Genomic DNA, 121,644 nt, shown 5'->3' on the forward strand with positions numbered 1-121,644 from the left:
TTGGATACATATGGGAAACTTCAATGAATCTTACAAGTACATGAAATGACATTAAATTTAATATTAAAATTGCCGAAGTCTTGAGCAAACATTTGATCTCTTTTGGTAAACAGAGAGAATATATTAGCAAAGCTAAAACAAACAAGAGTCTATCGGGGCCAGCTCTTGGATCCACTCCGAGCAAGCCTAAAGGTAAAAACCCTATTTTACTAAAAGAAACTTTGATATTTCTATCTTTAATTTCATTAATTATATCCTAAACTAAAAAAACGCATCCCTGGCCACTAATAAGTTTCCTTGGTCCACAGCATCAACAAGGTTGAAACAGTCATTTTCCATCAAAAAATTTGAACCTCGTAGTGACGCAATAAGCTTTAACCCTTGTAAGACTGCAACAACTTCAGCCTAAGTGGCCAAATGGGATATCAAACTCTCAAATTCCCAAAATGAGCTGCAATCACTTATTCACATTGATCCTTATAGAAAAATTGGGGTCACTAAAACTTGGAGGAAAAGCTCTGAGGTGTGTTTGAAGACACTATTTTTACAACGTTATTTGTCCCCATTTAGTTCTATTGAGTTTGTTGTTGGGTTATAGTTAAATCTGTTTCCAAGATATAAGAGAGCTTTGAGCGAGAATCTATAACCAACAAAATTGAAGTCTCCGAAGAAACTTTCTGTGAAACAGTAATAGTTGAACTAAGAGAGATAGGAGTGATTTCGAAAAACTTATGATCATTTGCTTGATTTATGCCCCTTAGTCACACCCGAACAAATCATAACTGTTGATGTTTCAATGGTCAGGTTTGCACCAACAATCAAAGTGCGGACAAAGTGTGCTTCTAAAGCGCCTCATTCCGTTAGACACGCGCGCGCATGCGTTTCACAATAACAAACCTCCATACTTTCCTCTTATATTTCTAAGGAGTGTAAATAAACTCTAATTTAAAAACTCAAAACAATTTTAATAAATATCTAATATGGAACAAGTTGAAAATTAATTTTAATAAAAAAAAGTTATTTTTCAAAATATATATGCATGTGTGTATTTCATGTAATTGATTAATCTAACCCCATTAGATTTAATTAGATGAGATTAAAATTCAACAATCCCGTGCTATAATGTCATACCTAACTTTTCCTCACTTTGATAACAACTGAACTAGGGGCTTGCCAAAAAGAATACCTTCTCTTCTTTTCTATCACCTTGATCTTTACGTTTATTAATCCACCAACTAAACCGGCAGTCAAAGGAAGGAAATAAATCAAAAGTATCTGTCCTAATGTTAAAAATTACTAGCAAACCGGGTTACTTTTGCATGTTCACAGTTTATTAAGACATGAGAGATTGATTCTACTTACTGGTTGCATAGAGGGCATCGTGGTTTTTAAAATCTAACGGTCAGGGGTTTGGTTACCGGTTTGAATGATTCGATCGTTCAACTCGAATGATCGGCCCATTTTAACAAAAAAATTAAAAAAAATTGAAAATGATCAAAACCGTTCGAACGATTAATCAGCCGATTCAGGTTTTGGGGGAAGACAGAACCGATCAAGTGACCGATTCCCAATTTTTCCAGTCCAACCATCCAGTCCAGTCTGATTTTAAAAACCATGAGGGCACACATCACATTCCCCATTCCCTTTTTTCTTTAAATTTTCCTTGACTGTGCTACTGCATCTCAGTAGCATTTCCAAAGGAAATTTTAATTTTTGGATCAATATTAATTGCCCACAGAGACTTCTAGTGATGTTTCTTCATGGCTAGAGCTCCCCCTCTTGTACTTCTTTGCAACTCTAAATTTTTAATGCTTAGAGATTTTGCTGCAAAATAAGAAATTTAAACGAATTGGCAATCACTAGAGGCTAAAGGGATATTTAGGATATTTTCTGCAAATACCTCACTAAAAGTATTCCTACTAACCTCCTCATTCAAGCCTTGACCCAAAGCCACTATTAAATCTTTCACTTAGTTTAGATTAACATTCTGAAGCCTTAGGCTCAACGTTTTAAAAAATAACTCGGAAATATAATCATTTTAGCCATCGGTTTCTGGGTCAATGGTCTGACTGTTCGGTTTGAATGGATGATTCATTTTAACAGCAAAATTTAAAAAATAAAAAAATAAAAAATGGTTAAAAATCATTGAACGGGTTGATGGGTCGATGGTTCGACTATCCGGATCAATGGTTTTTTACTAGATTCCGGGTTTTTGGTAAAACAGAACCGGTTGCCTAGATGGTTCTCGGGCCAAACGGTCTGACCATCCAAGTTAATGGTGGTTCAAAAACATTGCTTGGACCCTAAATTTTGAATTATGGAGTCAAGGTTTTGAAAACCGAACTGGGCACAAAATGGTTTTGGCCATTGGTTCCCAAGTCAAATGATTTGATTGTTTGGTTCCAACAGACATCCCATTTTGACTTAAAAAATTAAATAAAACAAATAAAATAAAAAGCGACAAAAAAATCATTATTCGGACTGATGGTTTGATCGCTTGGATCAGTAGATCACTAATCAAATTAACGTTTGTTAACTTAAGAATAATTTTAGGGTGAAATGGAATCAGTTACCAAACTAGTTACTGGGTCAATTGGTACAACAGTCCGATCTGGTTTGGCATTTCGCCCTTGTTGACTACCCAACAAGTACCACATTTGATGACTTCCCTGGCTGATATGAAACTCTTCCCGTTCAGGTATCTAGCATTTATAATTTTAGCGTATAAGCTTTCATCATTTATGCAGAGCATCCAAGCTAGTTTGGCTACCAAAGTAACTCAATGCTTTTTAAAAAAAAAAAAAAAATTCCTACAGCTCCACCAGGTTTATAACATGTTACATACAGTTTAAGCAACATTATAATGGATTTAATTAAATGTTAGGACTTGCATATATATATATATATATTAAATATTTATATTATCATATACATTTAATTTACACTATATTTAATTATTTAATTACAATATATATGTATGATATTAGCCCGAATACACATGCAAAAAGCATGTACAAATGGAAGTGCATGAGATCAATAATCCTATGCATTATCTCATGCTTGTAAATACCAATTCTTATAATACAAGGAGAAAAGTGCAATAAGGAATCAGAACTCATGGAACTTTGGTTATTAAGTTGGATAGAGAAAGAACAGAGAATACGACTACACGTAAGGCCCACTGACCATGTCATGGAGTGCATAATTTCAAACTCCTGTTTTGAGGGATATTGACTAACCAACTCAACTAATATTAGGTCATTCGCTATTTTACATAATGTTGAGGTCCATCTCATTCATGTTTCTTCAAATCATTGCTCATAAATCATAATAGAGGCGTCCACATGACATCTTCCTGTTTACTTTGTTGTGTTGCTCTTTATGGCGTGGTGGGGTAATTGTATTGGACCTCAGTGGAGTGGAGGGAGTGTGAAGGACCTTCACTGTTCACTGTTTTGACACTACATTAGCAATTGTTTGCTATTATCAAGCAATTATTGAATTATAAGGTGTGTTGGTGTTTCTACAAAATTATTTTAGTTAATTTTGTCAAATCAAATCAAATCAAATAATATATCACTTTAATAGATCAATACAAATATGAAATCGACAATGAAGTACTCATACAGTTGTGCATTCCAGCTATTCCTGATTTTGAGTTTTATTATTGTCAAATTGGATCATGGTGCATGCATGATTTTAGTTTCATTCTCTTCTTTCTTTTTTCTTTGGTAAAGTTGATATTTGGCATCTAATCTCTTGGATTGTTAGGTGGGGATTTGATGTTAAGTGACTGGGTTTGGATTCGCCTCCTTATGTCTTTCTTTTTAATTTTAATATTTTTTTTCTTACCAAAAAATGATGATCAATATTGATAAAAAAATGATGATCAGGATCAAAACCCATTAACAGACATGTATAGCATCCCTACCATATGAATTTTCTAATTTTTATTTAGAAAATCCCACAAAGAAGGTTTATCCATCTAAATGAGGTTTTAGGTTGTTATCTCGAAATCTGGCTCCCCATAAATAATGTCTACAAGTCTAAGGCACCATACTCTTTCTTGTTGTCCACCATATCACCAATTTTTGTCACCCTCTACGTAACTCTTGTTGGATTCAGAGACTAGCATAGTGTCAAACCTTGATGTCGAGCTAGGGTTTATGCCTTAGAATTCTTGTCTCTTGTAGGCTTGCTATACTTGAAAAATGTCTCTGATGTCCAAATCTTCAAACCCCTCAGAACTCTGGATTACCCAGTACAATTTTGTAGTCTCCTACTCTCAGGAGAGTTTTCTCAAACCACATTATTCACTAACCTTGTGGTGAAGGATGTTGTCATATCTTGAAGAGATCGTTTGAATATTAGAAGATATTGTGTTACCTTATGTATCATAATCTTAGCTGTAAATTTCTAGAATTTAGGCTGTAATTATGCTCTGTAAATTAGCTAGTTGTCGCTCTGTTCTTTTTCTCCTAATTTGTAAGCTTCTATACTTGTATAAATTCTCTGTCTACTACAGAATGAATCATGGAATTCAGTATTCCTTTTCTTCCATGTTTTAGTTCCTATTGTTTTCATGGTATCAGAGCAAATACTGATCCTTGAATCCTACAACCCTCAATCCCCATGAGTGAAGAAAATTCCTCAAATACAACCAAAAAGTTCAGCATCTAGGTTGATGTCTGAACATAATACCTCTTCCCCTTATTTTCTGAATTCATCTAATAATCCAGGCACAATTCTAGTTTCTTGTCTCCTCAAATGTGAGAATTATCCAACATGGAAACGTGCTATGATGAATGCTCTTCGAGCAAAAAATAAGTTGTGTTTTGTTGATGGCTCTCCACCCAAACCAGATGACGATGATCAAGAAACTCAAGCTTGGAAAAAATGTAACTCAATGGTAATCTCTTGGATTTTCAATGCCTTGGTTCCATAATTACATGATAGTGTTGCTTATGTAGATACAACTTGCGAGATGTGGATAGATTTGCATGAACGCTTCTTTTAAGGAAATGTACCACACATTCATGAGTTGAAGAGAGAAATTTGTTTTACACAAGAGAAGGATCTGACTGTGGCGGCCTAGTACACCAAATTAAAAGGTCTTTGGGATGAGTTAGCAACCTATTCTTCTATCCCTTCATGTACATGTGGTGTTGGAAAAGAAGTCGTGGCAAAACGGGAGAAGGAAAAAGTTCATCAATTTCTTATGGGATTGAATGATCAATACAGAATCATTCGATCTCAAATATTAAACATGAAACCTTTTCCTTCAATCAACAAAGCTTATGCCTTTGTAACCAAAGAAGAAAAACAACAAGCCATTGCTTCAATGGGTCGTAATCAGTCAACAGAAGCAGAAGCCTTTGTTGTCCAACCCTCTAGAAACCAGACAAGGGAATTTAATGGAGAGCAACCAAGAGGGACAAATAAATCAAAATGTGCATATTGCAACAAACCTGGGCATACTAAAGAAAAGTGTTTTAAGCTGGTTGGATTTCCTCCGGATTGGCAAAGCAAAACAAAAACTTCAAAGGAGAAGATAGAATCTACTTCATCCAATAATGCCATTTCAGGTTCAAGTCAGTCTACGGGTAAGGGTTTAGTCTCACTCAAGAACAATATGAGCAGCTCATGTCCTTATTGCCCTCTGCTAGCCAGAATGTAGCAAACTTTGTTGGTAAGGTCACCCAATCTCATGATATTTCAGACTGGATCCTAGACAGTGGTGCATCCGAACATCTTACATGTGATGCACCCTCTCTCTTTAATGCTACTTCCTACAATTTACCTGTCAGATTACCAAATGGGACAACTGTTCCTGTGCACTCTATTGGTCAAATTAGATTGTCAAATATGGTTTTAAATCATGTTCTTCATATACCCTCTTTCAAATGCAATCTTCTTTCAATAAGTAGATTGACAAAAGCCCTTCAGTGTTCAGTCACATTTTTTCCATCATTTTGTGTCTTGCAGGACCTCAAATTGAAGAAACTGATTGGAATGGGTGAATTATGTGATGGCTTATACTACTTCCGTGAGCTTCAATTACCATTTACTGCAGCTGCATCTCTTTCTTCCTCATCCACCTTATGGCATGAACGATTAGGTCATCTTTCATTTGATCGATTATCTCTAATTCCTGAATTATCTAGTTTATCTTTAAAAAATTTGAACAGATGTTATGATGTGTGTCATCGAACTAAACAAACTCTAAATGTTTTTCTTTTAAGCAATAATAAGTCTGATTTCCCTTTTGATTTGGTTCATTGTGACATTTGGGGTCCTTATAAAACCCCATCTCTTTCCGGTGCTCATTATTTTCTTACTATTGTGGATGATTGCACAAGATGCACATGGGTTTATCTCCTCAAACACAAGTCAGAAGCACAAAAACACTTCATTCAATTTCATGCTATGGTTAATACCCAGTTTAGTCGTGGTATCAAACAAGTTAGGAGTGATAATGGTCTAGAATTTACTGCTGGTCCTATGTCTAACTTTTTTTCTCTTAATGGTATTTCACATCAAACATCTTGTGTTGATACCCCGCAACAAAATGGAATAGTAGAGCGTAAGCATCGTCACTTATTAGAGGTTGCTCGTGCTCTTCGATTCCAAGCAAACCTACCAATCAAATTTTGGGGTGAATGTGTTTTGACTGCAGCCTATCTAATAAATTATACTCCTACACCTAAATTGTCTGGCAAGAGTCATTATGAGATGTTATTTTCAAAGCCTCCATTATACTTTCATTTACGTGTCTTTGGTTGTTTGTGTTATGTGCATGATGAAAATTGATCACAAGATAAGTTTGCACCTCATTCCAAGCCTTGTATTTTTATTGGTTATCCTATGGGACAAAAGGGATATAGAGTTTATGACATGGAATCACACAAAATCTTTACATCACGGGATGTCATTTTTTATGAAAATCAATTCCCTTTTCATTCTCACAACCCTCCAAAAGAACCAAATGTAGTTGTTCCTTTACCAATTATTGATTCTTTGGAGACATCAGTTGTTGTGCCTCCTTGTCACAATTCCCAAATACAATATCCACAAACTGATCTTGAAGATAATATTACCACACCTGCCTTCGTTGACTCTAACCATGAGGTTACATCATCATCTCAAGACTCACCTACACAAATCTCGACCGAACAATCAAGTCCCACACAAAATTCTCTTCCTAACTCATCACGACCTCAAAGGACTCGTCGTCTTCCCTCTCGTCTTGTTGATTATGTGTATCAGCTTCTTGGAGTAGATAAGCTATCACAACCTACATCCAACGCAGTTTCTTCAGGTACTCTTTATCCTTTGTCATGTCATTTGTCTTATTCTCGTTTTGTTCCATCTCATCAAGTTTTTCTTGCTAATATTTCTGTTGTTAGTGAGCCTAAATCCTTTTCCCAGACTGTCAAAAACCCGAAATGGTGTGAGGCTATGAAACAGGAAATTTCTGCTCTAGAGAAAAATTGTGCTTGGAGCTTAGTGCCATTACCCTCAGGGAAGAAATTAGTTGGTTCTCGTTGGGTATACAAAGTAAAATACAAGTCAGATGGTTCTGTTGAGTGCTATAAGGCATGATTGGTAGCCCAAGGATATACACAAATTGAAGGTTTGGATTATACCGAAACCTTTGCTCCCATTGCAAAATTAACTACTGTTAGGTGTTTGTTGGCTGTTGCTGCTGCAAAAAAATTGGGAATTACATCAATTAGATGTGAATAACGCTTTTCTCCCTGGTAATTTACATGAAGAAGTTTATATGTCTCCTCCTCCGGGTTATCTTTCACCAAGTGATACTTGTGTTTGTCAACTTCATAAATCTTTGTATGGGCTAAAGCAGGCTCCTCGTCAATGGTTCGAAAAGTTCTCTTTGTCGTTGAAGAAATTTGGCTTCGTACAATCTCATAATGATCATTTTCTCTTTACTTTGACTGAAGGTACTTCTTTTCTTGTTTTCCTTGTCTATGTGGATGACATGATTATTGCCCGGAATGATGTTTTGCAGATTCAAAAGCTCAAAAATTATCTCAGTACATGTTTCTCTTTAAAGGATCTTGGTACTCTTTAAGTATTTTCTTGGCTTAGAGCTTGCTCGTTCTCCTCTAGGGATATCTCTTTGCCAGCGCAAATACACTCTTGACCTCTTGAAAGAAACAGGAATGTCTGGTAGTAAACCAACTTCTTTTCCTATTCCGCAACAGCATCGACTGTCTTTAGATTGTGGTGAACCATTAAAGGACCCAAGCCAATATCGTCGCTTAATTGGACATCTCATTTATCTCACTGTTTCTCGGCCCGATATTACTTATGCAGTACAACTTCTCAGTCAATTCATGCAAAAACCTTGTCATCCTCATCTTGATGCTGCCTATCATGTTCTTTGTTACTTGAAGAGTTCTCCTGGTCAAGGTCTTTTTTTCCCTTCAAATAGTGATTTTCAGATCAAAGCTTACTGTGATGCCGACTGGGCAAGTTGTCCGATGACACGACGATCTATTACAGGGTATTACACTTTCCTTGGTGCGGCTCCTATCTCTTGGAAATCCAAGAAACAACCCACAGTCTCGCTCTCCTCTGCAGAATCAGAATATCGGTCTATGGCTTCTACAACTAGTGAGCTGATATGGTTACGTGGTTTACTTGCTGATCTTTCCCTGTCACATTCTCAACCAATGCTTTTGCACTGTGACAATCAATCGGCTTTACACATTGCTGCAAATCCCGTCTTCCATGAGCGCACTAAACACATTGAAATCGACTGCCATTTCATTCGTGAACACCTACAATCTGGCATCATTGCTACAAAATATGTTTCAACTCAATTCCAACTGGCATATATCTTAACTAAAGCTTTGGGACGTGATCGTTTTCATTTTCTTCTTCGCAAGTTGGTTATTCAAGATCTCCATGCTCCAACTTGAGGGGGGATCTTGAAGAAATCGTTTGAATATTAGAAGATATTCTGTTACCTTATATATCAGAATCTTAGCTGTAAATTTCTAGAATTTAGGCTGTAATTATGCTCTATAAATTAACTAGCTGTCGCTCTGTTTTTTTTCTCCTAATTTGTAAGCTTCTATACTTGTATAAATTCTCTGTCTACTTGTATAAATTCTATACTTGTATAAATGCTCTATAAATTAGTTCCTATTGTTTTCATCATAAAAACCTCATCTTTTTCATGATTTTGTCAATAGGGATCTGAAAATCAGCTCTTTATCACATGCACAACACATTGGTAACAAAATCAAAGATAAAATAATTATGCAAGTTCCTATTGATGCATGAAGCTAGGTGGCTACTGGTGGAGCTGGTGGCATTCCTAGGATAATTTGCTGACAAAAAAAAGGGGCATATGGGCTTAGGCTCTGAGTCTTGAATAGATCAAGTATATGTATGTTACTGTTATGGTGATTTATTCCTTTTTTGAAAAGGCATACATTCATTAATTAAAAGAAGAGGTGGAAAAAAATACTTAAAATCGAAGAAAAAATTTCAGGTAGGTTGTGAATTGTGACAAATTAGTAAAAATTAAGGCACTTTTACATAAACTGGTCAAATAGACCAGTATGGGATCTCTTGCTTATACACAACCTTTTCCAATTAAGGTTGAGTGAGTAGCCCAAAATAGATATATTCCAAAACCCTGTTTCCTGTTGTAGGTTTGGGTCTGATGACTCTTTGTGGTGTGATAGTAGGAGTCATGGAAATTCAAAAGGTGACTTATTTAAATTAGTGTAAACACAAATGTATGACTAACCTAAAGATTCCCTTATTAGAAGGTTGGTTTGGATTTCTGAAGCTAGCCAGCCTAGCCCTAAGGGAAGGAGATCTTCAGAATGAACTGAATGGAACAAAGGCTTTTCCATTACCTTGTACAAAAAAAAGGGGAGTTTCACTCTATGCTCCCCCCCCCCCCTTCTCCCTCTCTCTCTCTCATACACAAATTGCATATTCAACATGGCGTTGTGTGTTGTAGAATGAACACAAATTTTATTTCCTACAGTTTGTATGTTTAATTATGCTATTCAACTTTTTTGTAAATCATGTTCATGTTGTGAAATGACACAGAGCATTTGCTAATTTTCTATCATTTTATGGTTTGTGTAGTGTGACTTAGCATCCTTAGATGGGTGACATACAATTAGAAACTCATATGCCCTCCCTCGTGCCCTCAGTGTAAGCATCCATTCGAGTTTCTCAATGTTCATCAGTCACTTGATGGCAGGTACAAGAACATTTCTTGCTTTTGTTGGTAGAATAAGACAGGGAGGTAGATCCAATTATATGCTGATGACCAAAATGTCCCTGTTCTTGACAACATCCATGACTGCATGTTTGAGGAGAGTGTTTGCCTACTTCTTAGAGCCACATGGTTCACACATTGACAGTGGAGGTTCAGGGAGAGGTTTATGATGAATTTGATGACCTTTATCAATATTAGTATGAATATGAGTATTAGGATGAAGAAGATGGTGATTTGGATGAAGTTTACTTTAGTAGTTGGGGAGGTAATGACAATGTATGTGGTTTTAGGACCTTGATTCCAAGTTGTAGCTGGGGAATTCAAGTGAATTGATCCTTTGTTGGGTCATTTATATTTAAATTTCTCTGTACTTGTTACTCTGTTCACATAATCTTTTTCTTCCCAATCAAAATGAATCATGAATTTGTTGCGAAATTTGTATATTTCACTTCACCTACCTTGGTTCCATGTTTAGTGACGACCCCTACGGCTGTCTTCTTTATGACTTTGTGTGAAGAAGATATTGCTTAGAATTGAACTGGTGAAGAAAACATTGACTGGATGGATATGATATGGTGAGGGTGTAAGAACATAGACTTGCAAAGCCATATACCTGGTTGATCGGATTATGTTCATCTATCCATGAATTCAATGCTTGATGGTTATTACTTGATCCAAACGGCAGATAGCATGTGGAAAGAATGACCATAGAATGTTCGGATTCAATCCTCACAAAATTTATCTTTACACCATCCTCACAATACTTACAGTCATGCACTTGGAACAACACATCAGAGTTTAGTTAACCCATTATGAAGATGAGAAAGAAGAGTTCATTGTTAAATCCTTTAGGCCATTACTTGATTCAATTGATTGTAGAACCAAATGATGGAAGGGTAGAGTGCTAATATGTGAAAATTATATGCTATGAATGAAACACAACTGGAGGTAGGGAGAATGACCATTCAGCCCAGGGTCAAAATTCATAGGCCTAAAGTACAATTAGGGTAAATGCTGACTTAGAATTGATGCTAATTCACAGGCAAATATAAATGCATAGGATGTGGATTTTTAAATAGAATTATAGCAGAATTCAAAATTCTGTATTAGGCCTATCCGTACTTCTCCAATGGATGTATACCAATTTAAAGACTCCCCGACGTACTAGCACCGGACCTTCCGCTAGTTCCAGCTATTTCTTATCAAATCAAGGGGAGACTTGCCTTTTTATTTTTAAAGAAGCCCATATCATTTGAGTCCCCACTATAATCGGGTTGTGGTGGGGCCTACACTGACCCAACCCATTTATAGGTCCGCCTGGCGCCTCCCTGGCTACCTCCGTGATAAACCCTAACGCCTACGCTATACCAACAAGAAACAATTTTCATGGTGCTCTCATAAAAATGGTTTGCACATGTGTATATAAAATATCTCAGTGTTGTATGTTTTTATTCATGTGAGGATGTTCTCCTTGCACATTAAGTGTCGTGAGGACGAAATCTGGATTCGTTCAAAAGAGTCCAAATTTATCATCGAAATGATCAAAAGTTTATCAAGGCAAACAATTCGGAACTCTTACCCACAAACTCTAATCACATCCCTGTCCACACAATACTACAGCCGAGTGATTAGTGATTACAACCTAGGGCTGCAAGTGGGGATGGGTTGAGGCCAATCCTAGCCCAACCCTAAATTCTAATCCCTAATTCTAATTCTAACCCAACCCGATCAGTCCAATTTAACACTAATCAAATTCAATCAAATCCGAAGTCAATTTCGAATTGGGTTGGGCCCAATCCAACATTCTTCTCATTCCTTAAAAGCTCATAGAATTTCTCGATTTTAGATCTTAACTTAACTTTCACTACATATATTAATCCTATGTTTCATTAGTATTTATTTGTTGATGTTTTTTTGTTCTTGTATTTGGAAGGAGTACAAATACAAATTTGTAGAGTGCAAAACCTTATATTTTGTATGTATTTGTACTGTACATATTTGCATTTGTACTCTTTCCAAACTGAGCCTTTGGTACAAAATTCAGAAAAATAAGTGTTAGAAATGACTATAGCTTATTATGAATTATGACTTACAATAAATCTTTCTTGGGTGGCAAACAACATAGAGGAGATGAAGAATGAAATTTTCAAAAAACATAAAATAATGTTATTAAGGTTTTAGTCTTTCCCATTAGAACTAAGTGAAGTAATTATCTTAAAAGAAATACATGATACTATTTGGTGGGGGCTATACAAATATCATGCATTTAAACAAATCAATGTATGTTATATATTATATATAACATATATTTATTTATATATGACATGTACTATAGAGGCTAAGGGGTCAACCATAACCCAATCCGAAATAAAGTTGGGTTCATGAATTTCAACCCCAACCCGAACATCAACCCGACTCAACCCAACCTAACTTTTTTCGGGTTGGGTTTGGGCCAACCCGGCCCAAGTTGCAGCCTTATTACAACCTTGAATAGCTTGAGAATCAAATGCCCCAACACAAAGTAATCAAGTCATGAGAAGATTCGACATCCCTTATTTGACAAAGCCAAAGGAAACACAAAACAGTTCAGTTACATGGCATCTCCCCATCTCTCATACACTTAGGGGTGCAAGTCGGGTGGGTTGGGCTGGATTTATGGTCAATCCAGGCCAACCCTAAAGTTTGGGCTTAAGGCCCGAGCCCGGACTGAACCTATGGTCAAGCCTGATCTTCCTAACCCATTTAACGAATTAGGGTTGGATAATGAACCCATTCTAAAATTATACATGTATGTATGTATTTATGCAAATATGTATGCATATAGGTATATATATACACACACAAATATGTATGCAAAAATTTACATATATACATATGTATGTATGAATGTATATAGTTGGGCCGGGCTTGGGCCAGTTCAGGTTAAACTTGAGCCAGCCCACAAAATAAAAAAGCCCAAATTCTTAGTCTTGAAGACCAAAAATCCAAACCTAGCTTGTATACGGTTGGGGCTCAGGTTGGGCCCACCCAAGTTGCACCCCTACATACACGCTGTCAAGATAACGGATAAAATGGATTTTTAAAATATAAATGCATATGAAGTCCCAAGCAGAGTATAAATGGCCAGTTAATAAAAAATTAATATGTGTCATATTTTTTAAGGTGCACGGTTACTTGTTATGAAACTTTAGGACGTTAGATAATTTCATTGATACTTTAAGAAATGGGTAAATTGATTAAACCTCCATGAAGTTTGATAATTGCAATCACTTCCCCTAAACTTGTTGACATAGTTGTAAGTTGACCTTTTTTTGTTAGAATTGGACCTGTTCATGGGCTAGGTAGCCTGAAAGGCTGGCTCGAACTGTTCTATGTCGGGTTTGGACAAACTTTAAGACCGTGGGCTTGGGCTTGAGCTTTGAACATCTAGCCTGACTATTTTTTAGGTTGGGCTTGGGCTTTCCCAACCTGAGCCTAAACCCAACTTGATAATAGTATAAGCATAATAAAAAATATAATATATTATATAATATTATGTAATAATAATAATATTAGTAGCCAAAAATGTATTATATAATATTTTATTAATAATAGATAATATATTATAAAATTCTTGTCTAGATCAGGCTTCGGACTCGGGTTCGGGCCTGGTCATTTTCTGTTTATAAAGAAGCAAACCTGCCCCAAACCTAGCCCATGAACAAATCTGATGAGGGCAGATTTGGCCATCCACTGACATGGTGACACATGGCATCTCGGAACAACTAGGTGACACCCGGAACCACTTAGGGAACAACTTGCCTTAGCCAAGTTGGTGGTGTCCCACCTGGCGGCCTAGCCCAGGTGCGACCTAGCGGCCTGGCACAAGCGCCGACCTGGCGGCCTGCGAGACGTGCTCGCCGACGAATTCAACATGCATATCCTAACACTCCCACGATTCTTGGAAGTTGACCCACGTGCCGAACGATTCGAAGGGTGGTCAACGTGCATGGCAGTTACCTTCGGGAATCTCGGACCACTTAGACGACCACACGGAAATCTCGGATGTGGTGCGTGAAGCCCACGCCAAACAATGCGTATATAAAGGCACCAACCCCAATGGCATTGGGGGGGCAAGTAATCATATTCTACCTCTCATACTTTGTGATTCTTTTGCTTGCAGTCTACTATGAGAGTACTGACTTAAGCATCGGAGCGACCTCGCTGGCTTAGCCACCTCGAGTCCTCTGACATTGATTCCTTGCAGGTCTCTAAGGAACTACGAAGCTCAACAATCAATCCAGCTCGGCCCTCCGGTCAGCTCAACAACTAATAGGAAGCTCAACACTCTGGCCAGCTCGTCACCTAACTTGACTAGCTCGGCCTAGTCAGCTCGTTACCTAACCTGCCTAGCTCGGCCCAGTCAGTTCGGCACCTAACCTGCCCAGCTCGGCCCAGTTAACTCGGCACCTAATCTGCCCCCAGCTCAGACCAAATGACAAGGTACTTAGCACAAAAAATATACATCACCAAAAATTTGATTCATCAATTGGTGTCGTCTGTGGGAAACGCTACAAAAAGCTAAGTTCTCATCCTCCGAAAGGCTAAGTCCTCTTCTTCTAGAAAGGTAAGTTCTCACCTTTTAGAAACTAAAAACTCACACTTTCTAATTTCCATTTTTTATGAACTCAATGACTATGCAGGAAGTTGATGGCCAACAGACTAAACAACTCTACCGACTTTATTTCAACTCGGATAAAGCCTCATCAGTCCTCTTCGCGAGGTACCCTTTACAAGATGAGCTCTTCGTAGATTCCGTAGGAGTAGGCGGCCAATAGACTGCATGGACGCCCCTGCCGGTCGAGCCTTCTAAGGCTCCCGTGCGAGCTGGTGACCTAAAGTCAGTAGTGTTGCCCCCATAGATCGAGCTCCTAGTAGCTTCTTGTAGGAGTGGGTAACCGATGTCACTAACAAGGTTGATGTAGCGCAGCCATAGCTCTAAGGCATGACCTGGCGGCATGGCCCAGGCGCAACCTGGCGGCATGGCACAAGCGCGGGCTGGCAGCCTGGCACTGGCGCGACCTGGCCCTAGTGCGAACTGGCAGCCTGGCCCAGGCGCCGACCTGGCGGCCTGGCACGAGCGCTGACCTGGCGACCTGGCCCATGCGCGAACTGGCGAGCTGATAAAAGACTTCGGCTCCACATAAGACCTAGTCGCCTCTTCAGCATGGGCAAAATCAAAGATAAAGGAGAGTGGACTACGAGTCGCTCCTAGAGCCTAAGGGCTAAAGTGCCGAACTGGCAAAGACTTCAGCACCACATAAGACCTAGTCGCCTCTTCGGCATGGGCAAAATCAAAGATCAAGGAGAATGGACTACGAGTCGCTCCCAGAGCCTAAGGGCTAAAGTGCCGAACTGACAAAGACTTCGGCACCACATAAGACCCAGTCGCCTCTTCGACATGGGAAAAATCAAAGATCAAGGAGAGTGGACTACGAGTCGCTCCCAAAGCTTAAGGGACTAGCAAAGACTTCGGCACCACATAAGACCCAGTCGCCTCTTCGGCATGGGCAAAATCAAGGGTAAGGAGATTGGAGTGCGAGTCGCTCCCAGAGCCTAAGGAATTGAATCGATGCTTACGAGCTCATCGAATTAGTCATTCTAGGCCAAAACGAGCAATCTACTCCCTTTGCCAAGTTACTTTCAGCTCGGGAGGGGGGGGCAAATGATGAGGGCGGATTTGCCCCTCCACTGATATGGTGACACATGGCACCTCGGAACAACTAGGTGACACCCAGAACCACTTAGGCAACAACTTGCCTTAGCCAAGTTGGTGGTGTCCCACCTGGCGGCCTGGCCCAGGTGCAACCTTGTCACAAGTGTTTTCTTTGCCGCACCATCAAGTGCCATCCGTCGTGCCTACAGCCGCCACTCCAGTGTCCAAGTGTGTGTCATGGGTGGGCTACGCATGTACTTTTGTATGGGGGATTGCCAATGGCATTCTTGTATTTACCTAGTATGATTTTTCATCCTCTTGATGTATCTTTATGTCACTCCCCCAAAAGCTTAATGTACTCTTTGAGGGGAGGTAGGTAGTCGAGTGAATCAGTAGCATGTAAAGGTTAAGCACGAGATCCCCTCGACACTAAACTGTGTGCTTGTGCTTGTCGCCTATTAATGCAATACAAGTAGCCTTTTGCTAATTCGTGTGCCATCTTGTTGCCTTTTTGTGTGTGTTTGCTTTGTTGCTTAGGCTTACTCGCCCCATTCGAGTGTTGCACGGGGCCTCAACGATTACCCCCGTGATAGTTGGTATCAGAGCAGGAGCTCCTTCTAAGCCATCCGACCCACGATGCGAGTGACATCATGAAACACAACAGGGACATTGTTGAGGAAATCGAGCATGGACTCTCCACATCCCATGAGGCCGATGATGCGCCCGCCGACAACATCGGCAAGGACAAGGCACTGAAGCCCAACAAGCGTGAGAAATCTTTCAACAAGCATGCAGCCATTGACTTGCGCATGCTGCGTTGCGAAGCCACCGTAGGTGAGATGCGAGACTCGATAGACGAGATACATCAAACCATGGAAGCCATGGACAGTACACTGGTTGAGATGGCAGGTCGCCTGAGTGGAGTCGTGGACGAGGTCCGTGACATAATCAATGGCGCGCTCAAGGAAATCTGTAGCGCTGCGCGCCAAGAAGAAGCAAGCTCCTCCAACTCGCAGGTCCAAGACAGGCTTGATAGTTTTCAAGCCTAGCTCGATGAGATGAAGAAAGAGTGGGCAACGTAGAGAAGAACCATCTCCACATCAAGGGACGTCCCGGCCCAGCTAGATGAAATGAGAGCAGAGTGGGCCTCAATGAAGTCAGCCGCATGTGCCTCCTTCGACGTCCAAGCTCAACTAGAGGAACTCAAAGCCGAATGTGCAATCCTGAAGAGGGTCGTCGCTAATCTAGCCAACACTTCATTTGCATATACTCCCTCCCACATCAAGATTAGGGAGCCAACTCCCTATTCGGGTACCTGCAACGCACGAGAGCTTGACAACTTCATATGGCAAATGGAGCAGTATTTCGCCGCTGCCAATGTGACTAATGAAATGACTCAGGTGCGTACTACTACTATGTATTTGATCGATGTCGCTATATTGTGGTGGCGCAGAGTGTGTGTTGACATAGAACGTGGTACGTGTGTTATCCGTACCTGGACTGACTTTAAACAAGAGCTGAAGAGACAGTTCTACCCAGAGAACGTGGAGTACCTCGCTCGTCGCAAGATGAAGACTCTCAAGCATGGTGACTCTCTCCATGAATATGTCAAAGAGTTTTCAGCCCTCACATTAGAAGCCACCGATATGTCAGACAATGACTTATTGTTCAACTTCATGGATGGCCTAAAGCCTTGGGCCGAGCTCGAGCTCCAACGATGTAATGTTCAGGACCTTGTCTCCGCCATGGCCGTGGCCGAACAACTTAGTGAACAGAGACTGTCGGATGAGGAAGAAAGCAGACCAGCTAGCCCGCGTACCACACATTCGAGTGGGGAATATAGACAACCAAGTCCCCCGAAGGAGAAGCAGCCCTTCAACCACAAATCAGTCGAGCACCACAAAGGGAAGCAGCCACAAGGAAGTCGAAGCTACTACAACAATAGATATCGGGGGAAACCCAGTCATCCTCCCACTTGCTACATTTGTGGGGAGGAGCACTTGACCAGGAATTGCCCAAAGCGAGCAAAGTTAAGTGCCCTCATTGCCAAACTAAGCGATGATGAGCAGAGTGATGGGGAACGGAGTACCCAGGTGCCAAGAGTGGGCGCCCTCCAACTTTTCAATGCCATGATGAAGAAAGTGGTTACCTCCAAACAGCCCACCTCAGTTAAGGGAGAACTGAGGTATGTTGACGTAACCATTGGTGGGAGGCCAACCAGGGCCCTAGTTGACACGGGGGCCACTCACAACTTCATATTCATTGCAGAGGCCAAGAGACTTAATTTGGCCGTCTCCAAAGAGCCCAACTGGCTCAAAGCAGTTAACACAGGTGCCAAACCTACTGAAGGCATGGCTCGCCGAGTAAGACTACAACTCGGTACCTGGGATGGAGAGATTGACCTCTTCGTCGTTCACATAGATGATTTTGATGTTGTCCTTGGAATGGACTTCATGATACAGACGAAAGCGGCACCGTCCCCTCACCTTGACACCCTGATGATCTTGGATGAGCAGTCACCTTGCATGGTCAACATGATCGCCACAACCAACACCAAGAAGAAGCAAGTCTCAGCCATGCAACTCCAATACCAACCTCAATCTTTGATGGCAAAGAGATCTACAACCACCACCATTCCAACCAGAAGTGAATGCAACAACTCCAGGAAGAAGTCAGCGCTAGCGTCAGTGCCAACGCCGTTACAGCACCAACATCGGCATCAACATCAGCTTCAACACCAACCACATCAGCAGAAGTCAACTTCGCAGCAGAAGCCGCAAGTGCCTGCAATTCATGGGCCCAACAAAAGACCCAAGGCCGTGTCAAACTTTGCCCACATCTACTACCACAACCACCGAGGAGAGCGAGTGCCACCCAAGCCATTTAGGGACCACATTCACATCATCCCTCAGGCTAAATCCCGTAGTAGCCCTGTGAGTCACCCTTGGGGAAAAATGCATGGGAACCAACACCCTAACAATCCAAAATATCATTTTGACTTAGCCCTGGCCACAAACCTTCCTAACACCAAAGTAGAGCAACCAAAATCCTACCTTGAAGCAGCCAGGCAAGGACTTAACGTAGGGACTAGCCATAGGTTTTCCCACCATCCAGAACACCTTAAAAGACTTCCACCCATCATCATGCCCGGGCCTTGGAAGAGATAAACTTCGTGGAGCACCTGAAGAACTCCATCAACAACAGATTGGAGCTTCAAGCAGAAGCTAGTCTTCGAGGACGAAGACTAAATTGAGTGGGGGAGATTGTCACAAGTGTTCTCTTCGCCGCGCCATCAAGTGCTATCCATCATGCCTAAACCTGTTCATGGGCCGGGTGGCCCGACCCCTAGACGGGCTTGAACAGGCTTTTTGGCCCGCGGGCTTAACCTCGGGCCAAAAAGCCCGGCCGGCATAAAATTCGAGCCGGGCTCGGGCTTTGCCAAAATAGCCCGGCCCTGCCCGACCTATAGTTAAACCTAAGTAAACCCGGCCCGACCTATAGTTAAACCTAAGTAAAAACCCTATGTGATGTCCATTTGAATAAATTCTTTGATTTGAGAATGTTGTTGATTCACTTGTAGGCCCGTTGTTCATTTAAATAGGGGAAAAAAACATCTACATTAAAATAGAAAATGTCCATTTGAATAGGGAAAAATTCGAATTTCTTTTATTAGGTCGGGCTTCGGGCTTTTTATTAGGGCCGGGCTCTCGCCCAAATTGTAGGCCCGTTGGTTGGGCTGGGCTCGGGCTCGGGCCTAACATTTTTCTGTTAGTAGAGTCAAAGCCCGGCCCGAGCCCAGCCCGGCCCGGCCCATGAATAGGTCTAATCGTGCCTACAGCCGCCACTCCAGTGTCCAAGTGTGTGTCATGGGTGGGTTATGCATGTACTTTTGTATGGGGGATTGCCAATAGCATTCGTGTAGTTACCTAGTATGATTTTTCATCCTTTTGATGTATCTTTATGTCACTCCCCCAAAAGCTTAACGTACTATTTGAGAGGAGGTAGGTAGTCGAGTGAATTAGTAGCGTGTAAAGGTTAAGCACGAGATCCCCTCGACACTGAACTGTGTGCTTGTGCTTGCCGCCTATTAATGCAATACAAGTAGCATTTTGCTAATTCGTGTGCCATCTTGTTGCCTTTTTGTGTGTGTTTGCTTTGATGCTTAGGCTTACTCGCCCCATTCAAGTGCCACACGGAGCCTCAACGATTACCCCCGTGACAACCTGGCGGCCTGGCACAAGCACCGATCTGGCGGCTTGCGAGATGTGCTCGTCGACGAATTCAGCATGCATATCCTAATACTCCCACGATCCTTGGAAGTTGGCCCACGTGCCGAACGATCCAAAGGGTTGTCAACGTGCATGGCGGTTACCTCCGAGAATGTCGGACCACTTAGATGACCTCGCGGAAATCTCGGATGCAGTGCGTGAAGCCCACGCCAAACAATGCCTATATAAAGGCACCAACCCCAATGGCCCACGCCAAACAAAGCTCGCCACTCTGGTCAGTTCGTCACCTAACCTGTCTAGCTCGGCCTAGTCAGCTCGTCACCTAACCTACCTAGCTCGGCCCAGTCAGTTCGGCACTTAACCTGCCCAGCTCGACCCAGTTAACTCGGCATCTAATCTGCCCCCAGCTCATAGCAAATGACAAGGTACTTAGCAAAAAAAATTGATACATCACCAAAAAATTGATTCATCAAAATCTATATAGAATTCCTCTAAAAAGAGGCATGAAAATGTCCAAAATACATATGCAATTATTTTTTACCAAAATGTTTATTTTCCATTTTTTCTCTTCATATGAATTGCTAGCCCAAACCTTTTTTGATCTCTTTTTTGAAATTGATTTATTTTCTAAATCTGCCCTTCATGTCAATCGCTCAAAGTAAAAATGCAATTTTAAAATTGGATAAATTAGAAAGACCCCCCTCTACTATGACCGTGCAATTTTGAAATATGCCACTACAATATTTGAGAGAAAACAATGTTCATCTTCCCTGACCTTACGATAGACGAACAGCAGCGGCATAATCCCTTCTACCTCAGATTTCGGTAACGTGACTAGAAGTGCAGGAGGTCGGACTGAGTTTGAGGACTACAGGAGCTTACCTTGTAAACAGGTCCAAATCCGCCCTGACCAAGCTTATTTTCTGATGAAAAGTTGTCTGTGGCGACTACAATGCTGGATAGACTGAATAGCTTTAATTCATGATCTTCCTTCGCATCTTCAACTTCAAGTAATAATTTCTCTTGGTTTGTTTCATTTTGTTATGCGGAATACAGAGAAAAATAAGATCTTGCTCGTCTTTTGACTAACACAGACTTTCTTCTTTTCTACTTTTAGATCGACTGTAAGAGGTTACCTCTTGATCTGAGACTTCTCCTCCTGAAGCAACAAAAGATGCCCAAACCCAACAGAGGAATCAGTACGCCGGCTACTATGGCAACGGTGTACAACAACCATCGCCTATCTTTTGATTCTTTTTCTGCATTGGAAATCAATTACTTTCTACAACCAAATTGTTGAAAATTGAAATAATGGATGATTCATAGAGTTACTTGGTGCTTACTGTTGGCTGTCAATTGTTGATCAAGAAACGAACCCAGAATATAGATAGGAATAGGACCCCAGGAGGATGATTCCCGAAAAGGAAAATCTCTGTTCTAAAGCTGGCATCCCGTCTCTTCGGCAAAATAAGTTTTGTAAGCTAAACAAGAACAATTGCTCCAGCACATGTCTGCACAATCTCTGAGCCTCAAGCTCGTATCCAAGGACGTGTAGCAAGATCCAGGTCCATCCATATACCCCTGTTTGGAATAGAACAACTCTCCTCTCCTGCACTCTGGTACCTTCTTTTCCACACACCTTTTCTTGTTTTCTCTGGAGTAGTTGTAGGGCAGATGGGTTGGACACAGAATGTTGAAACTATCATACTTGTAGTCGTTCCAGTTGTAGAATTTATATTGCCTGATGTTTCCTTCAGAATCCAGCACCCAAGACGACGAAGGAGAAGAATTTTGCTTTAGGGAGAAAGTGAAGTATCTCTCGTCCTCACTCCAGACGTAGCTGAAATTGTATGTGACATTGTCGGATGTCAACTCAGGCACGCTCTTGAAGCTTCGACCATCCCACACTCCGCTTTTCCAGTAAACATCCCGTTGACGCCAGGCCAGCAACTTGTTAGTACCCATTGGGTCCCCGCCCAGAGAGAAATCCCCCGACGAGAGGTCTTCATTGATCAGCCAAGAAGTTAGAGTCTAGTTATGTCCAGTCTTCGAGTAGTTTCATTCCGGGCAGAAGCGTGTCCGTGGGATAATCGAAGCTCTGCCACAATACCCGTGTTGCAGTTCCATTAGAATCGACCTCCCTCAGAACAAAATTTCCCGAGTCCAATAGAGTAGTTGTCACGTTACCGGCGGTCTGTTTGGAATATAACATAATAGCACTGCCTCCATTGTGTGTGATTTTCAATTTTCCGTCGCCGTCGGTTGTAAGAAGACCGGAGGAATCGGCAATTGGGGTATTTCGATTGGCAACCCAGACAACGGTCGCATCTCGAGCTTTGTTGTAGGAAACACCCAGGTAGCGGTTCCTTGAAGCGCCCGGGCTGAAAAATCACAGTCTGAAAATTCCACCTACACACTCCAAGTGATCGCAGTCCTAAACCCCTTCACCTTCTGTTATTATTGTGTCCCTTGTTGCTGCAACTGCGTCATGGGATGTTCTTAGAGCAAAACAGAGTGAAAAGGCGAGAAGGGAAAATTTGAATTTCCCATAGGTGTTGCTGCTTCTCTTGGTGAGGAGAGACATCGATAATCTATCAATCAACACACAGCAGTGATCAGCAGAGTAACTTGTAAATTAACGCGAGGGGAGTTACCGCCGTTACCGAAATCTGGGAATAGAACGGGGAAGATCAACAGTGTTTTTCTCCCAAATAATTATTATTATAAGGATAGTATGGGGATTAAAAAATATTACAATGGCAGGTTTTAACATAAAGGTAACGGAAGGGTCTCACGGGTCTTTGTCACAGGCCCCATAGTACAGGGGGGCCTTTGTAATTTATTCTTTAAAATTTTTATTATTTATAAAATTTATATTATTTTTTAGTAGAAGATAATCTTGATAGTAATTGCATGTGCATTTTGGATATTTTTGAGCCTTGAGTATTCTAACCAATCTTTTCAAAACCGGACCGGACGGTTGGATTAGAAAGCTGAAATCGGTTATATTCCTTTTACCTCAAAACTATTTTTTGGCCAAAAATAGTTGATTTGGTTAGTAAACCGCTGACCCGAGCAGTCGAACCATCAAACCGTTTGACCCAAAAAGGGTTTAGGCCACTTTTTTGTGTGTGTGTGTGTTTTTTGTCAAAATGAGCTATTCGTTTGGATCAGATGGTCATGCCGTTTGACCCACGAATCGGATCCAGAACGGTTCCCTGTAAGGTCCGGTTTAAAAACCTTAATTCTAATTAGACCTGTCCTGTTCATGGGTCGGGTAGCCCGATGGGCCAGTCCAACCCAATCGATCTAAGTCGGGCTTGGACAAGACTTCAGGCCCACGGGCTCGGGCTTTCTCAAAAAAGCCCGGCTTGTGCCCAAGCCCGACTTGACAATGTATTATATTAATAAAATATTTTATAAAAAACATATATATATTATTTTTCTTCTCTTTTTTCAAATAATAATGAGACTTTTCATTATTTTTTAGGTTTTCAGGTCTTTTAGTGTAAATAAAACAACTTTTAATTTAACTAAAGAGGAAATTTTTTTTTTTCCAAATTTTTACTTGGGCTTGAGTTCAAGCCCGAGCTTCAAGCTTTATAATTGGGTCGGGCTCAGGCTCAAGACCCAGGCCCGATGGTCGAGCCGGGCTCGGGTTCGAATCTGAATATTTTCTATTAATGTAGAGGCAAAGCTCGACCCGGCCCGGTCCGTTATCTAACGAAAGAGTATTACTTACATCTGTGTCAGAAAGTCCAGGAGCTGATTAGTTACCAAACTTTTGGGGGGGTTTCAGCAACGCTCAAAAACTCAAGGGTCATAGAGTCTATTAACTAAACTGAAAATCCATATGCTCCTCTACTAATAATGAGCTTATTAGTTATTACATTGATTAGGTCGTCTAAATAATTCTCTTTGAGGAATGTTGACCAAAAATTAAAGTTGACGTGGGTCAGAGGGAGGGGCCTGGGGTGGTGTGACCGTGCTCCTATTTTATGATTTTATCCGCCAAATAAGGAGAAGGGCGCACGTTAGTGTAGAGCCTAGAATTAATTATAAACAATGATTAATGAAGATCTCGTTTTTTGGGAAACCACAAACGCGAGATTTCAACGTTTGGAGGGAAGAAGTGTCATTCAACAAAGTGCGATGCGTTGCAATTGCAATAGAAGGTTGAACGCTAAATATGGAATAAGAGAGAGAGAGAGAGAGAGAGAGAAGGAAGGGAAAGCGACAGCGAGGGAGAACAAAAAGGGAAGGTTTGAATTTACTAGTATTTCCTTTTCCTTTGTTTTCTTCAATTTCAGAATTTTTTTTTTCAAATTGCTTCGCCATTACTGCTACAGTAATAACACCTGATCTCTCTGAATTTCTTCACTGCCATAATGCCATTATGCTCTCGATTTTAATGAACCGAACCCCCACCAAATAAGCGTTACCGGTAGCACGAATTCACGCCTTTGAATTCCCTTTACAGCCAGTGTGTAGGATCCCATAAGACGTTGAAGGGAAGATTGGCCTAAACAGAAAAACGCTCTAGGAGTGATAAGAGATCATCAAAGGTTAAGTGGGTCATTTTGGTTTTTGCGTTTTTGCAGGGCTTTAGATGCTGGTGGGATAGTAAATGGGGAGAATTTGAGAAGATTAGACATGGCTTTGCTCGATTTTTCTCGGTTTTGGTCTTGGTAGAGGGGACATCCAGTGCTGCAGGGCAAGAGTAAGCTTGGGTTCTTTTCAGAGGGAAACAGGGACGAAGTGGAGTTCTGAAGGCGATTAGAAATGGGTTTCTTTGGTACTATACTGGGTTTCTTCGGATTTTGTTTCGGGACTTCTATTGGGCTTGTGATTGGCTATTATTTTTTTATCTACTTCCAACCCACCGATGTTAAGGTCAGTTTTCTCCCTTTGCAATTTTTACTTTGAATTGAATTGAGTTTTCTGAATATGCTTCTTGTTGATCATTGTTCGTTGGTTCAATTGTTTTCACATGATGCTTCTTAGGTATGTATATTCGAATGGGAATGATAACATTTCACAAGATTGACAAGAAATTGAAATTGAACTTTTAATGGAACAATGGGTTCTGTAGTCTTTTTAGCTTTTGTTTTAAGCTTCGCTATGTTGCATTAGAGTTTTATGGCCCATTTTCTTATCGTTATGTGGATATGCAGAAGCTCTGCTTCTTGTAAGATGATTTGTTTCATCAATAATCAGTGTATGTCAGTTCCTTCTTTTTCCGATCAATAGATTCGCCTACTGGTGGATTGTTATCATTATTATTATGTATTTAATGGGACAGAGTGGTCGATAAGGAGCCAAAATAGGATGTGGATGTGGGAATTGGGACAGTGAAGCTGTGCTTGTTGGTTCTGTAGACTGTAGTGTTCTTACTAGAGTCATGGTCTGTCTTATTTGAGGAGAAACGGTTTTGTTTGAGGATAAGGGAGAAAGAAAAGTTGCATTACTGGATCCTGCTTTCAAGATTACAGACGCAGTTGCGGGTGCCAATATTGGAAGTTGGAACACAACTCTTCATTTCACAAAATCCAGAAGGATATGATGCCAAATATTTGACCAAAGAATCAAATAAACCATATATCCATTCATCACCACAGGCTATCCGATCATCTAACCTACCATTGCCAGTCTCGGATTGGTAAGCTGATGCTCTACTTCACCTGCAGATCTTGGGCCTGGGTTGGAGGGATAGTCATTAAGTTAAACAGATCATCCATCTGGTTCTACAGTGCATTTACCCATGCTCTTTTATTTCTCAGGTAAATAAGGTAATGATCATTTTAGTCATAAAAATCCATTATTAAAAGGGGCATTTTTGTTCTATTCAAGTGTTAGCAACTTTCCTCCTAAATGGGAAAGTTATTTACCCACCTAGGAGAGAATCTGAATCTCCTGCCCACACAAACTCTGCCTACATCTACCCACATAACATTGCAGCCACAAATGGAGAACATCTCATCCTCCTGCATAGTATTATGCAGGGAGAGATGTTCCGAATTCACGGGAGTAGTGTGTTGTGGGTAGACGTGAGCAGAGTTATCGTGGGTAGGAGATCCGGAGTCCCTAGGAGATGGGTATCACCCAGGAAAATAAACTTTCCCTGATCCCCACATTAATCTGAAAAATGAACATGGGATTCTTGGTCAATAGGAACCAAAATCCCATTTACCAACTTTCCCCCCTCTCAAAAACCAAAAAAGAACGCCCCCTAAAGCTAAAGTGATTGCCTTGCTGATCAGGCCCAGAATTGCCAAAAGAATGCAACCCCCATTACTTTTATTTTGCACTGAGAATGCTAATGCGACAAGTTGGGCCAATTGAGCATGTTCAGGCTCATGGCGATTGGCAGCCTGAGCTCTTTTGCTTCTACTTTGAGATGGATTTGAAGGGAGCAGAATTCTCTGGCAGATGATCTATCTAGGAGGGAGGTGAGGAGGATTTTTTATGGTGACATCTCTAGTCCTTCCTAATCTTTTGTTTGAGAATGGAGCTAAAGTAGTATACTTGTACGTTATTCACATTGTCTCGTGCACATCTTTTTATTTTTCTACTAATCAAATATCTTTTACTTCCTTAAAAATTAAAATAAAATAAAAGCAACGTCAAGCACCAAGAAAGTAATCTATGGCATATTAGGATACTAAATAGAATTCTATAAGCATTGTGTAATATTTCAGACTTCTTCTTGTTGGACCTTTCAGGTGTTGGTCATTTGAATATCTTGAGATAAATATGTATGAACTATGTTTAAATTGCATCTCTTTTTTATTTATAATTCATCATAAAATCATGCAATCATATAAAACAGATCCTGTTCAATCTCAATTGCAATTTAAATTGCAGTTGTTTTCTCCATTTCTTGTACTTGAATAATCTTAATGGTTTTTTGTTTCTTATTTTGATAGGATCAAATGTGTAATGGTTGGTCATTTGTCCTCATCTAGAATTTCAGCCTTTCACAGCCTAGGTGCTACCAAATGTGCTGTTTGAAGGTTCAAGGGAGAAATTGTTAGCATCTTCTGTCTATCATACTCTCATAAAATCACTATTGGCACACATAAAAAAAATCAATATTAACATTCCGTAATATGTTCCCTTAGGCTGTGTTTGGTTTGAAGGAAGATTTTGGTGGGATGGGATGAGAAAGGGAAAATAGGGGAAATTAATAATAATTATTAATTAATTAATTAGGTAATTAGTAATATTTTTGTTATTTTATATTTTATTAATTCATCATATAATTAATTCACATTGATAATTAATTAACTATTAACTAAGAGTTAATATTTTAATTTTTATTTAAAATTTATTTTGAATTAATTAATAGTTTTCATTTTATATTATTAATTATCTTACATTTTATCATTTATTTATTCATTAATTACTTAGATAATTAATTATTAACTATATTGTTGTTAATTATTATTTATTAATTAATTATTAACTAAATGCTTTTTATTATTTAGTATATTATTATTAATTATTTAAAATAATAATTAATTAAGTCATTATTATCATCAATTAATATTTTACTTTCTATTAGTGTATAATTTATTATTAATATTTTATTTTATGAATGCCTATGACACAATTAATGATTTTAATTTTTTAATATTAATTATTAATAAATTATTTTACATTTATTAAATAATTATTTTAATTTATTTTATGAATGTATTTTAAATAAATTATTATTAATAATAATATTTAATTATTCGTTAACTAGTTAATTAATTAATTATTAACTATTTTTTTGTTAATTATTAATTAGTTAATAATAATTTTATGATTTAATATTTTATTTTGAATTAATATTAATTATTAATTAGTATTAATAAATAAATAATTAATTATTATCATTAATTAATATTTTGAATTTATTAGTATATTTTATTAATACTTATGACTTAATTAATAAAATTAATTATTATTTTATATTTTATTAATTATTTTTAATTAAATTGTTTTATTAATATTATTAAATAATAATTAATGATTTATTAATGGGTCATTGGTTTAATATTAACTCTTAGAAATACTACGAGGAAGGTGTTTTTTCTTGTTAAACAAGTTCCCCCTCTAATACCACTTGTTTCCCATCAAAGTGGTGGTATTCCACATCTCAAGAATTGGGATCCCATCTCATGATATCCCACAAACCAGACATTCCCTTCCCATCCCACAAACCAGACATTCCCTTCCCATCCCACAAACTAAACGGAGCCTTAATGTCATTAGGCATTGGGGTATGTAAAGTCTTATTTCATCTGGGGAAGAACTGCAATTGGTAAGCTTAACTAGGGCAAAACATGAGTTACTGTTTGTTTATGTAAAGTCATTTTATCCCTAAATACTTGCTTTGTTTTTTTTTTGGGGGGGGGGGTGATAAACTTTTTGAGTGACAATATGAATATGACGGAGTTTGCTAGTTGTTACATACTATTTTTTATATTATTTAGTATATTATTATTAATTATTTAAAATTAATAATTACTTAAGTGATTATTTTACATTTATTAAATAATTATTTTAATTTATTTTATGAATGTATTTTAATTAAATCATTACTAATAAAAAAATATTTAATTATTCGTTAATTAATTATTTAATTAACTATTATCTATTTTGTTGTTAACTATTAATTAGTATTAATAATTAATTAATTATTATCATTAATTAATATTTTGAATTTATAATATTTTATTAATACTTATGACTTAATTAATAATTTGAATATTATATTCTGAAATATTAATTAATCATTAAAATATTTTTAATTGATTAATGCTTTTATTTATTATTTATTTTAATCTGTTTATTAATTTTTTTAATTAAATTGTTTTATTAATATTATTAAATAACTAATGATTTATTAATGGGTCATTGGTTTAATATTAACTCAGAAATACTACGAGGAAGGTGTTTTTTCTTGTTAAACAAGTTCCCCCTCTATTACCACTTGTTTCCCATCAAAGTGGTGGTATTCCACATCTTAAGAATTGGGATCCCATCTCATGATATCCCACAAACCAGACATGGGAAGGGAAGAATATTCCAGAATATTCCATATTTTCCCTTCCCATCCCACAAACTAAACGGAGCCTTAATGTCATCAGGCATTGGGGTATGTAAAGCCTTCTGGAGAAGAACTGCAATTGGTAAGCTTAGTTAGGGCAAAACCAAGGTTTAAAATTTCGATATGATATGCCCGATACGGGGCATATCATATCGTATCTTTGAAAAAGCGATGCAGGATATGCATGGAAATTGGACATTTCATCTTTTTTCATGCGTATCGGACCCGTATCGAGGCATATCGGGGGTGTATCGGGGCGTATCGGTAGCATATCGAAGAAAAAGATACGGCCAAAAACTGAAAAAAAAATTAAAGGGGGAAAGCAAGCTTCTTTTCCCCGAAATAAGCTTTCTTTCACCCCCAAATGACTCTAAAACTCCAAACTTCATTCCTAGAGTGCTAGATTTGCAAAAGTTTGCAAGAAACAAGTGTGAATCATTATTTTTTGAATATTTTTCAAATTTTGAAAAAAATATGGCAAAAATAGGTAAAGTTTTTTCAATCTTTAATTATATATTGTGATTTCTTTTTTTTTTCTTGAATGTTTAAATTTATGTTGATCTACATTTCTTACATTCAAAATCACATTTTTTTTTTTGTGTTATCAGTAGATTTATGGAAATTTCATGAAGATATTTGGGGAAATATAAATTAACAAAAAATTTGAAAATGTAATTTTTTCTCTACGTATAAAGACTAAATATGTTTTAGATCTATGGATTTATCTATCATATCCATAGAGCAATTGAAATTTCTTCTTTAATATTTTTTTTGATTTTTTATATTTTTACAATTAAAAAAATAAATAATAATTAATTATATTCTATCATTTAATCACAACAATTGAATATATTATAATTATATGGATGGTCTATCATATCCATACACCATTTGAAATTTCTTCTTTAATGATTTTTTTATTTTTATATTTTTAGAATTAAAAATAAATAAATAATTAATTATATTTTAACATTTGATCACAATGACTGAATATATTATACATCTATGGATGATCTATCATATCCACAAAGCAATTTAAATTTCTTCTTTAATAACTATTTTTTAATATATTATATAATCTTTATTTATTCTTTATAATTTTTGGAAGTGAATAATAATAAATAATTATTAATTATATTTTCACATAGAGATTGTGCCTATGCATGTTTATGGCTGGATAGGAGAGTTGGGTTTTTTTCATCCCATAAAACATTAAAACTTAAGAATTATAATTTATAAATTATAGTTAAGCATATGATTTTTAATGAAATTATAATTAGCTATAATATATTTCTTCATAAAACCATTAAAATATATTAGTTTAATGTATATACACCTCATTGAGGTCTTATATTTAGTGTTGTTGATGTATTTTTATGAGTTATTAAAGTATTTATAGTGTTTCCAAGCATATCTATGCGTATCTTAGTTTTTCTCCGATACACATGCGTATCCAAGATGTATCCCGATACGTCTCTTAAAATTGCCTTTCCGATACACTTGGTGTTTCCGATACTTTGAACCTTGGGCAAAACATGAGTTACTGTTTGTTTATGTAAAGTCATTTCATCCCTAAATACTTGCTTTGTTTTCTTTGGGGAGGTGGGGGATAAACTTTTTGAGTGACAATATGAATATGAGGGAGTTTGCTAGTTGCTACATACTATTTTTTATATTATTTAGTATATTATTATTAATTATTTAAAATTAATAATTAATTAAGTGATTATTATCATCAATTAATATTTCACTTTCTATTAGGTTATAATTTATTATTATTATTTTATTTTATAAATTCCTATGACACAATTAATTATTTTAATTTTTTGATATTAATTATTAATAAATTAATAAATTATTTTACATTTTTTAAATAATTACTTTAATTTATTTTATGAATCTATTTTGATTAAATTATTAATAATAAAAAAATATTTAAGTATTCGTTAATTAGTTAATTAATTAATTATTAACTATTTTGTTGTTAATTATTAATTATTATTAATAATTAATTATTATCATTAATTAATATTTTGAATTTATTAGTATATTTTATTAATACATATGACTTAATTAATAATTTGAATATTATATTCTGAAATATTAATTAATCATTAAAATATTTTTAATTGATTAATGCTTTTATTTATTATTTGTTTTAATTTGTTTATTAATTATTTTTAATTAAATTGTTTTATTAATATTATTAAATAACTAATGATTTATTAATAGGTCATTGGTTTAATATTAACTCTTAGAAATACTACGAGAAAGGTTTTTTTTCTTGTTAAATAAGTTCCCCCTCTATTACCACTTGTTTCCCATCAAAGTGGTGGTATTCCACATCTCAAGAATTGGGATCCCATCTCATGATATCCCACAAACCAGACATGGGAAGGGAAGAATATTCCATATTTTCCCTTCCCATCCCAAACTAAACGGAGCCTTAATGTCATCAGGCGTTGGGGTATGTAAAGTCTTATTTCATCTGGGGAAGAACTGCAATTGGTAAACTTAGCTGGGGCAAAACATGAGTTACTGTTTGTTTATGTAAAGTCATTTCATCCCTAAATACTTGCTTTTTTTTTCGGGGGGGGGGATAAACTTTTTGAGTGACAATATGAATATGAGGGAGTTTCTAGTTGCTACATACTATTTTTTTTATCCTATTGGCTATTGATATACAATTAGGTATCCCTGTTCTTTGCTTCATTTGGCTATATGCTTCGGTTCTTTCCTGTCATCCCCATGAAGAACATGGTTTCTTGATCACTCTTTTCCCAGTTCTTTACTTCCCTGTCTTTTGTACAATCAAATTACATTTTTTTTTTGTGTGGTTGGACATGGCATCATAGTCACACATTGGACACATGTAGGCATCTCTATCTAGAGGTAACTTAGGCTGCATCTGGCATGCTTCCAGAGAATTGATTCTGATGATCTTTGTGATTCTAATGCTCACTTTTATTCTGGATATCTGAAAATAATCAAACATTCAGAACTGCTTCTTTCTTTTAGCTCAGAATTCATTCTAAAAAATTATTCTTTGGATAAAAAAGAACTAGCTTTATAAATGAATTGCTTTAGGATTAAAATTCATTTTAGTTCTGTGGCTTTGGAATGGAGTTTTAACCACAGACAGCCTTAATTCATCACAATTGTCTTGAAAAATGCTCTCATGCACAACATAGTTGATCATAATTCCTTTGTTTTCAATTATAATTTGTATATAAAATTTCATGTAAATTAGCTTATCTTATTTTATGTATATTCTTTTATAGCCCCCTTCTTAGACTAAACTCAATGATGCTAAAGACTAACATGTATTTCTGAACATATTAAATAAACTGCTGGAGCATTACTTAGAAGAAAAACAGCCTTTTGAAATGAAAGGACTATTCAAAATATTGCAGAGAGTTGATTGAGAGTAGCAGAAATCAGGTTTCAAGAAGAGAGAAGAGGAAGAAGAAGGTGGCGGCCATAAGGGTTCAGAGAGAGATTTCGAACATTATCTCCTCTTACACCCCTAATCCTATTTTGTTAACTTATACTTTAGTAATTTACAGAGAGGCCCCTGGTTGGGCAAATAATTAAAAGACATAACATAAGAGAAATAAAGGCCTAAATTGAGGCCCATTACAGCAAAGAACATAAGGAGATAAAATAAGACAGCCTATGGGCCATTCAGCCCATCTTCTCTACACTCCCCCTCAAGCTGAGCATAGATGTCAATCATGCCAAGCTTGCCAGTATCATGTAGAAGTTTAACCTTGGGAATGCCCTTGGTGAGGAAATCAGCTAACTGTCCTTCAAAAGTGATGAAAGGTAGACAAACTTCTCCAGAAGCCACTCTTTCTCGATTGAAGTGTTTGTCAACTTCAATATGTTTGGTTCTGTCATGTTGCATTGGATTGTGAGCAATGTTGATGGCAGCTTGATTATCACAGTATAACATCAATGGCTTATCATGCTCAATACCTAGTTCCTCCATCAAGGATCGAAGCCACAACATTTCAGAAACTTCATGAGCCATAGCTTTGTATTCAGCTTCGGCTGAAGATCTGGCAACAACTGATTGTTTCTTGCTTCTCCAAGAAACAATATTACCTGCCACCAAGCTACAGTACCCAGAGGTAGATCTTCTGTCATCGATATTTTCGGCCCAATCAGCATCTGTGTAGGCTTCAAGTTTCATATGACCATGCTTAGCAAATAGAATTCCCTTTCCAAGAGAATCCTTTAGATATCACAAAATTTGTTCGGCTGTTGCCATGCGAGTGTCCCTGAGAGCATGCATGAACTGACTAATTCAACTGACAACATATGCAATGTTTGGCCGAGTCATGCATAGATAGAGTAGTTTCCCAAGTAGCCTCTGGAAGACTCCCTTATCTTCCAACAATACTCCATCCGAGGCAGAGAGTTTATGACTCATATCAATAGGAGTAGCAATTGGTCTAGCACCCATCTTCCCTATTTCAGAGAGCAAGTCAAGTACATACTTTTGCTGAGAGATAAGGATTTCATCCTTGGATCGGGCAACTTCTATGCCAAGAAAGTATCTCAATTCCCCCAGATCTTTGATCTCAAACTCTGTATGAAGGAAGATTTAAGATCATTAATCCCTGATACATCATTACCAGTCATAACAATATCATCAACATACACAATCAGATATACTGCCAAAGATCCTCTCTTCTTCACAAAGAGGGTATGATCAGACTGACTTTGTACATAGCCAAAGTTAACAAGGGCAGCCTTAGACCTTTCAAACCATGCCCTAGGGGACTGCTTAAGTCCATAAAGAGATTTCTTCAGCTTGTAGACTTTCCCTTTCATATATGTTCCATACATCCCTGGAGGAAGAGACATATAAACCTCCTCATGTAACTCTCCATTCCGAAATGCATTTTTTACATCCAACTGGTAAAGTGGCCAGTCTGAGTGTGTAGCCAGAGATAGTAGAACTCTCACAGAAGTCATCTTTGCAACAAGAGCAAAGGTCTCCAGATAGTCAATCCCATTTGTTTGTGTATAACCTTTTGCAACCAGCTTAGCCTTGTACCTTTCAATGGTGCCATCAGCATGATATTTGATGGTAAAAAACCACTTACAGCCTGCTGGTTCCTTTCCTTTAGGTAAATCAACCACTTCCCAAGTGTCATTCTTGTACAGGGCATCAATTTTTGTTCTCATAGAATCCCTCCATTCTGGAATAGTAAGAGCTTCTGACACAAACTTGGGTATTGGGTTAGAAACAACAGATGAAAGATAGCCAAAATACGAAGGAGAAAGCAAACTATAAGAAAGGTGTTTGGAAATGCAATGTGCAGTACACTTCCTTTTTCCTTTCCTAATAGCAATAGGGATATCAAAGTCTAGGAAGGATGGCTCCAAAGGGGCTGTATCAGCACTTGTTGTCTCTTCTGTGACTGGAAGTGCAGGAGGCTCATGTGGTGTAGGGGAAACAATTTGCTCACTTCTAGTTCTCTACCGTTGGTACAACCTGGGATTAAAAAGAAGATGAGGAAGTAATGGAGGAGGGATAGGAACACTGGAATGAGAATGAGATGACTGATCCTTCCTTGATTCATTTGAAGGAGGAAGAGGCTCAAAAGAAGACTCAACTAGGACAGGAAGGGGGAGAGAAAATAACTGTGACAAATTCTCCCCCTTTGGACAATGCCTCTCCTGAGAAGAATCATGAAAAGAAGAAAGCTCATCAAAGGTGACATCCATTGAGACATACCGAGTTCCAGTCTTTGGATTAAAACAACAATAACCCTTTTGTGTGGGGGAATAACCAAGGAAAATGCACTTGTGGGCTTTTGGTTCAAATTTATGTCTCTGGACACTTGGAATATGTACATAACAAGTGCAGCCAAAGACACAGAGTGGAATAGGAAAAAGGTCCTTGCCCGGATGAAGAAGACTGAAGGGAGACTTAAACCCCAATACCCTGGATGGCATACGGTTGATTAGGTAGGTTGTAGTGAGAATAGCATCACCCCAAAATTTTGTAGGGACATGTGAGGCAAACAGGATACTTCTTACAACTTCAACAATATGCCGACTTTTTCTTTCAACAACTCCATTCTGTTCTGGGGTCCTAACACAGGAGCTTTGGCGAATAACCCCCAAATCAATGAGATAACAGGTTAAGTTCTTCTCAAAATATTCTTTTGCAATGTTGGATTTGAAAATTTTAATTCTGGTATCAAACTGGATTAGAACAAATTCATGGAATTGCCTCACAAGTCTGGGAACTTCATCAAAAATATCCAAGTGAATGGTGAAAAATCATTAATGAACAAGATAAAATATTTGTAGCCACCCATAGAAGGTAAGTGGTAAGGCCCCCACACATCAGAGTGCACAATATGGAATGGAGAAGAAGATCTTTTATTACTCAAAGGATAACTACTTCTACAATGTTTTGACAACTCACAAGACTCACAATGAAGACTGCACAAATTAATTCCCTTAAATAGTTCTTGGAATAAATGACTTAATGCAGAAAATGAAAGATGACCCAAACGAAAATGACATAACATGACACAACTGACAGACTCTGAAGATGTAGATCCAAAAGCTGCTTTTCCAGGTTGTCCATGGCCTTGTCCAGGAGTGTCCAACAGATATATTCCATTCGCCTCAGGGCCACTCCCCACTTTCTGAGACTCCAAATCCTGAAAAACACAGTAGGAAGGAAAAAAAAGGTTACACAACAGTTCAAAGACTTAGTTAGGCTGCTTACAGATAACAAATTTGTATTTAGTTTGGGTACATGAAGAGTAAAAGGAAGTACCAATGAGTCTGTAGCCTTGATGGTTCCCTTGCCAGAGATAGGAGCAAGAGAGCCATTGGCTAGGGTGATTTTGTCACGGCCACTGAGTAAATCATAAGAAACAAACAAGGTGGAAGGGCTGGTCATATATGATCAAAAGCACCAGAATCAATAATCCAAGGGATCCTACGATTACCTGAGATAGTTGCATGATTGGTAGAAGCCCGTATACCTGAATGAGCAAATAAGAAGAGGTTGAATTTCCTAGAGGGTTGGAAGAAGAGGCTACACCCTCTAGGTGACTGATCATCCTTCCAAACTTCTCATACTCTACCTTCATAGCTGCTAACTGCTTACTAGTAGTCTTCTCTTCAGTTAGACATCTGTCACTATCTGGACCAGCAACAATATTGGCACTCCCTGCCTTCATATTATCAGACTTCTTTTGAAAACGAAGGGGAAGAAACTCCGGATGCAATTTCCAACACTTGTCTTTTGTGTGTTTTGGTTTCTTACAGTACTCACAAATAATTTCTTTCTTCCTTGAGCCAATTGGATTTCCTGTAACGCCCTTAGGTTTCACTTCCATATTAGCAAAGTGATTATTTAGACCAGCCCCTTGAACCTGGACTAGTCTCCTGCTTTCTTCACTACTTACCAAGGCATAGGCTTGAGACAATGAAACACTATCATTGGATAAGATATTTTGCTTTGTGATGTCATATTCTGGATTCAACCCTGTCAGAAACTTAAACACCTTGTTTCTCTCAACAAGTTTCTTGTAGGTCTCTGCATCATTAGTGCTTTCCCAGGCTACAATTTCCATCAAATCAATTTTTTGCCATAGAGATTTCAATATTGAAAATTAAACAGCTAAAGGTTTCTCCCCCTGTCTTAAATTCTTCACATCACTCCTCAGCTTGTATGCTCTAGCCACATTTAATTTCTGGGAATAGATTTCAGCAACACTATCCCATATTTCCTTTGCTGAATTCATCCACAAATAATGTTGACTAATCTGAGGTTGCATTGAGTTCACTAGCCATCTGATTACAGTATAATTTTCTTGCATCCATTTTTCATAGGATGGATCATCTTCCGAGGGAGCCTTTTTGCTCCCGGAGATATAACCCCATTTGCCTCTATTGCAGATATAATTTTTACTGATTGTGACAAAGCCAGATAATTAGTTCCATATAGCTTGACTGTGGTCATAGCCAATAAAGAGTCAACAGAGGCTCTTGGAACCTGTTCGGATTCAGCAATATGCTTGTTTTCAACTTCTGAAGGGTCCATCTTCTTAAAATACTTCAAAAATAACTTTAATAACTTTGAATGACAATCAATGGAGATAGAAGAAAAACTGTGTTGTGAATCAACCTCTATGCAGCTGTACCTGCTAATTGTGTCACACCCGGAACCCGAGAGAAACAGAGAAAACTCAGCTACACCTTGTAGACTTCATAGAACACCAAGCAACTTGAATCGATCTTCAAGATGAAGAATAAGAAGTTTTTCAGTCACTGAGCGCCCAAGTCAAACTCCCTGTGGGGCCTGCAATCAGATTTCTCTAGAAAATTAGGGTTTCGGGTAACACACTTGAAGCTATCAGGAGGACGACAAAGACAGTCTCCTCTCTAGAAACCACTTACAACTGGGCTGAAACAGGTTTCTTTAACTATTCATCCGATTCAGTTCTCCATACACACTATGTATGGGAAAAAAGAGGTGAAAAAGAGAAGAAGAAGAGCCTGCTCTGAAACCAAGAAGAAAAACAGCCTTTTGAAATGAAAGGACTGTTCAAAATATTGCAGAGAATTGATTGAGAGTAGCAGAAATCAGGTTTCAAGAAGAGAGAAGAGGAAGAAGAAGGTGGCGGCAATAAGGGTTTAGAGAGAGATTTCGAACATAATCTCCTCTTACACCCCTAATCCTATTTCATTAACTTAAAATTTAGTAATTTGCAGAGAGGCCCCTGGTTGGGCAATTAATTAAAAAACATAAAATAAGAGAAATAAAGGCTCAAAAATTGAGTCCCATTACAGCAAAGAACATGAAGAGATAAAATAAGAAACAGCCTATGAGCCATTCGGCCCATCTTCTCTACATACTCTTTTGTGGATGTTTCAGGGTTTCTATGTCAAATGTATCCATGTCAGATCCTGAACATCTGTTGGTGTTATTAAATGGATCCTTCAATATAACATGTTGCTGATGTAAGGAAAATAAAAGAAAAAGAAAATAAAAAAAAAGAAATGATAGAAACTTTGAGAAAATGAAAAATAAGCAGCTTCTTGCTTTGGTTTATTATGTGTGAATGATATAATAGGGTCACTAAAGCTTGTTTGCTTACTTGTTTGGCTAATTTGCTTGCTTAGGATCCTGAAGTGTGTCCATTTGTTGAGCAAGATTCAACAACCTTGCAGCGGCTGCTTCCTGAGATACCCCTTTGGGTGAAGAATCCAGATTATGATCGCGTATGTTACAAGTGGTTGTTAGTTTTGTACTTCATTGACAACTGTATTTTCTGATCACTTATTGCCCACTATAGTTTCTAATAACCAAGTTGCTGTTGTTTGTACTCCTGTGAAGATTGATTGGCTTAATAAGTTCATTGCAAGTATGTGGCCTTATCTTGACAAGGTATTTGCATATTGATCCATCTTTGAAATTGATCTGGTGGTGCTATATATTTTCCGACCTTTTTATTAGGTATTTATGGATCGAATTTCTTATTCAGGCAATCTGCAAGACGGTGGAGAATATTACAAAGCCTATCATTGCTGAGCAAATTCCAAATTATAAAATTGAGTCGGTTGAATTTGAAGCACTTACATTGGGCACTTTACCACCGACTTTCCATGGTTAGCCAGTTTAATACACCTGTTAAATTGTTTGTCCCCCAAATTCTTGTTTTTCTTAATATAATCATGTTTACATAACAAATATTGTAATGAGATTTGCCTGAATCTTTTAGAGATGCTATTGTCCTCTATGTCTGTTGGTGATTCATAATAATATTTCATGTTTGAGGCTCATCTCAGATTTGATGGTAACTCCATGCCAAACCCGGGGCCCTCAGGGAATATGGTCAATGGTCTTAGTTTGACATGTGTAGCCCAGACTAACTAGTAAGAAGTTGGCACTCACTATCAAGAAATTCTTGCCGACCAAGAACTCACTTATAACCTATTGTCCTCTCTTCTCTTCTTTCTGCTTCTTCAAGTATTTTCCCTTTCTCTATTGTATCTGAACATATTTGATTTCTAAATCATTTCTTCAGTGAACCCTATGGTCAACATGCTGGAATTTTTGGCATCTTGGTTTATTACTTATATTTCTTATATTTTGTCATATAATGTTGCTTCTGAAGGCCCTTGGCATCACACTGTTAATTGGAGGTGCTTGTCTTTCTATTTTTTCTTGATGCCATTTGTCTGTAGGGGAAAGAAGAAATAGGAAACTGTTATAAATAGACAGATATATACAAATACATTTGCTGTGTGAATGGATATTGTATTTGTACCTTTTTTATGTAAGAGATGTTCGTAAGGCATTACTCTCATATTGTCACAATTCTTGTCAGGTATGAAAGTCTACACTACTGATGAGAAAGAGTTAATTATGGAGCTATCCTTAAAATGGGCAGGAAATCCTAATGTTATTGTTGCTGCAAAGGCATTTGGGTTGAAAGCAACAGTGCAGGTAGTTGACTTCTTTTCCAACTTGTTCTGTGCAATTTATATTAGTCTAATTTAATAATATATTAAGGAAATTAGTGTTTTTTCAAAATCTACTGTTATTGTATGGTTTTTTATTATTGAAATAACTATGGAACAAAAAAGGATTTAAAAGAGAATAAGGATTAGTACTGCAGGTTGGCATCATAACTTCATAAACTGAGGGATTGGTTGCAGAACCAAATTGTCCCATGTTTATTGCAGGTGCCTTCTAGTATTCATCAAGTTCTCTATATGAAATTGGAAAAAAAACCCACTCTAATGCCTGTAAAGTTTAATTACTTGTCTCCATTGAAAGAGAATTCTATTTTTTGTTATATATTAATTATGGTTAATTGGTTAGTAATGTTTGGAGGATTTTAGGCAATGGATTTACAAGTCTTTGCTGCACCGCGTATTACACTTAAACCACTGGTTCCAAGTTTCCCCTGTTTTGCCAAAATTTTGGTGTCTCTTATGGAGAAGGTATGTAGTAATTTACCATATGATTTTAATTTTGAGTATGGAACAAGATTTACTCCCTATCCTCCCATGGCTCTCATTGCTTGTGTGTTACATATGCACATGACTTTTGAGACCCACCACTTAGCGTTTCCAACCAGGGTTTTTCTAATAAAGGATTGATCCCCCCCTCCAAGGTGAATATATCTAAGTGACTGGGAGACAATTATCCTAGATGATTTCCATGTCATCCCTTTTCTACTGTTGGGAATTTAATTGTTGGAAGTTGGAACTATTAAGTGGTAGACAAGGCCCTACTTTTAAATTAAATATTTCTAAATGGTTCTTCTGTTAATATTGGTTTGACAGCCACATGTTGATTTTGGACTAAAGCTTATGGGTGCAGATGTTATGTCAATTCCTGGCCTGTACATATTTGTTCAGGTACATTATTTTTTTATTTCCTGTCTTATGATTCTTGATTTTCTATGTGTTGTCTTGGTGTTATTATATGTACTTCTCATTACCCTGCAGGCTGTAGCCTTGTAAGGCTGAGAGAAATTAGGGATAACATACATCACAAAGCTTACAAGATACATCTTCATATCAATTGCATATCCATTTCATCTCTTAAATGAAGCCTTACAACAAACTCAAATACTTAATGACTAAGGCGGTTTTGCTGTTTAGTAAAACCAAATGTTGATCTGTACTCTGAATAGTTGAAATCTGAAATCTACTTTCAACTTCTGTATACTTCTGAATGCAATTGAACTGTTTGAATATCCAAATGCTGTAACATTTGAAAACAACCTATTTTACAAATTTACCCCTTATCGAGTTGGAGGAGAAAGAACAACATAACATAAGAAAAAAATGGAAATGAAGTTCAGCATTCACCAATTCATTAGCTCTCAAAATGCAAAGGGAAATGTTGGTGAAAAGAGAAGGGTTTTGGGTAAGAAGATAAAAGAGTGGCACTTGTGTCAAAATAATTTTGGAAAAGATTATTTGAAAAGCCAAAAGCCTGTTAGTGCTTCACAGAAGGGAGTGGGCCTATGAGACACTAAGAGATTGTACCAAATGAAGTGGGACCATTGAAAAGTTGTCTTTTTTTTTTCAATTTCAGTGGTCCATTCAGTGTGAACAAACACCATCTAAGAAATGGTTTTTAGAAAACACATTGAAGGACCCCGTTCAAAAAAATAACATTTTCATATCTATCACTTGTTGCATTTGGCTCAGTAACCTTAAGCACTGAAGGTAAATAACTAAGTCGCCTCCTATTATCATTTGACAAGATGGTATACTTAACCTTAATAGAAGAGGAAATGAAAATATCAAAAGGAAAAAAGAGAAATGCAATAAAAAACAAATAATACAATTAAAACAGAGAGGGGCCACTGGAAACCTTCTTGTCTTTATATAAAATTGAATAGTAAAGTTTAATGGATCTGAGAAATGAAACTTTAGAGAGGTTTTTTTATGATACCCAGATACCTGTACAAAGGTGATGTATCATGTTAGTTACTTCAATTTTTAATCTATATTCCATTTCTGATACCGTGTCCAACCATACCCTTGCCGTATGTATAGCATAGGTTTTATTTTTAGATTTAGTTAATAATTTAATATATAGTTAGGTGCAAGGAAATTTGTGTAACTTTTGTGGAATATCAACTAGGGTATGCATGGAACAATAAGTTTAAATTGATACATATAAGCGATTCAAGTGAAAACTGAAAAGATATTATATGCCACTTTTTGGTTAGTAGCCAATAATTGATTTATAGATAGTACAAGAAATATCAAATTACATTACAGTATGGTATGTGAACCTTCATTTTTCACTTTACAATAGAAATAGTCCATTGTTGCTCTCTCCAGAAAAAAAAAAATGTAAGTTAAATGGTACCCACCCAGATCAATGTCTGTATGCTCCCTCTTAGCTAATGAATATATTGTATGTCATATAAGATCAGGTTTGGGACTTTGGGTTGAGTGGGATTGTACTACCTGATACCTGGAAAAGCAAACCTAAAACCTGATTTGACTAGTCCAGATTGGATCTAACCTGACCGAAGTTGCACCCTCTACTTGTATTTCATTTATGTATTTCGAATCCTTGTATTTCATTTTTAACATAATTTAGTTAATCTAGGTGTGCAACATAAAATGATATCTGTTTAATCATTTCTTACTACTTAAAACCATGTCCTTTTTGGTCTACCTCTAGCTCTTTTAGCTCCTTCAACTTGTAAGAGATCACTTCTTATGGGCACTGCCGAAGGTCTTCTCTGCATCATATTACCAAACCATTTTAGTCTACTTTCCTCATTTTGTCACCTACTGGAACAACTCCTAGGTTGATAGGGGTCAATCAGAAAGACTTATTCTAGAAGGAAGAAGGCCCTGCAATAGGTCCTGATATGGCACAGTGATGATACTTAGAATTTGGGCTGAATTGGACACAAGGGGTAGTATTGTTTTTTAATAAATTTTCTGTGGAGTCAAATAATAGGATCTGATTTATCTTTATAGTTAGTTTATGTTTAGAGCTTTAGAGTTGTTGAATAAGCAGGGTAAGAGTTATTGAGTCTTCTTGAATTAAAATAGTACAGTGGCAATTCTGTAATTTTATGTTTTTTGAATTCTACTAGGATTCTTTTGGGCTTAGTCGATAAATATGTTTTGGACGTTTTGCACATGGAGTAAAATTAATTTGAGATTTTACAACGTATGCAATGCCTGATGAGTGATTCCCATGCCCTAGAGTGATTCTGGACACCATGTTGAATGATTCCAAGTTTTCTCGCCACTTTTTGTTTTTTTTATTTTTTGGAAAAGGTAACTTCCATTTAAAAGACATAAAAAGGTGACTTTTTTTTTCTGCCCCTTTTCTCATTTTGTTTTTGTTAGTGAGCCGAATAGGGGTAGTTTAGTAATCTCATGTTAGTTAAGTACTTTGCTTATGTGGTTGTTTTATTAGAGTACTCTGCCCCACACTTAAGTGAGGGCAGTTTAGTCTTTGTAAGTGTAATTAGAACCTAATAAACATAAGGGGGTCGACTGAATGGGAGACTAATCAGTTTCGACTAAACCCTCCTGTTCTCTCTTTCTCTTGTCTTCTTCCTCATCTTCTTCTTCCTTCTTCACTGGTTCGGGTTACTGTAGCTGCTCCAAAACATGGTTCAGAGCGAGGTTTCTGACCTGCTTCTGCTTGTAAAGCATCTCAGCTGTGTTCGTGACACCTTCTTCTTCGTTTCTGGTTAGTTAATGGAGAGAGCTGGTTCGCCCTAGGTCTGAGACATCACAGCTCGTTGCTCTCTGCTGCGCACAGTTTTCTTCATCAAGGAAGGTGATTTCAGCAGTGAATGGTTGGCTGATACTCTCAAAGGAAGGTTGGTTATTTAGTCCTTTTGTGTTGCTGGTATTTCTGGGTAGGAACCCTTCAAGAATCAGTTAGTACTGATTAGAACCTAGAGAACTAGGTTCATTGTTGCCCTAGGAAGGGCTGTGTGTGCAGTAGCCGAATGGTGTAGGGCTGCTGTGAGTTGTTGAGTGGTGTTAGGGCTGCTGTAGGTGGCCGAGTGGTGTAAAGTGGAATGCAGTGACCTTTCCAAGCTCCTTGTGGTTGTGTAATGCCCTCTTAAGTGTGTTAAACAAGTCTGAACTGGGTGTAGCAGTTTGACTGTGTTGTGGTGCTTGTGATGCACAATTTTTTTATTGAGTGGTTGTAAGAGGGCCTACTGTTGTGTTGTGGTGCTTGTGATGCTTATGTGGGTCGTAGGTGTGTGAAGTCAGCAGTAGTGTGAAGAAGAACAAGTGTGTGCTCCCACTGTTGTGTTTAGGGGCTGCAATAGGTGCTGAAGTATCAAACTGTGAACAACATCAATCAGCTTGTAGCTGAGAAGTAAGGTTAGAGGCAACTGTGAAAGAGTACAATGGCAGCAATAGGAGATGGCTACAATGATCAGAAACCTAGTGTGGTAATTTCCTCCGACTACCTAGGGGTACAAATGACCTCAATTAAGTTGAATGGGGAGAACCATGTTCCATGGGCTAAACCAGTGGAAGTGTTTCTCAAGGCAAAGAAGAAAGTAAAGCATGTAAGAGATGAGAAGCCACCGGAGGACTCTCCAGGGTTTGATGATTGGGAACAAGAAGATGCTCAAATCATGACTTGGCTGTGGAATAGTATGGAACCCAAAATTAGTGCCAACTTCATGTTCCTTGATACGGCTAAGGATATATGAGAGCATGCTAAGAAGCTATATTCTGGACAAGATAACACAACAAGAGTGTATCAGCTTTATCAGGAGTATTTTGATTTACAACAAGGAACCAAAACACTAGAAGAGTACTATGCTTGCATGAAGAATATTAGGAATGAACTCAATGTCTATCACCCCCTTACTTCAGATATTAAAGTTCAGCAACAACAAAGGGAGCAACTAGATGTTACAAGATTTTTAGTGGGGTTGAAGTCGGAATACAAACCAGTTAGAGCCCAAATATTGGGGGTCTCTACTCTTCCTACACTTGAGGAAGTATTCTCAAGGCTTCGTAGAATTTCTTTGGGACAGACAGAGAACTCCACACAGTCTGATAGATCAGCACTTGTGACAACTAGAGGGGTTGGACATAGTACAAGAGGGGGAGGTCATGCTCCCCGAGGAGGCCGTGGCAGTTCCATGATTAGTCGGGGTGGCCGTGACTCGGGGAGGCCGTGGCAGAGGGAAGAATAACTCTACAAGGAAATGTAGTCATTATGGTAGAGAGGGACACACAGTGAACTTTTGTTATGATCTACATGGCCCTCCCTCTAAATGGGCTAATCATGCTGTAGCATGTGAGGTTGATATCAGTAACAGTAAACCGGCAGACCGAACTCCTCCCACATCTACATCTACCTCTGGGAGGGAGATGGTGAGCATACCGCGTGATGAGTATGAATGGTTCCTTCAAACTACTTCACAGCATACCACTGCCACACTTGCCCAATCAGGTATTGCTTGCATGTCATCTAAAACCTCTCCCTGGATTATTGACTCTGGAGCCTCAGATCATATGACCGGGACTCCAGGTGTGTTCTCTTCTCTTTCTGAAACCTCCACATCACAAACCATTACACTTGCCAATGGGTCCTCATCCCCCATATGTGGTGTTGGTAATGTTGACATGGCTTCTGTGCCCTTATCATCTGTTTTATATGTCCCTAAGTTTCCATTCAATCTTATGTCTATTAGTAAAATAACCAAAGCTCTCAACTGTTCTGTTACCTTCTTTCCTTCCACTTGTGTTTTTCAGGATCTCAAGACGGGGAAGAAGATTGGTGGGGGCCATGAAGCTGGTGGATTGTATTATCTTGACAGTGGTGGATCTTCAATTGCTCTTCAGACTTCACTTACTCCTCTACAATGGCATTGCCGACTGGGACATCCATCTCTCAAGGCTCTCAAGATTTTGGTCCCGTCATTGAGTCATTTGTCAGTTTTGCAATGTGAGTCATGTCAGTTTGGGAAACATCGTCGTGTGTCCATCAGTCCAAGAGTTGAGAGTCGTATGTTGAGTCCTTTTTCTTTGGTTCATTCAGATGTTTGGGGTCCAATCAAAATAGAGTCTTATAATGGGTACAAGTATTTTGTCTCCTTTATTGATGATTGTTCAAGAATGACATTGATTTACTTAATGAAAGAAAGAAGTGAATTGTTTTCCATTTTTCAAAAATTCCATGCTGAAATACGCACACAATTTGGTGTTCCAATCAAAATTCTCCGTTTAGATAATGGTCGTGAATACTTTCTTATTTCATTTCAACAGTATTTAGAACAGCATGGCATTATTCATCAGACATCATGTGCATTCACCCCTCAACAAAATGGGGTAGCTGAACGGAAGAACCGTCAGCTTCTTGAAACTGCTCGGTCTATTCTTCACCACATGAATGTTCCTAAACGGTTTTGGAGTGATGTTGTACTCACTGCATGTTTTCTCATTAATCGGATGCCCTCCTTCATCCTTCATGGTCGGCCCCCCTTCTCTATCTTGTTTCCCACTTTATCTCCATTCCCATTAATTCCTCGTGTCTTTGGTTGTGTGTGCTTTGTCCACAATCTGAGCCCTGGAATAGACAAGCTAGATGCACGCTCAATTAAATGTGTCTTCCTTGGCTACTCACGGACTCAAAAAGGGTACAAGTGTTATAATCCCATTACCCGGAAGTGCTATGTCTGCCCTGATGTCACCTTTTTTGAGTCAGTCCCCTTCTTCTCAAGTCCTGAAGCGCCTTCGTCTCCACCCGTCCTTCCTCTTCCTCTTCCTGTCAGTGATCCAGTTCCAGATGCTGTTGTTGGAGTACTCATCACTTCATCCCGTGCAGATCACCACCGAACGTCCACCAATCCGGCAAGTGTATACACGTCGAACGACACCGGCCCCTCCTCCAGCTTCTACCTCATCTGCGGATCCTCTCATGGCTCCTATTGTTGAACCTTCAGACCTTGACCTACCCATTGCCTTACGGAAAGGTAAACGCAGTTCTACCCTCCATCCCATTTCTAATTTTGTTTCATTATCTCGTCTTTCTACCTCACATCGCCAGTTTGTTTCCCTTTTATCCTCTATTTCCATACCTAACAATGTTCAAGAAGCTCTCAGTTCACCTGATTGGCGGCGGGCAATGGAGGAGGAACTTTCTGCTCTTCAACATACTCAAACGTGGGAACTTACTACTCTCCCACCTGGTAAGCATGTTGTGGGCTGTAAATGGGTGTATACTGTGAAATACTTGCCAGATGGTAGTGTGGAGCGTCTGAAGGCCAGACTTGTTGCTAAAGGTTACTCACAGTTGTATGGAGTGGACTACATGGAGACATTCTCTCCGGTGGCTAAGATTGGTTCTGTTCGTGTACTAATTTCCCTGGCAGTTATGTATGATTGGCCTCTGTTTCAGCTTGATATAAAGAATGCCTTTCTCCATGGTGATCTTGTGGAGGAGGTATATATGGAGCAACCACCTGGGTTTGTTGCTCAGGGGGAGGATGGTAAGGTATGCAGATTGAAGAAGGCAATTTATGGGTTGAAACACTCGCCGCGTGCTTGGTTTGGGAAGTTTAGTGAAGAGTTTTGGAATGAAGCAGTGCCAGGTAGATCACTCAGTGTTCAGCTATGACTCAGAAGCTGGGAAGATTCTATTAGTGGCCTATGTGGATGATATTGTCATTACTGGCAGTGATAAATTGGGGATTGGCAAATTAAAGGTATTTCTGCAAAATCATTTCCAAACAAAAGATCTTGGAACATTGAAGTATTTCTTGGGAATAGAGGTTGCCAGGTCAAAACAAGGTGTAAATCTGTGCCAAAGAAAATATGTTCTTGATTTATTGGAAGAAACAGGACTGTTAGGTGCAAAACCGGCTGAGACCCCTATGGAACCAAATGTTAAGTTGAGCAGTGATACAGGAGAAGTATTTGAAGATCCTGGAAGGTATAGACGACTAGTGGGAAAGCTGAACTATCTGACTATCACGAGACCCGTCATATCCTTTGCAGTCAGTGTGGTGAGCCAATTCATGCAGAACCCTCGTATACCTCATTGGGATGCAATTCTTAGAATTGTGAGGTATCTGAAAGGAGCTCCAGGCCGTGGACTATTGTATAAACCAAGAGGAAAACTTGAAGTAGTGGGGTATACAGATGCAGACTGGGCAGGCTCAGTGAATGATAGAAGATCTACTACGGGCTATTGCACATTTCTTGGAGGAAATCTTGTGACGTGGAAGAGTAAAAAGCAAACGGTTGTGGCCAGAAGTAGTGCTGAAGCTGAGTATAGGGCCATGGCACATACTACCTGTGAGTTAGTGTGGTTGAGGAATCTTCTACAAGAAATTGGGTTTCACATGGATAAACCTATGAGACTGTATTGTGACAACCAAGCTGCACTCCATATCTCATCCAATCCTGTATTTCATGAGAGAACAAAGCACATAGAGGTTGATTGCCACTTTGTGAGGGAGAAGGTCCTTGCTGGAGAGATAAACACAGAACATGTGGGCTCGAATGATCAATGGGCAGATTTGTTTACAAAAGCTCTAAACTCAAGGAAAGTGAACTATCTATGTAACAAGCTGGGATTATATGACATATATTCTCCAGCTTGAGGGGGAGTGTTAGAGTGAGCCGAATAGGGGTAGTTTAGTAATCTCATGTCAGTTAAGTACTTTGCTTATGTGGCTGTTTTATTAGAGTACTCTGCCCCACACTTAAGTGAGGGCAGTTTAGTCTTTGTAAGTATAATTAGAACCTAATAAGCATAAGGGGGTCGACTGAATTAGAACCTAATAAGCATTAGAGTACTCTGCCCCTCCTGTTCTCTCTTTCTCTTGTCTTCTTCCTCATCTTCTTCTTCCTTCTTCACTGGTTCGGGTTACTGTAGCTGCTCCAAAACAGTTTTTAATACTTCAAGAAGCCATTACTGCTATCAACAGCTTTTTCATCAAAAGGCATCCATTCAACCTTCTCAAAGGATTGGAACCAATCTAGGTAAATTTTCCTTTAATTTTCATCAGAACTCAGAAAGTTTTCATCCGGACCATGTTTGTCCTTTTGGACACTCCCAATATATTCTTACATTTTTTGTGCCTCCAAATAACAACCTAAAATTCCACCTAGAACCCATTTGTTTTTTTGATCTTTTTCCCAGTCCTGTAATTTTCGTCCTTTTATGTCATATATGTATGCTGAACCTGACCAACTTGGTTGCCCCATACAGCTATACATTTTAACCCTTCATATGAATTTTCAATAAAAAAATTCCTTTCCTAGACCTGTTTTCCCCATTCGAAGTTTTTTGTTGTCTTGGGGTGAATTTGCAACCTTTGCGATTAAATCTCCAGGATTTTTCTAATGTAATCAATCTTTGTTTTTGTCCTAAATCACCCCTACTCATCCCAGCCCTCCTAAGCTTATTCTTTTGTCATTTAAGTCCTACATCATACATTCCTTCAAATAAGTTCATTTTCTACCTTGCCCTTTCTAATTTTCCCACTCATCCATCTCAACAATCATATATCTCTGTTGAAACTAATGTACTGATAAAATTAATGGCTTGTTATTAACAGCTAAAAGCCAGAGATATCAGAACTAACTTTTCTTTGCACAAAATATCAGCATTCCTTTCGATATTTAAATAGGTGACAGTATCCTATGCCCTCAGAATCTAGGGAATGGAGCTTTCTTGTTCTGTTGTATTTAGGATTGGTTACAATTATCCAATTTATACTGTAGATTCACCCTGAAGAAGTTAACTACTAATTTTGTTCAGTACAACCAGTAAACAGGCCAGTTATACCAACTTCTCTTGCCTTCATGCAAAGATAAACCAAATTGATTTATCATCAATTGTCTTTCACGCTCCCATTGCTTTTTATTGTCATTTTGTGATTTTTCCTGTAGGAATTTATCAAAGATCAGGTTGCAAATATGTATTTGTGGCCAAAAACCCTAGAAGTTCAAGTCATGGATCCCTCAAGGTAAAGTTGCATTCTTCTTGTTTTTGTTCTATTTCTTTTCCTTAATGTCCTGTGTCCTTGTCACTTTAATGCTTGTAACAAAGGAATCTTGATCTGAAATTTACAGAGCTTTCAAGAGGCCTGTTGGAATTCTCCAGGTGAAGGTTTTGAGGGCAAAGAAGCTTAAGAAAAAAGATCTTATTGGGGCCTCAGATCCTTATGTCAAACTAAAACTGACTGGGGATAGTAGGCTTTCATCAAAAAAGACGACAGTGAAGCACAAGAACTTGAACCCTGAATGGAATGAGGAATTCAGTTTGGTAGTTAAAGACCCAGAATCTCAAGTTTTGGAGCTTCGTGTCTATGACTGGGAACAGGTATGCTTCTGTTTTAGAGCTTTTTCTATTTCCATGTTTTGTTGCTCAAGCTATGCTCATTCCTTTTCCCTAGGTTGGCAAACATGACAAGATGGGAATGAATATGATTACTTTGAAAGATCTCACTCCTGATGAACCAAAAGTTATGACTCTTGATCTTCTTAAAAACATGGATCCTAATGATGTTCAAAATGAGAGGTCACGTGGGCAGCTCGAGGTGGAAGTGACTTACAAACCTTTTACAGAGGATGATATACCTAAAGAATTTGAGGAGTCGAACACTGTGGAAAAAGCTCCAGAAGGAACACCTGATGGTGGTGGTCTGCTTGTAGTTATAGTTCACGAAGCCCAAGATGTTGAAGGGAAGCATCACACTAATCCATATGCTCGCCTCATTTTTAAAGGGGAGGAGAGAAGGACCAAGGTACATAATAGGCTCCATATATGCAATGAAAAAGGTGACCCATTTTGCAAATACTCAACAATACATGTATTTAAACTGTTAAAATGCTGCTTGTAACCTTACTAGTGAGCCTTCTTACAAATACTCAACAATATGTGTGTTTGAACCATTAAAATGCTGCTTGTAAGCTAATTATACCATGAACAGCTGATTTTCTTCACATATTTTCATGTACTTTGAGTAAAAATGTAACACCTTTATTTCATTACCTTATAAAGGGTTTTCATAACCATCATCATCATTGAGACAACTTTATAAATTGTATTCATCTGTTCTGGTCTGTCTAGTGCCATATTTTCTTTTGTTAATTCAGTATTTTCACTTGTAATTCCATGAGTTGAAAGTTTTATTGCTTTTATTTTATATACCCATTAAACTTGCTACTTAGGATTGATTTCAGAATTATAGGGATCTGACATGACTTTGTGATTCATATTATCTTGAATAACTCCTGTTATGTGCTGGTGCAGCCTATTAAGAAGAACAGGGATCCAAGATGGGAAGAAGAGTTTCAGTTTATGCTGGATGAACCGCCCATTAATGATAAACTTCATGTTGAAGTAATGAGTTCCTCGTCAAAACTGGGCCTTCTGCATACTAAGGTATTCGTTGCATCACCCTTCTGTTTTTTAATGCTTGTAAAAACATTAACACTACCATAGAAATGAGAGAAACGAAATTTTTAAGAAATTATGGGTATCATCATCATCATCATCCAAGCCTTATCCCAACTATATGGGGTTGGCTACAGGAATCCTATTTCATCAGTCCATTCTGTTTAATGCCATATTCATTGTTAAAGTATTGGCCCTTAAATCTTATCTTACTACTTCTAGCCATGTTTTTTGGACTACCCCTTGCCCTTCTAGCCCCTTCAACTTGTAACAAGTCAATTCTTCTTATGGGTGCTGTCTTTTATTTTGTCATTTTTTCACTTTAAGTGAATTCTTCTAGTTTGGTCATTTTGTCTTACTTTAAGTGAGTAGTGTAATGTCTTTTATTTTTCACTTTAAGTGTTATGCCCCATACTTAATTGGGGGCATAACTGTCTTTGTAACACACACTAGTAACATATAAATACAACCTGGACGACTAGAGAGAGTGGCTTTTCTCTCTAGTTTGTAACACACAGTAGTAACTCTCTCTCTCTCTCTCTCTCCCCCCTTCATTCTCTTTCTTTCTCATTCTAGGACTGAAGATCGAATCTGTAACATGGTATCAGAGCATTGGTAATCGGTCCAGAAGATCAACCCAGATTTCTTCATCGTCTCCTACTCTCCTACCCTATTCTTCATCAGAAATCTCATTGATCCCTTGGAGAATCAAAGAGGCGCCAGAAAGGAGTGATCATTTTTTCCCTTCTGGAGGTTTTCATGCCTCCAGTTAGTACTGAAGTGGTTGGTAGAAATCCTCTAATCAATGGATTGAAGAGGGCTGTGTAGTGGACAGATTAGTGCATAGGCGATTTGTGTGGTATAGATAGCTGGATTTTATGGGTGTTACAGTGAAGAACAAACACAGATTGATTTCTGAACTGGTGGTATGTGTTTCAGGTGTACATGGGTGTTTTTGTGGTGCTGAAAGTGTGTGGCAGCATTGATTTTTATTGCTGAAAAGTATGACAACAGATGTTTTCAGAAATAATCAGCCATTTGTGGTACAGCGTGGTGGCTAGCAAGTAGGGTGGTGTGATGTATTAGTGAGTGGAAAGTTTTTTTTTCTTTTACCCATTGGCAGCTATGGGAGACAGAGTGAATACAAATCTAATGGCATGATTCCCCCTAATTACCTAAATGTGCAGATGACCTCTATTAAGCTGAATGATGAGAACTATGTACCTTGGGCTGAGTCAGTAGAAGTCTTCCTTAGGGCTAAGGAGAAGATGAAGCATGTGAAAAGAGAGAAACCCTCAGTTGATTCTCAAGGGTAACAATGATTGAGAACAAAAGGATGCACATATTATGACATGGTTATGGAACTACATGGAATCCAAAATTAGTGTGAGCTTTATGTTCTTAGATATGGCCAAGGAGATTTGGGATCATGCAAAGGAGCCTTACTTTGGACAAGACAACACTACTAGAGTATACCAGTTCTACCAAGAGTATTTTAATCTGCAATAGGGAAATGAAAGCCTTGAGGAGTATTATGCTAGCATGACGAATCTTCAGAACGAGTTGAATGTTTATCATCCCCTTGCACCTGATGTCAAAATTCAGCAATAACAAAGAAAACAACTTGATGTGATCAGATTCTTAGTGTGATTGAAGGCTGAATATGAGCTAGAGAGAGCAAAGATATTAGGTGGTTCAGCCCTTCCCTCTCTTGAGGAGGCGTTTGCTTGTCTCCGTAGGATTTTATTTTGACCTTTAGATAACTCTACTATATCGGATAGGTTTGCCTTTTTTTGACAAGAGGGGGAGGTTGTTGAGGTAGAGGAGGAGGCTGGGGAGTTCAGATAGGTCATGGTCCAATGTTTAATTGTGGTGGTGGGCGCAATGGAGGTCGAGATTCACAAAGAGGTCGTGGTAGAGGACATAGTAATGGTCTAAGTGTACCTATTGTAGAATGGAGGGGCACATTGTTAACTTTTGTTATGATCTACATGGGCCAATCATGCGGTGACAAGTGGTGGTGCAAGAGATGAAATTCAGCATATTGATCAGACACCTTTTACATCACAAATGCCTTTGTGAAAGAAATGATGAGTGTTCCACGTGATGAATATGAGTGGTTACACCAAGGCACCTTATAGTAGAATAATTCTACCCTTGCCTACTTAGGTATGGCTTGTCTAGCATCCAAACCCTCCAATTGGATTATTGACTTTGGAGCTTCCAATCATATGACTGGGACTCCAAGTGTGTTTTCTTCTCTTTCTTAGTCTCCTACTTCTCACATGATTACCCTTGCTAATGGCTCTACATCTCCTATTTGTGGTGTTGGTATTTGGCAATATTAACTTTGATTCATTATCTTTGTCTTTGGTTTTGTATGTTCCCAAATTCCCTTTTAACCTTATGTCTGTTAGTAAATTGATCAAGTCTCTCAATTGCTCTATCACCTTTTACCCCTCTTTTGTTTTTTAGGATCTTAAGATAGGGATGAAGATTGGTGGAGGGCATGAAGCTGGTGGATTGTATAATCTTGATGGTGGTAGTTCATCAGTAGCTCTTCAATTGTTTCTTTCTCCCCTCTAGTGGCACTGTAGACTTGGTCATCTCTCTCAAGGCACTTATGTTATTGTGTTGTTGATCCATCCTTCTACTTCGGAGTGTGAGTCGTGTCAGTAAGGTGTGCAGATTCAAGAAGTCATTTATAGGCTTAAACAGACACCACGTGCATGGTTTGGTAGATGGGGTAGTGTGGTAAGCCAGTTTATGCAAAATCCTCAAGTTCCACATTGGGATGTAAGAATTATGGGATATTTGAAGGGAATTCTAGGTTGTGGCTTGTTAAACAAGACTGGAGGGAAGTCTTGAAATAGAGGGCTACACATATGATGATCAGGCTGGTTCAATATCTATTAGGAGGTCCACTACAAGGTATTATACCTTTCTTGGGGGAATTTGGTGACGTGAAAGAGCAAGAAGAAGATGGTTGTGGCAAGAAGCAGTGTTGAAGTTGAATAAACCATGGCACACACTACATGTGAATAAACCTGTTCACGGGCCAGGCTTCAGGCCTGACTTACACTGTGTCGGGCTCGGGCTTTGGGCTGGGCTCCATTCAAATTTTGGCAAAATCCAAGCCCAAGCCTGGCCCATGAACAGGTCTACATGTGAACTAGTATAGTTGGACCTCCTACAGGAGGTGGGGTACTCAATTGATAATAGCCCTATGAAATTGCATTGTGACAACCAAGCTGCAGTCCACATTTCCTCTAATCCAGTTTTCCACAAGAGAACAAAACATATAAAAGTTGATTGCCACTTTGTAAGAGAAAATGTGCTTAGTGGAGTAACAAGTACTTCATATGTAAACACAGGAAATCAATGGGCAGTCGGCAGATTTGTTCACCAAAGGGTTGAGTCGGGGAAGTGTGGATTGCATATGCGTAACATATATTCACCAGCTTGGAGTGTTAGAATCTACTGTTAAAAGGGTAGTTTGGTCATTTTGTCTTACTTTAAGTGAGTAGTGCAATGTCTTTTATATTTCACTTTAACTGTTAATGTCCCATATTTAATTAGGGGCATAACTGTCTATGTAACACACAGTAGTAACATATAAAATTATAAATACAACCTGGCCGACTAGAGAGTGACTTTTCTCTCTAGCTCAAACCAAGGGTTTTCTCTCTCAACTCTTCTTCAGTTGAGATTGCCTCCAAAAACACTGGAACAGTCACATTGTTGGGGCCCACCAAAACAGTTTTCAGAGTCTTGAGTGAGTTGGATTGCAGCTGTCTACTTGTCTAATCTAGTTTGGATAAAAGGCACTCAACTAAAAAATTCTATCCCAATCATATGGGTTCGTCTGCATGAATCTGGTTTTGTCATTCCATCCTTCTATCGCAAATCTGCCTTCCACTATCTCAACTCAACCTATGTGTTCATTTTAGCCTGCCCCTACTCTCTCTCTCTCTCTCTCTCTCTCTTCAATCATTTTAGGGGTGCTTGATCTTTTGCAACTACTCTATAGTGCCATTCTTACTGTTGCTAGAAATTTTGTTAGTGCTATTCTCAGAACCTCATTTTTGTTGGTTACTGAAGCCATTACTTCTTTTTATCAGGAAATTTTGGGCTATATCGATATCAACCTCGCAGATGTCATCAGCAACAAACGAATCAATGAGAAGTACCATCTCATTGACTCAAAGAATGGAATAATTCAGATTGAGATGCAATGGAGAACTTCGTCATGAGAGCAGTATTTTTCGTTGTGAATGAGACTATGCTTCTGAGTATGGACAGTCTGAGTCAGAGAAGACCTTAAGTTTTCCAGTTTCAAACTTGGTCAAATTGGTTCCTGTGCATGACAAATAAATTTGATTGGCCCTCTGTATATGTAAATTTCTTTGGTCAATGTTTTTCTATGTTTTCATGTTTAGGTTTAACCGGCTTGTATATTACTACCCCATATGTTCTGTTACTCACAAAAATAGAAGATTAGGATGAAACTATAGAAAATACAGTCAGGACTCTTTGATGTGTATTTGTTACATCAAGAAAGAAGCTAGAGTACGGCTTTGTATGGTTTTTATTGGTATTTAACCTCCAATAGTGAGGCGGTTCAAGATCTGCTGGATCTTGTGGCTGTTGACTTGATGTCTTGATGATATTGAGCCAAACTTTTGACTAGATTTTTTTGGTCGAAGAATCATTCCTGGTTTATGGTCTAGAACAGTAGAACCCAACTTTTTCTTCGTTCGTTTCCTTGGATTAAAATTCTAGGTTTGCATCTCTCACTTTCAAGTGGGAATTCTGCAGTGTTCTTTTTAAGTCATTGTACAGAAAATGAGTCTCGATTTGGGTATATGTTCTAAGGGTTAGAAGTTGGGTTTGGGCATGAGAGCGGCCATTCATGTTTGTTTTTCGAGTTAAGTCAGGCATCATGAAAAATTAGGAGAATGGTCTAGTGAGCAGTGGTGAGATAATTGCACTTCTTGTAAATTTTCTGAAATTCATTTTACGAACAAATGTTTTTGATCTTTTCAATTCAAATGCCATGATAGCCATGTATTTATTAACCATCCAAGTTTGCTTTACAAAAATGTCTTTTTATTTTTTTTAAATGTAACTAATTGCATCCAATGTAAAGGTTTTTTCGTTTTTCCCAATTTAAAACTCAATTAATTAACATTGATCAGTGGAAAACAAAGCCACATCTAGAGCTGCAACTTTGGGTAGACCAACCCAACCAAGGTTTTTCAATGGTTGGGATTGGATCATGCTTGAGCTAGGAAAATTCGATGTGGTAGTCCAAGCCCAAAACTAACTCATTTGGCATATGTATATCTGTTATTTAAGGGCATTGTTTTTAATGTTTTTCTCTTTTGTTCTATTTCCAAGTTGAGCTATAAAACCCAAATGGATGGTATAAGCGATCAAAACATGAGCAAAACGATCTTTAAAACCTGAGAAACTAATCCAACGCACCTGAGCCCACCATGAAGCACAATGAGTTCCATCTGAATCCATGAAGCACAATGTAATGAAAAGCCCGGTTAAATAGAGATCGTATTTTGTCCTCAGCTCACACCATACTTACAACACTTGCAGTCATGCATTGAAAACATCTTTATACTTGTATATTTTTATGAGAAATTGTTTAATACTCACCATTACTTTTTGGCATTTCCCTTAAACACACCATAACTTTTCAAAACGTCCAAGGAATCCCGTGTCAGTAAGTTGATATTAAATAGACTAATGGATGTTGGTAAATTACTATTTTACCCTTTGTTCTGTTGTAAATGGAAAATAAAGCAAAACTTTGATAAAAAATAACAAAAATATATCTCAAATATTTAAGTCTAAAAAATTTTCTGTCCATTTAACATATTTAACTAAAAGTGGAGCTTTTAATAAAAAAGAACACTTTTGATTCAAATCAAACTCATCTAAGTGTCACTTTATCCCTAATTTAAAATGTAAGAAAAGATCTTTGGTCAAGAAGAGGGCACGTGTCTTTGTAGGACCCAACGTCCACTTCTATCAGATATTAGTTAGAACAATGGTGTAGTGAATAAAAAATAGGCTGATACAAAAATATGTTTAATAAGGCTGACATACCATTCAAGGGAAGTTTGGTCATAAAAATTATATTTATGCTGATGTGGACAACTTCTGTAAATGAACACTAACGGTGCTCTAACGGATGGTGAGTGTTGAAAAACAAATAGTCACTAACATGGGGTTTTCTAGACGTTTTAAAAAGTTACAGCAAGTTTAAGAGAAATACTGAAAAGTCATGATGAATTTTAGACAATTTCCCTATTTACATTCATGGAAAGATGTTGCCGATAGTGGTGTAAATCAGGTCGCGGCCCGGCACGATTGTATGGGCCGATGAGTCATGTCGGGCTTGAGGTTTCAGGTCAGTGGGCCGTGCCCGGCCCGCACTGTCGTGTCGTGCTGCCCGTAGCCCGCGAGCTAACACAGCCCATATATATTTGTATATATTTATATATAATATATAATATATTATATATTATATAAATTATAATATATTAATAAAGTAAACAATTTTTTCAATTTTATTTAATTATTATATATATAAGTAATTATATACATCAAAATTTATATAAAATTAAAATTTTAAGGTTTTTATTTTTTTAAATAAATAACTTTGGCCCAATCCATGGCCTGATTTGGCCCCGACCTAATATGGGCCCGCATAGACTCAGGCCGACCCCTCAAAATATCTTAGAGGAGAGAGGCACAGACTCAAATAGCCCGCAGATCAGCACGGCCCAGCACATGCTTTGCGCGAACCATGCCGTACTACCGATGCACAGCTGGAAAGGCTGTGAGGATGGCGTGAAGATGAAATCCTACTTCCAATAAATAAACAGATTTGGACGTGGGTGTTCAAAGCTATGCAAAGCCGAAGAATAAAGATGCATCATCCATAGTTAAGCTAGCTAGTGCAACAGAATAATAACCTTATCCATATCCGTGAAAAGAAAGAAAAAGGCGGAACCTTTCAAAAGATGGTATTCTTTCTTTCCTGGTCCAAGCGCTGGCCCCAGCCGCCAACAGAATACTCCAAAATTAGAGAAGATGATCTCCGGTGGAATTCAAAAATCTGCATTGGACATGTCCATACTTTTCTGAAAACTATGCCCCTCTCACGTTAACAGCCTTGAGGCTAAATGTGAAATTAAAATTACAAAAAGTTCCGTTCAAAATTCTGTATTAATTCTTATCAATTTTCTACAAAGTGGTGTTATGAAATGATATTAGAGCAAATTTGAAAATATTTAAACATATAAATGACAATTACATTAGAATCTTTTCTAAAATTAACTGATGGAATGCCAAGAATAGGGGCAAGTGCTAAAATCTGAAAGTTCAGGGTGACTCCTTGTAGCAAACGAAAGTTCTAGGGAGGGGGTCAGTATCTAGGGGTGTTAATTGGACTGTATTTGGTCCAATGCGATCTAGTCCAGTGTGAGTCCATTATAAATGAATAAGGTCTAATCCGGTCCAATGAATGTTTTGGACCAATTTGGACTGGTCCAATTCAATGTGTGGACCATCCAATCTGTTCAAATTTATTTTGATTTAGATTGGTTTCAATTCAAACCTTGTCCATTGACACATATATTCTTATCTTATATCAATGGACCAGATATTGACTTAATCCAACCCAATCCAATATAAAGTTATTACGAACGGATCAGGTCCAATTCAATCTAATAAATATTTTGAACCTAATTGGTCCAATTCAATATGTCTTGTTGGTCCATCCAATCCATTCAAAATAATCTTGGACTGGACGGGGTCCAATCCAAAACTGGTTCATTGACACCCTTATCAGTATCAATGTATCACTATTAACAAAATTAATACTGATATGATAAGATACGATATAATACATCTGACACAGAGAGGGAGGTGAGAATAATGAGGCAGCAGCAAGCAATCAGGACACAACTAATATGTAACGAAAAAGTAATTATATTATATTATATATATATATATATATATATATATATATATATATATATATATATCATGTGTTTCTCTTAATCATGGACACAATGATGTTGATGTGCTTGACTCCCTTTACAGTGGCCACCAGCAGATGGCCAAACCTTTGATATAAACGGTCCATGACTTCTTCTCCAAAATGATTTTGGAGCATAGATTCCGAAACGGCTCTGATAGCCCTAGCCAAACCCAAGGCTTTCGTTAACTTATCACATTCATCCTTTTCCTGATCTTGACTCCAATCCAACGCCATACTCTCAAGACAGTCAAGTTCAAACGACCCGTTTTTCTCTATCTCTGATTTGATTTCCTCAGCAGAGGGTGCGTAGAAGGGTGCATTGAACGAATCCAACTTCTCCTCTTCAACGATCCCCTGACAATAATTGTCCATGCATGTTCAAATATTCATACATTTTATATTATTAATTTCCAGTAATTAAGAAGTAATTAACACACAAATGAAACAAATATATATATGATCAGGAGCTTCTGAATCGAGAGTTGGTCGCAGGCAAGCTGATAGATATATGAAAAGTTGGCAACTTAATTACCTCTGTTATCAAGTCTGTGAGGGCCTGGGCTAAGAGCTCCCAAAGATAGCAGCTTTCTTCAGACGAGGGGTTTGCAGTAATCCTACCTAAAAATGTCAACACCATCCGCCCTCCTGCAACTATTTCTTCTGCTCTCGATTTGAGAAACAGCGAGAAATCCCTTTGAAACTGCGTTAAATATGCCTTTGCAACATCAGGCGGGCTTGTCTTAGAGATGTATATCTTTCCCTTATTCCATGGTGGATTCGCTTTGGCATCCAGTCCTGGAGGGACCTGCATGTCACGAAATTGAAATTTTCAATTACCCTTCTCAACACAAGGACAAAGTCGCCTACTTGATATTTCACTTATAAGAAATTTAGGCTCAATTTGGAAGAGTATACGATGCAAATATAAATTTAGAAATACAAAACACTAGGCTTTGCACCGTATATATATACATTTGTATTTATACATCACTTACTAAATTAAGTCTTAGCTAAGAAATTTTTATTGGCTTTATTGTCCCAAACTCCCACTTCTGCATTAAGAACATCTCTCTCATATTTAATGTTGTCACTCATTGATCGGAATATGTTCCCAAATTGCATTGCAGCTGTAATGTGTTGTAAGGTTCATGTGAGGCATGCTCTACCAGGAATAAATCCAATTTCACCTATGCTATAATATCCTCTTGAATTGTGATAGATTATTCCCTTTGTCATTGTCACAGTTCCCAACTATTGTTAATTGCCTTGCACTTTGGTTTTGTGATGCTTTGGAATCAGTGTAAACGTTATCAATATAAAAATACATTGATGACGTTTTACATTGACCATTGCTTTTTTGAAAATAGTGATGGGTGGAAGAGTGTAAAGTTTTACATTGATAAAAATCGATATAGTTTTTATATCGATTATCAATGTAAAACTTTAGAGTTGATGAGGTTTTATATCGATTATCGACGTAAAACTATATTCCATCCAAACGCACTCAAAACTAAATTGGAGTGTAATTTTAAGTCGATTATAATTACACCCTCTTTCTCCAAATGCATACAATACTGAACCTATGTAAAATTTACATTGCATCCAAATGCAGCCTTAAGTTTTGTGACTTTGGTTTTCTTCTTTTTTTAAATGGAAAAAGTAATACCTTAAATCAATAAAACAATTTCTTAACTTAAATTAGTGGATTTTTATTTTTTAAAATGCATTAAAAATACATTTGAAATGCTATGGGTCGAGTCAAATTGGTATTGGGTTAGACCCTATAAGGTTGAATCGGGTTTGGGTTCAGGTTGAGGCAAACCCATGCCAAACCCAACCTATTGACATCCCTACTTAAAATCGAGGTGTCCAAATCCTGGGCCGGTTTAGCTAGCTATAAATTAGAACTGACCCATGATGGGACCAAGCATGCAATTGATTGCATGGTTTTTAAAACCGACCCGAAGACTGAACCAGTCAGGGGTCCGGTTACCGGGTCAGATGGTCCAACCGTTCGAACCAAATGGTAAAAAATTAAAAAAATCAAAAATGGTCAAAACCATTCGAACAATTAACCGCCCGGGTCAGTGGTTTGCTGACCAAAACCAATGGTTTTTGGAGAAAATCCGGTTTAGGGGGAAAAACGGAACCGGTCATTCCCGGTTTTTCCAGTCCAATCGTCCGGTCCGGTCGGTTTTGAAAACCATGGTTGATTGTAAAGGGGGCCTCGCTCTAATGGACACCATAGCCGAGTTGAACCGATTAATCCAGACTCTCGCCCCATGCTTGAAAGGCAATGGACCTAGCAAGCTTAAGCTACCATTACCACGCATATACGTACTTCCAATTACCAACTAACCCGAGAGAGCCAATGCAGACTGGAAGAAGAGTGCACAAAGTGTAGGGTGTTGCTGGGGAAGAGCCTCCCGTAGAAAGAACCTGGTACAACGGCAACAAAACACGGTCCGAACTTTTCTCCTTTTTCTTCCCTGAGCTTCTCGTGGAATGCTGGCAGTGACTGGCACACGCTGTTGAAATCGTTTCCCGGGAGGTCGTTCAGAAACACCTGAAACTCCGGTGAGGAACGGTCTAGCTGACGGCATCTTTGATCAACAATGTTTATCATCTCGGAGACAGCCAACAGGGTGTTGGGGCCCGAAGAACAACCCAAGTCCGCTATGGTAATGGTCTCTGGGAAGCTGGTGTCATACATATCCAGCACAGATTTCTTTATTATGGGCTTTGCCATGGATATTACCTTATTCTTCACACAGACAAAAGATAAGGTCAATATAAATAAAAAGAAGAAGAAGAAGAAGAGTGGACTGACCTGGGATGTTGAGTTCTTAGCATAGCTAGTCTCTCCGTTCCCTCCATTCATGTGGAGTACTTTCTGAACTTCCATCAACTTTGAACTCGCCTTCATACTTTGCACCTCCATTCTCCTCTCTCTCTCTCTCTCTCTCTCTTTCTCTCGTTATCTACATACCAAATCAACACGACTGGCTTTGTTTCACGCTTTATAGGTCTATTACTCTCGACTCGTCATTCACCGTTCAAAACAGAATATGTCTGACAGAATAATGACTCTAAGGTCCCGTTTGGTGCATTTTTCCACGTGGTCTATCGATATTTATAAGTCAGGAAGATCCCATTCGGTCTTTTCCGTTTGGTTCACGTAAATTTAACCATCAAAAGATACATTTAAAAAACACGAAAAGCACAAAATAAACAATTTTTGGGAAACTTCAAATAGATCTTTTGTATTTTTTTATTTGTCTTTACATGCAACGCACAAAAAAACATAATTTAACTAAACATACTTCAAACTACTCATATCTTAATGCAAAAACTCAATATATCTTTTGAATATCAAAACTATCAGAAAATCTTTCCAAAAAAACTTGTCAAAGGACTCATAAATTAAATCAAATAAACAAGACCAAAGTTACGTTATCACAGTGTGTAACTTTCTAAAACGCCCACACTGAAACAGTGTTTTGTGAGTCGGTGGACTATACACCCATGTATTTCCTCCATAATGTAAGTAACTGAAGCTAGAAAGAGGCATATGGACCTAAGCTCCCAGCTATCCGACCCAATGGGCTTTCTTTCTCAATGGGCATGGCATATTCCACCAATCACATGCATCTTTATCACGGCATAAGCTTCCAAAATGAACTCAACTAATGAGTTATGTTTATCCTGAACCCACTCACCTTTGTACATGGTTTTTAAAACCGACCTGGTGATTGAACTGGTCAGGGTCTGGTTATCAGGTTGAACAGTTCAATCGTTCAAACTGAATGCTTGGCCCATTTTGATAGAAAATAAAAAAATTAAAAAAATAAAAAACAGTCAAAACCATTCAAATGGTTCAGTGGTTCGTTGACCAAAATCAACGATTTTGGGGGGAAAACATCTGATTTTTCCAGTCCGGTCCGATTTTGAAAACCATGCCTTTGTATATAGCTATATGTCTCTCAACTCTCACCTAATATTAATAAAAGTAATATTTTAAAAAAAATCAAAAATAGGTTAACTTTTTAAAAATAATATCAATTAAGGGTAAAAATATTGTTCATCTTTTTCCTCTTGCAATCCATTCATCAAAGTTATCGTCTGCCACCACTTCCGACAACGCCTCCGCCTCTAGCAACGTTGTCAAAGGTGGGTGGAGGCAGAGGCAGCGGCGGCAACGCTGGTGGGTGGAGGTGGCGGCATTGGGCAAAGGAATGACCATCAGTGTCGTCGTCGCTGCCTCTGCCTCTACCCACCTCCAGCAACGTTGCCGGAGGCGAAGGCGGAGGTGGGAGGAGATAGGTGGAGAAGTTGTCACAAGTGGTGGCGGACGACGATGGACGACGACGCTACTGAATGAATTGCAAGAAGAAGAAGATGAATAGTATTTTTGTCGTTAATTAATATTATTTTCAAAAAGTTAACCTATTTTTAAATCTTTTTTAAAAGTATTACTTTTATTAATATTAAAGCCCTAAAGTAAAATTGCCCTCATCTATTATAATCCCTATTTTTAAAAAAAAAATTAATAAATAAGTTAACTTTTTAAAAATGATAGTTAGTGGAATATGAGAGTTGGGATCCGTTGAAGATTATGGCTTTCGGGTCCTTTCGGCTGTGTCCTTTGATACCGGCACCCAATAATAAGCTTTACGGTCAAACCAGCTTTTTTCTCATCCAATAAACAGCTTCCACTCACAATATTCCTTCGGTATTTTTTTCTTTCTTTGTGGCCTTATGAGTTATTTTATTGGTAAAAATTGGCTGTCTAAATTCCATAAATGGGCCGTCATGAGTTCGGATTTCTTCCACACATAATCCTACTCAAATCCTTCTGACAGCACGTTGCAGCCATACATCAAGAACATCTCTCTATTATTACGTTTTCATTCACAGAGATGTTCTCAATTCACGGCTGCAAGTGCTTTGAGGTGGGTGTGACAAGAAAATCTGGATTCAGCTGTCATCTCATGACATGTTACTTCACATGCACAAGACACGTTATCTCATTTAATTCTTCAGTTGTCTTTTTAATTAAAAAATATTAATTGTAATTACTGTTTTACCTCACATTCATGCTAACGTGTCGTATGCAACAGTACAAGAAACTTTAAACAGTCTGGGCTGTTTTTCCCAAACAGCCAAGCTTTTCCCGAGCGTGGACAGCGAAAATTATCTCTTATTTATTTATTTGTCTCTCTTTAATTAATCAAATTAATTAGCTCTTAGATTCAACGCATGGGAAGTGATAGGTGAAAGTGGATAATGACTAAGGGCTTCATACGTGTCTAAGTCTAACCCCTTATCGGTCAGAATGAGGGAATTTTCAAAGTTGCCATGTGAACAATGGATACCACCACTCAGATGATCCATTCCCAAATCTCTTCCAAAAATTTAAAAGAAAAAAAAACAAGAATCTAAATATATACTGCTTTAAGCACCATCTCCTAAAAAGGTTTATATTTTGTATATATGCAGTATTAGACCATCTTCTCTTTATAAACAAAACATTATTAGGCCCGAGCCAGGCCTTATATAAAGCACAAAACCCAATTTTGACAGATATTTTATAATATATTTATTATATAATATTAATAATATATTATATTTTATACATTTAATTTATATGATACTTTTTTCTGTTATTAATTTTATTATTATATAATATATATTATATATTATATATTTAATATTATCGGTTAAGCTTATTTGGAAAAACTCAAACCTAGCCCAAAAATAATCAGGCCCGATTTTTAGAGCCCGAACCTAAACCCCGTGGGGTTAAAAAAGTTTCACCTATCGACTATAAAAAGGAAATAAAATAACTAATTAAGTTGGGCGTGTAGTCAAGGCAAACTGGGCTTGGGTTATCTAATGTGTAGGCGGCCTAGCCCCAAAGATGGATAAACCCGTGGTTTTGGGCCTAATTCCATGACATGTAAAAATTGGAGTTAGGTTAGTCCACGCTCAGGATGGGCTCATTCAAATTGCACAGCCTAACATATAAAGTTAATGACCAATCAGTTCTCACTCGACTCACTTTTTTTACCCACTCTTTATCCGTCGTGAATTGGAGCCACACTTTTTATTATGAATTGAGAGATGTGTGGCTGCAATTCATGGCAGGTAGAGAGTGGGTAGAAAATGTGAGTAGAAAATCTGGGCTCATCCATACTGCCGTACTCTATCTATACTAAATGCACTATTTTGTCTAGGGCCCACTTTCAAAGTTAGTTTTCTTGTAGCAAAAGGCCCCTGCAAAACAGTCTGGATGAGCTAGAGACAAAATCATACACACCCGACTGAATTATCTATCATGGTTGAACACATCAATGCTCACTGTATTCCCCCATCTAAGACCCAGCTGTACTGAACACGGGCATGTTCAACCATGATAGGTAATTTAGTCGGGTGTGTATGTTTTTATCTCCAACTAACCCTCTCCCCCCGTAAAATGAAAATGAAGAGGCAATATGGAAAAAATGGTTAAATTTGTAAAAATTGAAGGGGGCTAATGTGAGCTCGTGAGTGATAAGTGTGATTTGACGAGAGAGAATCACAGAACAATCGCCATAGGGGAGCATCAGTCCTCGAGGAGATCGGCTTCGGTCAAGGCAAGCCCATGCTCACACCATCCCAACAGCCTCTTGCAACCTTGCATCGGGAATATCTCCCCATGAAATAAAGCACATGAGTAGGGAGATATTTTCAATGCAATGCAAAAAAGGCTGCTCGAACAGGCGTTGCCCTGACGGAAGTCGAACTCGTCCTCAAGTGCCACAACTCACCTGCAGGCACACCAGTTAATGACATCTGCAGGGTGGTTGAAAGGTGCCACACGTGCAAGAGGGCAAATACGAGTCAATCTACTGTAAGGTTCCATTTCTTGAAGCGAAATATTTCATTTCGCAAACAGAGAGAAATTGTCCATACTATGTATGTATGTATGTATGTATGTATGTATGTATGGCATGGGCATATATTATTAGGCCTAAGTATGGGCTAGGTTGGGCTACCCCATCCTAGCCTGGTCTAGCCCATGGTCATCTTAAATTGAAGAGGGAGAGGAGTGGGATGGCAGGAACCTTGGAGTGACAGAAGAGAAATTGTAAGCCCAAACCCTAGAAGAAAAGGCATTTGACGCATAGAGTGATGGGTTGGATCTAGGAAGCTAGTTGTAAACAAATTAAAATAAAAAAGTAATCATAAATCTTAACAAAAAAAAGTACTCACAAAAAATAATAAATTAAAATTACAGCAAAAAATAGTAAGTATCCAAAAAGTAATACATAATAATAATAATTTCTAAATATTATTTCATTAATAATTAGATAATTAGATAATTAAGTAATTAGTATTAACTATTTAAGTGAAAATTAAAAAACTACTTAATTATAAAATTATTATTTTTATTTTATAATTTCTATTTCTATTATTATTATTATATTTTTATATTAACAAATGCCCATGTATCTCATTGTTTGGTTTAGCCGATTATTAAAGAATCAGGCATGCCTTGAAAATCGAGACTCCACAACCATTTCCCCCAATGGTTGACTGATGTGTATCCTATGTGGTGTTTACCTGTCAATACATACATGAAAAACGGTTTTTTCTTGAAAATCGGTCCCAAAAAGCACCCACGCTTACAAATACCATACTAGATTTCAATTTTCAAATTGATGTAAGTGAGAATATATTGCTCTTAGAAAAAAAAATAATGTATTCAAATTCATATATTCTTGTTATTTATTATTTACCATTTACAAATTTACTTTTCACAATTATTATTTTTATTATTAATTACTTTATTATTTATAAAATTAGATATTATTTATATTTATATTATATAGGTGTATTTTTATTTCTATCTGATTTATTATTTTCCAATAACATTTGTATATAAATATTATTTTTAAGAAATCATTAATTTTTACAAATAAAAGTTAGATAATAATTATTTATTGTTTTTAATTATCCTCTCCCTCCTCCCTCCTTGTTCTCCTTGTTCCTCACTTTCTTTCGATCTCTCTCTATCTTTATTACGCCCAAGTACGGTAGTAGGTTGGGCCTCGACAACCCCATCCTAGCCTGGTCTGTCCCATTGTCATCTTCAATTGAAGAGGGGGATGGAGTGGGATGGCAGAAAGTCAGAAACCATGGAGTGATGGAGGAGAAATTGTAAGCCCAGACCTCCGAAAAAAAAGAGCGATGGGTTGTATCAAATTAAAATAAAAAGTAATTATAAATCTTAATAAATAAAGTACTCAAACAAAATATTAGATTAAAATTACAGCGAACAAATAGTAAGTAGCAAAAAAGTAATAATAAATGATCATAAACCAGTTATTCAAAACATAAGAATTAATCAACAAATAATAATTCAGAAATAGTAAAAAAAAAAAAAAAGTAACAATGGTGGAGCGTCTGAGCGTGTTCACATTGGTTACATAGCAAGTGATTAATACCTAACAAATCCGGACTCAATTCAGATAAATACCTACAAGTAGAAGCTTTTTTTTTCATAGAGATCTTTTTGAATTAATTCATTCATTTCAAGTAATTGATTATTGTCAAGTAATTGTAAAAAACAATTAAAAATACCAAGTAATCCAAACCAACAATCAAGCATCAATTCATGTGTTTTTTTTCTACTGTTTTTCAAATAATATGAAAAATCAATGAAAAGTTAATGGGGAAAATCAACTGAGAAGTAATTGTATAAATAAATGTCTTGTGCATTTTTTGAATAGAAAAATAAAGTAAGTGACGTCTATAACTGGGAATTTAGTCCATTCACATACACACAACTTTCAAGAATCAACAATCCATTAGGTCTCTTTCTCTTTAAAAATCTACTAGTAAAAGTGTGCGTGCGTTGCATGTGGCAATATCAAATGATGATGATGATGATGATAGTCAACAACCAAATGACATTACCAATTGAACCATTAACCTATTTAATCAGGAAAATGGACTATGATTAAGACATTAACTCATTTTTTTCTTTATACTTTAGCCATTTTTATCTTTACTAACAATAATTCTTATTTTTCAAGCATATTTTTGTTAAATATAACGAATATACAATATTAATGCATGTTCAAATTTTTCTATACAATTTATAAAAAAATCTATATTTTTATTTTTTATTATTTAATTTATGAAATAATAAAAATTACTTATTTACCAAGAGGAAATGCAATTCCAATATATTGTTTGAATATTGGTTTTTAATATTATGGTCAAATCAATTATATATATATATATATATGTATCATTTGTATATAATATATATGTTATTTATATTGCATTTTTTTAAACTTCTTATATGATAAAAATAGTTAAAAATACTTATATTTTTTTTTGTTTTTCTTTGTTTTAACTAATATATTTTTCTTTTCCTTTTAATAATTTATTTTTTTTAATTAAATCGAGTCGTATCAGATTCGGATATCCAACATATTGATCAGATTCAGATTTGAATCAATATTTATGATATCCGATCAGATCTTCAGATTGAATCGAATTCAAATATACACTGATTCAAATCCGATCCGATCTATTTGCATCCTTACTAAGCCACTTGCCTACAATGACCTAGCTAATTAAATCATTGAGCCATTTGACGTGGTTAGTGGGGTAATGTGTTAGACATTAATGCTTTTGTTTTTTTTTAACCTAATTTTCATTCCATTTCGATCATTAGTGAAAATAATTATCATTAATCATACTTTTTTTTATTGATGAATATATAATATTATAGAATGTACCCAAAATTATCTATAAATTTCTAAATTTTCTATAATTTTATGTATTTTATTATTTAATAATAACATCATGTGTTTATCAATTTGACATGGATAGTTGAACCATTAACCCACTACTTGGATGGAAAAACCATTTTTTCTTTTTTGGTTGATTTTAAATCATGTTTTATATTTTCATCATCAATAAAAGTAATTCTTATTTCCGCATTTATTTTTATACATGGCAATACCAAATGATGTTGATGATAATAATCAGTAACCAAAGGACCTTACTGGTTGAACCATTAACCTATTTAACCAGGAAAATGGACTATGATTAAGACATTAATTCATTTTTTCTTTGTATTTTAGCCATTTCAATATTTACTAACAATAATTCTCATTTTTTCAAATATATTTTATTTTTTATTATTTAATTTATGAGATAATAAAAATTACTTATTTACCAAGAGGAAATGCAATTCCGATATATTGTTTTTAATATTGTGGTCAAATCAGTTGTTTATATTATAGTATATATTATTTATATATAATATATATGTTATTTATTATTTATTTATAAATATGTTATTTATATTGCATTTTTGTAAACTTTTTATATGATGGATATAGTTGAAAAAATACTTATATTTTTGTTTTTTATTTCAACTGTTATATTTTTATTTTTATTTTAATAATTTATTACTTTTTTAAGCAACTAAATAGGATCGTATCAGATTCGAATATTTGACATCTTGATTAGATTCAGATTTGAATCAATATTTATGAGATCGGTCGAATCTTTGGATTATATCAGATTTGAATATACCCTAATTCAAATATGATTTGATCTGTTTGCATCCCTACCAAACCAGTTGCATACGATGATCTAGCTAATTAAATTATTGAACCATTTGACATGGTTAGTTGGGTCATGTGTTAGACATTAATGCTATTTATTTTTTATTCCTAATTTTTATCCCATTTCTATCATTAACGAAAATAATTCTCATTAATCGCACTTTTTATATGATGAATATATAATATTATAGAATGTACCCAAAATTATAGACAAATTTCTACATTTTATATAACTTTATGTATTTTATTATTTAATAATAACATCTATTTGACATGGACAATTTAACCACTAATCAATCACTTGGATTGAAAAACCATTTTGCTTTTTCGGTTGAATTTAAATCATGTATTCTATTTCCATCATCGATAAAAGTAATTATTATTTTCATATTTATTTTTGCTTAATATGGTGAACATATAACAATAGAATTGTATCAAAATTATTTATACAAAGCTTATATTTTTCTTTGAGTTTATATATATTTATGTAGGTATGTATATATATTCGTTACTTAGTTATGACGTCATAGATTAACCCATTTGACCCAGAATGTTAGATCATTGACCTACCTACTATTTAGATATGAAAATGGTTTTATTTTCAAATTGGTTTTAAATTTTGCATTCCGTTTATATCATTGATAAAATAATTATTATTTATCATACTTATTTTTGTTTATATTATTAGTATATAATATTATAGACGTGCCCAAAATTGTTTCATATTTTTTTGTGCTATTTTATTTAAAAAAAAAATTATTTTTAATTATACATCATGGGTTAACCTATTTGACTTGAAAGGTTGAACCACTAACCCACCCCGTAAATAGGAAGATGGTTTAATTTCCCATAGGTTTTAAGTTGTATATTTGATGTCCATCATTAATAAAATTGTCTATTTTATCATAGTTGTTTTTTAATATGACAAATATATAATAATAGAAATGTGTTCCATTTTTTTCAAAATTTATTTTTTTCTATATTTTTGTATATATTATATTTTTAAATTTGTATTATTTATTTATGACATCATGAAATTATCCATTTGACCCAAATGGTTGAAGTACTTACCCACGACCTAGATGGAAAATATGATTTCATTTATAGGTTTATTTTAAAAATATAAAATTTCATTCTATTAATAATCATTGTGTATGGATTAGTAGAATTTAATGATGATAAACAAAAGTATTTTTTATATTTCTAAATTTGTATTATTTATTTATGACATCATGAAATTATCCATTTGACCCAAATGGTTGAACTACTTACCCACCACCTAGATGGAAAATATGATTTCATTTTTATGTTTATTTTAAAAATATAAAATTTTATTCTATTAATAATTATTGTGTATGGATTTATTAGTAGAATTTAATGATGATAAACAAAAGTATAGATGTTGGATTCAATGAGGGAGAATATGATTTATTTAATGACTTAAATGTGAGGCTTAATGAAATGTAATTGAATATACTTAATGGTATTCTTTTAATTACATTTTATACCATTTCAATGGAGATGAACTAAACTCAAGAGGATGGGTATTTTAGTAAAGAAAAATTCCAAAAGCCAATACCTCCTCATTCTCACTTTTATAAGTAATATGGATTTTATCAACAAACAAATTCAGACCATTTCATCATTAAGGATGGGTGGGACCTTCAAGTCAATGGTTTTGCTGCTTATATATTATCTCTTAAATTGGACCGTATTAAGTCATACCTAATTAGATGGAGACACTCAAAATTCATTGACCGAAACAAAACCTTGGCTGAGCTAGAAAAACAAATTATAGAGATTGAACAATCGTCACCTTGGGACCAAAAGCATGTTTATAAGAAATTTGAGGACACACAAATTCAGCTTAGGAGTTTATGGAGACAAAAATCAAATTCCTTTCCTTCGAGCTCACTGTGAGGAGTTGGATAACACGCGAGATCTTCTGAATCAATTCCAAAACGTATTAGGTCAACTCATGAACCTTGATAAATTAGGAATTCATTTCAGCAAAAATATTCACCCTCGACGTCAACGAATGATAAGGAAGCAACTCTAGATGAAAAACCTCCAGCCTAACTCAAATACTTGGGAATTCCCCTATGTTGGCCAAGAAATAAACACTCACTTATCCTTTGTGCTTGGTAACTTAAAATCTCGCTTAAATAATTGGAAAGCCACTACTTTTAAGTCAGGCGGGTAAGCGGGTCTTAACTCAATCAATCATACAAGCCATATCCATCCACACACTGAGTATAATCCAAATTCCAAAGAAAACTTTGGAAAGCATTGAAAAAACAATCAAGAACTTTTGGTGGGACAAATCTGAGACCAACCCTTTCCCATACAGATGGTGTTCCTAGCATAAATTATTCAAACCAAGAAACCTGTGGGGTTTGGATTTTAGAAACATCAAGCTTGTCAATCAAGTTTTACTGACAAAGATAGCCTGGAGATTTGTGAATGAACAACATAAACTTTGGACTTTGGTTTGGAAAGTCAAATATCTTAAAAGCAAGAGCTTCTTTCCTTATATCATTTCTCGATAAGGCTCATTCTTTTGGAAATCCACTGCTCCCCAACTTCGTAATCTATCTCAACAAGTAGGTTTTTTGGTTTCTACTGATTCTAATTAATCAATTGCGCAAGTGCCTTGGATCCAAACCCCCAAATGATTGACCTCCCACCTATCCAAACTATCGAGAACTTGACTTTCTCATATTCCATATCCAATGGCAATTAGAATGTAAACCTACTTAAATACTTTGATAAAGACAAGTACCAAAACATTCTAAACACCTTCATCTTTCCTGAAAATCACTCACCAAGCTGGATCTGGTTACCTCATCCATCAGGGAAATTTACTACCAAACAGGCATATAAATTGCTAGAATCCCCCATGAATCTAAACCCTTTCGACAGTCTCAAAACTTGCAAGAAGAGGATCTGGACCCTCCCAATACCTCCCCGACGTTAAATGTTTCATTGGAGAGTGATTAACAATTTTTCCCCAGTAAGAAACAAGATTTTTGATAGCACTCAAGAGTGCAACTGCCCTATATGTCAGACTGAGCCAAAGACTATTAATCATATATTCCTTGAATGTCCCCAAACTCAAGTGATTTTATTTGCGACACCTTGAAATATAAATCTAAATGCTATATTTTCATCCTCCTAGCTTAACTGCATTTGCGAAATTAAAAATCTTCATGATAAGGTTTTAACTACTCAAGTTCTAAGTTGGTATGTGATTACTCTTTAGTACATTTGGTTTGCTCGAGATGAGAAATGTTTTAAAGACAGAAAACTGTCGACTCAGTGGTTGTTATAAAAAATCAATACTGTCTTTAAAAGAAGAAACTTTCAGTAGCATCAAGTCACTCCAATACAACATCATGCTGCAGCCTTCTCTCTCTCTCTTTACACAAATACACAATTCCACAGATTGTATCATCTTTACATATACAAACACTATCCATTCCTCTTCTTTTACTTGTGGAGTTATTTACTTATCAACAAATCTTGAGTGTCTTTGTATTATAGGAGGAAGAGTAAAGTTGAATTCCGTGGAAGAGGCTGAATTACGTGCCACTTTGCAAGGTCTACAATAGACATTATGGTTATTAAAACAAAGCTTAATCTTATGCTCGGATTCTCAACAAGTCGTTAAGGCATTAAAGAATCATGGGTCTCTCCATTGGTCATGCCTGAGGCTTTTGGCTACGATAAAACATACTTTATCAGTCTGTTGAGATTGTATTTGTAAAAAGAACTTTTAATTATCCTGCACATGAAATAGCTCATCAAGCAAAATCCCATCCGCAAGATAATTTTTTGGTTGATAATTATCTTCAAGGGATACCAAATGTAAATGACTTTGTTACCCTTCTTCCTAGCTAATATATTTTGTTTACCTTTCAAAAAATAAACCATTTCAACATTACATAATAGCTTGAATACACATATAATAGAATCATTACACATGGGTGCATAAATTCAATAAAAATACATTGCTAATTACTTCATACGATTTTAGTAGTTACATTTAGGAATGCAACAAAAAAACCTCTAGGTAAAGGCTAATAGAATAGTAGAATTCCTGGTCAATTGGTCATTGACTTACGCTCTACCATTAATGGGATCCCACAAAATACATCTAAACGGCTAAAAAAAAACTGATATTGAGCTTTTCCCTTAATAGAGAAGAGCCCTTCAAATAGTTCTAAGGTCCATCGTCATTTTCCGATTTCTCTGACTCTCAAACCTCTCAGTATCACCTATGAAAAATGCAAACAAATGAGAAGAGATCCTCGAATTACTTTAGAGACGTAGGAGATTAAAAGAGCACAAAAGAAAAACTTGGGAAACAAAGTGAAGTAGAAAGCTGAACGTGAACTCTGACCATGTTATAAACATGGTAAACCATTGTTAGCAATGAAAAAAAAAACAACCATTAGCAGGGAAAAAACTTTTGTTACCTCTGTCCAACTAAACTCCATCTTTGACTAAAATAGTGGAGGAAGTGTATTGGAAATTTATTTGTAAAACAGGGTGACGATTAAACCTGTTCATGGGCTAGGGCTGTCAACGGGTCGAAACTAGGTAGAATCGATCCCAGAACCGATAAGAAACCCATGGACCTGGAACTGACTCGGATCCTATTGGGTCTGTAATTTTGGACCTAGAACCAGAATGTTCGGTTATTGGGACAGTCGGGCCCAACCCGATGGACCCGATTATGCTATGCATGCTAATACTATCCGTACTAAAAATGCAATAAAAACCCTATAAAAGCCTAAAATGCAACGAAAACCCTGCTAAAAAACAATAAAGAACCTGATAAAATAATAGTTACTTTCTTTATCACTTATGATAAACACAAGTTGAATTGAAAAACTACTAATCACCAATCAGAATCAGTTCACTGATTAGAGATAAATAACTAATTCAAACAACAGGTTAAGTATTCAAAAAAATCGTTGACAATAACTCCATAAGCAGGTAGATGAAACACCCATTAAAAATCCAACGTGCAACATTTTAGTTTTTTGACAATCAAAAAATCAATCTAACATTTTAACAGTAAAAAAATATATATATTTAAATATAGGAAGACCAAAGATTTCACAATAAAAAAAAAAATCAACATTTCAGTTTGTCATTGACCATTGGGTAACAAAGGGAGTTACTACTTACTATTGATGGACGGACGAACGACTGTAGTGTTGATTGTGTTGTGCGATGACCGATGTGCTTTCAGCCCGCAGCCTCCACTCTCTAGATGATGAGATAGATCGAACCAGAGTCAGTAAGTCACCAGAAGGTCTAGATAAAACTTCCTCTCTCAACTTTCCAAGTTTCAAATGAGAATTGAGAAGAGATTCAGAGAAAGAGTGAAAGAAGAAAGACCAGTCTTTAGTTCACTCTTCAGAAAGACAAAAACGAAAAGGGTTAGACAGTTAGGGGGTTGTGGGCAGCATTTCGGTAGGGTTTTGAAAGAAACCCCCACCGAAATGACACCTTTAGCCCCATCTTGTTGTTTAAATATGGCATATATGAATCATACATACATATATAGCGTCGGGTCCAAATCGGTTCAGGACAAGATGGACCCGGTTTTGGCCTGATAGTAATTGGGAATTTTTATTAAGACCTGAAGCCAACCCATCAAGACAAGTTTTGGAACCAAAACTGGTCCAATCGGTCCAAGTTCATCTGGTCTATCAGGTCTGACCCGACCCATTGATAGCCCTAGGCTGAGTTTTGCCTATGTATCAACAGAATATATTTAGGCCCGAGCTTAAACCCGACCCTCATGCAAAGTCCAAAGCCTGGGCCTGAGCCTGAGCTCGTTCATAAATTTGAAAACAATTTTTTTCTTTTGTATTCAATACAATAAGTGCTTTATTTACATTAAAAGCCCTAAAAAATGTGAGTATTGAATAAGGGGAAGAGATGGAAAATATTTTGTGAAGTTTCTTGTACATGTACGTAGTTGCTTGCGTTTCCATGTATAATATGATTCTTGATTTGAGAGAGATCTTCCCTTGCTGATGTGGCATATTGGGAGGCTTGGGTAGGGGAGAGGAGAGAGAGAATGAATGAATGAATGAGAGATGGAAAGGGGAATGGGAGAAGCAGATAGCTGTCAACATGGACTTAAAGCACTATATAATGTACTATAGATTGTTCCAAGGCCACTACCACTAAAAGCACTAGCCCTTGAGCCAAAACGTTTTTCGGTGCAAATCACCATAAGTAATAATATGGGTCTATAGCACGAAAAAAAAGCTCAACTAAATAATATTATGTTGACCACACTAATGTAGTCGTGTGCAATTAGACTTGTTCATGGGTCGGGTAGTCGTCGGGTCTGCCCGTTCTAAGTTGGGCTTGAACATGCTTTAGGTTTGTGGGCTCGAGTTCGGGCCTAAAACACCAGGCCCAACCTTATATTATGCTGACCACACTCACGTAGTTGTGTACAACTAGACTTGTTCATGGGCCAAGTAGCCCGCAAAGCCGGCCCACTCTATATCGAGCTTGGACATGATTTTAGGTTTGCGGGCTCAGGCTCGGGCTTTTTCAAAAAAAAAAGAGCCCAACTTGATAATATATATTATATAGTAAAAACATATTTTTTTCAAGTATTAGTGAGGTCTTTTATTACTTATGGGTTTTGAGGGCTTTTAATATAAATAAAATGCTTTTTGTTTAATAAAAAGAACAAAAAAACTGTTTCCAATTTTTTTGCCAAGCCCAGACTTCGGGCTTTATATGAGGTTGGGCTCAAGACCTAGGCCCACTGGTCGGCCTGGGCTTAGGCTTGGGCCTGAATATATTCAGTTGATACAAAGACAAAGCTTGGCTTGACCCGGCCCATGAATAGGTTTTTGTGCAACCAACAGATGATATGTTATAGTAGAGATATGGGATCAAATCCCACTGCCACTAGGGTGGGGGATGGGCTACTTGTTATGTGTGATGGCATACGCTTATCACAGAGCGCTCTTCACACCGACCTCATAGCCACATCCCACCATGTGTTGGGAATATCTCCCCATGAATGATAAATACTAAAATATAAGTATGAGAGATGTTCCCAATGTGCAGTTAGGACATGCTATGAGGTTGGTGTGAAGAGTGCTCTGTCAGAGCCGATCCGAATTCCCATTAGTCCCATGAAGCCAATAAAAAAAAGGACCAGACTTCACACTTGCTTGTAGTGGTGTAATATATTTTTCTGAAAACATTGATGGGCCTAATGGTGCAAAAAGCCCAAGTCACTCATTATGCTGATAAAACTATCACATAGGTTACTTTTTGATAGGGGTGCAAGTTAGGCGGGTTGGGTTGGATCAACCTTAAAATTTGGGCTTAAAGCCCAAGGGATCTTTCCAACCTAATCTACATTGTAATTTGATGCACTCGGGTTGGGATCAAACCTAAACGGGTATTGGGTTGGCCAATGAACCCACTCCAAAATTATACATACATATATGCATTTATGTATATATATATATATACACATATGTATATATATATATATGTAAATATATATATACAAATTTTTACATATATACATTATATATTATGTAGGAATATATAATTGGGCCCATAAAATGCCTGAATTCTAAGGTTGAGCCGGTGAGCCCAGCCCAAAGATCGGAAATCCAAACCCAGATGGTATAAAATTTCGGTCTCAGTCGGTTTTGATATGTCTATAATGACCTCCCTCAACGTTTTAGTAAGGTTTTAGAGATCAGAATTGGCCCCACACCCTCAGGGCTCCACAACCATCGATCAGATCTGTATGGCTCATACGGGAACATTTTCTATTTTGCCTTCTCAGCTACGCTACTTGAATCTCCCGGTAGAGATTGATTATAAATGCATTCGACTCCAAGTCTCCAACTCGAAGTGGTCGGTCTGGTCGCTCTCTTCAACTCTTCTGTAACTTCTACAAGACTACGACGCTGCTGCTGCTGCTGCTGCTGCTGCTGCAACCTTACATTCTCCCGAACTACAGAACTTTAAAATCGGTGGGGATGCAGGTCAATCTTTCACATTTTCGATATAGTCAATAATGATCAAATTATGTTGACATGCTTCTTTGTTCTTATTCAAATTTCTGTTTTATTTTTATCGTTGTCATAATTTCAGAACTCGTTATCCTTAGTTCGTGTTTTTGTTCTCTGGCTACAGATGACACTTCTTTTTTCTTCAGATTATGGGTTTCGATGAGTTTGTTTCTGTGTTGCTCAGTTTTGGTGGAAATAATTGACTAATAGAGCTTGTTTTATTCATGTGTTCAGATTATGATAGGGGTCGTTATCGGCGAGCTAGTTCATGCTAGAATCGGATAATTAGGGTTTGCTCGTGGAGGTGATGGGGAAAGGGCATGTGGTTATTGTTTCTTCGTCTGACGATGAGGATGGAGCTCGTTCAAGAAGCGCGAAGTGGTGCTCTTCAAAGTCGAAATCATTGCAGTCTGTTTCTCATAGAAATTCCAGAAGTTCTAAGAGGGCCCGACTTTCAGGTTCTGGTTCACGATTATTTACCGAATCCCGTGGAGGAGAAGAGGTATGCTTGTTTTCTACATCTATCGATCAATTCGTTTCCTCTGCATTTAATTTTCGTGACATACCGATAAATGGTATTCGGTTACAATAGCAACATTCAATATGCCTATGACAAATTTGAGTGAACCCCCCCTACTCTTTTGTTCTTTATTTTGTTCTACGGTTGGTTTGTAGAAAGCGTTTGTTCTGGATATATCTGTTCAAAATGTAATGGCGCTAAATCTGCATTTACTAAAACGAAGTAACTTTTAAATATTCATACCATGATATTTTTAGATTAACCCCATCGTGCAAACACTGTATTTATGTATTGTTGTTGATAAAAAGAACATCCAGAATGACAGGATAACAAGGTAATAGCCTAGATTCTTTTGGATAGAAGCCCTTTCCCATCTCGCCTTTGCTAAGTGAATAGAACGAAAGATCCAGAAATATGTGGATAGGTCGCAGTGCCACAGACATCCATAAGGTAGGATTTGGTGATTGGTGTCTCTTGTGTATCCCCTTTCTCCAGTGGCAGGCCATCCTCTTATTCTAACTTAGACTAATTTGACACTTAGAATAGTAACTTTCTAAATTGAAAAAATATGCTTTTCCATATTAAGTTTTCGTCTACAAACCTGAACGGGTTTTCATATATCCTGTCTTATTGTAAGTTTGTTAGTGTTCTTAACTTCAAATTGATGCTTATATGTAATTATTTGTGATTCAGGTTAGTTTTGATGCACTTTATGACGACTTTCACGAAGGCCTTCAAGGCTTTACTGTTGTCAGTGGTATGCCAATATTGATATTTCTACTTTTTTCATTATATTTGAATTTTGTGACCACTTTTCTCTAATTCTGCTGCCATTTTCCTTGATGTCTCACCTTGCTTGGTCTTACACTTTAGATATGGAAAGATCAGCTTAAAAAATAAACATGTACTTAAACAGTTAAACTGATCCTTTTTTTTTGTTTCTCTTGTTTAAGCACTTGAAAGATTCCATCACAGGTCTACTACCCTGTTCATATTAAGTTAGAATCATGATGTTGTGGTGTCATACTCCTTAAGCCATTTGCATGTCAAAAGCTATTCTAATCATTTAGTTTATTTTGTCTAATCAATTCCATGTTTTCTCTTGTTGAATATTCAAATCCTAGAAGCTAACTACTGTTTCATCAAAGTCACAAACTGGCACCAAATAAAAAGGTGCATGTAGTGTTTTAAAAGCGCAGGGGTCAATTTGCGCCTGAGGCGCAAGGCGCAAGGCAAGGCAAGGCATGCGCCTTTTTGAAGCAAGGTGCAAAAATACAAAAAAATGTCAGAAAATTCAAAAAAATGCCAAACAAATATTAAACATAATATTAATAAAAAATATAAACTTAATTTTTAAAATAAATGTTTTAAAAACCTATTATCTAAAACTAAAATACATAAACATAAGATGTAAAGCATATTCAAATGAGAATTTAAAAATAAAATCAAACATATAAAACCTCTAATCTCCTTTTTCACTCAATTGCATTACTTCAAGTAGCTAATGTAATGTAAAACATATTACATTCCTGATTCTACGAGCCGCCTTTGTGCCACGCCCCTCGAGGCAAGCCCAAACAAGTTCATGCTAGGTCTTAAATTCTTAGTTCTCACACAAAAAATCCGAGAACCCCCAATTTGGTAATGTTGTTCATTCATTCATTCAAATAAAATATCTTGTTAAAAAGCGTTAAAACTATAAAATCATCAGGCACACGCCCAGCCGCTATGTTCAAGAAAGCAAAAAAGCGTCAAATTTTCAAAAGGCGCATGCCTAGGCTGAGGCGCAAGGTGCATCAGGCACACGCCTAGGCGCACCAAGCGTGCTCCTTTTGAAAGGGCTGCGCCTAGGACCTATGCGAGGTGTATACCCTGAAATGCACCTCGCCTGTGCGCCTAGGTGCGCCTGAGGCAAGCCTTTTAAATCACTGGGTGCATGTTAAATTCTATTTTATTTTTGTTTTGTTTTAATTTACCCCTCATTACTTACATGGATTGCCTATCTTAAATGGAAGAAAACGATACACAGTTTGCTATGCCAACCAGTCTGCTCAAGAGACTTTCCGTGCTGCATTTTCCCTTTCTATTTGAAATTTTATTCCATCTAAAATGATTTCCTTCCTTTATTGCAAGTTTGTGTGGATTTTTTGTTGTAGAGTTTTATTAATTTTCAATGCTTTCATACTGTGTTTTTTATCTTTATCATTTTCCCCTCAAATTTAAATACTACAAGTTCTTGTTGTTCCCTTTCTCTCTTGCATTGTCTTACTTGGAAAAATGGAAAGATGTAGCTTCTCATTTGATTCTTAATTTTATGAATAATTGACATTTATCCTTAATCTTTTTGAGTTAAAAAATGAACCAGGTGCTGAAAATAGAAACACAAACAAGCTATGGGTGGACAAATATAGACCTCTATCCTTGTCAGAGCTTTCTGTTCACAGAAAAAAGGTTAATATGTTATGGCTATTATGCTTTGTTAGTTTTTTTCCTCTTAATTTTTATTTCTTAAATAGATGAACTGTTATCTATGCTCTAATGAGCAAAAGTAGCTCTATGTTAGTAGGTATATCTATTAGAACCTTCAGGTTTTATCCATATCATTTGTCTAGTGATCCCTGGCCAATATATTAGTCTGGTAGGCCATGCATATGTGCTCTTTGATAATAAATAGTCAATATAACCTGAAGATACTCATCTTTATAATCTGATTTTAGGTGCTCCTTGATAATGGCTGAACCAAATGACTTATTGCTTTGTATTTTGGTGGATAAAATAATTTAATAATAAAATATTTGAAGGTATAATAATAATAATAATAATAATAATAATAATAATAATAATAATAATAATAATAATAATAATCCCAAATTCATTTTCATCTATTAAGGAGCCAACAACCTCCTTAATTCTTTTTGAAAGGTATCAAAAAGTATATTGTATTAGATCTGTAAAAGAGGGTGAGGCACTCTCAAAGAGGGGATTTACAAAATGTTATACAAAAATACATTGTAGCATATACAAAAAACCCCACACCCATTAAAAATGATAGAAACCATTTTTCTTTCAACAACCTCCTTAATGAATTGTGCACTAAAAGACAAAGCAATGAGCAGTTCAGTTCAGCCACTTAAGCTGTTATCAAATGGCTCCTCTGCGTTGATGTCGAAAACAAGGCAAGAATATTTTAATTCCTCACAAAGTCACAATTTTAATACTCTGGAAGGAATGCCCCATATATACCAAAACCTATTCAGAAAAATGCCATACTTTCTTATTTTTTTTATTATAAAATATAGTGAGAAGAAACAGAATGATACAAAGGCATTCACCAATATTGTTTATTAATTTTCTAAATGTTTTTCAGGTGTATTCACATCATTTTTGTAGTATGTACAAATACACGGGTACATATGTACATAATCCTACTTTTCAAAAAAAATAAAAATATATTTTTCATATATTTTTGAAAAAAACTATGGGATAATGATGAGATGAGGAGCATCTTTAGAAGATGAACTAATAAATCTTGGATAAACTGCATGACTTATTGAATAAGGTCATTGGAAACTGTTTATCCAGAGATGTACAGGAACATCTTAGTGAGTTTTTGTTTTTTGTTTTTTTTTTTTGGAACTGTAATGTGTGGGATGTGTCAAATGAGATTTTGAGGTTAGGTGGTTGATGAGATGGGTCTTATGTGATGATTGGAATTTTATTTTTATCTTCTATTTTGTTGGAGTGTTGGTGGAGTAAGGTGATTTTAAATAGATAAATGTGTTCAGGTTCCTAATTGATGATCCATGTTTAAATATGTTTTTCAAAATGCACTCATCTTTTCTATTTTGTCAGGGAGCTTCTGACTTGGGGGATTTTTGTGTCTCTCTCCTATTCATGCTGGAGTATTTGGAAGGAAAGAGATCAGATTTTCAATAGGAGCTAAAGGTCCTTTGTGCACCTTTGTGTGCATCTTTGTGTAGATCTGAGTTGTTTTTCTAGCAGGTTGGGCTTTTGGCTCTAACAGAGTTTAGTGGTCTTAGTTGGAGGAACTTTTATTTAATTGCATACTGTTTTGGGTGCAGAGGGTGGTATACAATAATGATTATCTTGTGGGCCTTAGAACCTTTGTACATCTTTATACTTAATTTCATATTTGCAAGTGAAACATTGGATGTGCCTGTTTTCAGACTTTCCATGTAGTTACAGCTTTATGCCATTTGATGTTCTTTTTTGGCCTTTTTTCTCTGTTCGTTATTAATAAACTTGAAAGTTATTTTCCATGTATTTTCTTATTTTACTATGCACCATGCAGAATGTGAATTTTATGTTGATTTTCCTGTGCCTATGTGCAGGTTGAAGTAGTAAAAATGTGGCTGGAGGAGCGGTTGAGATACTATACTACTGTAAGGAGAATGCCAGGGGTAAAATCTAACAATTCATCAACCATGTAATTGTTAGGATATATATATATATATATATATATATTCAATTTTCTTTTGATATGTATTTATTTTCTTAACTAGCATACCAGAAAAAAGATTTGTGATACAAAATTTCTAAGCATGGTAATGATTTTTCTTTCTTCTGTTTTCTTGGGGAGATTAGCAAATTTGGTTCATGAATCTATACTACTATAAGGAGAATACCAGGGGCAAAAACTAAAAAAATTATCAACCATGATCGTTTTTTTTCTTTGGTATGTACAATGTATTATTAGGGCACATTGTTTTAAAAGCACATGGGGCTTTTTGTGCCTGAGGTGCAAGGTGAGGCGTGCACCTTTTTGAAGTGAGTCACAAAAATTTTCAAAAAAAAAAAAAAAAGAAAAATTCAAAAAACATACTAAAGTTCAAAAATAAGAAAAAGTTCTAAAGGTGGTGCCCTAGGCCTAGGCAAGGCGCCTGGGCTGAGGTACAAGGAGCACCATGCACATGCCTTTCTGAAGGTGCTGCCCTGGGCCTAGGCAAGTCGCAGACCTTGAAATGCACCTGTCTTGTGCACCTAGGTGCAATGAAGGCATGCCTTTTAAATTACTAGCCATTACCCAATGTTGGTCCCTTCTATCTAAGGTCTTGGGATGAGTGAACTGGATATGCACATGCCCTTTAGTTTTTTTCTTCTTTCTTTTTTGAGCACAAATTGACTGCTCTCAGATTTGACCCATGTTCTCAGGCTTGTAAACCCGAGAAAAGCTAATGTGGACACTCTTAATTTTATCTCATAAAATTTCTCCCATTTTCTTTATCAGTTTATCCTCCTATTAACCTCCTAACCTTCTCTCTCTCTCTCTCTCTCTCTCTCTCACACACACACACACACACACATGTACACAGGAGAAAAAAATTCCCTTATCCTCATCTCTACTCATGTTATTGTTTTTGTCATAAAAACTACAAAGTTTCCAATATGTATCTCATGTTCCCACCTCTACTTGTCATCATAATGTGTATTCTTTTAAACTGATATTAAATAAGAACTATTCTAATTACTTTCATGATTTTTTTTTGCATTTCCCCTAAGCCCAGATATTTTATTTGTTAAGAGTGAAGATAAAGCGAAATTACTTTCAATCTACAAAACAAATGTGGGGTTGTTTGCTGACCTTAGTAATTACCAATTTCTTCATTTTTAGAAGTTGGGATGACTCAAAAGCACTCAAATATGTCTGTAGTTAACATTTTTATTGTCAAGCCTTGAAATCAAGACATTTTGATACCTCAAATATTCCTCAATTTTGAAAGCTACATTTTATAGCTTACAGAATGTGAAAAGGTTTTGACACTAATACAATACAATATACTTTACCTTTTATCAAAAAATAAGGTTTTCATACTTTGTGGGGCCTACTTATTTGAACTTTTCCATTTTGAGATGAAGATTTGACATTTTCACTTTGTGGTTGTTCTTCTTTGTAGATCACTTGCAAAGAAAATGACAATGTTGGTTAAGACCTACTGAGCAGTCGTTAAATATCTTGTGAAGTTGTAGATTTGTTCCTTTGGCTGTGTTTGGTTGCAATGCAGATTTATTTGCACTGATGCAAAAGCATGGTAGTACAAATGATTTCGGTGTAAATTATGATTTATTTTTATTCCAAAATTTACCTTATTTTGTTTGATTGCAGTACAAATGAAGTAAAATAAGACTTGAAGCAGAATAATTAAAACCCAAAACAAAATTAAACCAGAATTTGCATTCTTTTCATTTGCACTCCCATGCATTTGTACTAGTTCAAATAAAATTGCACTGCAACCAAATGCAGCCTTTGGAACATTGTTAACTGGTTTAGTTATAGTAGGCTTGAACTGTGAAATGGCAATGTTCTTCCACCTTTAGTTGCCCAATCATGGATGGTGAAGTGAGTCTATATGAAGTCAACGTGTAGGTCAAAAGTTCAAACAACTTTTGACATGCTAGTATTGTTATAAGCTCAAGATTTGACTTCCCATAAAATGTGTAGGACAAAGCATCTATGTTTTAAAGGTTTAGACTCCTAAAGCTTACTAGAAGCTTGGTAATGAAATATTGTTAGTTTGTTTAGGCCTAACATGCATAAACCTACATAGAAGGAACAATGTACAGGCATTCTCATGTTGTACCAGAGGGGTTAAAATTGAAGTGAATAAAACTAAAGAAACAATTTAGTTAATCTGATTTGAATTTTATGAACAATTAAAATACAATGTCTTGCAGATGTGTGGCCCAATGATTTGTCTCTGTTTTGTACTTTGTCTCGTCATCCTTTTCTAATTAAATAATTAATCTTGAGTCCTAATAGTCAGTTTTCAATGTCATGCCCTGTTTTGAAAAGGTAAAGTATATTTGTATTGAAAAGTGTAACAAAAATAAAAGGGTCTGTATAATGAGATTCTGTACAATCCGCAAGTATTCAAATATCCTCAAAAAAGTTTACAGCCAAAAAGGAAGAGGAAAATTCATGCTTCACCCCATATGCATCAATGTCATGCCTTGTTCATGCTTCAACAGTCATTAATGTTTGTGGTGGTGGGAAAGAAAATTTTCCCTGGCATTGCTAACTTCAATGATGTTCCATATACCATTTGAAATTTTATTTTTCTTGTAAATTATACATGTGAAAAGAAGTGATCTGTTACAAGTTGGAGGGACTAGAAGAGATTGGGCAGGCCAAAAAGGGTAAAGGTTGAAGTAGTGAGAACTGAGAAGTGATTTAAGGCTCACAGTTTAACAATGCATGTGTCACTGAGGAGAATGTAATAGAAAAACAGAATTCATGTAGCTGACCCCATATAGTTAGGAAAAGGCTTAGATGATGTTAGAATTGCAATTAGTTGTTTATGTTTAATGATGTTTTGCCACCTCAGCCAAAATTTTGGGTACACATGTTTCAATTATAACCCTTTATAATTGCTTCTTGAATATTCTCTCTCTTTATCAACTATCTGTAGCCAAAATTCTTATAGAATCTTTCTTTTTACAGGACAAAGTGTGTAACTGTGTTCTTTTGATTACTGGACAAGCTGGAATAGGAAAATCTGTATGTTTTCCCTACTTCAAAGGCTAATCAATTTAGCCTTCTCAATTGTTATTATCAGAAGTTGCTTCTCTTTTGCACATGGTAGTCACGCATTTCTTCACTTGAAATAATAACTGAGTGCTGTCTGGCATCTTATCAAGTCAAGGTCCTCCTTGAAGGTTGTTTCAGGGAAGCTTATTCAAGTCATCATATTCAATCCTTATGAAATATTGACATCTTATCTAATATTATGTTCTTGTATTATGCCCAGTGGGAGGATGAACATTTTCGTCCTTACTAGGCCTAAAAGCTACTCCAAGAAGACTTCGGCTTGTTCCTTTCTTATTTTTATCTGTTGAACCAACTTCTTAATAGAAGCAGCCTTGTTTTCGGAATACATGCATCTTGATTTCATTTTACATTGGCTGCAAAATCCTGTAAATTACATATATAACTTGGTGGAGCTATTTCTTTCTCTACATGTCTGTGTTATTCATATCTCCCCTCAACAGTACTTTATTAGTTATGCTATACCCATCCACTTAAATTTTGCTATTGTAGTTTGAATCTCCTTAGCACCTATTAGTATGCTTCTATAAAAGCTTGTCTCCCAATGTATTTATTCTAGCCTCAGTTTTCTGGATTTAACACACTCTGATTCATAATTTCTTGTTTTTTTTTTTTGGGGGGGGGGGATAATGGTTTCTTCTCTATGTTGAGGTACATATTTGGAACTTCATCCCAGTTATCCTTTGAAATGTCATGTCATCACACTATGTGCATATTTATGCTTTTGTGTCAGGTTAAAATCTTCTCTCAGCACTATAGGCTTTTATCCATGAGGGTGCCATAATCTATCTTGCAGGCAACTATCCATGCAATTGCAGCTCATCTTGGAGCAAGATTATGCGAATGGAATACCCCTACACCTACTCTTTGGCAAGAATACATGCATAATGTCAATTCAGGTATTTCAAATGAATCATTTTTACTAATAAAGGGATCGGCAGTTCATCTAGGAATTGTCTACAACTTCTGTCAAGTGATTCATGCAAATGGGATGATTCAGCGATCATACCTACTTACCCAGGTCATCTATATGGTTATGAAGACAATTTCCATGATATTTATGGTTATTCAAAGACAACTTGTTATATAAGATGATGGGGATTATTAGCTTAAAACTTCTTGGATGTAAACTCTTGCATGTGTTATGTCAAATAATGGGCTCAACCCTCTGTGTGTCCACATGTCAAGTTACTAGGCCATGTCCCAAAGGAATGTGATCTATGTTTTATTTATTATTTATTGCAAATAGTTGATACATGCAAAAAGATGCAAAATATTTCATCCTACATATATATTTCAAATACATATTAAATATATCCATTTTCGACCTATATTTTTGCCATACCATATATGTTTGACCAAAATTTTCATCTATTTTTCATTCCTGAAGATGAATTTCACGAGCTTTTCCTTTCTCTTAATTATGTCATATAGACAGGGGAACTGGTACTTGAAAAACTTTAACCAATTAGAAACCCACGCGAATTTGGATGAATATCAGTTGATTGGTTACCAATTGGATGATACCATTGCCTGTTGATTGGTTATCACTTTTAAGTTTGAATTTGTGAAACTTGTTGGAACTAATTTTCTTCTTGCCTCGAAACTCATTCTAAGAATTGACTCTTTGAAGCTAAAAAATTTGGCTCCCAAAACAATCGTTTTTTAGCTCTGAACTCATTCTCAAAATAATGTTATTCTTTTGAGCAGAATTTTAGCCAAATATAGATTTAGGTATCATACCTTTTTGGTACCATCATCGGTATTGTTTGTTCTTGTGGCATTAAAGTTGTACATGGTGGTGTTTTTAATTTCTTAGTGCTTACCTTGTTGCTTTTAACTATACTTGTACATTATTAGGGGTCCGGTACATGTCAAAGTTGGATGAATTTGAATCTTTTGTTGAGAGAGTAAGAAAGTATCCATTGCTGCCACTATCCTTAACGGGTGCATCAGAAAAACCAGTTATACTCTTAATTGATGATCTGCCCCTGATGAATGGAAGAGTTGCTTACAAGAGACTTTGCAACTGCTTGTTTGTTCTTGCTCGATCAACTCAGATTCCAACTGTTATATTGATCACTGAGTATGCTAAAGTCGAATCTGGTGACAATACAACACTCGATTGGGAGGAACTCCAGTCATCTCTGGAGAGTGCTGGGGCTTCTAAGGTGGTGACTCTTGTACCAACTTGACTGGAATTATGAGCTCAACTTTGGAAACTATAAAGCTTTAGCTATTACTATCATTTTCAACTTGTTCATGTGGAACTTCTTTCAGATAACCTTTAACCCTGTTACCGTAAATTCAATCAAGAAGATTCTTTCACGAATATGCAAGGAAGAGCAGTGCAATGTGACTGTTGAGCAGATAGATCAGATAGCAAGATCCAGTGGAGGTGACATCAGACATGCAATTACATCCTTACAGTACTTCTGCCTAAGACCAGGCCTGATGCATTCTTTTCCTTTATCCACTCTGTCTACCAGTCATTCAAAGGAAAAGTTGGAGTTTGGTCCATTGGATGATGGATTTTCTTTACTACGTGGCAGAGATGAGACACTTTCTCTATTTCATGCCTTGGGAAAGTTTCTTCACAATAAGAGAGAAGCTGTAGAGGGCACTGGCTTTGGTATGTAGTAATGAAAGTTGTTTGTATGTTGAAAGGTTTTAATTTTCTATAATACACAATTTGATATTCATTGATGATGGATTTGGCCATGCATCTGGAGCTTGTTTAGGGGCCTGGGTAACCATTACATTGGTTTCATTGAAGGAGGCTCCTATGCCACATGCCACACACAAACATGCACACACAAAAGAAAGAAAAGGGGTTGCACATGCATACAACCAAATCCTATTGTCAAACAACCCATTCAGCCAGCCACCCACATAGCATTTTATTTAATCCTGTCAGAGGTAGTTAAATATTAACTAATTTTCACTCTAAAATTCTGGTATGGTGTCCGAGTTCCTCACAACCTATTCAATTGGGGCCGTTTGACACATATTTTGTGGTCAAGGGCTGTCATAACTTCCCAGTTCCCACTTGTTAGATATTCAGAAAATCAGGACTTGTGGAAGGGACTAATTATAAAATGAGGAGGATTAGATTGGTTTAAACCATCTGATTTATCTCCATTGTTCAAATATTTGCAATAAAAACACACATTTAGAATTATATCTGAAGCTGATCTTGTCAGTTAATCTCAATGATAGGACCCATTGATCGGTGGGTCCTGATTATTTGAGTTTGGGGCATATAGCATGTCATGTGGTCCCAGAGTATGTTATTGATCAGAAAGTTGTCCCTTGTTGAACCATCTTCTAATTGTTTTCTTGTAGTAATTCTTTTATTTTATGTTGTCATATTGTAGGACAAGATCACTTTCTTCTAAAGGAGAAATTAGTGAGGCTACCATGGAAAATGGATGCTCCAGAGAAGGTCCTTTCTCAAGCACATGGAAAAGCAAGGCTAATAGCTGATTTCTTACATGAAAATGGTGATCATCTTTTACTGTATGTATATTTTCCTGTAACGATGTGTTCATCACTGTTTGCAAGGGATGATACCATGTACTCTTTAGTTTTGTTATAAGGAACACTTGTTCAATATATGTTATGCTTAGTTTCTTCATCATGGACTGTCAGAAAAAAAGGTCTCTGCCTAAGAGCAAATAATCATTGTTTTCCTGTGTTCTATGTTACCTAGACATGGCAAGGACATAGCTGGACAAGGTTTTCAATATGGGATATTGGGATTTACACTAAATTAAAGTATCCTACATGATACAGCATCAGAGGTCATTGTTTAGTGTAATGGTAAAATCTCAGTCTGACAAGCATAAGAATGCAGGTTCTAGTCTGAGAGTACCCACTTTATGCAGAAAAAAAAAATGACAAAGGTTAGTTCTGTATCCAGTCCACTCCTCCCAAGAACCCAGCTATCTGAGTATCATAACTTGTGAATTCCCAATGGCAATGTTGTCTATTATGGGCATGTCTTGCCATAAAAACTGTGATTTTGGCACTTAAGGAAGCTTGTGATTTCCCAAGGGAAATTTTTCCTATCAGGGGAATGTCTGCCATAAAAACTGTGCTTTTGGCACTCAAGGAAGCTATGTGCCAAAACACTTTCCCAATTTTCATTGCTAAATTTAAGTACCTTTGTTGAGGCTTGAAACACTCAGTACCAAACATAATCATAACTCCAGAGCTTTGTGGTTGCAGAATTGCAATTTGCAACTTCTGTAGTCCATATAGAACAAAAAAGTTAGAAAACCCTGTTTTTCTCTCAAAATCTATCCTTTGTTTGTGCAGAATAGTGGACATGTTTTCTTTCCCTCTCAAAATCTATCCTCCCTCACCCACACATGCATCTTATGATCAACAAGTTAATCTTTATGCCTTTTTTTTCCTTCTCTTTCTTCTGAACTTGGTACATCTCTAATGTTGACATGGACACTTGACAGTTAGTTTATATGGGGTGCCAGCTTACACAGGCTTCCAGAAAACAACTAGTTTGCACAGTATCTTCCTGTTTTGTGCCATTTCAGTTCAAATCTCAAATTGACCTAGAAATGTATCCTATGATACTATCACCAGTTTTAGAGACTTGAACGAGTCATTCTGATTTCTAACACACTGGTGCTGTCCATTTGCAAAATTGTATCCAATTATTAATCCTACCCTATTTTTTTCCACCATTTTCTAATCCTAGCCTATTATAATCTGTAAGTTTCCTGTTATTATAATTCTTGATTTGAATATACCCCTCACTTTTGATGGTCACTTATTTAGCCCATGTAACCTCTTAGGGGGCGTTCTTTTTTCGGATTCTGAGAGGGGGGAAAGTTGGTCAATGGAATTTTGGTTCCCATTGACCAAGAATCCCATGTTCTTTTTTCAGATTTATGTGGGGACCAGGGAAAGTTTATTTTCCTGCGGGTAAGTGATACCCATCTCCTAGGTGGGTAAGTAACTTTCCCACCTAGGGGGAAAGTTGCCAACACTTGAATGGGACAAAAATGCCCTTTTTAATAATGGATTTTTATGGCTAAAATGGTCATTGCCTTATTTACATGTGAAATAAAAGAACATGGGTAAATGCACTTACCTAGATAAAAGTGTTTCCCAGGAAAAACTCTTACCCAGGTAACTGCATTTACCCGGGTAAGTGACTTACCAAAAAGTGAACGGGGCCTTAATGCAACTGGACAGGGAGGATTAAAACAACCCAATAACTGTGAATAGGCCTGTTAGGGCGTTTGTGATTTTGCAACAGATCCTAGATGTTGTAATGGTCTTCCATTTTCTTTTCATGCTAAAGCTTGAACCTTATCATTGTATAGTATATTGGGTTTCTTTCTTTGTTCACTAATAAATAATGCTTGAACTTGGCAACTGAGTTAGATAATTGGAATCCGTTATCTATCAAGATGCAGGAAAGGGAAGTTAGTCAGCACTGTTGCCATTTTGTTGGATTTTTCTGCAGTTTCCTATAATCTTTTCGACCTTTCTTTTTCTGCAGTTCTGGATTTTATAAGTGATGAAGCAGTAGAAGATGCATGGGCTGTGGCTTCTTATTTAAGTGATGCAGACTGCCTTCTTTCTACTCATCTGTCTGGGGCTACTTCGCCTCAAGTGATAACTAGCAAATACGAGTTGGAAAACATTGCACAATTAGCTGCTGCATCGGTTGCTGTACGTGGTGTGCTATTTGGAAATTCACATCCCTCACCTTCCAGGTATGCTTTTATGCGTTCTTTTTTGTATTATGTGAACGATGGCTGGTTCATAATCATTAGTACTTGTGATCAGCAGGTGGCACTCTATTCGAAGCCCAAAGCTTTGGCAGGTTGAACAATCATCAAAACGCAATAAGGTGGGTGAAATATCACTCATGGAATTTTCCTTTGCTTTGTTGAATCAATTATAATTCATTAATTTGTTTGTAATACTGGCTCGCCCTCCCTTCTTCCGTCTCGGTTATTTTCCCTTTTGGAAGGGCAACCAAATTGTATAAATATGTATTTGCCTAAAAGGATTTTGTTTTGGAAATAGACACTCGTTGGGGTTCATATTAATATGGATACTCTGTGTGGGAAACCCATTAGGCTGATGATCTAAAAATCGTATGAATCATGTTATACCCATTTGATTTGGGACTAGTCATTGGGATAAGTGGACTGGGCGGATGTGATTGACTTTGGTCCAAGAGGGTCCCCACTCGTTGAATAGTCGAGTTTGATGCATAGTTGAGCCATACGTACGGTAGTAGCATCGAGAATGCGCATGTTTGCCAATTGGCAGGCAGCACACCATTCATTTGGTTGGGTAGGTATCTGCAATCCTGAACAACTAATCAAATCATGTAATCCAATGAACACGTAGGTCTCTGATACTTTACATTTTTGTTTGTTTTGATAATTGAGAATTTGCAATTGCAGACCTTGTTTGCACGAAATAGGTTTGAAGCTTGCAGTAGCTTGAACTCTTACACCATGTCTGTAACGGCTACTGAGTTAACACCTGCGCTAAAGTGGGTTGGTCTGAAAGCATCAGAGGGTCAAGTTACACAGGAATTTTTTATGAGCAGCAAGATGGAAATTGACGGTTCTGATTGGGAAAGTTCGGATGATCTGGACACTGAGGCTATGGGAGAAGATGACAACGATGAAATAGAAGAATGGTAAGACGTGGTATTTGGAAATAGGTTGAGAAACAAGGGAGTCTGGAGGTGGCTCTCTTTGTGTAATTAAATTGTAATTACTGTCATAATTTCGCATCGTCCTGTTCTCTAAGCTATAATCTGAATTTATAAATTTCTAGTTATTTTGCTATCTGTAAAATGTTTGAGAACAGGTCTATCAAATTTGCCAAAGCTAGTTATAAAAAAAAGTTGGAAAAAAGCCTTTAACAAGAGGCTCGCCTCTTTAAAAGGGTGATCAGTTTATTTTTATCTTTGTAAAATTAGCTCAACTACCATTTTGTTATTGAATACAGCTATCGGTTTGAGGTCAACTCTCCTTGAAATAATGTGGGTGCCAAATTTAGATTTTAGAGATAAAATTTATCATTCACAATGAGTCTCACGTATCCCTCCCCCTCCATGTCATATAATATTATCGTCATTATATTTTATTTTAGAAATAAAATATGTAAAGTTTATGATAACATACCGAGTCTTGACTAGTAATATATTATACAAAATCAAGGTTCAAAATATTGATACGCCCTACCGTGTGTATCGGGCGAATTGATACTTTTTTTTGTTTTTTTTTTAATTATTTTGGAACCATTTCAGGGGGGCTGGTTTAGGGCTCTTCCACCCCCTGAACCGGTCAGACCTCCGATACACCCACTATAGGGGCGTATCAGAGGGTTCCAAAACGATGTGTATCCGTCGATATGTGTCGATACTTTAAACCTTGTACAAAATATAATATAGCATATTATACAAATATGTTTATAATTGCATCATCTTCATCTTCTTCTAAGTCTTGTTCCAATTATATTGGGTTGGTTACATGAATCCTATTTTATCGTTTGGATTATAATTCTGTTGTTAAATTGTAGGTGTTTAAATCATTTTATTATTATTATTATTATTATTATTATTTTGAAATCCCTTCACTATGTATTGATTGATATGAATCAAGTTGGGTTTGGGGCTTGTCTAGGTAGAATCAGTCCTGAACCGATTATTAGTACAGACAAAATATAGACCCGGAGGACGGAACCATCTTGGATAATAGTTGGGTGTATTGAGTCTAGATCCAATAGACCTGATTATACTGAAGGTTTTCAACCCGCTATTGACCTGCCCAGTTGAACTGTTCAACTGTCACCCGGTCAAAAAAGCGGGTCTGTTTCATCCTAAACCCAGTATTTGAGAGAAAACCATTGATACATGCAGTTAAACTGGTAAACCGCTTGAACCGTTTGTGGGTCACGGTCCGCTCAACTCAAAACATGATGTCTAAAACCCTAGTCTTCTTTCCCTCGCCTTCTCTTCTTCTTCTTCTTTTCACAGCAACCCTTTGCTTCTTTTTACAGAAACCATCATTCTTTATATCTTATTTCTATTCATAATAATCTAATAAGTACATTCTCCCACCACTGTTGATATGCAACTGTCATAGATCTGTTGCCTCTGTTACACAACCGCTAGAGAGTACGAGAGGTGTTGCCGGCGTGAGTTGGGCAGAAATGTCTCTAGGCATGATGATATTCAACTGCTGCTGCTTCTCTCTGCTCTTACTCCCTGAAGATACGAAGTGTTGTCATGGTACTATTGTAACCACTGAAGAGCCACTGCAAGCTATGGCTAATTAGCCTTTCTCCTCCCTCTGTTAAACTCTTTCTCCCTTCTCTGCCCCTCATATTTTCTTATATATTCAGCAAGCCTAGATCTAAAAGGATGATATTCAATGTTCCAAATCTAACTGTTAAAAACATTATTACATGTTTAACCGTTTACCCATTATCTGGAGGAAAAGACGGTTCGTTTCTGGGTTTGGTTTTAAAACATTGCTGAAAAACTATACTTGTTTATTTAAATAATAACTTACAATTTAAATATTGATAATATAATCTTAGTAAAAATGATAGAAAAATATTAAATTATTTATGTTAAGAAATTAATTATTTATTTTCTATCAAAATTATAAGTACGGATTCAGTCCTCACAGAACTGTCCTCACAACCTTTTGGAGCCGTTCATCGGGAACACCTCTGCATTTCTTTGTTTTTATTCATGGGATGGGGAGATATTCCCTATGCGCACATCTGCAAATGACTGTGAGCATGGTATGAAGATAATTCTGTGAGGACTGAATCCGAATTCCAAATTTACCATTTAAAATATAAAATATGATTAAAATTATAAAAAATTAATAAAATACTGTATATTTAATAAAATAATCGGTTCAAGGTCTGAATTGGTTTGAGACATACAAGAATCAGAACGGATCCAAAGTCACAATAAATAATTGGTTTGATCGGTTTTGGATCCATTGGGTAGACCTGTTCCATTCATTGACAACCCTATACCAACCGGAATAAATTGATACATATTGCTCATTAGATGCTATGTTAATCCAGCTATTGACTCTTCAATTTAATGTTAATTTAGTTCCGTATATTAATGTTCATTAAATCCCTTGCAAATTAACTCCTTTAAAATTTTCAACCACTGGGCTGAAGTTTAGGCAATTGGCCTGTAACAGGTGACTGCGGATCTTCTGTCTACAAGAACTCTACCCACACTCCCCCTCCGGACTTGTAATAGGTGTCCGAGGGACTTTGTTTAATGTAATACTGTTAAACTCGATTACTCTCACGCGGAGAAAGTGGCCTTTACTATTTAAATATCAAGGAGATAACTATCACACAATGATTGCTTAGTGCAAGAAAGAGAAAAACTTGCAGCAGGTCAGACGTTCAAGTTTGTTGCAACTTGCAAATCGAAGGGGTTAGAAAGTATAGACCAAAAAGTACTCGGATTAAAGTAATAATTAATGATTTAATTGTTAATAATTTAATGATGAATGGGTCCATTTGATTCTCAGTTGGAATGAGAATCGAAATCCTCTGAAATCAAAATTAACTGAAATAGATTCCTATCTCCTGAGTGAATTTTCTCAAAACTGGAAATGTCAATCAAACAGTTGAAATTAGAATGGTTTGGATTCAAATTTCAGACCCCTATTCCTACAAACCAAGCGTACCCTAAAAATAAAGCAATGTAAAAATACCGAGCCGAATGGTTGGGATAAGAATTAAAACGATGATCGTCATGAGGATGATCTATGCATTATAGAAAGAGGAACTTCACTACAGTTACAGACAATTAGATTTTTTGTGATCTAACAGTCACAAGGACCATCATCATAACATGCCAGTCCTATGTAGGCGAATCCCTAATTTCGTGCATTTGACATGGGAATGGCATTTTCAAACTTTTTTTTTTTGTGTGTGTGTAACTAAGCATTTGCGAGGCTGCTAAACCTCAAAAAGCATGAACTGTTCCTGTCCAACATTTTGTTTTTGCCCACTTGCCACCTTTAGCTAGCATTTGGCTTGATGCCGATTTCCCAATAGGGACGTCAATTGGTTGGGTTAAATGGTAAATCCACGTTGACCTTATCAATAGGGTTGAGTTGGGGTTAGCGTTACTTTTGCTATAGGATCGAGTTAGGGTTTTATTTATTTATTTATTTATAATCAGAGTTTAGTTTTAGTTTCTATGATTTTTAACTCTATAATTTTAGAGTTTAGGATTTACTTTCATGTTTTTTTTTTAATTCTTTTTTCTTTTACTAATAAAGAAAGTGACACCTTAAAACCTATAAAAAATTTAAACTTAAATTAATGATTTTTAAATCTTCAAAATATATTGTAAAAAGAAACGATTGAAAGGCAGGTTTGGGCCGGAATGGTATCAAGTCTAACCCTATAGGGTATGGGCGGAGTCAGAAATTGCACATTTTTGAATTGGATTGGGTGGAAACATTGGAAGATCGAGGCCAAAACATACCAAACCCAATTCATTGACATCCCTATAATCCTCACTACTCAAGTTCTGGGTAAAAACTCAAAAAAGGGAACAACTTGGAGACCACATTTAATTCGCATGCAAGTTCTGCCAAATAGTGCAAGAGATATTTTGCACTGATCTTCCTTATTTTGATGTATCACTCCGAATCACCTACCCACAAACTTTTCCTAGATCCCTACCCATGACACTACTGCCTTGTATTGGAGATATCTTTTCATGAATTACAAGGGAGAATGAGTTAGTTCGATTAGGTTTTAAGGCACAACCTTTAACCTACCTTGTAAGGGTTAGTTCTGAAATGATGAGAGATCCATCACATGGATGCCCACAAGTTGCGGAATAGGGTGGGCGAATTTCAAAAATTTCTCTCCCTTCAACTAGGAATCGTATTCTCTATTTTAGAAAAATCATATTTTTCAAGGATCAACCTTGAACCATGAATCAAACCAGATTTGAAACGAAACAGGAGGAGAGGGATATACCTGATACAGAGAAATAATATCTCTCAATGGAGGTGTTCACGCCTAAAGAAGATCACCAAAGACTGCTCCCACTGAAGATGACACAGTGGATGGAGGAGCAGAATCAGCAGGGTCCATCCCACGAACCGAATTCTTCAGCAAGAATCCAATGGAGGCAGTGAGCACAACTTCCTATCAGCCTTTCAGCAAAGACTGGTGTCAAGATCCAATCTTGACCACTCCTACAAATGTTGGATAGGGGTGTTCACGGGTCGGGTTGGGTCGGTTTATTGGAGTTTTCCCAACCAACCCAACCTGGTCGGGTTACCTGAGGTGGGAACCGAAACCGACCCATTGATAGACCAAACCGACCTAGTTGGTTTGAGTCGGTTTCGGTTTTGCTCCTATATATATATTTAAATATATATATATATATATATAAACAAAAATATACATACAAATAAAATATATTGGAAATTTGGAATATATATTTTCTGGAAATATATATTTTTTAGATATAAAATTTTTCAGATATTTCGGTTTTTATGTAAAACTGAAATATCTTTATTTAATAGTTTTAAATATAAAATATATTTAAATTAAAACCGAAATATATATTTAAAATTTTAAATAGATTAGGTTTTTCATACAAAACTGAAGTTTTTTGTGTAAATATATCATCATTAACTCTGAGCTTAAACTTAAACAAAACACAAATAAAATATATCAACTTGTAACATGCATTAAATTAAAAAATAAAAATAAATACTAACCTTTGAATGACTGAAGTTGAGACTTTGAGAATGTGACTTGAGCAGTTGAGCTTGAGGCCTTGAATTGAGAGAATGAGAATAGAAGAGATCAAGAGATTAAGAGAATAGAAGATTTCTTGAGTTGAGGACTTGAGGGGGGCAGACCAACCAAGTTAGAGAATAAAAGATATTAAGAGAAGACAAAAGTCAATAAAATAGAAAATTAGAAACCTTTCTAAATTCTAATCTAGGTAAAAAACTAAAAAAGGACACCTAATTGAATTCTAATTGTAATTGCCTAATGGGTTGCCTATTTGGTGTAAAAGACTATAGAAAGTTAGAAACTATGATAGATTGTCTATTTTAATTGTAATTGCCTAATGGGCCTTCTAGTTCTAGTAGAAGTCTAGAAGACTAGTTATAGTTAAGTAGGAAACTACTCAAATTAGGAACTATCGAACTAGTAGAAGACTAGTTCTAGTTCGATTCGGGTCGGATTGGTTTTGGTTTTCACACAAGAAAACCGAAACCAACCCGATATATCGGTTTATATATTTTCCCAACCCGAACTGACCGGTACTGATGAAAACCCGACCGACTCGGGTTGGGTTGGTTCGGGTTGGTCGGTTTGGTCGGGTTGGGCATTCTTATGAACAACCTTAATGTTGGAGAACGAACTGGTAGTATGGCGGCGGCAGGAAGGGATCACAGGGAGAAGGCATAGTCACACTGTGTATTCTTCTCTCTGTAATTCGAGATCTAGTATCTTTGGAATTTCTGGGATGGTTTTGATGGTTCGCCCCCTCCTGCTTTTATAGGCTCAAAGAGATCAGCTCCTGATCCTATCAGGAGTTTCCTAATTTAGATCATTATTTGAATTTGGACTCTCTTTAAGTGATAAGGATAAGACCCTTATCTTATCTACAGATTAGATCAGCCTTCTCCTGATCTTATCAGGAGGTTTCCAGATTTGAATTCAAATCTGGACTCCTCTGAGTGGATAGGGTAGGACTCTATCCTATCTGCTAATTTAATCCCAGATCCGGCCCCTCTATTTAACTAATTAAAAGGACCAGTTCGAAATGGGCTTCAGGCCCAATAAGTCCATGTACTCAAAACTACTTCCAAACTGCTGTCCAGTTGGGCTTCTTTGTATGGCGTGGGACCCAAGCATTGATCTACACATCAGCCACATGGGCTCGGCCCAGCCTTTGTTACAAGGCCTGGCCAAATACACTGTTGTGGACAGTGCACCCCTGAAACTCATCACATGGGCTTCTATTGGGCCCAACACTTACATTAAGTGGTCCCTGGGCCAAGCCACCTTATAAAACACAGGGACTGTGGGCAGATGCAAGATTAGCCCATCAGGCATTACCCTCAGTGGCCTTACACTTAGCCTCTCAGCCCATAATGATCAAACACTGCCCGACAAGAGAGAACCTCTCCCTCGGCTGCAAGGAACAGTGTTGCACTCTCTGCTTATATGGATCCCGGGAATTAAAACATTTTGCAAACATTTTAAAAACCGTAATATATATACTTTTATATCTCATATAAAATATATTTTGTAAAACAAATCTCAACGATTGAAATCGACTGTCGGCAGTCTTGGTTTCCATTAGAGAGAGTGCATCCCCGGTCATTACCTTTGTCCGACAAAGGGGTTGATCCTGTCACTATGATCACCCACTCAGATGAATTCTCAGACTGCCCCAACATACCCAGGTTTTGACCCCCGCTAAGGATCTCACTGATTGGTACATCAAAGACAACCCAATCCAACACTTAGTGCAGTATCATAATCGAGTCTAGGGGTCAGGTGTAACTTTCCAATTTTGCCCATTAATCTACAAGGTCTAGGGCAATACTGGAAATCTGGTCCGGTTCAAAGATTCAATTAATCCTACACTACATGTGCCTTGGGTCTCACTCTAGCGGCTGAGACAGGCCACCCCAACCGACTTGGTGGCACATCAGTGTCAGCCTTATCAGGATAGGTCTCCCCAGACCGACCCACCGGCTGTGAACATTCTAAACTAACACGAGTCTCATTAAGTGTTCAGTTTAAGGGTATAACACAGAAACAAACCACAATAACATGAATCAAATATGCACTTTATTCATTTACAATAAATGTTAAAAGTACATCATTATGATTGGAGCTAAGGGCATACAAAGACTGTCTAATAGATTCTGTGTTTTTATAACCAAAACCTGCCCTATGAAGGTTGATTCAGGCTTTGGGTAAATTTTGTAGTTATTATTCTTTACCTTACTTATTATAAACATCCAAATATTAAAATAAAAATAAATGGTCAAATCACTTAAGTGACTCAATGGTTTGTGGGTAGGGGATTAAGTTTAAAGTAGGCCTGTCAATGAATTGGGTTTGGATAGAACTAAAATTGATTCGACAAGAAATATTAAGAAACTAGAACCAAACTAGACCTTATAGGGTTTTTAATTTTAGGATTATAGTAGATAAGGTCAACTTTTGGGCCCTAATATCAATAAAATTAATATTTTTAATAAAATTTCAAAAATATATTAACTTTTTAAAATAATATTAAATAAGGGTAAAAACACTATTCATCTTCTTCCTTTTACAGATCATTTATTAGCGCCACTGCCTCCGCCTACCTCCGTCACCTCTGCCCACCTCTGGCAACGCCTCCACCCACCTCCGCCTCTACCTCTGCCCAACGCCACCACATCTACTTGATGGCAGCATTGGTGGATGGTAGACCAACGCAGTTGTCACCTCTGCCTCCGCCCACCTCCAGAGGTGGAATGGAGGTGGTGGAGGCATTGGCGGTAACACTGATGAATGATCTACAAGAGGAAGAAGATGAACAGTAATTTTGCCCTTATTTGATATTATTTTTAAAAAATTAACCTATTTTTAAAATTTTATTAAAATTATTACTTTTATTGATATTAGGACCAAAAAGTTGCCCTTATATCTTATAATCCCTTTAATTTTAGCCCTGAAACCAAATCAATTAGTTCTTAGGAGTCGGGACAATCAGGTCTGACGTTATGGACATGATTATAATAAACTTGCGGAAAACATTATAGACTATACAGCACTGTTTTATAATTTTGTATTATTATTATTGAAATTTAAAAATACCTATTAAATAATTATATAAATTACAACAAAATCAACGAAAATTACCTTCGTAAGCATGCGACTATAAAGAAAAAATTGGCTGTCAAAGCTCGATAGCCTGCGCTCTCAAAAGTACTCTCGTCGTTTGACACGTTAAGACTTCAACAAAATGTGTAACGTACACGCAAAAAGAGACCTGTTGACAGCCAAAGTTTTGGCTGCTAGGTGGTAACATGAAATATCGAACAACAGTTTAACGCTCTTTTTAATTTTTATAAATTTGTAAAAGTAAAATTACGAAGTGCCAAACTGAAAAAGTTTAGAGGTGCCTGTAGCAGTAATATTCTCCTTTATTTATTTTCTTTTTTTATTATTTCTTCTTTTTTTTTTTTTTCCATTGCGCTAATCTCAAAACTTTATATTGGTGTCTACAGCTAAAACCTCCACTCCCTCCCGCGATCGATCGACGATTCGAGTACGGATTTCTTGTCACTTTCTCTCTTTCTGTTCTGCTCCTGTATTTTATTTATATTTGTTTTCTTTTTGTTTTTGTTTCTATGTGTACTCCATGATGTTTAGCTTGGGTTTAAGAATTTTAGGGTTTTTTGATCACATTATTGGTTTTATTGTTTACTTCTTTTTTTTAACCTGAATTTCAATGTCGTAACCGTTTATGTTGATGACATCCTTTAGAACACTAGGGCTTCAGTCACTGATCGTGTGTGCAGCGAACAAGTTAGCATCGAATGTTGCCATACGAAACTCTTTTGCTTTGCATAAAGTTTTGAAACTTCTTCTTGAAATGTATATCTGATGAAGAGTGGACCTTTGTTCTAGAGAAGTCTAACAATTGTTCGTAGGTTTTCAATGGTTGAAAGTTGAAACCTCGAAGGGAGTCTTTGGCATGAAATGTCAAGCTGTGCTGCATGGAGTCAGAAGGGGATGCGATGGTAGGAGAGAGGCGCTTAAACTCATAAGAACCCAATATTCACTTTAATGGCCCTGTGGGGTTTGTCTCTGGCTAGAAACGGCACACGGATTTCCAAACACTCGTTGATAGTAGAAACACTGAAACTGTGTCCAGCTATTCAGGTCTAAATTTGAGTTTTTTTTTTTTTTCTCAGAAAGATGACTGTAGAAGGGTGGTTTTGATCTCTGAAGGACTTCTCTTTCCATCTTTCCGTTAATGGAGAAATTGGCTCTCCATTGAATTTCTTTTAGGGACCATTTGCAGAGTGCCAGAGAACCAACATAAAACAAAATTAAAATGTGCCGCTGCCTTTTTTTTCTCCTTTTGGAGCTAAGTCTTGAGAAAAGAAACCACTGTCATCCTTATGATTTATAGGAATGGCAATATCTTGTATCAGCCACTTTTTCAACAGTTCATTGGTCAAGTTGACTACTTTGAAAAACTTTTCTGTTGCACCCTATGATGCCCAGGTTTTGATAAGGACACCGATACAGTAAGGGAAACAGGGAAATAACCTGGCATTTGTGAAAAGACTAGGCACAGATGAAGGAATGGGTGTCGGAGTTGTATCCATTTTCTAAAATACAATTGAAATCACTAACCCCTTATTTTTCTTATTGATTGTTGTCTCTACTAACAAGCTATTACTCTACTTCATAATACATAATTACATAGTTGTCAGCTTATTACTTCATATCTTCCTTATTTTTATTTATTATATGCTTTGAACTCTGCAATATATGTTGGTCAATGAGATTATATTCAAAATGCATGTTGGAATACCTGGGCCATGTGCCTACTCCTACTCATATACATACTGTATCCTGTGGACACTGGTATACTGGCCATGTACCGGTATTAGGCTATGCCTTGTCTTGTTTCAGCTTGTTTCCTCCTACCTTTCCCTTCCTTCTATCTCCATGGGTCTGACCTTCTCTAAATTTTGGGACTCTATCTAATGTTTGCCTATTATCTTCTGATAACTGTGACTGCTATTGGCAGTTAATAGTAATTGAGAAGAAAGAGAGACTGTCAATAATATCGGTAGAAGTCTCCAAGGTCTGAAGAGGGGATTCTTGACAGACTAAAACAAACCGAATGCTATCCAAACTTGTATTGGTAAATATACCCACTTGAAATCAATTGTTAGCCCACCAAAGACTTCAATCATTACCATTGCATCAAAGGTATTGCGACAATATAACCCTGATGGCATTGTGGCAAGAGTCCGAATGCCTGAACCTTTGAATCTCCTTAAAAATGTGTGCAATGATATAGGAAATATGAGACAATAGAGAATTGGTTTGGGAGACAGGCAGCGGACCAGGTCAGATACTGCTTCCCTCTTGATGGTATGTTCCATGATAGCAACATGGGAGAGGATTTGGAATGATAGTCTTTTAAGGTCTTTCACTGCTTTCTTCTGGGTGACTTAGTTGAAGCAGTTGGAGTTGGGCGTTCGTTGCTTGGAGAGAGAGAGTTATTGGAAATCTTTCTGTGTATCTTTTAATATTATCCCTTCTCATATTTCTTCTCTTCACCTGTGTGTGTGTGTGTTTTGTTGGGGAAGAGGAATGTTTAAATGTTTCAAATTTGGAGCCCAAGACTTGAAAAAAAAAAGCTTCTTGGTCCATGAGGAATGACAGATATTCTTTAACAGTTGGAGAACGATTTTTGGCTTTTTTGTGTTTTATTTTGTTTGTGGATATCTGCCGTGCAAGAAACTATTGCTTTAGTAATGGATCTTATGTCCTCCCTCCATTCTTTTCCTTAAGATTTTCTCTGTTCCTTTCTGTTCAAATGTTATTTATGGAATTCAGTATGCAGCGCATGGGTTGGTTTGCTACCTACATGTTTTGTTGATTTGGTGTGAACATGATGGCGTTTACTTGAAATATGTTTGGTTTCGTTTGTTATGCATGTGTTTTATATAACACCTTCCTCGTTTTTTGTTACTGATAAAAAACAGTAATAATAAGATCTGTCTCACAAAAATCTTTCTTAATTGTAGATTCACAAGTCATATATTATTGTTGATGGCTGGTCGGTCCAGTAAACAACAATCTAAGCACGATCAGTCAAGGGCTAAATGGACAGTTTCCCTTACCAAGATACTTGCTGACTTAATGGTCGAGCAGGTTCTAAAGGGGAATAGACCAAATAATTCGTTTGGAAAAAAAGCATGGAAATGTATATGTGATGACTTCCATAAAAAAACGGGATTGAAATGGGATAAGGAGCAATTGAAGAACCGTTATGGTGTTTTGAGGAGACAGTATGTTACTGTCAAATCACTTCTTGATCAAAGTGGCTTTAGTTGGGATGAATCCCGATGTGCAGTAATAGCAAAGGATGAAGTGTGGGATAAATACATAAAGGTAAGCTATGTCCCTTTTATCTAAAGATCATTTCAGTTTTTATAACTATTGTTGAATTTCTTACAAATCATACTTGCAGGCACACCCAGATGCTGAGACAGTTAGAAACAATGGTTGTCCAATTTACAAACAGCTTTGCATAATATTCTCAGAATCTGGGGCCAATGGGGGATATGATCAGTCAATCCATCAGGTCGAGTTGGATGATGGTACTCCTAGGTTGGTGCGAGGACCAGAGGCTGCAAGCATGTCTGTTGATCCTGGAGCAGCATCATTTGCACCAGAGGATTCTTCATCACACTCAGAAGAGGACATTGACATGTCAAATGGACGGAACAAAGGTCGATCAGCGACACCACCTAGTACTGGTCGTCGCAAAAGAAGCCGTAAAGGAATTGATGATGTTATGTCAGAAGCGATATTAGAGATGGCAGCTGCATCAAAGTTGAGGACAGCAGCTGCAGCACAGATTAACGAGCAATTTTCTATAAGCAATTGCATCAAAGCATTGGATGAGATGCAAGGAGTTGATGACCACATCTACTTTGCTGCTTTAGACCTGTTCGACAGCCCCAGTGCAAGGGAAACATTCATCTCTCTTAAAAGTGAGAAGAGATTGATATGGTTGAAGGGCAAGTGCTGCAGCATTCCTTCCAGTTCTATGGAACGAGGAATTCAATACGCCTTGTAATTCTACACCATTGTATGTAATGTACCGCCCACTAGGCTTAATACCTGTTTGAGCCGTCTTATTTGTTTAGTATAGCAGCTTTTTTCTCTACATGACAGAAGTTATCTATAACTGACACATCCAAGTCCAAGGGGTTAGATGGTGCAAATCGGAGTTTCCCCACGAAAAACAGCTCTTGAAATTCTGTTGTGGAATATTGGAATGAATACGATACCGGGATGTGGTTTTTCATGTGGCTAAGTACTGTCATGAGATGATGAACACGCACAAGTCAGGACCCGTGGATTTCCATCTCAACTGCCAACTGCCGGCATACAAGGTCGACCAGGAAAATCTCTTTCTAATTTGTGTTTTTTTTTTTTACTTCGTGTCGTGATTTGCGAACAGGTTCAGTTCATACCAGTAGTACTTAAACGGATGCCCATTCATTGAAGTGGGCCTAATTTTATAGAAAAAACATATCCCACTACACTAGTTGCAATGCCCAACCTATTATTCTTGGCTGTAACTGTAAGGCCACTGCTTGGTAGGGAAGAGAAAATGTAGAAACAAGGACTTGAAACTTGAAAGAGCCTTTCATTTCAAATAGGAAGAGATGGGAATTCAAATTGAAAGTTGAACTCGTGAAAGGATCCAACAAGCAAAGTAATATCAAGGGCCCATTCAGTCAATGGGTTCAATGGGATTTTGGTTCCCATTGACCAAGGTATATCCATGTTCTTTTTATTTCAGATTTATATGTTGTCTATTAAAAATTTATTTTTCTTGATCACTTATCCCATCTCCTATATAAGTTCCCATTGGCCAAGATATATCCATGTTCTTTTTTTCAGATTAATATGGGGTCCATGGAAATTTTAACTTTTAATCTTTTCTAGGGGAGGGGGGAGTTGCCAACATTTTGATGGGCCAAAATTGCCTCTTTTAATAATGATTTTTTGACTAAAACGGTTATTATCTTATTTACTTGAGAAGTAAAAGAACATTAGTGCATTTACCGGTATAAATATTTCAGGAAACACTTACCCTGATTCAGTAACTTCCCAAAAAACGAATGAGACTAAACTCCAAGGCCAAGGAAATCCTGAGTTCCGAGCAGCCAGCCTAGTTATAAACTTTTATACAAATCAGGCCTACTGCCTATAGTTTACCAGTAGAATAGCTATGGAATTTTGGGGTGAGATCGATCCATCAGCACTCAGCAGACGCTCCACTGGCGAGCCTTGGCCGTAGAAGACTTTCGGCTTAGCAATGAGATCATGGGAGTTATATCTCACATCACCACAAGTCCATAAAAATAGAGAGTTAGAGACAGATCCAATTGAGAAAAGCCTCTTGAAATTTTTTTCTTGAAAAGAGACGAGAAAACACCCCAGTGACCCACTGTTACATAAGAAAAGCAAATAGTAAATTATAAACCCAAACATACACTCCAATTCCTTCCTTACATGGTAAATTCCCAATAACTTTCTATCCTGTACCAGGGTAATCCAAACCCATCCATCGAATTCTCATATCTTCTTCACTCAGGGCTTCCAACCAGATTAGCTTGTCACCACCTTTCAAGGAAATGCCCCTATTTTTTCAAAATGGGCTGCAAATATATACGAAAGATAACAAATGCGTTTAATTCAACTTCTTAAGGTAATATTCTCTTCACTTCATTGCCCTTATCATCGTTCTTGGGTCGATTGGACACTGATTCAAAGGCTTGCATACACACATTGGAAAAGCCTGTCATCGCCTGAAAGACGTTTGGAAATCCCATCTGCAGGTTGTTCAGTGTTGTTGCTCTCATCACGCTCACCAATTTCTCATGCTTTGTCTTCTCCTCTTCAGCTTTTAATCTCAGAATCTCCACCTTTGCTCGCTTCTCTGCAACTGGGTCTCTATGTCGCACAGATGTTTTGGGCATTGAAAACGGGCCATACTTGCACTCTAAAGATCTAAGTTCAACTACCTTCTTTTCAAGCTCTTTAAATGCAGCCTCGGACTTTTTCTTTTGCTTCTGCTCTTCTGCCTGCTGAACTACAACTGCGTGAATTACTGTTAAGAGGCTTTTTATCCCTTCTGATGCCACTTTGTCTGGAACCCTATCCAGTGCAAGCTGCCATTCTTCACAGAAAGAGTATATTGCCGACTTCTGTTTGGTTTTGGTTAGAAAGTCATCGTTGAATTGGAAGAGGCTGACCCGGAGCCATCCTGTGAGGGAATGGATATAGTCTCTTTGGGTTTGGACAAGGTTGCAGAAGGCTAAGTGCCATTGCTGGACCTCGAGCTCCAGCTGGAGAGTTGATTGCCGATGAATTTCAGAGGTGGCATCTTTAGTTGCAATATTGATATTCAGGAATTTCAGCTGTTCAACTATGTGAGTTTGCACCTGGTGACACTGATACATGCTTCTCCACATGCACATCAATCTGCAATTTCATGAAATTAGATCATAAATTAGAATATTAGATGATGGCCTATGGGCATCATGCTTGTGAGGAAAATTACAGGTGCTCATAAATGATAGACCAATATATGAGGTTGCCAGGGAACAATAGAAGATACCATACCATGGATGTCATTCTAAACATTGATTCTTTTCAGATGATAAGAAGGATTATTATGATTTCTTTGGCCCTTGATGGAAACAAGAAAAAGAATATCGGGAATAAATTGCTATAGAACATTGCAAGGAAAATGTATTTCAATTTATTTGATTTCATCAACAAGGTTCAATGGCATCTAAAATCTAAATTACTTATTTCACCAGCTGTTTAATAAACACCTCTCTTTGTACCTGGTTCTTGAATTATTTCATGTTTGTATGCTTGTTCATGTCATCTTTTAACTGTGTATCCTGGCGGTTAAATTATCAATAAGAATTTAGTTCTCTATATTCAAATCATTTCGATTAAGACTTAATTCTCTTTTCTTCGCTGTTTGTTTTTAATCCCATAAAGGAGATGAAAATCCAATTTAGGTTATCACAACCAAACCAAGAGGAAAGAAAGTTAAAAAGACTGACCCTTTCACAAGTTCAAGGAGCTGCGGGTAGAGTTCTGTCTCCCTGAGTCTGACGATTTCAGCAGAAGTAGTTTCTATAGCCTGAGAAGCCACAGCCATTCTTGACTCCAACTTTTCAATCTCTTTCTTGCACTTGTCAATCTTCACATAATCAGTCCCTTTCACCTCTTGCTTCCTAAGTTGGGTCACCCTCTTCTTATGCTCAATCTTCAGAGTCTCAGCATTCTATGATGGAAAAAGAATATATAAACAGATAAAAACATGTTTATGCATTGAAAGGCAATGTGCATTCACCATCTTTATTCCAAAGACAAAATGTTCAGGTCATTTCCGAGCCCAGAACAGAACAGAGAAAAAGGAAAGAAATGAATGCTTGTGCAAGTGAGGAGCTCGTCTTGTTGTTTTTTCATGGGAAACTTTGCCTTTGCGATTTTCCCAAAAGGACAATTGAGAAGCTCAGGAAGAAACAACATGAAGAGAGAGGTAGTCTATGTTCAACAGACGAAAGAAACAGAAAAATATCTTAGATAAAAGAGATGATGATATACGATCAGTACCTTGACCTCCTGGTACAGTTTCTTCTCCCAAGCGTAGATCCTTTCTACGGTGGAAGAATGGCTGAAATGGGGAACACCTCCACAACCAATATCAACTCCAATTTTTTCCTCAACCATCCTACCATAACTGCTCGATTTCGAATTCAAGCCCCATGTCCATGGCAATGGATTCAGACTCCTTCCGTAGTTGTAAACCTTCCCTGGAAACGTACCAGTAGAGATTAAGGAATTTAGTAAGCTAATAGATAGCACAGAAATTGGAGAAAAATCAAATACCCAGATCACAAGAGGCGACGTACCTGTTGTTTTCTGCGTAGAAAAACTAAAATTTGATACTTGTAAGAGCAATGAGACACGGCCTCCAGCGTCGGCTGCCTTGAGGAAATATTCATCAAGCTCTTTAATAATCTCAACAAGATCTTTACTGTTCCTTGAAACCACCACAGCAAGCTCGCTTGTGGTATCTTTTGAATACGCACTGACGACAGAAGGGGGAGCAGCCACACTGGCTCCAGCGGTAGTGGTAGCAGCGACCTCCGAAGCGGTTGTGGTGGCTTCCCATTCCTCTTCAGTGACAGACCTTGACGAAGCGGGGACAAATGGATCCCAGAAATCCCAGCTTGAAGGTGGCGGTGGAGGAGGAGGTAGAGCCGGCGAGGCAGTGACAGAAGTCCAGTTATCGGAACTTGGGCTCATAGGTACTGGTGGAGGGGGTGGCGGAGTCGGCGGCGGAAGTGGCGGGGAAGGGAGAACAGGGGGCAGGTGGTGTTGGGGATCGTGGTGACGGTGGAGACTGGTTTCAGCGTTAGCGAACTGCAGCAGAGCAGAACCAGTACCTCGAAGAGAGCGAAGATACATGGCATGTGCTGCAGAGAAGGCTTGTCTGGCCATTACAAACTGCTTCATGTACCTCTGTCGAGCCTTGCAACGCGAAACCATCTCTTCTTTCTCCACTCTTGAATAACAGCAACCCATCTTCTTCTTCTTCTTCTTCTTCAAACCAAAAAAAAAAAAAAATGCTCTACAGTTGTTGCTAAAGTTCCAGTCAAAATTCCTCGGTTTACTATTCTTGTCGTTTTTCTTTTTCCTTCGAAGTGGAACAGAAACGTTTCTTTTCCTCTACAGTCCCTTCCGAGGCGTTCTTCGTTCTGATTTGATCGGAGGAAAAATTGCTTGTTGTGTCTCTGAAACCTCATTAACAACTGGATTTGTCGTCATCACCATTAGCATCTTCTTCTTCTTCTTTTACTGCAAAACTTCTATTTTTGCCCCTGAAACTCTATAAACAAACAAATATCTTTATTCATAGTGATGATACTTCCCCCTTGTAATAGAGCGTAGGTGAGTCCTTCGTCCCTTTCTCTGTTATCCTCTATAACCTGCCTCGCCAGTCGCCACTATCTTTTCCTACTTGCTTTGCTAGAGAGCTCTAAAATATTGCCGTCGTTGTTCCCTAAACCTCTGCTAATGGCCTGGTGCTGGGCCGACTAGACGCACTCTTGCTGTAAATGGAGTTTGGTCAAACTTGGGTGAGGAGGGATGGAGACTTGGAGAGCAACAGAGCGGCAGATCAACAGTTTCTGGGATGTATACAGACAATGAGTATCGGGCAGAGTGCAGGACATTTGCTATTTTATTTATTCGAAATTTATTAGACTAAAATACCCTTGTCATCATAGCATCTACACCTCAGTTCCTCACCCCTAAAATGATTCAATAAATTCTTTGTTACCAGCCTCCGGCGTCATGTCTAGATGCTGCAAACCCGTCGTCAGCTTATGCTTATATTATGAAAATGTTGCAGGCTTGTTTGGTCAGTCTACACTTTCAACGGCCATGTCAGTCTTAATTTGGAAACGAGCTTAATTTGGCAAGGGGTCAAAACTTGCATCGAGGGGAGAATTTTGGGAAGATATTGGGATAAGGATGGGTATTTTGGGAAAATAAAGCTGTCCATGCGGGAGCTTTGCCTTTTGTCTTAGGGAACTGTGCTAGTGGAAACAGCAAGCATTTTATTGGGGCAGTTGCAAACTTGCAATTGCTTTATTTTTGGGCGGGTTGGATCCGGTTGAAGGTAAACCCGGACCAACCTTAAAGGTGCGATCTTTGGTTCGAGCCTCAGGCCCAACCTTAAAGCAAACTTGCAATTGCTTTATTTTTGGGCAGAGTTAGTTGGATTTTGGCGGGTTGGTCGGGTTTGAGAGAATTTATGTATATAGTTTTATATGAACATTTTTTATTGGGATTTATGGATAAATTTAAGAGTAGGATTTATTAAATATTTGTATTTTATATTTTTTAAATTTATGTATATTCTTACTATTAATTAATCATCGAATATTTAACTATTGACTAATTACACATTTTTTAGTTAAATTGGCATTTTATTCATTGATTTTTCAATTAATTGTTTATTAGTTTATTAATTTTAAGTAAATAATTAGTACTTTATTTAATATTAAATATTTATTCTAGATAAACTATATTTATTTAATTTTTATTAATTAATTATGTTTTATTTACTTATTACTTTTTTAGTTTCACTCAATTGTTTAATTAAATCTTTTTCGCTCTATTTTTAATTTTCTATGTCCATCTTTAAGGGTAAATTTGTAAAGCAACCATACTTTAAAACTTAGGGTTTAGGTTTCAAATTAGCCTCCTCTACATTATCATAAGCAGCAAAAGACGATCTTCTACTATTATGAGGCGGTGACATATTTTCAGAAAATGGTGCCTTTTTTTCTGTTTGGAATCGTTGCTGTCAGGTAGAAAATTTTTTGGAGTAACAACTTTTTCTGTTTGGTACCAATGCTCCAGGAAACGTTTTATGCACTTCTATCCATTATTCAGTGTCACATCACTGCTATGTTGACAACAACGAGCTGCAGCTCCAGGAAACATCAAAATTGGTATTGCTCCAAGCCATGTTTTTCCGATTTTCAAGGCATCGCTTATAACACAATTTTCTATGAAAAAATGGTTCCAAACAAAAGGTTGTTTCCTGGAATACCATTTTTTCCTACATGGCGCTGATGTGGCGCCATTGCTCCATGAAACGGCAACAATGTCAAACAGCCGCTAGGTTTCAGAAGGACAAGGTCTCAATTAGGGAAGATGGTAAGGATTGTGGAAGAAATGGTTTTAGAAGTCCCCGCTAAAGGACCACCCTATTTACATACAGGGGAACTATGCATGTGAGTTCATGCGTGCTTGGAAGAAGAGTTTCTACTTTCTAGAACATTCCCAAGTTGGTTAGGATTTAGGCAATTTTGAGAGTGCTTATTTGAAAAAAAAAAATTGTTTATTGAATAAGTGCTTAAATACAATAGCTTATTCTAATAAGCATGAACATTTGGTGAGAAAGCACTTATTTCCCAACGCTTATTGGTGTGGTTATGATAATAAGCACTTACTTTTAAGTACCCTCAAACTTAGACTTAGATCCTTAAGTTGACTCGGTAGTAATATGAATCAAGTCATAGAATGAAGATCAAACTACTGAATTCACATATGTGCCCTACATAGGGCAATTTTGTCCAATCAAAATGTTGGCAACTTTTCGCTCAAGTGAAATAGTTATTTACCCACCTCAGTGAAGATTAGGATTAGGATTGCAAATAGATCAAGTGTAAAGTTAAGATTAGGATTGCAAATAGATCAAATCAAAATGGATGTTGGTATTATCTAAATTTAATCCATTTATATTCAAATTTGAATCACTTGTTGTCCATATATTTTAAATGAATTCAGATTGCAATTTGATATTGAATGCCATTGACAAATATAACTCAAAATGATAGAAATTTTATATACTATTAAAAAAATAAACTAAAATTAATTTTAACATTACATATCTTGAAAAGAAGAACTGAAAATAACTTGTTGGAAACTTGAACATGTGACTACTTAAGACAATGCTGGTATTACAAGGGATCAAATTTGAATTTAAATATGGACAAATAGGTAAGTTTTGCACAATAATTATATTAAACCAACATGAAAATGAACCAACCAATTTGATGAAGGGAAATTTGGCCCGACCTCGCAATCACCCGACACGTGGCGAAAGCAAGCAACTCGGGGCAGCAGAGCGCCCAAAATAAGCACCGAAAGTCCAAGCTCACTACTGAGCCCGAACTCCACCAGACCGGATTCCCTACTGGGAGCCCGAGCTCCCTACCGAGAACCCGAGCTCCCTACTAAGAACCCGAACTCCCTGCAAGGAGCCCGAACTATCTCGGGCCCTAAGCCTCACAAAGCCGTGACCCGAGCTGGCCCATGGCAGCTCGGAACACTCCCCAAACCGAACTCAAGACATCTCGCTCGCCACTCCAGCACTTTGCTTCCGAAACACCAGACTGACCAAACGTACCTGACACCGAGGACGTCCGTATCCAAGGGCGGCGCACCTGACTAATTTGGGATCTGACGCCTGACAGCCGCACTTCAAATGGCCTCCTGCCACCTCCACCTGCCACCGTCGTTACCAGCCGCAGAGACGACTCCAACAAAAGGAGCAGTGGCGGTTCTGTCCAGCCAGAGGGGATGACATCCGAACTGGCAGGAGCTCAGAGATAATCATGCCCGATCCGATAGAAGCCTGGAAGTGAGTGCACGAGGTGGTTATAAAAGGCTCCCTACCCCCCAAGAACGAGGTATGCTAACTTTTGTGCTATCTGGCTTATCTTGCCTTTGAAAGATTCTAACTTGAGCTTCGGAGCCCTTACGCCGGGTTCCCCCCGGAGCTTCTTCACCCCCTCTGTTTCAGGTCCCCTGCCACTCAGTTCAGAGGCAAGATCGTTGACAGCTAAGACCGGCCGGATTGTGCATCATCAATTGGCGCCGTCTGTGGGAACGCTTCAAAAGGCCTCCCTCCAAACTCTCATACATACCCCTTTCTTCTTCTTTGAAAAACTCAACACTCATGGCCTCTTCCAGCAACGCCGGACGCGGCACAAAGACAAACACCACCGGGGAACAACCTCAAGTTCCCGTGGTGTGCGTTGGGCAGTTCACCATCCCCCTCTCGGTGGACGGAATTCCTAATCTGAATACGCCACAAGCAGTGGCGCCTGTAAACCTTCCTACCACAAACATCCCCTTTCCTCCCCCCATCGAGACTACCTTCGCTGAACCAACCACCGTCCCCCTGGCAGCTAGCCAAAACCGGTTGGACGACCTGATGCAGTGCATGCGGGCAATGCAAGCCCAGATGCAACAGTTCCAGCAACATCAGCTTCACCAGCACCAAGTGTTGCACAACCTCTCCCAGTATCACTATCAACAGCAGTTCCCCTAACTGCCACCGAACCAACCACTACTTCCACCTCGCCACCCTGCTCCGAAGCCGGTCAAGGCCTCTCCGCAGGATGGGCGCCCCCACCAAGGAAAGGCCTCCAGGCCCCAGAACCCCCCCAAACAGTCAGGCCTCGTCCCCAGGCCGAAGAGAGAGAAAAGTCATCCCCGCCTCGCAGCTCGCAGGCGGGTCGGGAACCTCGCCCGCGAGATCGGCACCTCGGGGCTCCAAACCGGAGTTCCCACTCACGGAAAACCGATTCGGCACACTGGCAGCAGCGGACTACCAGCATTCCGGGCCCATCGAGCTCGGCAACACGGAGGCCAGCAGCGCCAGTACAAGGCCCACTCAACAGCGAAGGCGTCGGCGAAGTCGACGAACCGCCACCCGCGTCCTGTCAGAGCTTAGAGGCAAAGGCGAGACAAGCTCGAATGAGGTAGGAGTTGCCCCGATTCTCTCAGTTCCTTCCCCCCTCGCGTTAGAACTCCTGGCAGTCCCTTGCCCAGAGATTTCAAGCTCCCACCTCTAGACAAGTATGACGAGTCCTTCGACCCCAACGACCACGTTGACGCTTTCCAGTCCCAAATGCACCTCGCCAGAGCCAGCGAATCATGCATGTGCGTGGCTTTCACCACCACCCTCAGGGGGGTAGCCCGCACTTGGTACAAGAACCTGGCCCCCGGGTCGATAAAGTGCTGGGCTCAGTTCGTGCAGGTCTTCACTGCACACTTTGTCACCAGCAAACGGTGCCCCAAAGCAGAGGAAAGCATCTTCGGGGTAGTCCAAAGGGAAGGAGAACCCATACGGGGCTACATCAAACGATTCAATGAAGCATGCTTACAGATACCGCGGTTAGACCCCGCAGTGCAGCTCACTGCAGCAAAAAGAGGGGTGACGCACAAAGAGTTCAAATGGCACATGGTAGCTAACCAGCCCGCGACCGTGGCCAAATTTCTCAAGCTCGCGGACAAGTTCATGAGGACGGAGGAAGAAATCAACCAACGAACCGAGGGCGGAAACGAGAAAAGAAAGAGGGATGGCGAGCCCTCTAACTCAGTCAACCGAAAAAACCCAGCCCGGGACCCAAAACCGAACCAGTTGTTCCGAGCTCCCCTACCAGTTCGGACGGATTACACACCACTGAACACAAGGCGGACCGAGATCTTAATGACGATCAAGGACGCCCCGTACGTGAAATGGCCACCTCGCCTAAAGGGAAATCCGAACGAAAGAAACAAGAATTTGTATTGTAGTTTCCATAGGGACCATGGTCACAGTACCGAGCAGTGCAATAATCTCCGAGACGAAATAGAGGGGCTCATCCGTCGCGGATACTTGAGAAACTTCGTACAGCACAACAATAATAACAATAAAGCAGATCAGCCGGGCGAGCACGAAAAGGACGCCCCCGAATCTAGCAGCAGGCCTGCCGAACCGTTGCAGCGACAGCCTCCGGTAGAGAGGCCAATTCGGGGAACCATCCATGTAATTGTGGGAGGTTCGGTGGTAGCAGGGTGTACCTCGGCAGCAGCCCGGACTTCAGTTCGCGAAGCGGCCCTCGAGGAGCAGAACCCTCCGAAAAGGCCAAAGACCGAAGAACCAATCCTCTTCACGGAAGACGACGCGCGAGGAGTTCGCTACCCCCACGATGACGCGCTTGTCATTAAACTAAGGATCAGCGACTTCGAGGTCAGACGCGTACTTGTAGATTCGGGCAGCTCGGCGGACATCCTCTTCAAATCGGCGTTTGATCAGCTACAGTTGCCGAGGAGCGAACTGAAGCCCGCAAACACTCCCCTGGTGGGCTTCAACGGAGAGGAAGTCAGGCCCCTCGAAAAAATAATGGTACCTGTGGAAGTCGGCACGTGGCCTTGTGCGGTCAGACTCAACCACGACTTCCTGGTGGTCGCGATCCCCTCCCCATACAATGCCATAATAAGGTGGCCAATCACGCATATCCTACGAGCGGTGGTCTCCACCTACTATTTGGCCATGAAGTTCCCTACGGACTTCGGTGTGGGGGTAGCGCGGGGCGACCAGCTCGAGTCCCGCAAATGCTACATTGCCGCCCTAAAGGGAAAGACCAAGGCAGTCGGCGATCTCGATCTGGAGCGGCCCGCGGAACAAGGCGAGGAACGAGCCTCGCCCACAGAGGAAACAATCGCGATTCAAACCTCGCCTACGGACCCAGATCGCACACTCCAGATTGGTGCTTCCGTCAAAGAACCCCTACGGGCCGAACTAGTAAGTTTTTCTACTTCGAAATTTAGATATTTTTGCATGGTCCGTGACCGATATGCCCGGTATTGACCCTGGCCTTATAACTCACAAACTTAACACTGACCCTTTAGTCAGACCCGTTAGACAGAAGAAACGGAACTTAGCCCTAGAACGCTGGAAGGCGGTCGACGAGGAAGTCGAGAAGCTCCTCGCGGCAGACTTCATAAGGGAAGTCCATTACCCGAGCTGGGTGGCCAACCCTGTGCTGGTGAAAAAGGCGAATGGCAAGTGGCGCATGTGCATCGACTACACCGACCTGAACCGAGCTTGCCCGAAAGACTGCTTCCCCCTCCCCAGGATCGACCGCCTGGTGGACGCGACCTCGGGACATGAATTGCGAAGCTTCCTGGATGCCTACTCAGGCTACAACCAAATCTGGATGGACCAGTCCGACGAGGAAAAAACCAGCTTCATAACCGAGTTCGGTCTGTACTGTTACAAGGTCATGCCCTTCGGATTAAAAAATGCCGAGGCGACCTTCCAAAGACTTGTAAATAGGCTGTTTCGGCCCCTGATTGGCACGAAGATAGAGTGTTATGTAGACGACATGGTCGTCAAGACACGGTTTTCACAAGAACTAATAAAAGACTTGGATTCTGTCTTCCAAATCCTGCGTCAGTTTAGCATGAAGTTGAACCCCAACAAATGTGTCTTTGGCGTCACCTCGGGCAAATTCCTAGGCTACGTTGTCAATCGGCGCGGTATCGAGGCCAACCCGGACAAGATAAAAGCCATCCTAGATATGAGACCACCTCGGCAGGTAAAAGAAGTCCAGAGGCTAAACGGCCGCATAGACGCTCTAAGCCGCTTCATGTCCAAGTCAGCAGATCGCTGCCTACCCTTCTTCAAAGCAATCAAAGGCAAAGGGTTCGAGTGGTCCCAAGACTGCCAGCTCGCGTTTGACGAGCTAAAAGGTTACCTCGCCAGTGTACCAACCTTAGCTCGGCCCGAGGAAGGCGAAGTCTTAGAACTGTACCTCTCGGCTAGCGACGAGGTGGTCAGTTCAGTACTAGTAAAGGAAGCAGACCGGGTCCAACGGCCCATATATTATGTTAGTAAAATCTTGCAGGGAGCAAAGACAAGGTACCCGCAGATAGAAAAGCTAGCGTATGCACTTGTGATAGCAGCACGGAAACTCCGCCCGTACTTCCAGGCTCACACCGTCATCGTCCTGACCGACAAACCTCTGAGACAAGTTTTACTCAAACCCGAGGTTTCCGGCCGACTGACGAAGTGGGCCATCAAACTCAGCGAGTACGATCTCCAGTACATGCCAAGAACTGCCATTAAGGCCCAAGCCTTGGCAGATTTTATCGCAAAATGCACGTTTAGCCTCGAAGCCCCTGAGCCGGTCGAGCCCGAGATCCCCAGTTCGGGCGAGCTCGGAGCTCCCAAGCCAAACGAGTCCGAACCCCGTGAAGTAGCAACCAGTGTAACATCCCTCCTGGTTAGACCAAGCGCGAACTGGGAGGAGGAGCCCTGGATCCTTCACGTAGATGGCTCCTCGAACCAGCAAGGCAGCGGGGCTGGAATAGTGCTACGCGGCCCAAGCGGAACAAAGCTGGAATACGCACTACGCTTTGAGTTCGCGACATCCAACAACGAGGCGGAGTACGAGGCACTGATAGCCGGGCTAAACCTAGCGTACAAGGTTGGAGCAAAGCACATAGTTATCTGCAGTGATTCCCAGCTCGTGGTCAACCAAGTTACAGGCGAATACAAAGCGCGCGAGCTCACAATGATTGCATATTTGGCAAAGGTAAAGGAGGCTCTGCTCAACTTCCAGTCACACTTCATCAAGCAAATCCCGAGGTCAGAGAACGCTGAGGCCGACGCCCTGTCCCGACTAGCTAGCACGAGCCACAACGCCAGGAGAACCGTGTACATAGAGGACTTACCTTGGCCCAGCATTCTCGGTGGGGCAGAAGGGGTCGCTCCCGTCACTGAAGCAGAGCCGAGCTGGAGCGACCCACTCGCGAGCTTCCTGCTAGACGGAACCCTCCCCGCGGACCGCAACGCAGCCAAAAGGGTGCAGCGCCAAGCAGCCAAATACGTCATGATAGACGAACGGTTGTACCGACGATCCTACACGCTCCCCTACCTGCGATGCTTGCGCCCAGCCGAAGCCGGGTTGGTACTCCGCGACACTCATGAAGGCTTGTGCGGCGGACACCTGGGGGGCAGAGCCCTCGCCCAAAAAGCACTTCGACAAGGATACTACCGGCCAACGATGAAGACAGAGGCAATCGAGCTCGTCAGAAAATGCGACAAGTGTCAAAAGCATGCCAATATCCACCATCAGCTCGCTGCCGACCTCAAATACCTCACCAGTCCATGGCCCTTCGCCCAATGGGGCATCGACCTCCTGGGGCCATTCCCACCAGCGACAGGTGGGAGAAAATTCCTAGTGGTGGCAGTAGATTACTTCACGAAGTGGATAGAAGCTAAACCCCTGACAATAGTTACAGCCCGAAACATACAGAACTTCTTTTGGAAGAACATTGTATGTCGCTTCGGGCTACCTCGGGTACTGATCTCCGACAACGACAAACAGTTCGAGGATATCAACTTCCAAGAATGGTGCCAAAGTATGGGAATAGTCAGAACTTCACATCGGTCGCACACCCGCAGGCAAATGGCCAAACAGAAGTAATGAGCAGAGCCATCCTCCGCGAACTGAAAGCACGATTAGACCGAGCCAAAGGTTTGTGGGCAGACGAACTACCAAGTGTTCTATGGGCTCACCGAACCACAGAAAAAACCGCCACAGGAGAGACCCCCTTTAACCTCACCTACGGCACCGAGGCGGTGATCCCGGCGGAAATCGAAGTACCCACGCTGCGACTAGAAGCATACGACGAACAGACAAACGAGGGCGAGTTACACACCAACCTCGACCTACTGGACGAAGTGAGAGACCTCGCGCACATCCGAACTGCGGCCTACCAGCAAAAGGTAGCTCGGTATTATAACGCGTGAGTAAAGAAGAGGAACTTCCGCGTCGGCGATCTGGTTCTCCGTAAGGTCATGGTGCCCGAACCCAGCGTAGGGAAACTTGGACCAAATTGGGAAGGACCCTACAGAGTAAATAAAGCACTCGGTGGGGGGGCATACGATCTCGAAACCCTAGAAGGAAAACAAGTACCCCGAGCATGGAACGTCGTCAACTTAAGAAGATACTACCTATAAACCACCAAGGCAAGTACCCCGAAGCCGAGGTAAAAAACGAACTAAAGTACCGAAATGGTCAGTTTGGAAAAAAAAAACGCAGCTCGAAGACAGGACAACCAGCACTTAAACAAAAAAACCATTTCATTTCAGATAAATGTGTACATTCAAAAAAAAAATGAAGCCATTTCACTTCATCTCTTACAAGTCAGGGGCTACTTCATCATTATCAGAAGTCACTTCGACAACACCCGAAGGACCTGCCTCCCCCTCGGAGTCCGATTCGGCATCCGCAGCATTAGTCATCTCTTGAGTAATGCGCAAAGTGGATATGGCGTTGGTATCGAGCTCGGGGTACGTATTCCGGATCATCCACCGGCTTAGCTTGAAACCCCTCCCGTAGGAGTCCACCATCATATCATCGAAATCCGGCAAAGCAATATAATCACTTACAGCTTTTTTCTTCGCATCTTCGATGCCTTGAGAGAAGATCTGAGTCCTCTCCTTGATATCCTCCTGAAGATACTCGACCTGATGCTGCAGGTCCAGCTTCAATTCCGCCATATGCTTCACCACCACTCCCATGGCCTTAGCGTCTCTCTGAGACCTCGCCTGCCTAGACCGCACGAGGCGAGCAGCCTCCTCGGCAGCTCGCGCCTGCCTCGAGCACCTCTCCACCTGGTTCGCCAAGGCGTGAATAGAAGAGTTCACCTACCAAAGGGAAACAAGGGATCAAAGGAACGAATAGAAGAATAAAGACCGAAGAACTCTAAAGAAGGGAGCACTTACCACCATGGCATAGGTAACGGCACGACAGGCCACTTGGTGCAGAGGAAGCTTGGTCCACGCCGCGACTTCCTCGGGAAACATGGCCTCCTTACTCCGTTGAAGGGCGTGAATAGGCGACAGCACACTCCTGAAGTCCCCCGGGGCCTCCGAGCCTGACGGCCCAGCTCGTGTATGGGCAGACTCGGAGTAAGCGGGAACCCCTGTGTGAGTAGTTTCGGCATAAGGAGCCCCCGCCAGTTCCTGCATAGGAGGAACCATCTCGGGCTCCATAGTCTGATCCTCCGCCGGGTAGTCCGGTACCTCGGGCTCCGCACCCTGGGATGGCTCGGCGTGAGCTCGCTTAGCCACCCGTTTTCTCCTCTTCATGCCCTGGAACAAGTGCCCACCTCGGGTCCCTCGAGAGTCCATCGTACCTGCGAAAAGGAGTTCGGCATCAGTAAAACAAGTAAAAGAAGAGCAAGACAGGATCGCTAGAGGAAGAATCTACCCGAACTCAGGCCAGCAGCAATAATCTTGGCATCCGTCAGATACCGTTGACACTCCAGCCCAAGCCGCGCCCATTGCCGGAGGCCCTTCGCCGTCTCTTTATCGAGTGTGACGCCGGAGTCGGGAACGGCCATCCCCCAGCCGGTCTGAAACGGCCGCCCCAGCGCACTTCGCACCCCGAAATAGTCCCGCTTCCATGCCGGGACCTTATTAGGGAGTCCGTGTAAGAGCTTGAAGCCTGGGCGAGGAGACAGGTAGTATGCCCGCCTACGCCCAGGAAGGAGACTCGCTTGCTTTTTCAGCATTAAAATAGAGGAAAAAATCTCCAAATCCAAAGGAAAGTTCTCGTCACAGAATAAGGAGATCGTCCCCACTAAATTCCTAATGGAGTTCGGGTGAAGCTGGCTGACCGTCACACCGAAGTGGTTTAGAACCTCGACGAGAAGAGGATGAAAAGGCAGTCGCAGCCCCACAGCGAGCTGCTCCCAGAAAATCACGATCTCGTCAGGACCGTAGTCCCAAGGGAAGCTACCCGTAGGGATGAAGTAGGCGTGCTCCCCGGGCAAGTTGTAGTAGTCTATGAGGGATTGAAGTCCCTTAGGCGTCATTGTCGAAGGGCTGAACTGATCTAAAGCCCGGCCACGACGAGAGGTGGACGCCGACCTACCCGAGGCACCTCGGCCTGTAGATTCAACCTCTTCCTCAGGACCTACATCGGGCTCACTCGAACTACCGGGGGACGCAAATTGGTTCGTAGAACCTGCATCAGACCCACTTGAACTGTCTGAACCCTCCGAACTAGACATCAGGGAATGGAACGGGATTCCAAGAGCACTCACCCGGGAAGAAGACTGAAGTAGACCGCGAAAGCTCGAACAAGCAAGGAACCTGGGACACGAGCTGAAGAGCCTGGACGCGAACTGAAACTTAGGCGCGAGCTCAAGAGGTACAGTAGCAAGGACTGGGCCCCCCCCGCTATTTATATCCATAGCGGCCGAAAAACGACGGCCCAGATCGAAGCCAATCCAACGGCCCA

At 38.4% G+C, this 121,644-nt stretch overlaps 5 protein-coding genes and 2 long non-coding RNA genes across 20 annotated transcripts; 3 read left to right on the forward strand and 4 right to left on the reverse strand.

Moving 5' to 3' along the window:
- Positions 1-20,655: 20,655 nt before the first annotated feature.
- On the reverse strand, positions 20,656-21,674 carry LOC148791191 (uncharacterized). Its single transcript, XR_016076572.1, has 2 exons — positions 21,538-21,674; positions 20,656-21,453 (listed from the first exon to the last, which is right to left on the reverse strand). It is a non-coding gene; the product is annotated as an uncharacterized LOC148791191 (long non-coding RNA).
- On the forward strand, positions 21,675-55,811 carry LOC104603619 (synaptotagmin-2-like). 5 transcript variants are annotated; one of them, XM_088888652.1, is made up of 13 exons: positions 21,675-21,813; positions 24,796-25,087; positions 38,457-38,555; positions 38,671-38,721; positions 38,819-38,942; positions 39,665-39,783; positions 40,182-40,283; positions 40,629-40,703; positions 49,716-49,792; positions 49,899-50,148; positions 50,222-50,572; positions 51,082-51,213; positions 55,347-55,811. In XM_088888652.1, exons 2-13 carry the CDS (start codon positions 24,977-24,979, stop codon positions 55,476-55,478), a joined length of 1,623 nt encoding a protein of 540 aa, XP_088744778.1. In that variant the 5' UTR covers positions 21,675-21,813; positions 24,796-24,976; the 3' UTR covers positions 55,479-55,811. The 5 variants fall into 5 exon arrangements, with proteins under 5 accessions (XP_088744778.1, XP_088744777.1, XP_010265981.1 ...); XM_088888651.1 differs by lacking the exon at positions 21,675-21,813 and adding an exon at positions 24,282-24,470; XM_010267679.3 differs by lacking the exon at positions 21,675-21,813 and adding an exon at positions 24,282-24,456.
- Positions 55,812-59,220: 3,409 nt separating this feature from the next.
- On the reverse strand, positions 59,221-62,299 carry LOC104603862 (putative methyltransferase TCM_000168). 2 transcript variants are annotated; one of them, XM_010268032.3, is made up of 4 exons: positions 62,121-62,299; positions 61,650-62,054; positions 59,823-60,095; positions 59,221-59,644 (listed from the first exon to the last, which is right to left on the reverse strand). In XM_010268032.3, exons 1-4 carry the CDS (start codon positions 62,229-62,231, stop codon positions 59,294-59,296), a joined length of 1,140 nt encoding a protein of 379 aa, XP_010266334.1. In that variant the 5' UTR covers positions 62,232-62,299; the 3' UTR covers positions 59,221-59,293. The 2 variants fall into 2 exon arrangements, with proteins under 2 accessions (XP_010266334.1, XP_088744952.1); XM_088888826.1 differs by having other exon boundaries at positions 61,650-61,989; positions 62,121-62,254.
- Positions 62,300-73,544: 11,245 nt separating this feature from the next.
- Positions 73,545-75,440, reverse strand: LOC104603618 (uncharacterized). Its single transcript, XR_736244.2, has 2 exons — positions 75,118-75,440; positions 73,545-74,198 (listed from the first exon to the last, which is right to left on the reverse strand). It is a non-coding gene; the product is annotated as an uncharacterized LOC104603618 (long non-coding RNA).
- A 2,378-nt stretch (positions 75,441-77,818) lies between these two features.
- On the forward strand, positions 77,819-93,027 carry ATRAD17 (RADIATION SENSITIVE 17). Of its 7 annotated transcripts, none has more exons than XM_019198835.2 (13): positions 77,819-77,963; positions 78,237-78,504; positions 79,216-79,279; positions 80,888-80,973; positions 82,875-82,943; positions 85,982-86,038; positions 86,883-86,985; positions 87,947-88,257; positions 88,367-88,718; positions 89,464-89,589; positions 91,617-91,833; positions 91,910-91,970; positions 92,536-93,027. In XM_019198835.2, exons 2-13 carry the CDS (start codon positions 78,310-78,312, stop codon positions 92,779-92,781), a joined length of 1,887 nt encoding a protein of 628 aa, XP_019054380.1. In that variant the 5' UTR covers positions 77,819-77,963; positions 78,237-78,309; the 3' UTR covers positions 92,782-93,027. The 7 variants fall into 7 exon arrangements, with proteins under 7 accessions (XP_019054380.1, XP_019054379.1, XP_019054381.1 ...); XM_019198834.2 differs by having other exon boundaries at positions 77,836-77,975; XM_019198836.2 differs by having other exon boundaries at positions 77,836-77,975; positions 82,875-82,925.
- Positions 93,028-101,168: 8,141 nt separating this feature from the next.
- LOC109115126 (L10-interacting MYB domain-containing protein-like) lies at positions 101,169-105,245 on the forward strand. 3 transcript variants are annotated; one of them, XM_088888622.1, is made up of 4 exons: positions 101,169-101,300; positions 101,410-101,450; positions 103,957-104,323; positions 104,403-105,245. In XM_088888622.1, the coding sequence occupies exons 3-4, from the start codon at positions 103,982-103,984 to the stop codon at positions 105,012-105,014; spliced, it is 954 nt and encodes a 317-aa protein (XP_088744748.1). In that variant the 5' UTR covers positions 101,169-101,300; positions 101,410-101,450; positions 103,957-103,981; the 3' UTR covers positions 105,015-105,245. The 3 variants fall into 3 exon arrangements, with proteins under 3 accessions (XP_088744748.1, XP_019054342.1, XP_019054343.1); XM_019198797.2 differs by lacking the exon at positions 101,169-101,300 and having other exon boundaries at positions 101,393-101,450; XM_019198798.2 differs by lacking the exons at positions 101,169-101,300; positions 101,410-101,450 and adding an exon at positions 101,639-102,067.
- A 1,090-nt stretch (positions 105,246-106,335) lies between these two features.
- On the reverse strand, positions 106,336-110,190 carry LOC104603617 (protein ALTERED PHOSPHATE STARVATION RESPONSE 1-like). The gene is made up of 4 exons (XM_010267678.3): positions 108,886-110,190; positions 108,587-108,786; positions 108,031-108,254; positions 106,336-107,434 (listed from the first exon to the last, which is right to left on the reverse strand). Exons 1-4 carry the CDS (start codon positions 109,559-109,561, stop codon positions 106,654-106,656), a joined length of 1,881 nt encoding a protein of 626 aa, XP_010265980.1. The 5' UTR covers positions 109,562-110,190; the 3' UTR covers positions 106,336-106,653.
- Between the last annotated feature and the right edge of the window lie 11,454 nt (positions 110,191-121,644).

Source organism: Nelumbo nucifera, chromosome 5 (genome assembly GCF_055504915.1).
Source record: "Nelumbo nucifera cultivar China Antique chromosome 5, China Antique-T2T, whole genome shotgun sequence".
Lineage (NCBI taxonomy): Eukaryota > Viridiplantae > Streptophyta > Magnoliopsida > Proteales > Nelumbonaceae > Nelumbo > Nelumbo nucifera.

Bases quoted from the DNA above. Each gene is read 5' to 3' on its own strand.
- LOC104603619 (XM_088888652.1), top strand. From the start codon at position 24,977: ATGGGTTTCTTTGGTACTATACTGGGTTTCTTCGGATTTTGTTTCGGG. The intron at 49,793-49,898 runs GTAAAGTTGCAT...TGAAATTTACAG, and splicing joins CAAGTCATGGATCCCTCAAG to AGCTTTCAAGAGGCCTGTTG. The intron at 50,149-50,221 runs GTATGCTTCTGT...CCTTTTCCCTAG, and splicing joins GTGTCTATGACTGGGAACAG to GTTGGCAAACATGACAAGAT.
- LOC104603862 (XM_010268032.3), bottom strand. From the start codon at position 62,231: ATGGAGGTGCAAAGTATGAAGGCGAGTTCAAAGTTGATGGAAGTTCAG. The intron at 62,055-62,120 runs GTCAGTCCACTC...GTCTGTGTGAAG, and splicing joins CTAAGAACTCAACATCCCAG to AATAAGGTAATATCCATGGC. The intron at 60,096-61,649 runs GTTAGTTGGTAA...CGTGACATGCAG, and splicing joins GTCTGCATTGGCTCTCTCGG to GTCCCTCCAGGACTGGATGC.
- ATRAD17 (XM_019198838.2), top strand. From the start codon at position 78,323: ATGTGGTTATTGTTTCTTCGTCTGACGATGAGGATGGAGCTCGTTCAA. The intron at 86,986-87,946 runs GTATTTCAAATG...GTACATTATTAG, and splicing joins CATGCATAATGTCAATTCAG to GGGTCCGGTACATGTCAAAG. The intron at 91,834-91,909 runs GTATGCTTTTAT...TGTGATCAGCAG, and splicing joins TCACATCCCTCACCTTCCAG to GTGGCACTCTATTCGAAGCC.
- LOC109115126 (XM_088888622.1), top strand. From the start codon at position 103,982: ATGGCTGGTCGGTCCAGTAAACAACAATCTAAGCACGATCAGTCAAGG. The intron at 104,324-104,402 runs GTAAGCTATGTC...TCATACTTGCAG, and splicing joins TGTGGGATAAATACATAAAG to GCACACCCAGATGCTGAGAC.
- LOC104603617 (XM_010267678.3), bottom strand. From the start codon at position 109,561: ATGGGTTGCTGTTATTCAAGAGTGGAGAAAGAAGAGATGGTTTCGCGT. The intron at 108,255-108,586 runs GTACTGATCGTA...TTTCCATCATAG, and splicing joins AACTGTACCAGGAGGTCAAG to AATGCTGAGACTCTGAAGAT. The intron at 107,435-108,030 runs GTCAGTCTTTTT...ATGAAATTGCAG, and splicing joins CTCCTTGAACTTGTGAAAGG to ATTGATGTGCATGTGGAGAA.